The 121,896-nt window shown below is 40.7% G+C and overlaps 3 protein-coding genes across 3 annotated transcripts in view; all 3 read left to right on the forward strand.

Annotated features, from left to right (window-relative positions):
• LOC131285294 (uncharacterized) overlaps window positions 1-296 on the forward strand; it is a 4,033-nt gene extending 3,737 nt beyond the window's left edge. The window contains exon 3 of the mRNA XM_058314148.1: window positions 1-296. This exon is cut by the window's left edge and continues 873 nt beyond it. Within this exon, the coding sequence (XP_058170131.1) occupies window positions 1-205 (205 nt within the window). The 3' untranslated portion in view covers window positions 206-296.
• A 16,761-nt stretch (window positions 297-17,057) lies between these two features.
• LOC131287752 (esterase B1-like) lies at window positions 17,058-23,999 on the forward strand. Its single transcript, XM_058316834.1, has 4 exons — window positions 17,058-17,345; window positions 17,417-17,665; window positions 19,134-20,191; window positions 23,723-23,999. Exons 1-4 carry the CDS (start codon window positions 17,058-17,060, stop codon window positions 23,997-23,999), a joined length of 1,872 nt encoding a protein of 623 aa, XP_058172817.1.
• Window positions 24,000-55,786: 31,787 nt separating this feature from the next.
• Window positions 55,787-115,139, forward strand: LOC131285295 (uncharacterized). Its single transcript, XM_058314149.1, has 8 exons — window positions 55,787-55,838; window positions 105,865-106,061; window positions 106,152-106,323; window positions 106,404-106,509; window positions 107,136-107,317; window positions 113,995-114,120; window positions 115,010-115,080; window positions 115,128-115,139. The coding sequence occupies exons 1-8, from the start codon at window positions 55,787-55,789 to the stop codon at window positions 115,137-115,139; spliced, it is 918 nt and encodes a 305-aa protein (XP_058170132.1).
• Window positions 115,140-121,896: the final 6,757 nt, after the last annotated feature.

The following is a 121,896-nucleotide window of genomic DNA, read 5'->3' on the forward strand; positions in this document are numbered from 1 at the left end:
TCCCAGCACGCCGGTGAATCCGTTCGCCTCGGATGATATCGAGCTCGCACCGGCTGCCTACGATCCTCCCGTCGAAGCGGTTGATGCGAATCTGCATCAGATAGATCAGGCCCTACCGCCCTTTAAACGACATTTTCGAGCATTTTACTATGGCAAGCGTAATCGATTTGGGAAGCCACGAAAACCGTTCCCTGTTTCGAACTGAGGCGAACAATCTCAAACAGTGTATAGAAAAAAAAAACAATAATTGACATTATTATCCTACGTAAACTCTGAAAGCGTAGTTTAAGTGTTTTAAAAGCTATTAATAAACTTTCTCAACTTAGTCGTCGTTTGTTTGATGGAATGGATTTAACAGCGAAAGAAATGGGAGAGATAACTATACTTACTTACATGGGTAAAGTTTATTCAAGCATTTGTTTTTGAATATTTTTTATTGTGTGTACACATTGTTTTCGTACATTTTATATTTTTCGCCGCTATATTTCGAAAACTTGGCTTGCATCATTTTTTCGGCTCAGGTGGAGTGTGTAATCCAGTGATTCTCAACCGGACTGCCGTGCGAACTAACTGCATCGGAAGAATATTTTACCAGCGTCGAATGTAGACTTGATCAAGTTTCGTATTTACAAAATAATTTAGAGTATTTTTGTCAAATTTGCTATTTTTTCCATTTGAATTTATTTACTATAATAATTCCAGTAATTCCAGTATATGTGATTCATACACATTCTTAATTATTTTATCTGAAACCCATTCGTGTGATTATGTGTGTCGCCGAGTGTCGATGAAAACAACCATTTTGAAAAAAGTCTCCGCGGAAGGCTTTACTCAAGAATCTGATCCGGGTTCTAAATCTTAACCGCCGCTACTCTTATCTATTCTTTCTCAAAAAGACAAACAACTGAAACAGGATGAAAATGCTCTTTGCATTCAAAAACATTCGTAGGGATAGGGTTGCATAAAAGCAGGTTGTAAAAACTGTGCGGCATAAAGCGGAAACAATGACCAATAAATGCTGGCCAGTAGTAAAACTTTTGCTAGCCCTCTGATCGAGGCCCATTACACTGCGATGAGGCACCAACCTGGAGTCATGGCATCCTCAAGCATTCCACTACGAACAGTCGTTAAAGGAGCATCCGACTCAGTTCCATAACCATTAAAGTTAACGAAATTGAAGGACATGCTGCTGCCATTGCTTCTAACAATTACGGGAGCTAAATTCAACGGTAAACTGTTAACCTCATCGTTCAAGGATGGTGGATAGCAATATTACCAGAATTAGGAGTTTGAAGGCTCCTAGCAATTTCTAGTCCGGCCGTTTTTCGTTGTATTGAATAAGAAATGTCGTCGTTTTATTATTCTTCTCGCTACGCGTTATCACAGCGCGAACGTTTAAGATGCGTTGGTTGCATACCAAATGATAGAATGCATCAGTTTGGTATTTGGGGTGATAAAATTAACACAGGCATGATAAACATCTCAGCTAGAGTTTGACTTATTGTTTCCTCAATGACTTTTGTTTTTTAACGGTTTTCCTCTTGGTTTGAGCTGGCGATAAACATGATATTGCTATGAAATAATAGCGTTTCAATTTTGACTTAATATTCATGCTCAAACGATTAACAAACATTTTTGTCTACTTTTGTTTCAATTGAAAAACGATAACATCTTCTGTTTCTTCTTTTACATAAAACATTAAAAAAAAATATTTTATACCGTTTTCCAATCATTTCCAATTGTGTCACATACAAAATGTGTATAATTTAATTTGCTCAATTTCGGCTTATTAGAAAAAAGGTCTCATGGGATCTTCAATGAGGGATTAAGTGATTGAATCAAGCCCGAAAAAAAATGACACATTCGACGGCTGACTCAGCCATGACTCATCCGGTAAAGGTAATTTAGCGATCCCGGCAGATCCGGTGATTTCTTCATCATGCGCCAACCCCAAGCTCCGCGGATTATTCCATGGCCGAAGGGAACGTGAACGAACTTCGATCGACTGATGAGTCGTACCTAGATGCATATTGTTTCCACTTAAGTAAGAGATGTATTACGTAAAAGCTTTACGCGTTTTTATAAGATCGACTTTGCTTAATTATTTTAATTTGTATTGCCATAAAAATCACTTCAATAAGTACCGTTTTTGATAGAATATGTCCGCTGCTAGGGAAAAAGCAAACAAACCATTCCAACATTGATCATATCGCTTCGGCGTAATTGAAAAATCAACCCCCTTCGCCCCGTACAATGGCTGGTAGTTCATTGTTTAAATATTTACATAGCTTCCAGTCTCTCTATCCTAAGGCGCCGATTCGTTAAGGGGGTGTGTCAGTTAAACGCTGCACAGTGGCTGCGCGTGGCTGTAGCTCGCGATGCATTTTAATAACAGTGCCATACGGTCAACCCCTTCCACGAGCCGAGCAGCATTACGATCGCCCCGGAGCAGTCAATAGGATGATTCACATGATGCCAGCAAGTATGCACCTCGGACGGTGGGCTCATGTAGCGTTGGGGCTCCATACACGGCTGGAAGGAGATTCTGTGAGTCAAAGTGGAATTATAACGTGGGTGGGTTTTTTGTTTGGGGACAATTTTTCCAACCTGGACAGTGACGTCGATCGGGTCAGTAGCATAGGCTCGAAGGATATTTGTTAAGATAACTCGTCATAAACTGATAACCAGAACTGGTTTTACTTAAAACCTGTTCGGTATCAAGCATTCGCCGATTGTACTTTGCAGCAAATGTTCTGGCATTCTTTCATCCTATTCCAGACAGATTTAAAATAGTAGTTTCACATTTGAATGAAACAAAAATTAATGTCTTTCGCGTATCTTTTAGGATTTAACACAAAATAGCAAAAATTAAAGTAAATTCTTCGAATTTCTAGAAAAAATTAAACTCTCACACATACACCTTGTATTGAGTATGGAAGTTGATGTATGTAAATGAAATGTGTAAAAACTGATAAGAGTGTCGGCAGTGGTTCAATAATCGAAAAGGTATCAAACTCATTGATCACATATTTAATTTGAAATTCATGGGCGTATGTTGCAGTTGATATCTCGATGGAAAGGGCAAAACTGAATCTGCCCTCCGACCAAGCAGATCGCAGTTAGTTTGACTCAGTTCTCTCCAGGATTTTGATTTACGAGCTGGTCGTAATGATCGTGAAAAAGGTGTTTATCAGACGAAATAATGAGGCTAAGCAAAACGACACAACCCCCAGTCAAAATTGCTGTTGTGCGTGCACAAAACCGATTCTCTGTTGGTAAGTTAGTTAGAAGTGTGATTTTTTGTTGTTCTTAAATCATTCGTATTCGGTTTCTTCCAGTTGCTTCAGTAGCATGTGCCATGTGGTAGTTCAACTGACGATGACTGTGGTATCGAGCTTTTTGGTTGTGTATTTGATTGAACAACACGTCTTCAACGTGGTTGAGCAGCAGAAAAATTTTGTTAGAGAAAAACTCAATTCATGGCTTAGTTATGTTGGCTTTAACTAACTAAAGCAAATGGAATACATTGTGGATTCAATCTGAATGAAATTGTTTTGTAACTGCATCGTGCATGGAAACATTGTGAGAATAATAATAAGAAAGCACAAAACGCTTATCATGCAACCATATGGAAAATGGAACCAGTCAGTTGTAAATAAAAGAAACAACAATCTTTTTTTTTTTATCAAAAAGTGTATGATTTCCTACGGTATACTTTTGCCTGTTTGTCTAAAAGTAGAAGTAAAAGAGTTTAATTTTCTATTTGAGTTGAATTTGTAAATTACTCATCGTTGGCACTTGGAATGCAATCGATCTCCTGACCAAGCCGAATATTCCTCACGACACGTTCCAATTAGAAGGTGTTATATGATCGTCTTTGTTTATGTCTTTAGTCACTCACAGGAAATGTCTTTATAGTTGCTAAGCGGCAAACAATTGTTGGCAAAATTGAGGTTTAGATCTTTAAAATCGCTAAATTATCGAGCATGATTGTAAAAATGGAGGAAATGGTAAGTAAATAAATGGGAATAAAACAAAACTATTAATAAAATATGTATAACCTTTCAACACTATCATAATTTAAAAAAAAACTGCGAACTTTTTCATAATGATATGAAATTCTCTAAATAATGTTCTTCGCTAATCCGCTGAGTTATTTTGGGGGGTGTGTCCGATTCCCTGGGCACAGTGACCAAGCAGTTTATCTACATTCACACCCCACCAAGCAGTTTATCTACATTCACCCCCACTGCGAATAGAGTATCTTGATCGTAGTAACTACCATGATTCACAGCGTGTCGTTTTGCTGATAGAGAAACCAAGACGCGTGCGCTCTACTCAAGCATTTTATTATGCTTCTCGAACGGTGTTTCCTGGCCGCGTAAGGCTCCATCGTTGGAGGTCAGTCCGATGATAGAGACTCCGTGAGTCAAAACGCAGTTTGGAGTAAACGGTGGGTTTTTTGATTGGTGGGGACCTTTTCCAACCTGCTGATGGTGACGTTGTCGAGAGGCCGCCGTTCAGTGGATGATAGCATAGATCAGCTGAGCACTGCAAACTGCAGCAGGAACTGATTCTGTGCGAAGTTGAAGGCTGTGCGATCAACGTCGGTTCGTCGCAAACCGAGGAACGGAACTGGTTTTGAGTGGTTGAATTTATACAGGGGTTAATCGAAACTCCACACTGAGGGTTTATTGCACTTTGTTGATTATTGGTGTGTGTGTGTGATTTATCTAGGTAGCAGTATTTGGGTTTTGGTGATGTTTTCGATTAGGTTCTGGTAAAATAACGAAGTCCTAGTTTATCTTAGCCAAAGCATGAGCGGCCAAGCAACATAACATTGTTTCATATGAACAATATCGTAACTTACTTGACGTACAAAAATGATAATAATCCGAAGCACAAGTCCAAAGTTTTTCTAAAATGGCTACCAATTATTGCAGTATTTTTGAGGACCCCCCGTATCTTATGTAAAACTTGTCCATAGGTCATGGTCATGGTTTGGTATTTTATGGGTCGAGGATCAAGTAATGCATCTCGCATCCGTGTTGGCATTAATGTGACCCCCATAGAAGATTCATTAAAAAAAAACAATTAATAACATGCAACTTTCTCAATGTGTCATACAGTCGTTCGAGATTGCGTTAAAGTTTGTTCAAATCATACACTTTTAATAGGTGGTTTCTAAAGTAACCACTAGTATTTGAAAATGTTTGTGTTGATATGGAGAGTGAATGTTTGATCAATATAAATTCGATAACGATTATATAAGTTAATAATGTGATTTTGAAAACAACTGAATAATAGAGAAATGCACACTTTGTCGAAGATTTGAAATTAATGTTTTGTTTCCTAAATGTGCGACAATGTTAAGCAGAAAACAGCAACATTTATTTGCAATCATTGAAATAATACGCCTAATAACGGTTCGAAACAACTCCGCACGGGAAGAGAATAGAGCAAGCCTATATATGGTAAAAATATCAATCTGCCAAACACGGAGATTCCCTTGACATTGGATGAGGTGACAAAAACAAAGGAGCTCGATAACCGGATAATCAAGTAAATATCCGGCCGCGAGTTATCAGTACGCAACCGGTTCCAATGTGGGTCACATCAACCGTGAAGGCTCGAACATGTGGCTGCATTCGTTAGGGTGAGTCACGACTCCTCACGGCATGTTGCATCGAGATTTGAGTCATGTCATCACCCCCCCCCCCCCCCCCCCCCCCTCCCTCACTTCTCTTCCTATCCTAGAGCCTCGTTGGGATGATTTCCCACCCGTTGCAAAGGGATTCCTGCTTCGGTATGGTAATGGTACGGCGTTCGAGAGCTAATGCGTGAATTATTTTGATAATTGATCCCCACCAACACCAGCTCCGGCCGGGTGGCGCGATCGCGTCAGGTAGTTCTTTCTCTTTTGCATTCACACATTCATGCGTCCTGCCAAGGGAAGTGGTGAGGCTGCGCACGTCTCGCGGATGACGGCGGTGACGACTCTATCGGCGCTGACAGGCTATGCGGCTATATACAATATCTGCGCGCGCCAACGACGAGCACAGTACGCGGTTGACTCTAAGACCTAGTAGATCTTCATCCACCCCAGTGGTCCGTTCTCGTGTCGAAGCAGCAAGAAATTTGGCGTAAAAAAATGAAAACCAGACTACGAGAAGAGCAAAGTGAAGCGAAGAGTCGCAGTTGCCTTTGTCAGTGCATGGAACCGATTCTGTGTAGGTTAGTAGCCAGTGGATTACCTTAGTGAAAACTTTTCGCTGACACACGTTGTCTGACTCGTGGTTTAGTGCTTCATAGTGCCGCAAGTCTAACGGTTTTGTTTGTTTCAAATTGTTATTTCCAGCTGCTACAGTTGCATGGTGTGGCTTCTCGCCAAGGTGTTCCTTACGGTGTTTATGTTATTTCTGATTTACTTCGGCTTCCTAACCATACTGCAACGACGAGAACCAGCGGAAGCTTTCAGCATGGCGATCAAAGATCTCGTGAACATGTTCTACCCCAGTGATACCGCTAGACGACCGTATTGAACATCGGGAATCTCTTTATCTTAAATTAGTCTTTTAAGATTGAAATGAAATCTTCCCGTTGGATGGAACACCTGCTGCGATCTTATCAATTTAGCCTAGGTTTAAAAGTGGTCCAGGAGACTGGACAAGTTCTCATATGTTATCTCACAAATGTCATACCGGCACTGGATTAAGGCTGACAGAGTGTTGGTTTAAGCAAACAAACTGTGATGTAACGGACAAATGGTGCTATTCGATTATTTATCACGTTTCTGGTGATAGAAATCACAACAAAAATATTGAGCATGAAAAGGAAAAAAAGAATAACGAAAAGGCAAGGAAACAAAATAGTGAAAACTTGAAACCAACAAATATGTTTACCTCAGACGAATGTAACGCAAAATGTTCGTCCTCAACCAAAGCTATCAATAAATATGTTGTGCAATTCCTCCGAGAGGTGATTAAAAACCAAAGTGTTTTGTTTCATGACTATTTTTAATGAGATACATACTAGTTTTAATGTGTTTGAAAGAAAGAGAACCAATTAAACACGAACGTTAAGTGGAAGATAAAAATGCTTAGTGATAATAGTGTTACGGGATGTTGCATGTGGAATGTAGATACATTCTTCGAAACATGTGCCCGAGCTGTCATTTCCTTCCGACGTCACTTTTACTGTTTTTTTAGGGAATATATTTGTGTATGGTTAATATGGAGCGAATAACCTAGTCGTTATTCATTTCACAGTAACAAACATGTTGTCGTGAAAAAATAAACGAACAAAATAAGTTAACAGTAAATTTAAAAGAATTTCTCTTTAAAAGTGTTTTTAAACTTTGACTCGTGTGTTTGGCTTTTGTAAATGCCAATATTTCTTACTGATTGAGGCAAGTCATAACAGTATACAATTTTTGATATTTTTCTGTCATTTTTTTCTGTTTAAAAATATCCGATGTCAGCTATACACTTTCGTGTAAGGTAAGGTTTAAATATACTAATATTTTATCAAGCATCTTTTGCATCATGAAACCTACGTTAAGTAGTTAATTTTGAAATATTCGGTTCAACAACTTTGTCATCAGGTCAACAACTAGTCAGGTCACTGCTGTGAACAATCTAGAGTGTTGGGGATGCTTAGAAACGGCGATACGAACGCGTACTCATTAGCGATAGCGCATTTAAGGTAGAGTAGAACCTTTGTCCAGTACGGCAGTTATCACTAACAGTTCGGGTGTCGGTTTTGTGATACGAACAATTTTGAACGGTACAAACATATTCCCGCGATCGTTAGAATGAGTCACGAATTTCATTGCGCAGCATTACGATCCTCACAGTCCACCTTGAGTCATTGCAGTTGAACGACAGAAGGTCTCTTGATTCGATAACTGACCACGTTCGAAGTTGGTTTTATGTTAGCGCTTACGAAGTGAAATAGTGTTTCCACATCAGAGAAAGCAAGGGTTATTTTTTAATTTTTCCCATACACTTGTTCGTGTTTTTCTCCTTGTGAAAGTAACATTTTGAAGATTGGCTTATTGTTTGCTTCTCTGAGTTGTTACACAAAATGTTTAATTCGATCACACAGTTCGTCATCGTCCCGTGTACTAAGCGGATAGGATTTTCACCTCTTCCGAATTACTTCCGGCATTAACACTTTGTTGTCGAGTGCTGCCCTTGTTGCTTCCAGAGGATCGGTGCGCCACGCGTCATTACGGACATGTCCGCCATGCCTCCAACAGCGGTAAGACAACCGAGGACGAATATGTCCGCGACCCTTCAACAAAGTGTTCAAATGAGCGCCGTTGTTCCTATACCGGTTCAGACGAGCCCCTCGATAACGAGGCGTGTTTCAAAACCAAAAGTGTCCGATAAAGACGAAGATGGTTGCTGTTGTTCGTGTATGAAGTTTATTGGGGTCTGGTCTGTACGCTCTTCCAACTGTGTTTTCTATTAACAATTGCATAGTGCCAAGTGCTAAAATATCCTGCTTCAATCGGTTTTGTTCCAGGTGCTGCGGTTTATTTGGAAATTTATTGGCTAACTTTGTGATGGGAGTGCTTCTGCTGTTCATGTTTGTTGTCATTACTTGCTGCTTTGTTATGGACATCGAACCGATGGAGGCGGCGGAAAAAGTGTCATTAAAATTCATGAAACTATTTAAAAAAAATGATCGCGCCGAATAAAGAAACATCTGATTGATACCAACTTTTGAATCAATACTTTTTCTACTTGTATTAATTTTACCATGTTACGCGTAAGCTTAGGGATCCATCAACTAACGTGATAGTCATTCGAGAAGAATGGAGATATACACTATTCATATCTGTTAAAAGGTTATTTCGTGTATTGGTGGCAAATGTATGTTTTATTTTGGCTCTTTATTGCCAATATAGAAAATAGTACTATGACTGTATGGAGATTAACGTTGGAAAATGATTGTATATTTATTGATTGGGTAAACACCCAGTTTGGGTTGTGAATAATTTGTATAGTGTTTATACTTACAGAACAAACTTTAACGTAGGCTGTAGCTTTCTTTCTGCCATTTATTACCGTAAATCAACAAACATATTCCCACGATCGTTAGAATGAGTCACGAATTTCATTGCGCAGCATTACAATCCTCACAGTCAACCTTGAGTCATTACAGTCGAACGACAGAAGGTCTCTTGATTCGATAACTGACCACGTTCGAAGTCGGTTTTATTTTAGCGTTTACGAAATGAAATGGTGTTTTCACATCAGAGAAAGCTAGGGTTATTTTTTAATTTTTCCCATACATTTTTTTCAACGGTGATTAAATTTGTTCGTGTTTTTCTCCTTGTGAAAGTAACATTTTGAAGATTGGCTTATTGTTTGCTTCACTGAGTTGTTACACAAAATTTCTAATGCGATCACACAGTTCGTCATCGTCCCGTGTACTAAGCGGATAGGATTTTCACCTCTTCCGAATTACTTCCGGGATTTACACTTTGTTGACGGGTGCGTGCTACCCAAAATTTGTTGCTTCTAGAGGATCGGTGAGCCACGCGTCATTACGGACATGTCCGCCATGCCTCCAACAGCGGTAAGACAACCGAGCACGGATATTTCCACGACCCTTCCACAAGGTGTTCAAATGAGCGCCGTTGTGCCTATACCGGTTCAGACGCGCCCATCGATAAGGAGGCGTGTTTCTAAACCGAAAGTGTCCGATAAAGACGAAGATGATTGCTGTTGCTCGTGTATGAAGTTTATTGGGGCCAGGTCTGAACGCTCTTCCAACTGTGTTTTTTTTTATACATTTGCATAGTGCTAAGTGCTAAAAATATCCTGCTTCAATCGGTTTTGTTCCAGGTGCTGCGGTTTATTTGGAAATTTAGTAGCTAAAATAGTGATGGGAGTGCTTCTGCTGTTCATGTTTGTTGTCATTACTTGCTGCTTTTTTATGGACATCGAACCGATGGAGGCGGCGGAAAAAGTGTCAAAAAAATTTATAAAACTAATTAAAAAAATGTTCGCAACGAATAAAGATACATCTGATTGATACCAACTTTTGAATCAATTCTTTTTCTACTTGTATTAATTTTACCATGTTACGCGTAAGCTTAGGGATCCATAAATAAATACATATTAAATAAATACATAGGGATAAACACAATTCATATGAATCTGATAATAGGTTGTTTTGTGTAAAGGTGGCAAATGTATGTTTGATTTAGGCTCGCTATTGCATTAATATAGAAAATAGCACTATGGCTGTATGGAGATTAACGTTGGAAAATGATTGTATATTTATTGAGCAGCAAAATGAGTATATTTCATTACTTTTATGATAACCAACACAAACTTCGGTCATTTCATTAAACGCCATTGGGTAAACGCCCAGTTTGGGTTGTGAATAATTTGTATAGTATTTACATTTACACTTACAGAACAAACTTTAACGAAGTTTGAGGTTTTCTTTCTGGAATTTACATCTGTAAATCGAGGCAATTATGAATTGCAATAAAACGATTATTGTCACCTGGATGCTTAGGGACAGTGATCCGTTTGATAGAGCTTTGATGGAATCCCAAAACTAGGGCTACGATTTTTTTACGTTTATGTTTGAACAATTTTAGTTCATAGAACCCTTCACGCCGGCATTATTTCATCACTAAAAGTACTGCATGTGAAGGTCAACGCCAACTCAAGCGCTTATCACACCAACACACATTCGTCGATTCCCCAGCATAGGCAAGATTTTTTAACAAATATTTTGATACCCTTTATTTTTTTCTTTTTTTATTTATTTATTTATTTATTTTTCAGAAAGAACGGCCTGGCCGATTTGCTTATAGGTATGTCTTAATTTAAGTTGGTTCTTCTTTTTTTTTATTGCAAACAAAAGTTGCGTATAGCACGAACTGTTATGTTTCATTAGATTTAGCCAAAAGGGGGTTTCTTTTCTTGAAAACAAAATTATGGTTTTTATATTTAAAATGATAGGGAATAGTGATGAAAACCGCAGGATTCCTCCACAAAACAATGTAGTTTCACTATGCTAATCTGACATTTTTGTTTTTAATTTTTATGCTTTGTACGTACATTTTTTCGTTTTCATTTGTTATGATGGATACTTTTTATGGATTGCTTAAATAGGTTCCAGAACTTCAAATGTTTAAAAATTCATTCATTCTGTCTAAAAACGTAAGTTAATTACGATAAAAATGGTTGCAAATTTTTGGATTTATACAGTGCCACTAGAACTTTCCACATTTACATTTGACAGTGAATGATGTCGAAGAAATTGTACACGTTTTGGTAAGGATTCTTTCATTACGTACTGTTGGAAGTATTTCTTATTACTCTCCAATTACCTAGACGCGGGTAGAACGAAAACTCAAATAAACGAATTTGAACGACGACTGCGACGATGGTTGACGTGAGTAATCGTTGAACGATCGTTTTAAAAAGGAGATTGGTAAAATGGGTGGAATCCAACATTCCTGCACACACTGGAGGCCGAACGTAGTCGTCCGGCGTTGAATGGGTCAAATTGTAATTTCACCGGAGCTTTTTCCAAGCAATTAGCGACTGATAGCGCAGAAGACACCTTAGGTTTCACCATCCGCAGTTCCGCTGGGCTGTGTCTGTGAATGCCATTCGCCAGCACACGATCGTTCTCCCATATCCTTGTAAATGAGCAACCGACAGCGAGGATGTCTCTGTGTGCGGCGGTATGTACTCTCGGTGACATTATAAAGTATTTCAGGACAGCATTCTATTCCCTTTTAATTCATCCCGTCAAGCGTTTAATCGCTCGGCTTTGGGAATGCCAGACATGGTTGTCCGGGACCCGCATTTCATGATTATCATTCCAATCCTTCCTACCTTTACATCCGCAAAGCCAACGTTTTTCACTTCATCCATTCCGTGCCGGGCACGATTAATTTAAACGCATTCCGAGCCGTACCCGTGGGCGGCGTTGGACCAAGTTTCTGTTATCTAATTTCATCTGACGCCCGTTTGCTTTGTCATCTTGTGCAACGGGTGAGAGGGAGAGAGAGAGGGAGAGAGAAAGCAAATGGAATTCACCCGGAAATGCTTACGGAGGCTCGTTTTTCTCGCAAGTCTTTGCCAGTCTACCATTAGCAAATTACATGGCATTCGTCTGGGTCCGCGAGCTGGTTGCGTATCCTTTTCAAACCGACACCTTAGTCTTGGGTCGACTATGGTTTTTCTTTTTTCCCCATATATATTTTCCCATGCCATTTCCTCATTCGATCTACAACATGTTCGAGTCCGTGTGCATTTGTGTCTTCATTTAATCCGCTCCGTTCGCGCTGAATAAACTTAATCAGGCCGGGACGGGACGACCTGCCCCACAGGTAAGGGAGAATCGTACCCGGATCCGATGTGCCCACATACCGTACCAGCAACTATGCCATGGTACTAGGCTATGTTTAAAAGTGCAATAAAAAACGAAAGAAAATCCAGAACGGAGCAAAGTAGAGTGCACAAAATGGAGAACATTATCCGTAGATTTTTCCACCCCCGATAGTTCGGTCTTCTGGAAGTATTTTAAAACGGATCGAGGTTCGGTATGCTGGAAGCTTCAATTACATTAAAAAATTCCTGCTCGCAGTGAAACTATACGGCAGAACGAACCCGTTTGGCGTTGGGTATCTGTTCGCATTATCGCCCCAAAGTTTATCGAGGAATGGTTTTCTCGAGACCTTTTCCCTCTGGACTTTTTATTTGTTGGTTGTGTCCTGTCATATTGCAATGCTAAAAGTGTATTTTGTTAAATTAAGCATGTTATCTTTCCTAGAATAAATTAATTTATGAACTTTTTGTATACTTATCGTAGTGTATTTGTTTGTGCATGAAGTTCTTGTTACTAAGGTTCTGCCAAATGCAAAAAATTGTGCATTAAACGATTCTTGCTAAGAAAAACGGCGTTTCTTTTTTGTGTTTAAACGTGCTATGATACTTGGAAGTTTTTTTAAAAGTAAAGTTAAGTTTCCTTAACAAATTGCCAGACTTATTGTGACGATTGACATAGAAAAAATTAGTTACGCCGCATACTTGCTCGACGTTAAGAATCGGTAATTTTCCTTTGCGTTTGTTTTACGTCAATTCCCAACTTTTTTTAAAAGGCGCTCTGTCGCATGCATTGATAAATTTAATGTTGTTGCTGTTTGTTTAAGTGTACTCTTTTTATCTGAGGAGTTTATTTTTAGTTAAGTTTTACAAAGATTGAAACTTACAAGTTTGATAAAAGTTGATTGGAATATTTATTTAAAATCATTGAGACAAACGCAAAAAACAGTTCTTATTCTATAAACAATCTTGACAGATTCCCAATTCAAACAAGTCCATCAGACCGTCATCAAACGTCATTCTGGAGATAGAGTGCAAACACGACCGTTATGAAGAAGACAAATTAATGTTTTAATCACGTTCCTTCTCCCCGCCGTTCATTAACTGCGATCACTGTCAGTTATTTGTCCTATCGGATGTCGCCTCAGACACGCCCGTCCATTCATCCGATCTTTCTCCGGGCAAATATTTGAGAACGTGTCAAGAAAATGTATCTCTTATCCGCGAAAGCCGTCGCTCACGGGGTTTCACCCTCCGTAATCATTATCGACTTTGTTGTTTGCCGAAATTTTCGCTGATTATCCGGTCACCTTTTGAGTGGAAAGCCAGAAAGGATCGGCCCAGCTAAAAAAAATAATTATTTAATTTATTCCAGCCTAGCTTTTGGAGATTGTCGAACGTCACACAAGGTACGATGGTTGGGTTTTTACTAAGTCCTTTCTTCAGTTGGGTTGTCTTTTGTCTTGTTTCCAAATACTTTTTTTTGCGACTGTTGCTGACACCTGATCGGTTCGTGACGGCTCATAAATAAACATAGAAATCATTCAACGCCAGCGAACCTGTCTGCATTCTGTACTGTGTATTATTTTGAAGGACTGCCATCCCCACGCGGCCATCTTCTCTGCTGGCCCGCATCCTGCCAGCTCGCTATCCATTTTCGAGGGATGAAAATGAAACGTTTCTTTTCCGACGACCGACGCCGTTGTTTGCAGATTGGTTGTTACGTGGTGTATTTGACTGTGTGAGTCAACAAATATTTCCATTCGAATAGGTTCCACTTTCTTTGGGTGAAGATTGTTTGCTTTTCTTTTTGAATGTAAGACGCAATGTTTGCTCTGATGATTAACTTTGCCCGGTCGTGCTTCGAACAATAATGGTTCGTAAGGTTAAAAATCATTGTCGTAGCTAATCAGCCGTAACATAATGCGTACCAAAGCTAGGGGAACTAGGGGCGATATGTTTCAGCTTGGGAATATCATGCCTTATTTTAATCCGAATACAACTTACATGAATACTTGAATTTGAATAAAGAAATTTAAACGTATAAATGGATATTGGGTGGATAAGGAAAACACAAGATTTCTTTAAAAAAAAACGCTTTTTAGAAACAAGAATTTACTATTGTAAATTGTCTGACTCCTTATGACCTCGAACTTGAAAGAATATTGAATGTAATTTTAGGCATTATCAGTCTACTCACTGAAAATAACTTTTATCGAGCTAGTATTTTTAGGTCAGAGTGTTTTGTTTTACTTCTTATAGCACCTTGGTTTTTAATTAAAATACATTTTGTATTTCCATTTCAATTTAACCAAACCAACTTGTTAATGTTAATAATGATTTACTTAATTTTATATAATAAATTGTGGATAAAATATTGCACGCTGATATGTTTATTATCGTTTGTTTTCGGATATTCCGTCTGACAACAATACAACCTGCAAACCTGTTGAAATAATAATGCACCCTAGCTGGATAAGTTAAATTATACCTCGCGGCTCGAGGAAGGAAAACAAAGTTCCTGCATCATCTTAGTATACATCATTAAGAGTAAAAAACAATTTAAAATGAGAAAACAAAAGAAACAATTCCACAATTTCTGGAAAACATTGTTTTGCTACCTTAGGGCAAAAGTGATTTCTTCCTTGTCGCTTGGTTGGTATGTGTATAAGGGGAACTTTTTGCCAATAAAGAAATTATATTATGTTTTATCGGTCAATTTTAATTTACCCCAAACGTTTTGTAATGTTGGAGTTGAGAGCTCTCTTTTGGCATGATAGTTTTCTTAGATAGAAATCAGGGGAGATATTTGATTTTTACACTTGTCAGACTCCGGGAAAAATTGGTAATCGCAACCAACGACCTGTTATTTCATAATGAAACATCTAATATTAGAGTTGTCGACAATAATGTGCACCCGCCCGGAAATTGCACCGATGGCAAATACGCCCATGACTAATCGGTATGATGCCAGCCTGGTTGAAAAACGGTTGCGGCAGCTCCAACTCCAAATTTAGCTTTCACACACAGCACGCTCATCACTCGCGATGGTGCGAAAAAGAAATCTTCTGCTCAATGTATGATTCAACGACTCAGCGCGTGCCTCCTGTAGGGCTCGTCGGGTCAGCTGCCGAGGGCCGAACTATTCCGGGAATGCGTTAGAAAAAGATGGGTCTTCATGGCGCAAAGTTTGATAGCAGTGCTCCGTCTAGACGACGCTCAAATAGAAGTTGTTTTGTTTGCCAATAGGTGATAGCACTTTCCGAGTAGCTGAATGATTTTATGCTGGCACAATTGATATCGTTTCTTAAAACTTCGGTTGAAAGACAACCACAAATCCAGCCTCGTTATTTGCTGCGCAGGGCCGAACTCTCGGTGGTAATAAAAGGTTTCAATTTTCGTCAGCCAATAAAACTCCGTCCAAATCGGGCGGAGTCCTGCAAAAGCCGTAGGATTAGCACAATCGCGCTTCCGATGGCTGGACGTGGATCTCCGAAACATAACCCCTTTCGGGCATCTCCGAAACATAACCTCTTTCGTTCACCCCGTGGTAAGTATCTTCGCTTCTCGTATGAATCCCCGTGGGATGCATAAAACATTGCAACCGGAGCGAACCTTATGAGCAGAGGGCATGATTAATAATGGCCACTGCGCCCACGGCTGGATGTAACGGTATAAAAGGTGCACTCGGAGGAGATGTCGGATTTTCTACCGGTCGGTCCGGTGTCTGGGAAAGCTGGTGTCCTCCGTCTGCAGGCCAGCGTCCGAGTGATCTTGGTTTGCCGTGGTTGGTTTGATTTCAGCATCCATTGGTCACATGGGAGCCGTTGTACCGTGCGCTTATCACCCAGCACCAGCCCCGGCAGCTCTTGTTTAGGGGTTGATTATGCCATCCCCGACCGTGCCGTGCCCTCACCCCCCCTCGCGTTTTAATTGTCATCTGTGTGAAGCTGCGTGTTGCCGGGGGATTCCACACTCGAGAGGGTCATGCCGTGCATCGGTCTGCTTGCAAGCAGGTTTCGGTTTTGTGCCGTGAAACGGTCTTCACCCGGTTCGCTCTCCGTGCGGCGCTGCAACTTGACCCGACGCGTGCACAAATGAAATGCACAAAATTAGCAAGCGCAAGTAATTGAATGAGTGTGTGCAACGTGAGTCCCAATGATTCCCCGTACCCGGGAGGGCGAGCTTCTTCGAGCTGCATATTGTGCAGTTGTGCATGTGAGCGTCCGCGTCGATCGGTGCCGATTGGGGCGAAGGTGTTCAAAGTGCATATACAGCCGGCGGTCGGCCTGTAAAGACGATCGGGAAGCAATCGCGGCTCGTTGCTCGTCTACGATAAATTGCACCCCAAGCGGCGCAAGCAGTCGCTCGTTGCCGTGCCATTAGATCGGTTTACCGTCCGCCAGGTGGAGTAGTTTTCTCACGCGTGTGTTTTTGTGTTTGTGCGTGCGTGTTTAGTGAAGATATAACTGATTGCTGCGAGTTACCTGGCGTGTAAATTGGGAAGCTGGGAATTCGTATCAAATTCAAATTCTCGTAAAATCCTTCCGTTCCGATCGATCGATCGAGCAGGAGGTGAGGACCTGTGGTGTACGCTTCCAAACGGTGTCAATTTTCGGGTTTTGGCCACCAAAGGGGGGGATGTAATTTTCGCTCCATGTTCGAGCCTGGTTCTGCCCGCGAGATTGAATGGCAAACGAAGGCTACCGTGGTACCCCCCGGTGCCGCCACTGGACCGTGTCGCTCCTGCTGTTCGTGACGGTAACGGTCGTGCTGCTGGTGACGCTCGTCGTGACGCTGCACTCCGGCAAGGTGGGCGCATCGGAGAGTGGGCTCCCGGCCGACCCGGATTGCATAGTCGGCTTCGATCGGGGGCTTGCCATGGGAGCGCGCCGGCAAACGTTCACCGGAAAGTCATACTGCGCCTACGAGGGCATACCGTACGTGGAGGCACCGGTCGGGCAGCTACGGTTCGAGGTAGGTGTTCGCCTTGCAAACCGGGTGTTGCCTCCGATACGATGCTGCTGCTGGTGTCGTTCTTCTTGCAGGATCCCCAGCCGTACCGCTTCGAGGGGGCTCGGTTCTTTCGGAACGTTTCGAAGGCGTGCCCGCAGGCCTGGCCCATGGTCATCGGGACGATTGAGACGGCCGAGGACTGCCTGTACCTGAACGTGTACACCGGCGTCGGGGGTGACGGCAACCCCAAGAGACCGGTTATGCTGTGGATCCATGGCGGATCGTTCGTGGTGGGTTCGTCGGAGACGGACATTTTCGGACCAGAGTTTTTGGTCGATAAGGTCAGTCATTCTTAGCTCCTAGTGACGATAGCTACTTTGAGAATCTTACTTTATAGAATAAGCGGTATCTGCTTCCATCAACTGTCATAAATATTCCGAGAAATAAGCACAAGTGGTTGAAGGTAGCAAAACGATGAGGTAAACAAGTGTATTAAATCAAAGAACGAACAGTTAAGCTAAGGTCGAGGAGAGTGACTTTACGGGCTTGTGATTGCAAATCGGTGGCCTGCTTTTTAAAGCATCAAACGAGCAATAAACAGGCAATTTCGTACGCACGTTGCAGCAAAAAGAAACAAACACACCTTTTACCATTTTTTTGAGGGTCTGTCGACAGGAATGAGTTCCAAAAAATCAGTAACAATATTTAAGAACACGCTTAATCCCGATAAAAGGTGTAAGCTATCTTTGTATACACAATAATTAAACTTTAAACTATAGTATTGACAATTCTATGTAGCATTTAAATATGGGATTAGACAAGTGGAATCGATACAACTTTTGTTAAATGGGACAAATAAGTTGTACAATCCTTTCCATTTGAAGCAATTGCATAGATGGTTTTATTTAAATGAGTGATGTTCGACAAAGTTTTGAACAGTGTTAAAAAAAATATCGAGAAGTCACTTGTTTCCATTGCGATCTCGACCCGCTTCTAGAACGAACAACAGATTCTCAATAAATTTTCCTTCAAGTACGGGTCAATGTTTGTCTTTCTGCACGCGGATAGAGTTTATAAATGGTCTTGACCTTCGTTTCACGCCAATACTGAGCGGATGGTGGCCATAAAACTTTCGCCCCAAAACGCCAGATGTTTCTGTAACCAATTCCTGTCCAGATTGAGTTATGGTACGGTTTTCTATCTTAATGAAATATTACATTCTACTTCGAGCCGTTTACCGTTTTATCATGCAAGCGAGAACATTCGTACCTAAAATCCCGATGAGCCGAACCTTATCGGCTTCTAAAACTCTCATTACATATTTTTACGCTGGCTGTAATCTGATATACGACATGTCTATTTTACACTTTTTCTGAAAAAGTTTTACCTTGCTTATACGTGATTCATCTATTTTGTTTATTGCTTTGAAACCCAAAGTGTAGAACGAAGATAGTTCGGGGAACAAAATAACAGACAATTCTTGAAATTGTCAACCCACTTTAAATTCCTAGAAAATCACTTCTTGGATGCTTATTACGCTGAATATTGGAAAAGCTGTTATAGATTTCTGCTGAATTTGTACAATAACAATTATAAATTAAATACATTTTATGATGAATTTTGTTCAATGAAAAGTGAAAATTAAAATAAATGTGAGGTAATGTCCTTGACATAAAGTAACAAATAAAAGCACAGCGATGACGTTTTTATAAATACATCGCATGTTAGCCTTCACCACCTTTTCTCCGTAATCAGCCACTTCATCGGAAAGGAATGGATTATGAGTAATCGTTTATCGACTTGCTGCAGGGCATCACCGTTGTAACGTTCAACTATCGGCTGGCTGCGCTCGGCTTCGTCTCCCTTCCGGACCTCGATATCAACGCGAACCTGGGTCTGCTAGATCAGCTGGAAGCCTTCCGATGGACGGCTCGCTACATCACGAACTTCGGGGGCGATCCGACCAGGGTGACCCTGTGCGGCTGGAGTGCCGGCGCAGCCTCCGTCACCTACCACCTCTACTCGCCGGCCGCCAAGGGCCTGTTCCACAATGCGATCATCATGAGCGGCAGCATGACGCAACCGTGGGGTTATGACTACGATCCGGACCGGTGTGGGCGCGAGTACCTTCGCGAGACCGATGCAACCAGCAAGGAGCAGCTCCAGTCGCGCCCGCTGGAGCGGGTGAAGGGTCCGGACACCAGAGGTATTTACGTACACTTCTTCGCCCTCTACTACCTCTGTTTCATGCCGAGCGATGACAGCCAGCGACCGGAAGCGGAGCTACGATTCGTTGGGCGGAATCCGTACGAACGGGTACGCATCGAGCCGCCGGTCAGCGACGTTCCGCTGCTCATTGGGTACACCACGCTGGAGCATGCCAATCTGCAGCACATACGGGACTTCGCTTCGACCACACTGAACTTCCCGAACGCCAACGAAACCGTTTACCGGCTGGTGGAGGAGTTCCTGGACCGGCAGGCGCAGGCTGCAGCAGGCAACGGGTCTTCCGAACGTGAGTTCTACCACGAGCTCGCCTCGGTTGCGGACATTACCTACGGGATACAGTACTTCATCCGGCACGCCTCGACGCACCTCCGGGCCCCGCTCTACCGGTATCTGTTTGCTTACGATGGTGCGTTCGGGTACGCGAGGAACTGCTACTACCGGAACCAGATAGCGCGCCCGTCAATGTCTGGGCCGATGCACGGCGATGAGCTGGGCTATCTCTTCACACCGTACGTGTACCGACCGGGGCGGCCGGATACCGAGGGATGCCCTGTTGGCAGCGGGAAGGAACGCTATCGCTCGGAACGACGGGTGCAGCGTCAGATGTTGCGGCTTTGGTCGAACTTTATCAAACACGGGTGAGTACCGGCCAAATCCTGGGGAAACGGGAAGTTCTACGTGCAATTCATCAATCATTCTGATCACTCGGTATATCCGGGCGGACGGAAGGAGCAAAGCCACCGGATGGGAAGGAATACATATATTGCAAAGTTCGATGACGATCATACGCCATCGCCGTTGAAATATGGAGAGCACAGCCGCCAAACCAGGCAAACTTCTGCAAATTATGGAACTCGCTGGAATCCGATTCTGTACTCTTCCAGCTGGGCTTTAAGCGCCACCAGCGAGAGACTCAGCACCAAGTATCATCATGGCGCTAATCATCAATGCTGATGGGGCTTCTCGGTAGTGTCTAGTCGTGAGATTGATTACCTTAGTTGACGCTGAGGTATATTTGCTTTAATCATTACTGTCATTTATTTGCATATTTGAAATGCAAATATTTGCTCTTATTGCTTTGACCTATCACTTCACCAAGCAGCTCCCGTCCATTGGCCGATCAAACGGAAGAGATTTGAATATCGGATGGTGTCTCGAATGGGACAAGGAGTGGGAGCTGTGCCACCAACCTGATGCAAACACTGGATTATAATCAATCATTCGGGAAGACCTTCCGGCTGTTGGTTTGATCAAAATCAGAAGGAATTACTGCGGGAAGCCGGCCTGTGCCAAGCAGTGGATTTGTGACTTTGATGAGGTTCTGCTCCCTAGAGGCGTACTATAATCTGGATTCTCGAGAGTAGCGGTCTGGTTTAGTGGATCAAAGTGTTGTTCAAGCCAAATGGCAAAATTGCTAGCTCTTTAAAGTACATTACAGTTGCACTTGAATCTGAAGCAAGTATAATTATAACTCAGGAATGTCTTTATTGAGTCAATTTGTTTTTAATACCCAAGAAAACACTTGAAAGTTAATCTAAATTCGATGTGTAAGGTATTTTGGATTCGATTACGTCTACTTAATTATACAAATTTTATTCCATTCTGAAACTTTCTTCGTTACCTTGTATCCTTAATGTAATGCTTATTTTCCTCTGTCGTGGAGAAGTTAAAAATTTAGGACTAAAAAGGATTTAAAAGTTTAATAAAGTGTCTATTTTTGTTGTTTTTTGGGTAAGCAGTAAGCATTGTAAGCAGCAAACACACATAATTAAGTTGGAAAGAAGTTTCAGAATACTGCTGCATTTGTTCATGATAAGAAATGTTAGTGAAGCGATATGTTAATTTGTTAAAACATTTTACTCTCATACTTTGAGAGTTACATATTCAGTCATTGTTTTCCAATTAAATGCGACCTGCAATAGTCGAAGGAGAGTTTTGCTGTTCTGTTTGAAGAAGCAGCACGACTACGGTTTACTTTATGACGATTCATATTTATATTTCCATGCAATCTTAGTAATTTATTCACCGGAATTTATTCAATTAGGAAAAAACTTACCCATTTGCCTTCGGTGAATAAAACCAATGCTTTTAAACGGTTTCCTGAGCCAGTGAGGCGGCATGATGCATTGTACAAAGCCTCAAACCTCTACGCAAAATGGAGATAAGAGCACGAGGAAATCAAATTCAGTGGTTGTTTTCCCTTCAAGGTACATTTCTGTTTTCCCTTGCCAACTTTATTTAATCCAATCACTTCCCCGTTCATTCGGCAAAACGGATTCGGTTGAGCGCACTCTCCTCCATCAATGCTCTGCCCGCACTTAAATGTATCCAGTGGCGAGGAAAATACCTTTCGTACTCTTGCACTTCTGACCCCCTCCTTGGACCCCTGGATCCGTTTGCCATCGGACTGGAGTACTTTTCATCGTACCCAGCGTTTTTCCTCCTCCGCTTTTCGATTCGATTTTTCCTTCCGCCTTCCACGATGCGTCAATTTAAATGACCTTTCGCCGACGGTATGGCGCTGTTTAGATAACTCATTTTGTATTCATTCATTTCATGAAAAATCAACGAATCGACAAAACCAAACAAAAACAGCACTAATGCGATTTGCGAATGCGAATCAATTGCGACGGCGGGTGCCCTCGGTGAAGCGGATGGCAGTTGCTTCCGTTTTGCCACTTGGTACCCGTCTATTTGGCCGCCCGGGGTTCGCCTTTCCCGTTCGAATCCTTTTTTCTTCATTTTGTTCAATAAAAAAGGGTACGGATTGTAGCCGTCTGTCAAGAGAGGGGTAAATACATTGCATTAGATTGCCTGCGGCCGTTTCGTAAATGAACCCATCGAGTGTGCGCCCGCCCGTTCGTTTCAGTTTATGGTTGAATGTCGTTTTCAATTCCTTAAACTGAATTTAGCCAACGGTTCGACTTCGGCAAAGGTTTAATTTACGACGGTTTCATCCAAGGTTAGTGATTGGTTGCTTGAAATGGCTTGGAAAATGGCTGATTATTAGTTAAAAATTATGAAATCATCTTGAAAGCTTGAAGAAATGTTTGTTCTTAATTATTTAAATTCGTTGTCCATTTTGGGTTAAATTTGTAGTGAGATAATTTGTCGCTTAAATTTAAACAATTGAACAAGCACAGAGTTTATTTGGTTAGCATAGAGTAATTTATGATTACTATTCGTTCTGAATAGCAGTACTTGAATAAGATAAGTAAAAGAGTTTAAAAAGAGCATGACTATATTTATCAAAACAAATAACTTAAACAAGGCTCTTTAAAAACGCATTGTCATACGTTTTTTTATTCACTGATGATAGTGAACAGAGCACACAATGTTCGAAACAGATGGCGAAATTTATATTTTTTTTCCCTTAAAAATATCGTCGAAAATTGGCCAATTTATCCCAACCTCCCTTTCCATCCTGCCTCCGTTCTTATCCAATCCTTTTGTCGAAAGACATGCGCCTCTACCGAACGTACCGAAAATGTTTCCACAATAGACAAATTTCATGAATATTCAAATCACTTTCGAAAGAAACACAACCCGTTCGGTTCGGTCCCGATCGTTTCGAAACGGTGTCCTCGACTATCGCCTGCCAACCCCGGATATACATAAGAGCAAAAGTGCTGCTTTCGGATGGAAGGGGCGATGTAAGGCGCTCGCACGCGATAGCTAAGATGACGCAAGCATCGAGCGGGCGGACAGTCAAAGAGTTCTTAGGAAGGAAACTAATACGCGTACTCTTGATTACGAACCATTACACAAATTTGCCATTCTTTTCCTGGGTATGTTCTGATTTTGAGCTTTGCTTGCAACTCTTCTCTACTCGGGTTGATGGCGTTTTTCATCTTCTGATGTAGTAAATTCAGATTTCGATCTGTACGCTCTGGCACAAGGTTGCCGGAGGCAGCAGAAAAGATTTGCGACTTTTTTGCTTGCTGAGGCGGGGGTGGGACTTAAAACGATCCTTGTTACATGCTGCCATCAACATGCGAGGGTTCGATTGACAATTGCTGTAGCAAGAAATCAACAGCGTTTGATTCATATTGCTTGCTGGGGCGTATTGAGTTCTTTCTTTCGCTAAGGAACCGGCAAACGCCGGTTCCACCGATGACTCGCATAGTTAGCGTGAAGTTCTGACAAAATTCTCCTTCCGTGCATTGCAGGAATCCAACGCCAGAAGCGGGCCACGCGGGGGGAAAAGCAAACCGCGGGCAGCAGATTCGTTGGCATCCTTACAACGATCCATCGCCTGATAGGGCCCGCCACTACCTTCGTATCGACCAGCGACTCGAGCTGGTGCCGGAAGCGGATGCTGCCAACCCTTACCATCAGCTGTGGGCGCAGGTGGAAGGATGCCTGTACAGGTTCGAGTGCGATTTCTTGACTGCCAGCGAATCTTCCCTCGACGAACAGCCACCATCGCCAATGGAAGACGATTGAGAAAGAAAAAGGCATCTTTTGGAAAGTGGGAAAATTCCACGTGTGTGTCTGTATGCTGTTTCTTTTTCTACTGTTGGTTCCGATATTGCTGCAGTCGAGGCAACTTCCGCCGATTTCACTCTTTTCATCGTTAGACATACACCGATCGATAGGAAATGGCGGAGGAAAATATTTACCAGCAAGACTCACTGCTTCACTGATCAATCACAATCGGGCACGCGAACGCAAGTTGCCGGGGAATTGGGATAATTCCAGGCTGTGCATTCAGCCTTTCACTTTGAAGTCACCGCGTATCGTTAGAAAACCATCTCTCAACACCAATCAGCGCAATCGTTGATCTGAACGATTGTTGGTACAAAGTGATTGGAGTTGTGAACGATAAAAAGAACCAAACGCTTTAAAACGTTCGTTATACACAAAAAAAAAAAATTAAGTAATGCAGAGAATTTTGAGAATTGGCATTATTATTTGTTTGGCATGTTTGTTATGAAAAAAAAAAACTGTTTACAGGAATATGAAAAGATGAGAAACAGTCGTTTAGCTGTTATAAGATCGTAAGCATGTTAATATGAATTGGAATTGGTGATTACTTTTACAGGATTTTTCTTTTATGTACGTATTTATACTCCATGTATTATATTAAACAATGCGCTTAAGTTTTTATCTCTGAAACCTTGGATATTCCTTTTCTTATTGTTTTATGATTGATCGTAAAATTAATATTCAGTTAATAAAGTAATTAAATTGTCAACCATGTTGTTCAATAAAATATATGACTATCGAAAGAAATGGTACGAAATAAGACATTTAATTGGTATTAAAATAAATATAACAAGGAAGATAATTAAATAAAGTAACACACTGTGCTTATGTATTTGGATATGAAAAGTTTTTCGCATTTGCTCAAAAAGCAAAAAACAACTCTTCTTCTTCGTTTAATGTATCCTAGACAAATAAAAACTTAAAAAAAGATCAGACGCAGTGCATACAGTATGTCCCATAAAAAATGCGAAAATCGGTACCTTAGATTCAAATAATTTTTTTCATACAAAATAATAAAACAAATTGTTATTTCAGTTAGGGAATTGTTTTTTAAGCCTTTAATGAATACATTAATAATTAGGTATACCGTTTTTCTCGATCGCCTCCTCCATACGGGGACAGAATCGAGAGCATTCTTTCTAAATGTAAGAGTCAGTTTTTCAAATCCATGCCTCGGCAATTGAAGCTTTCAGGGATCCAACAGTGGTGCTAGAAGGTCCACAGACCTTAACCTGAGCATGTGCCCATGTTGTTTAATCCAAAGGATTCAAGTCCGAGCTTGTGGGAGGTCAAATGAAATTGCCCAAAATTCCATGTTTTTCTTCAGCCTCGGTTGAGTCCTTTTTGAGGTACGTCACGGGGCTCCATCCTTTTGGAAAATGGCGTGTTTTTGTGCTCCAAAGTTGGCTTTTATCCAGGACAGAACGTGGTCCTTCAAAATGTTCATATTAACCCCGGTATAAAATTTTAATTCAACTTTGATAAATGCTGAAGGCTTTTTTAAGCTATTGGGCGCAACGGTCTCAAAATCTATGACTCCGGCCGAATGTTTGGTTGTAAACTTGATTTTCAGGTTCTCTGGAATATCCTCAATCTTCTGCGGAGATATAAATCTGTCTGTACGTGTGTTAGACACGGGATCGACGATGAATATTTTTTCATCAGAGAATACGATGCCGGTATTCTTTTGTTTTGATGTTGACACCAAACGTGTCGAGAACTCCAGCCGTAGTTGTTTAATTCGGTCTGTTACAAGGTGATGCTTTACTCTGACTCTGTACGAACATTTTAGGACATGTTTGATCAACCCATGCATGGTAGATTTTGAAATATCGGCTTCCTTAGCCAATTTCCGGATCGATCTGCTACGATTTTATCTCACTTAACCTCTCATTGATCTGATGACCTTCGGTGTGTGAGTGGACCGTGGATGGCCACTTCCTGGCTTCATTAGATGTGGTCCATCAAGGAATGAACGTTGGATACGGTAAACAGTGGCCAGGTGGCATCCCGCGATCGATACAATTTGTTTTACGGGCTTTTGGGCGTGCATTAAACTAGACACAATCTCCTTTACGAACATTTTTCTCAACTTTATTACTCGAGAATCACTCTTTTGATTATATCATCTCATAGTATGCTACCAGATGATAACACACACACATGACCACGTTAAAAATAACGTTTGCAGCTAGTCAAAAATAAGCATTGAAAATTTTCGCATTTTTTTATGGGACATACTGTAAAAAGGATGGCATGTAGAAGTGCTTATGTGTTTTATTGTTTCCGTAATAAAAATGAACCCGAACACTACCGGCTTATGGAGGTTACTTTTTTCCGACTTCACTCAACGAATGTAACCCTAGAATTATTTAAAAAAAAGGTGGAAAAATGTTGCTGACCACCACACGCCTGGTGGGATAAATGCAGAAAGTGCTTTTGAGGGGAAAGCTTTTTAATCTGCACCATCATTTGCATCCGTTCCCTAACGTGTTCGTCACAAATGCAGCGATATAAATAATAACTACAGAGTGCATGAACACGGTAGTGATGTGCTGCGCGTCGGCATGCCAGGGCACAACTTTTCCTTTTACAGTTAACTGGCGGTAATGAAAATTGACGTGAGTGGAAAAAAAAACGAAGTGGAAGAGATGTTACATGAATTTCATATTATTTTCTATTTATATGCCCCAATGAACCTACATCAGAACTGCAAAAAAAGGAATTCAAACACGTCGCTGCCATCGCTTTCGGTCGTAATGTTTAACTTTGTTTAGTTCGAGTAACTAAAATACATTAAAACTGTATCATAGATATAATTTCATGAAATTGAAAAGTACATAGCTAGAAATCATGCTTTGGTCTTGATGGCATTATAATGTTGCGAAGGTAACTGAATTTTATTTCATTTATAGTTTTTCAGGAGATTATGGAAATTTGAAAATTGCAAATGCTAAATAAGGCAATTTGTATTTATGAGTGGTTTCTCTGATGCTGGCAGACCAGTGGAGTTGAAAGTGGACCACTGAACAAGGATCATGTACTAGAAATGGGATAAAATGTACGTTAGCGAGACAATGGTCGAGAGAAGCATAAATACACGGAACTTTATAGTTTTTTTTTACGACTTATAGGGGGAGGAAATGAGAAATAGGCAACTAGTTGCTGTAGCTTATAAATAACGTTTCCTACCGTCCGTTTCTGCTCACTTCTCATAACACAACGCTCGCTTGTGGTGCGAAAAGGAGATGTTGCATATAGTTTTATTTTGCCTTTTACACTTCGCTGTGGATCAAATATGCAATGAATACGATGGCAAGTGATTGAAATTGAAAGAGCCCAAACTCGACAGTATCCGGCAGGTCCGGCTATCTGCACCGAGCGTGCATCTGTCCTGCCACCGACACACCCTGTCGCTTGACCGTTGGCTGCAAACCCCGCCGGTACGCTGTGTGGAAAACTAGTTTCAAATTCAATTTATTACAATTTCCTTCCCCAAACTACCGTAGTCCAATTGCACTGCCGACACATCCGTCGCATCGTCGGAGTTTTCCACCCGCTTGAGTAATATTTGTTGAAGGCTTTTCCCCGGTATGTCGATGGGAAATTTGCTGCCGTTAGCTGTACCCCTTACCGGTGAGGTGGTAAACTTCTCCGTTTGGTAAAGTTTATCACGCTCGCCTTACCAAACTGCCCTAGCCGTCCGACGGAACTTTCCATTATAGTTGTGGAACGTTTTCCACCGACCAAAGCTCTGGACCTCCGGGGAAGTTATGAAAATTTGCATTATTTTCCATTTCCGTACCAATGCGGGCTGTGGGATTTCCCACCAAAACCAGGCTGTTTTGGAACACGTTAGCTGTGTTTGGAAGAAGTCTTTGCTTCTTTTGGTAGCTCCCTAGGTCACGTTTTGTTAGAGAATGGGTTTGTTAATTTCTTTGGGGAAATGTTTTCGTTACTTAATATGGTACGTTGAGCGGTCAGAGGACGAACTTCCGAAGTTTGACTGTGTTTTTGTGCCACATTGTTTCACTGGCGGTGTTTTTGTTCGTTTGATTCAATTTTTCTTTTGCTTTAATTTTAATTTTTACTCTTCAGCTTTGCTATACGTTGTTTTATGTTTTATTGTTTTGAATTATAATTATTTCTAAGATAATTTGATTGAAGTCTTCGGATCTGCTGATTAAACTATTTCTCAAGGTTTTCGTTTAAAGGTTGCTCTATTCACTGGGAATTTTAAATTCTTGGGTTGATTGAAAATCTTTCTGAATCTCACACCTTTTGCTTACCAGTCTATTATTCTAGGCTGGTCTTCAAGTGGCCTTATAAAACCCTACAGACCTCCACGAAGAACGTCTAATGGAATGCTTAAAAAATCTCTTCCGGTTTTCTGTCTGGAAAGCAAAAGACGAAAGCCTTCTCTTGGTTCACTTGAGACCAAAATAAATATCATCAAAAGCGACACCATTATTCCATCATCAGGCTGCCGGTTTTCACACCAACTGAACCGACTTACGTGGGTTGGTGGCTGAATAAATGTTGACTTTTCCATGCGGTGCGAATCAAAGGTTGTCAAATTAAATCAATCTTATCTACTTCAAAAATATTTTATCTAGTGTGGAAGGAAGATTTGTCCACCCCTTTGCTATAGTGACGCTCATAGCACGAAAGGATTAGATTTAAGGCACGCAAACAAGAAAAGACTGTATCAAAGGTGAAGTGAACCACATCCAGAGGCAATGTGCCGTGACGAGAGCGCAACATAGTCGCAACGCATGAAAGCTTTTAGCTGTAAACAACGGATTGTCGGACGGCGTGGTCGCCTTGGCTAAGCTGCACATAAATTGCACACTTTTTCCCCCCGGAGGACTTGTAGACTTCCTTGTTTGGTCGAGGGTAATTCGAAAGCAATGCGCTCGTGTGAAAAAAAGGGGTCACTTGAAGTTTGTTGTTTGGAAAGGTAGGGGAAGTTTTCCCACTTGTTTATGTTACACTTTCTTCGCGTGCCAGCTTAGCGTGTTCGTCTGTAAGTAATCCCCCTGTTTTCACATATTTTCCAACACCAACACAATCTCCTGTGTGCAGCGTGCTGTCCGTAGGGTGGTGTTCCTGGGGTGTCGCGTTGTTTTCCGTCGCGCAAAGTATCCCGCCGGATAATGCAAATCGATACGGTTTGAGTGTTCCTTTGTGTGCAAATGGAAAAATACAATCTTTTGTGTCTAAGCTCATTTTAAAGTGAGGCGTGGTACGGTTGGTTAAGATAGTATTAGTTGAAACTGTAAGAATATATTTTATCTACTGTATTCCCTCCGCCATAGATATGATTATTTTGAGAGGAGAGTTTTAATCCGTAAATAACTAAACCATCAATACTTTCGTATTAAATATGCTTGATTTATTTAAATTTTTATTTCCTTATTTTCAAAACACGCAATTTTTATCAATTTGTCATGTCTACCTTGCAATAGTGGAGGTCGAAAAAAATTTCTTAAATTTGTTGATAGTTCCTAGGTGGACTATGATGGAATATAAACGTTAACTCGATATCTTCTATTTTAAAGCCAAGTAAATATTCACGCGAGTAAAGCTAAGAGTTGTTGAGCTCATCATCGCCACGATACGTGTGGATAGTTTTCGGAAAATTAGGTTGAGCATTAATTTGTGTGCTCGCGGTACTGGCGCAACTTTGCAGAAACTGATACGGCATGCATCTTTACTCAGGCTGCCGATAATCGTCGATTAGCGTTTACTCCCGAGCGTAGATAGGTCTCTGTTGCTCGATGGTAAACAGAGTAGCTTTCGTTCGGTGAAAGCTTTTACCCAGAACCAACAGAGTTTGCTGTCAAACTTCAATGTGAATTTAGGGACCCCATGGTGGCAGCTTATGATGTCCAAGCGTTTGTGACTGTGGTCTTTTTAATAGATTTGATTTGTGGATATTTGTTCATGAAAAAAGTTAAGCTTCAAATGCACAGCTTTAAATTTTGTTTTAAAACTTTCTCAGAAAATTAAAAGAAATTGCTCAAAAGTAAATGAACGATTTGAAAAACTGTTTTATTAAAATTGAATAAATAATGTATAAATTAATCTACTTCTTCATCTACATCATCGTTTCTGACTACACCGTTAATGTGTAAAACATTTTATCAAGTCTGAAAATAATCGATTCTTTATCGCGCATTTATATGCCTATACGTTCAATGTGTGTTTGTTGAAGTCCACCAGGCGCCTCCATCGAGCACGTTTCATTTGCATTTGAGGAGTTATATAAAAGCACGAGAATTTATTCGGAGAATATTCGTCATGAAATAAAATCAAATTCATATTTAAAAAATTTAAACTATACTTTGAGATTGGATATGTTCCTTATTGATTCATTTCAACGCAGCCTTTCATATGAAATAGTTCTACTTAAAAACTGTGCAGTATTCGAAAAATTTCTAAAATTCTCAGTGATCATAGTATTATGATATATGATATTATATATGATTTATAAAATATTCTACCTCTCGTCGAAAAAGCTCTTTTCTTGTACTAATGTGTACATTTTCAGTTCAATAACTCGTTTTCCTAACTTTACAAGGGCTTTGCGTTTGGATTTGTGGTTAGCGTCAACTGTTCACCCGCTTTCTTGTTTCCTAAGTATATATTTCAGAAAAACCTGCCAATCCTTGTGAATGCATGGAAAAGTCGACCTGCTACGTTTGCAATTGTGCCTAGTTAACTTTTCCACGGGGAAGCAAGGCGAGGTGCGATTAGATTGTGAAAACTAGCTTCCGATTACGATTGTTCAATCCACGTTGAATCCACTCCTCCCCGTACGGGAACTAGGCTGGAAAATGGTAGGGCACTTTCGGAACGGTCTTGAGTTTGCAATCAAAATTACGTTCTTTCCAGACGTACCCGGCGGAATCCTACCGTCAGATGCTGGTGGAGGGATCCTGGCACTTTACTTTTCAAATTTAGCACACCCTCCCGAGCAACGGCGAAGCACACCATCGTACGAGCCAAGCGTTCCATCTCAAAAGCAGGGTTGAGAATGTACGCAAATATTTGCATAAAGGAAATATTTTAACTTCACGTATTTGACTTTCGCCGTGTGCACGCTCCGTGCGATGCTTTCAGCCATTCTTGCCGGATGGCAAATGGCGCACGTGGTACGAGTCCAAGCGTTGCAAGGATGCAATTCCTCCTCCTGCCAGATTCCTCGTTTTGCCCGAAAAGATTCACAACGGTGCCAAGAAGGGGTGTTTTCCGTTCCCATTCGGTCAGCTGACCGGAATCTGGACGGTTCCGTTGGGTTAGTTAGCGGACCGTTGCGGACCAACTTTCCAGACATATCAATCAATCTCCTATGGTTCCGCATGTGCAACTGTCTGCTCTCGTTAGCAGTTCGAGCTGGAGGTTGAGATCAAACGAAGTGAAGAAAAATATATCTTAGACCGTTGTGCTTTCCCTTCAGTGAAAGTAAACACCAGTTTTGATTGGCGTGTTGATTCGACCGGTGTATGGTAGATTGGTACCCTTGCACGTGGAGAGAGATCCAACTGTAGAGATCAGTCCTAACGGGCAACCGAGAGGGCCCAACAAGTTTCCTACAAAGAGAAATTGTTCAGTTCCAGGAATCAATCATTTTTAAATTTGTATAAATGGCTCCAATAAATTCATTCCCTGAAATAGTATTTATCTGTTTGAAAACTATTTAACAATTTGTCATAGTTTATCAGTCTTCTGTATGTCTGTACATTTTTATAATTCCACTTTAAAACAAATGCTTATTTTTAGTTGATTTTTTCTTTTCAAACCTCTATCGTATGGCATCGTATTTCTCGTGGCGATAGGGGCAGGATAAAATTTCGCACCCAGAACAAACACCGTTCATCATCAATCAGAAAAATAAATACATTAATTTTCGGTGTACATTTCACTGCAGCCTCTCAATAGACAACATCGGTCCGGTTAGTTGAGCCCTTCGGCGGCAAGAAGCATCCAATACGTGACGATGCGGGCAGACGCAAACAGGACGCACCATAATTCACGTGCCTTGAAATGGAGTTTAAAAACGATTAATTAATTTTGTCATTCCAACCATCGCGCGACGGGGTGGTTGTTATCTCCTTTTTTGGTACTCTGTAGCCTTTTTCTTTCATGATTGGTTGTGGAATGTCATATGGTCACGTGATTTCCCGGAGAGGTCGGTGCAATATGAGATGAGCCAAACGGTTTGAAACAGGCAATTAACCTTCTTGCCTCGTTTGAGCCGTGTAATGAAATGTGAACTTGATTCGTTTGGACAAATCATTTGACATGGCACCAATTATGTTGGATAGGTTCTTTGAAGTATTTCAACGAAAAATTTGCAGCAAACATGAACGCAATCAGTCGTTACTGTTCATAATTCATCGAAAATTATTATTTAAAATAGAAAAGTCAACTGCACGAGGAGGGTTGTTCTTTACATTGTTAAATCTATAAAAAATAAATCTCTTTGTTGTTGATACACTAAAGCAGGGATGTCAAACATGCGGCCCGCGGGCCACATGCGGCCCGCAAGAACATTGGGTGCGGCCCGCGACCCCTTTGAAACATTACATCGAAAGTTTGGATCCTTGAGTATTGGCTTATAGCAATTATCAAAATATTTAATGTAAATTTTTCACAAACTGCGAATTGCAAGAGAACTGAACGAATGTCAATTTAAACTATTTCAATAAGAAAGTGATATGCAACTTTGCAGCAAAGGTTTTATAAAAATTTTTCTTGACAAGTGGATAAATAGTGTTTCTAGCAAACAAACGTGATGAACTACAAGACCATTCCAAACAAAATAACAAATGCGGAGCAATAAGTTAGCTATTGTAATTAAATACCTTTATTTTTCTAAAATCATTAACAAAATACACAATAGTGTTGAACTGCAACATATAGTTACGTTACACTCAACCAGTCTAGACAGAAAGCATCACGCTAGACACAACATCCGATAGATGACATTGTTGCAGTCTTCACAACAACGGCACGTAGAAAGCATCACGCTAGACATAACATCCGATAGATGACATTGTTGCAGTCTTCACAACAACGGCAAGTTCTGGCTGACGCAATATCTTCAAGGCGACAGATCATCAACGATAAAGCATGATCATGCATGTTCCCTGGCTACGGAAGTGCAGCAGACATTCAAGGCGACATTCCACGACGGCCTGGAAGCAAAACAAATCATCAGGAACATCACCCCCTATCGGCATTCTCACGAGCGCTACTATAAAAGCAGGGCAGCAAGTAGGGACCAGTTCAGTTCTATTTCTACTTTTGTAAGAGTTAGATCTCAAACTTGTGCGTTGAGCTTGTAATTTATAAAGAATAAATATTTTTTTATGAGTTATTAAGCAGCAACCACATAATTATATATTTCAATAAACTGGATTTGAATTCGAATTTGGAAAACGATTGAGCAACAAACCCTCTCTTTTACTCAAAATTTGTAAATTTTATAAGAAGTAATATAATATGAAAAAAATGTGAAAATGTAAAACATGATTGACTGTTAAGATAAAACCACATTGATAAGAACATATTTTCATCACTCCAATCAATTATATGGTTTGGCCCGCGAGCCTATTTCGGGAGAAAATGCGGCCCGCAAACCTATTTTGGGAGGAAATGCGGCCCGCAAGGTGAAACGAGTTTGACATCACTGCACTAAAGCATTGCCTTTAACTGATGTGTTACACTCATTTCAATTTTCATTGTTATAAACCCTTGCTGTTATTGTACTACCTTTGATTTTGTTCGTAGCACATTGACGTACAGTTCCTGCAGGCACATTGAATCGCCGTCACTGTTGTTTACAGACCCCGATGAATGGCTTTCATAATTTTTCGCAAACTTTGTTGATTGCACTGCAATTGCAATGTTCGTGCGAAACATGCATGCGTTGGAGTAACATGCGCCGTTAATGAAGACAGCTTTCATCCTCCAATCGTATATGAACACGTATGGCTATGCATACGCACAAACAGAAAGGAATAATCAAATATACAGGGTAACAGATATTGTGCTGTGAGCATGCGGCGTGGGAAGCAAGTGTTCGTTTTATTCTGTTGTGCTGATTGCATATTATTTGAATTATTTGCATTTGCACACCGCCTGTTCATGACCCTTCTCGGAACGTAGTCTTTTTTTATGGCGCATTGGTAACAATCCGGCCGACGATTATCACACAAAAGTGAATCGGTTGCTGATTATCATTTTAAAACAACGATTAATGATTCTTGTTTAAATTGAGCATTTTCAACTATTGCCTTTGTTAAACTGAATTGAACCAACACTTATTCCTGATTTTTGATCAAGTTGTACTTTAAAAATATCCATATAACGGTGAATTTCTTATTCGTTGGTTTTTCATTAGTCTATCCATGCATGAACTACTAAAAGGTTAGAAGTAACTATTTCTTTTATTTTTAACTTCTTATTTTTCTTCTTTTATTTTATCAAGTATTTTGTCCGTGAATGGTGTTGCTTACCATTCACACCGGTGAGGAAAAAATAAACAAATAGAATAAAATAAGTGTATGAGTTGTATATATTTTATTAAAGGAGAATAGCTTACAAAACCTTTAATATTCAGACTTGACCGAAATAGGTCTTCATGTTTAAGAAAAAGGAGAAGCTTTAATGATTTAAACAACATTTAATTTCAAAATTTAACTATGTTATAAAAAAGTGCCTTATTAGGAGGATATAATTAAAGTATTTAAAACGATAAATGTTTTGGATCTCACTTCCTTCTTAAATTGAACTAGCTTGAAAAATTCTGATTGAGTACTGACTTTGAAATATTTTTTTAAAGAATTCGTAATACGAACGATATGTCCATCATCATTACATTTCGATAGCAGTAAATGATAAATGAAGGAAGAATAAGAAAAGAAAGCATTTTAGCAAGGGAGTTAAATTTCAATAACAACTGACAAAATGGTGCTCACGGAAAGTGCCGCATCATTCCTCCAGCCGAGCAATCGGGGAGTTCGAAACCAAACCGAGCACGGTCCAGCCGGAAGTTATTTCGAGCGACCTCTTACCGTCTGTGCGTATCGCATTCGTGCGTAGTCCGATTCTGGGCGGAAATAAACCGGAAAATGTCATCAACTCATCGGATTGGCTCCAGGGGAGTCGTCTCGAGGGTAAGCGTTCCGCCTCGCCATGAAGTCGAAAGGCCGACGGAATCGAGATTGTGGAAGGGGATCAAGAAAATTGGAAAACAATTTTAATAAAGTGCTCCGTAAATCATCCCAGGGCCGCCCTGTTTCCCCGCTTTGTAGTGCTACTGTGGTCGCTCGCAGAACGACGGAGAAATAAACCGAACAACGCAGACATCCCGGAGGGGAAAAAAGAAAGAAAGTACGGACGCCAAAGAACCACAATGTTGGAGCGAAACTAGCATCCTGTTTTTGGCTTGGGGGTTTTTATTTTACTTTATTTTTCACCCCGAACTCCTCAAAGAGCACAGGCCAACGGGAGCTATTTGGCGGGGCATTTCGAAGCAGGTCAGGAAAAGAACCCACTATTCAGCTCAACAATTTCTATAATCTGAAATAACTTCCGTCACCGTGGGCGGCGGGTGGGAGAGCGTAAGGCGGGAAAATCGTTCGAAACTTTGCGGCAATCGGACCGCACCATCAGCCGGAAGTGGCCCATGGTGAGTGCTTTCGAAACAGTCGACTGTCAGAGCAATGTCCCAGAGCAGATTTAGGTTGAACATAAAATGATTTAGCTTGAGGAGAGAAGTGATAATTATTTTTATTTATCACTTACCATTCGGCGATTGTTTTCTACAATAACATATACATAGCTCACTATCTTGATTCTGGATTGAAATTGTTTTTGATGTTCGAAAAATGTCATGTCAAAAACTTGAAAATGAGAATGCTTGTAAGTACGAACGAACCATTCATTTCACTCAGATCGAAACGTGATAGAACAAGGACCGCAACTTTAATGGAATGTAAAGGACGAATGAAGTGAAACTAACACCGACGCGAACCATTCCGCCGACAGACGGCTTTTAACTCGCAATTTATTAGTCCTGCCTCCGAGGAATTGGGTCCCTAGTTCGCGTAAGCTCGGGTTCGGCGAAAGTTTCGGTGGTGACTAGATAACTTTTCTCGCGCTGGTAGACGTTTGCGGTTGGTGATTTCAATCTTCGGAAGCACATTCCATGAAATCCAACATTGATGATGTTGCTACCGAGATGGAAATAGTGGCCCAGCTATTTGGCCGCAAATATTTGCGTTCCCCATGATGGCTGGTGTCGAGGAACCGAACAAAGCCAGTCGCCAACAGTAGTCTTCCAAGTCATTACAGAAATGCTCCGGATGGGCTTTTCGAATGAAAACTATAAAGGACTTAACCGTTGACGGAAAGGGAAAATCCCTAAATCTGTCGGAACCTTTTTACGGGCCAATGGCAAGCTGTCCTAATCTAGTTTGGTTTATTTATCAAAAGTTTAAGGCTAAGAAGCTGAAGGACTCAGGACGCTTTACGGACGATTACCATTGAGATACTGGAAGCAAAGGAATGCGAAGGAAAATGTGTGGGATTGCTTCCTGCAATCCATAGTTTAGTAGTGCTGGCTTTTGTTACTTGTGCCAGGGATAGATAGTTTTCATTAAACAATAGTCATTTTGTGGAAAAATATTCCGAAGTAATAAATAATGTTAAGGCTTACTCGCTTTTGAACGAAAATTGTCTTGACAGAATCAAACCAAAACCTTTTCTCATGGTTGGAAGCCACCATCGAACCCGAGATTTCGTCAATGTTACCAACTCTGGTGCTGATGAAGGCCGTGACAAAAAGGCGGTACGTTTGGCCGATGCCGCAACGAACGCCAAGTTCATCGTGTACCAGAACGAACGAACAGTTTGTTGGCATTCCTGGCACGTCCTGGTGTCGGAAATGATTAAAAAATGAAATTAAAATCTGTTTTGCCTCCGATATGGCTGATGATGGCTTCGATAGGAAGAGTCGGTGTGATGGGGGTGTAAAGTATGGGAGGTGTGAAAATATTGCCTTCCAAATGCCCTTGCCCTACGACGCTGGGTAAAGCGCCTCAAGGGGCCAAGCCTACAAAGTCTGTTCGGAAATGTGTTTTCTGCTTACACTCGTCCCGGTACGTGTTTTTGCATAATCTTATGTTTCCTTGCGATCCAGGGATGGTGTGAAGGGTGTGGACTATTCGTCATCAGTAGTGACAGGTGGTATCAAGGTTTGGAATCGAATTTCAGTGTGAGTTTATCAGCCTCAACGTGCGCTCAATCAAATTTATTCATTCATAGTTTTACATCAATTTGAAACTCAGAAATTTCTTATAATGCTTATCCGTTTTACCTAAGAGTTATGTTACATGTTTTAGAAATAATATGAACTGGAATGTTGTTTTATGCATTTTAATGGTTACTGAAATGCATTTAGTTTTTCTTATACAGGTACTAGATGCACCAACACTTTGACACACTATTTTACTTCAACACAAATATAGCACAAACTTTCATAGCGATTAGAAACATCTAGGTTAAGTAAATTTGTATCCAACTGTTTGCCCGAGTATCAGAATTCAAACATGAGGTTATGTTGGATTTTAGGCCAGAATATTGTTGTCATTAGCAAGTTGTAAAATAAACTCTCGGCATCCTGTTAGGAAAAGCTCTTTTTGATAGAAAAATAGTCCAGAATGGAATGTTATTATTAAGTTGAGAAAAATAAATCATTGCTCCATATATTGCATTAGATCAGGCTGCCCTTTCCCCAGAATACATTGTGGAGAGTTTTCATTATGTTTCAGCTAACCACAACATTTGCGCCCGGTATCTATCGTTGCAAATTAAAATGCATACCAAGCAACCAAGTGGTGCTCATCGAACTGAATAAATTGGGCAGATGAAATGAGTTTGAGGGTAGAGGACTATTTTTTGTGCTTTCGCTTTAACATGGTATTTACTGTATTTTCAATTTAAGCTTGCTTCCTCGGTGATGCCACTATTTTGCCAAAACCAATCGTAGCAACCGGAAACCCCCGGTTCTGCTGGGCCCCGCATTCCGGGATGAGCCGGCATCGTCCCGTGGGAGTGGGGTTTCCCGGGACCGAACCGAAACAATGTGGTGGCGGCGGTGCAGGATGATAATTAAAATGTGGTCCGCGAGCATTCCCGGCACAAGCTGTACATTATTTTACAGCATCAGAAACGCAGCGCTCACTTTCGATCACGGTTCAGTGATAAAGCTCTAGCCGCGTTCGCCTGCATCGGTGCCACGCTAGACTGCAAATGATTTGAGTACGCAACTAAAACAAAAAAAGTCCTTTGTAAAACGCTTAGATTGCAGTGGAAAATGGTGCGATGTGAACAATTTGCATTCTGCCGCGGGGAGAGTTATTTGGCGAAAATATTAACGCGTTGCCCCATGGAACCACAATGTGGGTAATTATTCTTCTTTCGAAACTATGCCAATAAAGCGAATTTGAAAAACAAAAATTAACTCAACGTACGTCGGGTTGGTTTCTGTTGGTTGTTTCGGTGGAGTATGCACAAATTCCGGCGATTCTAAAACGCAGCTTATTTGGAGAAACTGAAGCACCGCTTCCAAAACGCATCCCGAAACGGCAAGCACAACTTTTGGAAACGGTTGGAGGTGAAACCTCGAAACCCAACTTTTCGGCGTGCAATAAAATCACGACAATCAAATTTATTTTCCTATTACCAAGTTTGCCGGCCAGCGCAACGGCCCTTCATGAAGCCGAAGCCGTTTTGGAAAAACATCCACCCTGGTCCCTGGTCCCGGAGGGTCATAACTCTTCGTTTCGACGGCGAACCATTGCAGCGAGCTAGTGCAGGAGATAGCAGGAATCACTTCCGACACGGTCAGTTAGAGTTGACAGTTGAGGAATGACCAACCTGCGCCGCGGTGCGGCAAGGCGCTAGGGATTCGGGGCGGGTTTATGTTCGGGGTTCAGCCTCGGTGGACCTCCTCTTTTTTTCCGGTTGGATGTTGTGTTCGGTGTGGCCTTTGAGCTGTGGATGCTTTTAGCTGGAGTGGAAAATCTCTCGAAGGTTCTCCAAGGAAGATCGATGCGATGGTTCGATCCACCCAGACTTTACCCTCAAAAACATCGCCCTTCCTCCATTTGTGAAGGCTCTGTTGTGCTCTAAGGAAATTTATGCTCCACTTTACTGCCCTCCCGACCAGGCTTATGGTTTCCTGGTTGAACGAACGCGCGTTGGTGCATCTCACTATCGGTGTTCATGTTCTTTTTTATTCCCAAGCTTGAGCACTGGACCGAACTACGCCGGGGTTACTGATGCCAAACTAAAGAAGATCGCCAAAAGGCAGTATATTTTCCTCATTTTCCAATCGACGTGCTCGAAATTGAGGCCAGCGGCATAAAGATGAACGACCGGAGCAAGGAGCTACCGGTATCTTCCCGTCGCCTTCGTTGGATTTTTTTGTGGTCATCCTCCGATTTCTTTTATCCACGTAGATATGCTATTTGTTGCGGTGCACGGGGTTTAAGGTAGGAAAGTGTTGTAATTTGTGATGTCCATTGAAAAAGGTAGGTAGTCTGCCATGTTCTGCAGCATGGGAGAAACTGGAAAAGAAACCAATATCCGTTTCAAGCGAACCCGCCGGCATTTTTCGGTGTCCGATAAATGTGCTGCTTTGCTCTATAGTATAAATCTAGGCGCTTTCGCAGTGGACGTCTTGCACGTAATCGAGTTTGAGTGCATTATGGACACAGCATTCATCGACTTTCAAAATGTGTACAATGATGTATTTGGTATTATTCTGTAGACATTTCAATGGTGTAAGTTTTGTGAATGTTTTAAGTGAAGTTGGTTCGTATTTTAAAAGTTCTATAGATTTTTGACAATAAGCATTGGAAGAACATCAGTAGAAAGGACATTTTTGTAAAGAATTATATGCTAAATATTTTATCTTCTTCGAAATCTAACTAAATATTTCTATAAATACCCTTAAAAATAAATAAACCCAAATATTCAAAAAGTTTTTTCGCCAATCTATTCGTCAAAACTAAGTTTTGATGCCATTTATCGTAGCCTAACGTTTCATGACTCACTCTATGGATTATACAAATCTTCAGAGGTATAAATTATTGCTATCCTTATTCAAAAGAGTTACCAGAAAAGTCAATAAAAATGCAACATCAGTTGAAACTCAATATTTAAAAATATTTTATGAATTAAAAATTATGAATCAGTTCCTAACTGTGGAATGAATAACATAGTTTAGCAATTTTGCTCAAGCCAATTGACGCCAACTGCATCTTTTCCCATACGTTTTCGGTTTGAAAAAATGGTGGGAAAATGGTCGTTTCTTCTGCAATAAATGCACATATAAATGCATTGCTTTATTATTCAAATTGTGCTCAATCGCATCGTCGTCGGTCTAAACCTTGCTGACGAGAAGTGTCACTCAAGCTAGGCATACAATGCAGTCGGAGAGTCCTACGGTGGCCAGGGGTTTCATCCTAGCTGGCTAGAAAAATAAAACAGAACCGAATCCCGGCCGGGTCGTGGAAAAATTATGCATAGCTTTTCCACTTTTGCCAGGGCTGCGGATTTTTCGAGCGAGATTTCACCGCGAAGCAGCATGCGGAGTTAATAGTTGTGGCGTATTCATTGGAAATTGCATTGGATGTAAAAAGCACTTTATCTGTCCGGGCCGCTCTTACGTCGGTTATTCCACCAAAAGCACGCGGCATGCATTTCCCATCTCATTTGCATACGCTCCGATCGATAGAGCCTCGGCTTCTATTGCACCGATGCACCGTGGATGCATTTGACAATTCAATTCCGAGCATACGTGGGCCATCAGCAAGGGCGCACGGGGACCGCACGGTGCGGTATGACGAACCCAATGGGTGGGAAATGCAAAATGAATGTCCGTTGCTGCGAAAGGGCACATGGGTTCCCTTTTCGCTATGACAGCGCATTTCCACGGGGTTTTCACGGGGATTGCATGTTCGCAGCGTTGCACTGGCGGGATGTGGGAGTGGTGTTTATAAATGCGTTTGTTATATTCTCCATCAGCTCGATAAATATGCACGTGCCATATGCGCGAGTGTCGGAATATGTATATCACACTTTGTTCAAAATGTTGCACATTTGCTTAGAAGTACGTGTTATTACGAGCAGAATTCTGTAACGGCTGCACGGTTTCATTTTGCATTCACGACGAGAAATTCCTTGAAATAATGGCAGAAGCACTCGGTTGTCCTTGTCCGGATGTACTCGACACGTAAGTAGTAAATCACAAATAGGTAGAAATGATAAAGGAAACCAGCGTTACTAAGTCCGTGTAACAAATTCTCCTCAGCAGGTATTGCGACATAGAACTCGAGGCCCCACAAAAATTTTCTATCTTCCTTCTACTCTGCTTCCCTGCACAATGGCTTCCTATATCCCGCGATAATCCACTCGCTGAAATATCCCACTCGAGTGGAACTTGATCTAAAATGCATTAACTTGATTGACATATTGCGGACGTAACATTATTGTCGACCACTCTGGCCAGGATGATATGTGTTACGTTTTAGAGTGGAGTCCACCATTATCTTTAGCGGGTGGAACGATGTAAATCAAACAATGTTAATTCATTAGACAACATGGAATGTTTTCGTTACGTTTAGTAATTTACTGTAGTTAGACTGGTCGGATAGTGATGTGATTATTGGCGGAATAATCAACGGTTTCCCGTAACGTAATTAGCGTAATTTATCGATAACAGCGTGCACTAATCAGATGATCTATATAAACTGCAAATGCTAATAATTATTTAGATTTATGAGTTTCTATTTGCTTCGCGTTTTGGATTCCACATCATCTTTTATAGGCAGTACGTGTAGAATCATATCTATTTTCGGAAAATGTAGCAAAAGGTTCAAACTGCACATGATTTGTTAATGCTTACTTTTTTATAATTGTTATAATCTAACGCATCTCAGATAATCAAGACTTCAAAGAAACATATAGATGTCTCTTGCATACTTTGTTTTTTTCTTGTTCGATTGAAACAAACTATGCTCCGTTGTTTTATGAGAGTTGCTGAACGGTGAAGTGCAAGTCTTGAAATCCTTCGTAAATACTTAATTCCTGGACACAGTTTCTGTCCATCTAAAATATGGCTGCGTCACCATCCAAACACAAAAGCTGATCTCGTTGTCTTTGCTATGATTATTAGTATACTGTACCCCTTAAGGCGATGATGATGATGATGATAAGATCCACTACTTATCCCTACATAGGAATGAGAAGGACGAAGGTATCTTAAGATATTAAATCAAACGACAAAGGGATTCAAAATTATTCTCCAGAACATTCGCATCAAACTCTGCTCCATTCGTAGTACGGTCGCCTCCATTGCACAAAGAGGTACATCTTGGATTTCCCAACTAGGAGGTTAGCTAAATTCCTTACGAAAGTGGTACTTTACTTTCGTTCTGCATTGTGAAGGTAAAGTCGTTGCAGCTGTGCACTACGCATTGGAATTTTCAACGAAACTAAAGACAAGAGGAAAATCTTCCAGAACGTTCTCGTTGGCGTACTAATCAAATCAACATTTCATAGTGGTGACTTATGTCGAGAAATTGAAAAGAATATACTGAAAAAATATACTGAAAAAAAAAAAAAGAATATCTGAAGAAGAATGTCGTTTTGCTCTCGAAATGGCCACATGCCAAGATATGGTAGCATCTTGACCATTGCAGGACAATACACAACCTTTGATTGGCCAAAATAATTAAAACAAGTGGGAATTGAATTAGTTTTATCTTTTAAGTTTCAGTTTAGTTTTCCATTTTTCATCCCGTTCTTCTTAAAATTATTGTGAAAACGTTAGTTTATTTCCGGTTTTATTTAAACAATGAGTGCAATCAAATACAATATTCTTCTCTTGTGCCGAACAAATGTACCTCACGATTGAACTGTACTACAAGCTCACACTTTTTATCTAGTTTCTTCTATTCAATAAGGATGCTTAACAAACACATCAAAAAGGAAAATACCCTAGGGCTCAACGCAGTTTCGGATAAAGCTGTAAGGATATTATGTAAATTAATTTTAGCAGCATATCCTATTTTCAAGTATTAGTAAATTAAAATCAATTTGTAAAATGAACAAAATTTAACAGTGGAAAAACACCACAGGGCTGACATGTGGATTACTTACTTATGTTAATCGTTAATATTCAAATTAGACAAACTATTTGCATTCATTTTCAACTCCGAGATCTGGAGATTTCGTTGATTCGGTATAATATCTACGCGACTCACTTCATCCGACATCCAAAAGCTGCAAGTCACGTGTTATTATCGATTCTCATTTCACAAACAATGAACGGGTTGATTTTCCACCAACCCACCCACTAGCTCACCCCAGTTTTGGAAACCTCTTTTCCAACCGAGGGTTTTCAAGAGAAAATTCGATTTTAATCTAGAAATGATCGCACTTAATTTACTTTCAATCAACTCTTTCTTATCGATAGCGTTTCTTCGGTTTCAGCCAACGATTGCTGCACTTCATCAAAATACACCGTCGCACAGCTTTGCTGCTTTGCTTTCCTTCTCCATCTCCAGCTGCTCGCCCACGGTATAACTCGATTTCGCGTGTTTGTTCGATACGCTCCTCCAAAGTTTCTGCAGTCGGTGCACAATCTTAGCTGCTACGACCGAGTTTTCACCATCGGCGATCGTCAGACGGTTCAATTTGCTGCCGTGTTGTTTTTTTACTTTTACCTTCGATTAACTTTTCCTTGTTCGTTCGTGGCTGCTTTGCTTTCTGCAGTGTATTTTTTTCTTTTCGCTGTACATTCCCATTTGTTGCCTTGATTCTCGAAATTTCATTTAGGTGACATCAGTCTCGGTAAAGATCGAAGATGTGAGTTGATATTTGGGGAACCAGTTAAGAAACCATGATGGAAAAAGGTGCCAGTAACGAGAAAACGATCGATGACAGAAATGAAAATGGATTTAAGTTTACAGGTATGTTTGTCACCTTTGTTCGTTTGACAGATATTTTACAGTCAATATTTTTGTAAAAAAAAACTTTTTAAATTCGAATCTGCTAAACCCTACACGTAGCTTTTTGATTTAAAAAAGTACACAACAATAAATTACGCATACCGTGGGTTTTTCGAAGCAAAAAGTCGAACATGTTTTCAATTTCTTTATTTTTGACGATGGACATTATTTTTCACTGTTCGCTTCCATTCGTGGCATAAAGTAAAAAGTTTGCCTTTGGAACAATAATCAGCAATCAAGTCGTCGTCAAGCGACGGTGATGGTGGCGTTTTTCATTCAACGTAGAAGAAAAACATATCAAACACAGCATGGCACGGCAAAGTTAAGCCGACGCTACGGTGGTTTTACGCCATGCCCCGAACCGAAATGAAAAACTTTGCTCTAAAGCAATAATCCCAAAATTTTACCCTACATTAACTGCCAGCTTTCCGTTGCCGACTCCGTATTGTTCCGGACACATGGTGTATCGAAGATTTTCCGCTGGCTTCCTAGGAGTTTTTTTTCGTACCCGACTACGGCTCACGTTTGTTTTCCGGCCAAGCGCTGCTTTTCAAACGGAGCACCGACAGACGGTTGCGGTGCCAGCTGCCAGTGGCTGCAAGTGCCAGTGGGAAATTGGTTTTTTATGACTTATGTTTCGTTTCAACATTGCTGATGACGGTAGTTTTCCATTTCGACGTGCTTCCTTGACGCTTGCCAAAAGGGAAGCCTACGTTTGTTTGTCACTTAAAGGACCGGGAAAACTTTTTGCCACCATCGCTGTGTAAAGCCGATTACTCAAACATCGCCGGGGACCGGTTTGATCCGTGTCGTTGGTGGTAGGATGAGGTAGCAGTAGTAACTATGAAGGAGGAGAGAACAGTATGTTGTACAAGGATCAGAATTTGTGGATGCCAAGATTTGACTAAGAAGGCCCAGGCGTCTTCTCCAGCTGGTTGATGGACGACGGTTGATGTAAGACACAATTCGGATTGCATAAATCATTGTGTTGGCAGAATAGAGGTTGGAAAATCTGTGCACGCGAGTGACGTCTGCTGTTGTAAGGACTAGATTGGGAAGAAACATTACTGCAAAATATTGTGCAATCTGCTTATGTTGGTTGATTTTTTGGTTAATATTTTACTGTATTAAGAACTTTATAATTCTTTGAAATTATGAATTCACACTAGGTGAACTCTAAAAACTAAATAGACTTATTGTATATCGTGTTTTTGTTTAAAGGAATTCCATTTGAAGGATCCAATGTTTCGAACAGATTTATGCAATTTCCCTGAAACCTGACTCAATTTTAATCATTACAAGCATAAAGCTTTATAGCTTCAATTATCTCTAACTTATGAGATAGATTTGGCAGTTTCAAAATCCAGTTGCAAGGTCTTTGTGTTGTCTTACAATGATTTTTTAACATAATTGCACTAGGCTGCAAGTATTGTTGTTGATTTTATTGTTGATAAAACCACAAACCTTGACAGCAATGGATCAATATCTGAGATCTTATTTGCATCAAATGCATATTGCGTAGTGGAGAGGATTCTTGTAACTACATTTTCGAACCAAGTGAACCAAATGTCAAGCTAATCCCTACTCAATTTCAATTCCAGGAGTATACTCAATCACATCCTATCTTTGCATACCTTTTTTCTTATACCTCTCGAATGAATTCGACTCTAGTGTATCGGCAGGGAAGATAGCATCAGGAAGAGTGTTACACGTGGCAGTAAAATGATCTTTTCCAACACACCCGACCAAAAGAATGCGAAGGCAGCTTTGGACTAGTGGAGAGACATGAGGTGGATCCATTTAACAGCATTCTCTCCGGGGAAATTTAAATATGCCATCGGCATGAATGTCTGGAGGGCATTAAGGTAATTAAATCGTGTATGATATTTAAATATAAATACAAGGTTTTCGTTTTCTAGATTGTCAAGTACGATAATTTTCAATGCTTTCCATGAAGTTAGATGCGTCTGTAGAATGGCCATGATAATCCGTCGCAATTTTAATTCTTCAAAAAGAAGCTTTTGGAAGTAGAAGTATCGGCGATGTAGTTTTTATCGTTAGGAACTCGTTACGGAACAACTTCCGAGCAAGAAAAGTTTCGCCAGTGAGTCAACTGATGTATTGCTCTTGCTACTTGAGGCTCTTATATGGTTATGCGTTGGAACTTCAGCAAATGGTGAAAGGAGGTCAATTGATGTCTTTGAGTGTTTCAGGGCCATGTGGGAAAACTCGTTCCACATCGATGTATAACTTTACGATCGCTTTTGAGCGCAGCGCATTCACGTTCTGTTTCCATCACCAATGGAGTTTTCCCCGCCCCCCCTCCGAAATGCGTCCAAGAAAATGACAAAACGAAACTGGTACGGGACCCTACAGTACTTTTAGACAGATCGACCAACATGCCCATGTGTACGTACTCTCATGATTTGAATTTGAAGCCATCATCCACTTTTGCTGTCGCAGTAAAACATAGTCGTTTCCCTTTTTTTCCGCACCGCTTGGTTAAACAACTTTCACAGACATTCGTACAACTATAACACGTGTAGAGTGGGGGGAGATAGTCACTCGTCACTGTTTCGCAACTGGATGCGAATTTTTATGGCAATCGAGTTCGGGTTTTTTTTCTCCTCCAGTCATTTTTGTTGTATTTACATTTTCAACGCCGAAACTCCGGTCGGATCAGACGGTGACACACGCCTTTTACAACTACTCCCAGCGTAGCACTTTCGGTAATGCTTGGTAAGCGGAATCATCATCGGCGGTGAATTGACAACGACACATGTTTTACAGCAAGTTCTAAAACTTTATCCCAGTTTTTGCCTCTCCATCGGGGCAATCGATGTAGTGAAAGGGACGATCCTCCGAGAGGCAATAACAGCATAGTATTGGAGAGACAAAGAAGGGGGGTGGGATAGAGCTTTGAGTGAGCTGTCATCGGCTGATGGAGCGTTGAAAAGGATCAATTTATTTTAGTTTTTATTTTTCATTCGTCTGACAAACGAACATTTTTACACAACAAATTTGGCTTAGGAAACGATTGCACTTAGAAGATTTAAGCGAGCTGCACAAGAAAAAGACATTTAAAACAAGCACATGACCAGTACATACGCGGAAGAATGAACTACAGTATTACAACAGAGAAAGAGAACCGGATGTTTCAAATATTCCATTCAGGAGATTAAAACAGTTACGTGTTAGTCTTCCATAAAAACTACAACTATTATATATTTTGATACAAAATAGTTTTCACTAAATTTAATTTGAATCGTTAAGATTTGACTATGTTTTTCTAGAGATGTTTGACGTAATGTGATTATGATTCTCCACAAATTCGAAACAAGTGGTTTCGGAATCAAATTAAAGCAACCAAAACCGAAAACCAATCAGAACAACAACGTTTCACAAACGTGATGAATTTCACGCGCACTAGTTTCCCAATAAACCACCGGTGGGGAAATGTTTTTGTGACATCTAGACACGTAACACTCTTTTCCAGTGCCTTTGCGATTTGGACCGAAGATGCCAAGAACCGAGCGTGTCTGTGTTGTCACCAGGAGAGAGAGAGAGCTGAAAAGGAAAACCCAAACGGACACTAAACTGGTCCCCCGTGGGTAGACCAGAAGAATGGGAGCATGGCAGGAGATAGTATACCCGGAAAAACCACATCCAACAGCGATAAGGGAATCGTTTCAAAACTCTTTCCCAACAAGCCCTCAGGGCTTTCGGAGCACTTTGTGTATGTTCAACTGTTTCTATATTTTTTTTTTTTTTCTCTCTGTTTTCGTTCGCCACCAATTGGCTTCCGTGGAAAACTGTCCTGAAGCAAACGAACGACAAAAAGACATCGGATCAAGATACGAATGGCGAGCGACATGGACGTATGAGACACAAGATGGAAAACGCAACGCAAGAAGAAGTCCTACTGGAAATAAACTTTCACCGATAAGGACCAAACAGAGCAAGGGAACGAAATGAAACAAAAGAGTAGGTTGCCCTGTTTGCGTATGTTTCTTGTGTCTGGCGGGTAAATCGTGCTGCAGTTCGTTCGAAAAGTTGGACCTTTCGATTTCAATCCGGTAACAACCAAAGCAATCGGCGATAGGGATGTTCGATTTTTAACTTCTGTTACAAGACTGAGCCCTTTTTTCTTTCCTCCGGTGGCAAGAGAGACAGAAGGGGAAAAACTATGGATGTCCTGAGCATTACATCGATTAAAAGTTCTTACAGCGGATTTTAGCTTTTAAGTTCCGTTTAAGACAAAGTGTTCATTTCCCGCTGTCAGTGAGAAGAAATGCTGTGAAAAGCGCATAAGCTGTAACACGCGTCAATCAGATTGGAAAAGTGCCGAGAAAAGTGAAGACCGTGTGTACTGCATTTCAATTGTATGTGGAACTTTTGGAAGTTATGTCTTGATCTAGCTACGTAATTCCATGTCGTAAAAAACAAGTTCTTTTGTGTTTAATGTTAAACTTTCTACACTTCGTATGGTCGATTAAAAATATTTGCATAGTTTGAAGAGAAATGCGTTTTAGAACTTTATTATGTGCATAAAACTATGGATTATTTGATTAGTTACAGTATTATAACATGGTTAAATATTCATTAAAATATTCTTTTGTTTGTTTGCTCCAACGCTTGTTTGTTTCTATTTGTAAATTTGTTAGTTAATGCAATACCCTCGATGTGTATTTCATGAACATGTTTTTATTCCATGCACGATGTCAGAGTAGGGAGAATACGACCTAGGAACATGTGGACTAGTCCTACACATTGTAAAAATAGCACGCATCAGAACATGTTGCTGCAAACCATTGTATGAAATGTGCTTTCCGTGTGTCGTTTGCATAAAAAGCCACAGTTTTGTTCTAGTTTGGCCTGGAGGAAATGCGGGGGCTTTTCGGTATGTTAATTGAGCAGAAAAAGCTATAATACTCATGCAGCAGGTAAAGTGCACACGGTACAGAAGAAAGAAACAGGGTAGAACTATCGATTTGTAATAAAGTTTATTTTTAAAACTTTCCTATGGTGATTGTAAAAAGGAACGAATTATGAAACAAATATTTGTGAATCTTTTGTAACTGTAGGTTGAAACTAAATTCTAGCAAAGGAACACGCTCAACCCGCACGCACAGCTTTCGTGTCAAATAATACTCACGTGTTTTCACGCGCCACGCTGTCTGCTAGAAAGTGTGTGAGCCGAAATACGTGCAAAATTGTGTAACCGCTGGCGTGAATTGATTACAAATTCAAATGAACATCTTGGGATATACTATGTTGTGATTGTTGACAACGGTTTGACGTATGTCTCTAAGCCAGAAATGTACTCTTCAAAGTGCGTTAGCATTCGTTTCAGTGTTGTAAATCTTTTTTTCCTTCTTTGGTTTCTACTACAGTGTATTACAAACGATGACATGTTGAGGAAGTACTGTTGCTAGACTTGTAAACATGTTTACCGAATAGCTTTCGATATGAAGTGGCTTCCTCCCAGATGCAGCTGGAAAATTCACACATTCCCATGCACGTGTGACACGGCAGATGCTTACTGTAGCATTTTTTATCCAGTGCTTGGGGTTTCTACAAAAACAATAATATGCAGTAAAAAAACTACCTTTCTTATTATTATATATTCTTTTTATTCTCTTTATATAGCGACCAGTAGGTAACTGGTCGTTTTTTGAAAAATTATAGATTTTATAAACCATTTATATCATCACCATCAACATTGGGTAATCCTCTTAAACTCTCGTTCTTTCAATTCGGAACTTGATAGAAATAAATTATTCTTTAGAAAAGCAATTTTATTGCCTTACGGTACTTTTTGAATTTGCTATAGGAATAAAACACTCCTTCCTATCACTTCGATGTCAGCTGACGGTTGATGGTTCTGGAATGAATAGCCGAAGTATAGCAATTATACGGTACGGTAAAACCCTGCAATACCGTCTCTTTTGATTGAATTTCTTTCTGTTCCCTTAAGATAGTTTGAAACAGCGTTGGCGATCTGTTCTATATTGTCATTGCAACGCAGAGCGTGTTTGCATGGTGCTAAAGAAGAGAATATTATCATCTCATTTTCCCTGTCTAGTTTTTCCCTACTTGTGAAATTCCGACCAAAGTTTTACCATGCACAGCTGTCAGATTTGCAACCAGCACCGTAACTGTGTGCTGCAATGGGAGGGTGTGTTTTTCTTAAAGGTAGGTACACCGGATCTGCTGGTGGCACATGGCGTGGCTGCAAGCTGCGCTTATCATAAATCCCCCAAACAATGCACCGAACGAAGGACCGTGTGGGAGAAACACTAGGAAAATTTTCCCAGGAATAAAATGATAATCATGTCGTACTGCTTCAGGTGAGAAAATTGTCGCAAGTAAGCACGCCAACAATGGCAAAAAGAAAGGAAAGGAACTTTAGAAACTGAGCGCGTTATAAGACACACACAAGAAAGTCTTCTGCTTCTGGAAGCGGTCGGTTTGAGGGGAAAGAAAAGTCCCACCAGACGTGGTACAGTTCGCCACAAGCTGGTTTCCGGTTCGTCCCTTGCCGGGATTTGCTGAGGTTTAGCCTTACCGCTGCGACGGTCGTTTTCCCCAAGTGGTAGGCCCGCTGGTAAATTTATGAAAAGATTATGGAAATTATTGTCGAGCCAGGTAAATTAAGTTTTTAATTCCATTAGATGCATTCTGCTGACTTGCTTCGGGCAACCGGTATGGGAAATGAGATCTTATGGGACGTGACGGGGACACTTGAGGACTTCTTTTTAGCTCTTCACTTAAAAGTAGTAAGTGTGTGAACGGCTTAAGATGACACTAAGGAACACGACACTGGGGGCTGAGCAATTACAGGAAAATTTACTTACACTGGAGGCTTTTTTTGTTGAAGGTGGAATAGGTGGGAATATCTTATGCTTAGCCTTAATGAACGTGACTGATTAGTTATAAGAGAAAAGTAAAAGAGCCTAAGGTTTGTCATGCATGTCATAGATTCTGTAAAATTGCTCTGTCCCCTAAAATTGATTTCAAAATCATCTTACAAACCTTTAATTTTGCACTTCTTCAATAAAACGTACATAAATTAGGATAGCTGTGCAACCTCATCTGTTTATTTACATGACATTGTCATTCATTGGCCTCATCAAATACCCCCCGCTTGTGATTGAGCTTAAACATCCCTGTAATTGCACCCTTTTTCCACGCAGGTATGCCATGGACAATCGTGTGTGTGTATCGCGTGGAGGTTGCTCGTTTGCGAAGCACTTTGTTCTACATGACAGCCCGAAATGGTTCGCTGCTAAATGATTTGTAACGCTGCTCGGATGTGGACACGTACGGTCAGAGAACCGCGTGGTACATCAATCATTTGCAGTACGTAAATATATTCCCGCTCGCAAGGAGCTTCAAAAGTAAGCAAACGCGCAGCATGATGTCGCTTCAACTGCTCTAATGAATTCTAATTTGATTGATGGAAAGTCATCAGCATCAATTTCAGTTTGCCGCTAACCAAACCGTTTCTCCACCTTCCTCCGGTAGAGTAGTGTCCGGGGGATAGTGATACATTGTAATGCCAGTTTGGAGTCGAGTTCGGTAATGGCAACTAGTTATCGATTTCATGGAAACAGGTAAAATGACGCCATGTAGTTTTTAACATTATAATGAAGGAGCACCTTTCCTGCCAATTGTTTTATTAAAGTTTAGACCAGTGAAACCGATACAAATAGTTCGAATACTGATCTATGGTATTCTGACACAATTTTAGTCAATTTTTATGTGGCAGGAACAGGTGCTGTAGTTTAGATGCGATTCAACCACGGCGTTTACAGTGAATGAGCATCACGCATCAATTTCCCAAAACTACTGCTTATGCTGGAGTTGATGTCCATGAAAAACCTTTATATGGTACATCAATGTCAGTTCTAAGCTATGGAATCATATCATGAATTACTATTTTTGTTTGATGTCTGCCATGGTTCCAACTACAAATAGTTTTCCCGGACGCGAATGCTACTTCCAATCGATCTTTGATGGTTTTGATGATGAGAAGAAAGATGGAAGGGTAAGAAATTCGATTCAAACGATGAAGATCAAACGATGCTGCCTGCATAATGTATGCATTTTGGGAAATGTTTAGTTCCTGAAATATCTCAGCTAATGAATTGAGCTTCATGAAAGACGCTGTCCCCAGTGTTGCAATATAGTATTCTTCTAAGCAATACAAAGTATGTTAAGTCACGAAGTTAGAATAATACCTTTGTAGGCAAGCTTTCTCCAAATCATATTTCAACGCGTAGGAAAGTAAACAGTTTAAGTTACGGAGTGCAATTTTCCCGCATCGGACCGTCTCATACAAATCTCCACAGATTTTAAGCAAATATTCATGAGTATGAATTTTCATGAGCATAGATCTAGGAAAACTTCAACTTCGGTGGCATTAGCGAGATTTGAAGGTTAGAACGGGGCCGCTTGAATCGGAGATCTTGGGCTGTTATTTTCCTGGAATCCTGCTCCAGGTAACCTTCTCGCTAACGGCCATTTCCAGGTAAGCTCGCAAAGTACTAGAACATTATTTATTCGTGATTTCAGATTTCGCGCGGTTTGCTTCAGATGAAAAGGTCAACGAAGAGGATGAGATGAATGGGCGGCGCGAATAAGTAGGCCCTGAGTAGCTTTCCACAACCCGCTGTATTAGCATATTTCTGGGGTAGAAGGATTAGTTTGGATTCCTCAGAAATTTATACCTTCAGTTCTAAGAATAAAGGTGAGAGATTTTCAACAGAATGATATACAAAAACACATTTATTGTTACTTTAACTTTTACTTTAAAACATAAAAAGATGTCGCATTGGTCATATAATAATTTCAAGAAGAATTCCATCACAAAGAATGAATTTAGCCATCAAACCAGAAGAATGTGACTTTTACGCTACTTGTAGTTAATAGTAAAATTGTGTTTCTAAACAATTAAATGTACTTTTAATATCCTTTAACACTGTTGTATCGTTACATTTTAGTTGGCTCATTCTAGGCATTATTCTAATGAAATGAGAAATGAAATTCCTGAAATGAGAATTGGAAGTGCTCGATTGAATGGAACAGACACTTTCAACCGCAAGGAGTTTTGACTCACTTTGAGGCGAGATTTGGTTAATTCGCATAAACGAGAGTGTACTGAAACTCATCCTGGGTTAGCTATCGCCATTGCAAAAAATTCTCACTATGTTGCTCATAGCGCCAGTGCGTTCTCACGTTCGTAAATTCCCCATTTGCCTGACCTAGAGAAGAACAATGCGGTTGCCCTGCGCTTTTTACGGGCGCAAACGAGCATAAACATACGAGAGTTTTGCTTCCTGGTTACTCGGGAATCTCGGGCTCACGTGGCCACTTCTCAATCTCGCCTCGTGAGAAATGCCGGTAGTACATGCACTACCCTTACTCTAGTGTTTGTTTGTTAGGAAAAAACAGCCGCCATCCATCCTCGGCGGCCAATGGAGAATGTTGCGCTGGGGTGGCCAAGCAGTGCAACAAACAAAAGCGTAAAACCGTTTTGTAGTAGCACGACGAACGCATGGCATTGCGCAGCATCGTATTCGCAGCATACAGACACACACACACTTGGAACCGGCACCGGCAGGACTTGGCCGCGAAGGGTTTTCAATCGTTGCTGTCAGTTGTTTTCGGAACTTCATCCGCGTCGGCAGAGGCAGGCAGTCGTTGTGTTTTGTGCTCCACTGGGAGCATCGCGTCCTTCCGCGATTGATCACTTCGTGGACCCTTTGCGGAATGTTAGAACCCACGTGAGTGTATGCCGTGATATGCAAGTGTATGGAAAGCCGTTTAAAGTTCTTCATAAAAAGTTTACAAGGGAAAAATATACAAGAACAAATGTGAGATAAAAGTTATTACTTTCAAAAGATGCTCATTTCGTCATCGAATGTTTCCATGGTGAAAGTAGAAATATATCGCAAAGAAGTTAAAAAGGAAATGAATAAAAACATCACCTGCAAACAGATAGTTCCGTGCGTTCGCTAAAAGTTTCCTTTCCCAACGGCGAGAGAAAGTTACTGATTGGGAAAATCTAAGAGCGAAGAGCGTTTTGCTGAGAGAAATCGGTGTAATTCGTTTTTCCCGTCATATGTTCCGTACGCGTACTGCGTGCAAGCCATCATCAACCTTTTCTTGGCAGGTGAAGGTGTGAACCGGATTTGACCCGACCACCAGGCGGTCGGTGAAAGATTTTCAACTTGTTTTTTTTGCATAACTCGGTGCGATTAATAAACATTTGCTGAATAAATATACAGGATAGGAGATGGTAGAAGGGTGGAGGGGTTAAGTTAAAGCGAGTTTGTGCGTGAGATAAATTTAGTAGGAATGTAGGTTTGGTCAACAGTGAAATTTATGATCGTAGTTTTTCAGTTGGCAGATGACTCAGTGCTGATTCAAATGAGTCAAGTTCGGTTGGTCCTGTGGTGAATGCAAATTGAAATAATTTTATTAAAACTCCAAAAATAATCAAATAAAATTATCCAAAATCATTGGCTATAACGAGAAAACTAAAAGTTGGTTAGTGTTGGAGAGAAAAAACGGTGAAACCGAAATAGTACAAACGTGATGAAATAATCCGAGACTCACAGACACACGGATCGTCCGCTTCCATCTCCAAGGGCTCCTGCGCTTCAGCGGGTGGTCGCCAGACTATTTATAGACCTTCGCGTGGTCCCGTTTCCGTGTGCGGCTCCCGTTGTGAATTCCCATCGATTTCGTCAACCGCTCGAACCGGTAGGACCGGCCGCTTCGAAACAATTTGTGACGTTTGATCTCCTCTCTGCGTTCTCGAAGTCAGCCAGACAGCAGTAAATCGTAGAAGGCGCCGGGTGGAAAAACGAAACAAAAACGTCGACTCGGGACGACTGTAACGAGCGCCGGAAAGATCCGCAGAACGCACACGTGTTTTCATGTGATTTTTGATTTTGCGCGCACACCCAGTCACGTCTCGACAATTTTCTGTTTGCCTTTCGGGCGTGCATATCACTCCGGCTTTTTTTCCTGTTTTCTTTCCTGTTTGAAATCACTGAACGGTACAACGAGCAAAACAAATATGCCGTCAAATAATTTAAGGTGGCAGGAAAGTATAAAGTTTCCATGGCAATCGTTGCGAAAGCGTTAGTTCGGGACAAATTAAAGTAAGCAGCGTTTGAGAAAAGTGTATTGTGCGAACATGAAAATAAAGTGTTTCTTTGTATACAGCATTGATGAGAGATAAAAATTAAAGAACGATAGTGTGTTTTCGTCTCTATAGTGTTATCAGTTACCTCTTCAATTTTGCTCTTTCAGTGCTTTCTATGTTTCCCCTTTGTTAAAGGATTGGCTTGTGAAAGCCATCCGGAGTGAAGCTCGTTGTGCCAGTGTTGTGAGTGTTTTCTTAACCTTTTAGAAAAAAAAAGAAAATTGCGACCCAGCCCATCCCTGCGTGAAAGCATCCGCACAGTATTTCCTGGTATGGTGTTTCCCGGAGCCGGTAATGCAGGAAGCTAACATCCCTTACCAACGACACGAGGAAAATTATCAGTAGCAGTGAGAGAGAAAGAGACAAAGAGAGGAAAAAAAACTTCCAACCACCGAGAAACAGCGCGAAAGGCAGGCATACGTGAAATCATAAAAATGGATAAACGAACGAGCATGAAAATTGGATTATTCTGCGTGCTCCTTGGAGGTGAGAATTTTCATATTTTTGTACCGTTTTTTCACCCCCCCTACTTGCTTTGGCCCACTGAACACCCACGGGTGTTATCGCGGGAAGCATCCCTAATTTTTCCGTGAAGCTAAAACCGGCAGCCTGAATTCATGCTGAAGGCGAACGGGCAGAGGTATCTTCAAGTGACGGGGCCATGTGCGCAGTTTGACACATGATTTTGGTTGATTTTTATGAACCCATGATCGAGCGTTCCCTTGACATCCACGAGGGCGTGTGTGGAGCGTGTGTACTACGTGCAGAATTTTCGCGGCAACATACACACGAGTCGTAAGTTTCCATCAAACCAAGCCGAGATACGGGAGTGTGAGGTTTTATGCTGCAAATATTTGTTTTATCTTTGCTCGCAAATTTTTCGGCCCATCTTATCGACTCGGTGCGCCACTCGCACTTGGGAATACATGTCCCGGTTATCTCGAACGTGGTGGAAATGAAATAAATTGTTTCCACGTACTCATCCCCCCCTGCCCGGTCCTTCGCTCGTTCCGACCTTGTCCTTGGGAAGTTGTTTTTCTTGCCTTTTGCGGATCCTTTTAATACGCATCTTCAGCCCAGACACACACACACACATGCGAAAAGAAACAAATGGTGATAAAAATACACGACGTACGTCATGGCAGGAGACTTATCACCGCCAGCGCACATTTTCATCTTCGTCTTGTATCATTTTCCCCCGGACACTCGGCGGTGGTAAACATTATTATGCTTTTGCCGCCCGATTGTGTTCGCATTACACTAATGTAATGGAAATTTACTGCGTTCGACCATTACAAATTCATGGTATTCGGTTTGTGATACTCAGGATGCTGAAGCGGAACGGCCGGGAAACGGCAAATGTCCACACCGGAGCGGCACAATGCTGCCGAAAGCGATTCAACCGCGCGGCCCAGAACACCTCGGTGGTTTGTGGTCCGACCGTAGGCGCTCTCTTCTTTTCGGTAGCCCTTACGACCACTTTGAGGTCAACCGGGGCGAGCATCGGCCCTGTAGGTTCCCGTGAAAATGGAAGCCGTGCCTGCCCGTGTTTGAGTCGGGCTGGAAATTGTTGCTGGCCCTTTGGACGTAAATGAAGATTTATACGATGTGTTTTGTGTGCCTGGTTGTAGTCTGTCGGTTGGGTATTTTTTTTATTGCTCAAGATGTGGTGTTTGCTGATGGTGGTGACAGTCTTGCGTTTTCATGAGCCGGCCCCCAAACGGCTCTGAAGGGCCAGTGGGACCGTGACATTGCAATAAATGGTTTCTTAAAAGCATCCCATCCGTGATGGGATGTGGGTTTGCGTTAGTTTTTATATCAAGCTTCATTCTTTACTTTTATCCGGCTTCTATTTTTTGTGTTTTGTATTAGTGTTTATCTGTGTTTTGTACCAGTTAATTCAATATTTCTTGAATCACTTTGTTCACTGATGATTGATCCAACATTTTTTAGAAATAAACTTTGATTTTAAATGTGTGCTCAGATTTGGCATATGTTTTTTGATAGTTTGGAGTTTTACGTATTTTTAAAATTATTTAAGCAGTGGAACTTTAAGTTGTAAAATACGGCCGTCTTTACTTTTATCCTGCTTCTATTTTCTGTGTTTTGTATCAGTGTTTATCTGTTTTTTTTGTATCGGTTAATTCAATATTTCTTGAATTACTTTGTTCACTGATGATCGATCAAACATTTTTTAGATTAAACTTTGTGTTAATTTTATTTGTTTGCTCAGATTTGACTTGTGATTTTAGATAGTTTTTAGTTTTAAGTATTTTTCAAATGATTTAAGTAGTGGAACTTTGAGTTGTAAAACATAACCGTATGGAAAAAGAGAACCAATAAATCGTGGACAAATTCGGATTTGATAAGCTTGGTCAGGACCAGCATGGTCAAATGTACACAGTTGGTCTGTAGAAACATAGTTACTCAACCTGTAAAGTGTCCTGTCCAATTTTATCGTCTTCATTCTATCTATGTGTTTCAAAGTAGCTTATACGAAAGACTGAAGCAACTCGACATCGTTGCAGACCGTCGAGCTCAATTTATTTTTGTTTCATTTTACTCCAGATAAACCGTAGTGCTAGCACATTGTCGATAAGTCAAACTTCTGCAGGACGGGTTTCAATATCGGGAAACTCGGAAGGCTTCCGGTCGTTTTAACTGTTTTGCATGGTATCGATCGAGAAACCCTGCTTAAATTTTAGTAGCTGCAATCGGCTGAAAGAGTTTGTGGTTGGCTTTCAAAAGCCATGTGCTTGCGCTATTGCGCCCTTTCGAACAGAAGTGTATGTTGAACGTTATCTTAAAATATGGATCTACTCGTCTTCCTGCCCCCTGCCGAATCGATCGACTTTTCCTGCACCGACGTTTGTCTGCACTTGAAATGCGGCGTTTTTCCATCGTAAAGTTTTGTCGGTCAGTACAATCTGTGGACGTTGTTGCTCCAGTCGGTTGAAGGTCTGCCAGGGTTGGCATAGATTTGGCCTGGATTGCGAAAGCACACCGAAAGTATCCTAGTACCACGTCCCTTCGGAGGGAGCGTCCGTATCCTGGTGGTATCGTTTGAATTCTATTGCGAATCGAAAGGTCCCTCGAAATTTGTTCACTTGCGAAAATGAGTATCTCTACCCCGAGCAACCGCTAGAGCGAGAAAAGAACCTGACGATACAAATGTAGACCGGTTTGGGAATAAGTGCAATGAGGTCGCAAACGGACTATTTCTATAGAACGGTACGATAACCTGCCGAAGTTACTTAATCGTAGCTAGATCGTTCCAATGGGCCAACGCTCGGTAGGATACGTTCAATTGTTTCTGCAACTTTTCTGCTCTATTTACAACTGTGGATGCTGCGGATTTTGGGTCGTTATTTGCAACTTGTTCTTGAGTTCAAGCGGACTGTTGGAAAAGTGTGTGTGTTTCACGACGAATTTGGTCCGTTGGCAAACTTGCTAAATTTTCTCCATACCGTATGCCACCAGAATGGGCCTTGGTCAATCGTTCTTCGTTTTTTGATCTGCTCCATTTGAAATACTTCGTCAAACAATTACTCGGTACAAGATGAAACGATGAGCGTTGAGGCACAAAACCTTTTATCTCGCCTCCGCATGAACGAACCGACCACCATGTGTTTTCACGTGTTCACCGAACAACTTCTGCCCCGAAAAGGGTCAAAGGAATCCCTTTCGGTAGATAGTTTGGCTCTTAATCCCATCGGTTCCAACAAATTCTCATTCATACTCCAATGCTCTTTCCAGCTGTTAAAATATGGGACCATACCGAAAACCTGCAAAGCGGATAAATCCCTCCTGATGGATAAAATGCTTGAAGGCAGTGTTTTCTTTACGACATTGATGGGAAAGGTTTTATTTTAATTAAATTTTCTCACACCCAAGCAGACGATATAGGTTAAGTGTGCAGTTTTCTTAGGAATGCCATGGCCATATGAGGGGAAGATAGTTTTCGGGTCCAGCAAAAATTATGTGAGACAGTTGAAACGAAGTAGGGGAAAGTTTGGACGTACAGGAATTCAAGGTAAGCTTCAGGATACCGAGTCGTAAGCTTTTCCCTTGGAATCAAGTTATTCTCAATTGAATTATTATGTTGAAGGAGTGCAACTGAAGCCATTTCTTTGAGTTATACTAATATTTATTACTTAATATGAAAGTGTGAAAAAATACTAATAGAAGGGAAAAATTGCTTCTTAAGAACTTGAAAATGTTTTGGTTGTTATAAACATAACCTGATAACGACTTATTTATCTAATAAAACGAAGTAAATAAGAAGCTTTTTTTAACCACAAAAATAATAAAGTATAAACAAGGTAATGAGCTATAAGTATCCGTTTCACCTTCACCAGAAAACTCATCAAAATTCATCTCTTCATAAAACATATCTCTATCTCTTGGACTTACTTCTGAAGTAACTTTTCATTAGGAAAATCCGATACAACTAGTTCCAAAGACACTCCGAAGGCTAATAAAAAAGTCGTAATCATGGTTTAATGCCAAACATCATGCCGCTTCAGCTCTACTAAAACTTCCCGTGGACACGGGGTCGAATGAAACCCATTTGTTTGCGCTCTTATCGATACAACGATAAGCGGCTTCAAGCGAGTGACAGTCGCTCGGTCCTCAAAATCCGGGAAGCCCACGCTGAAGGACTTATACTTCCGGTTGTGTAATTAAGTTGAGTCTTAAAATATCACCTCAATAGCTCCTAGATGAACGTAACCGTCGCCCGGCGGTAGGAAGTATAATTTTCAGTCTTCTAACCGGCACTTCAACCGGCCTTTTTGACTTCCGTCAGGTAGAAGGAGGTGTGCTCGCCTGAAATAGACCCGTCTAAGCTTTCTATGGCGCTTGCCGGTCTGATCAGGTAGTTAAAGTCACGGCACACAATCACCGACATAAAGATGACGGTGGAGTCCTCGAGGCGTGCAGGCTGCACCGTTGCACGGCGCTATCCGAGGCAAGGGGGCATTTAAGTGTTCTTAAAAATCGTTTTGCATGTCAAGCGGCACTATGTCACCATGCAGGTTCTGGTTGGTCACGTTTCGAGCCGGAACATAAAGCGGACTCTTGGCGTATCTTAGCTCAACTTGGAGGACTGCAGACTAGTGGCATGAAAATCCTCGAATGAAAGGGCAGCCAGTGCCATAAAAAGGTAAGACAGAACCTTAACTTTTTCTCTCGCCGAGATGTTAAATAACAGCCTAAAGATTGGACAGCGTCAGAAGTTGGACATTTTTCCTTTTCATTCCGGCGGTAAGACGGAACAAGCGAGGAGCTTAAGATTTTTGTGAAAGAGTGGAGATGTTTGTTCCGCCGCCTCTAGGTTGGTCACATTTTGGTGTTGAAAGCACGTTCTTCCGCAAATCATGCCAAGATTTCGTTTGCGGCACATCGTCGGTGGCAACGTAGGCATGAAAACGCTTCCTCCAAGCGGTCCCCGGAGGACCCGGCTTTCCACTTGCAGCCGTTTCATTCGAATGTTCATTTTTCCTCGTTATTTACTCATCCGTGACGCGGCGAACGGGAAACGAACCGGATTTCGAAACCGACAGTTTTGGTCATCCTTTTCGGCGGCTTTCCGTGGTTCGCAAAGCAAAAGAAACGGCGGGACAAAACGTTGAAATTATGATGAAAATTGCAAAATTGATTTTGCTACTCCGCACACACCTAAGCTAAACGGCCAAAAGAGGAAGGCTTTTTGGCTTGCTTCATGCAAACTTTAGTGGCACGGATTCCTACCACCTACCATCTCTAGGCGGTGTTTGAGGTTTGCCACACCTTCCACGCGCCTTCCCCGCCGCTTTCCGGCCCGTTTCTCCATCCTTTACCTTAGCGCTTTCGTGCCGAGCTGGAAAACCTTGGCAAATATTGGACTTGTTGGCGTTGCGCCTGCGGATATGTTCTTTTGCTTGCGCTCATAATATTATTTTTATAACAAGATAAGAAAAAATATAATAAGAGAACGTGACTGCAGCGCTGGATGGAAGAAATTGTTGCTTTCACTCCGAACTGGCTCGTTCGTGGTAGGGCGCCCCCCCCGGGCGTCAAAGCTCCGACGAGGGCGAAGAGTTCCGGTCGCAAGTGGCTTAAAGTGGATAATATCTCAAATTTGCTTAGTGTTTTGCTTGGGAAGAAATGTGCTGTTTCTAGCGAAAACTGTCTACCGACTGAAGTCCTGAGAAATTCATGGAAAACTAAAAGGCCAATTTGTAATGTTCCAAATTGGCTTCAATTTTCCATTTTTCAGCTCTTCGCTGTATAAAAGTACAAATAGTTGGAGACGAGTGGATTCGTCATGAAAGAATTGAGCAGCTTTTTCCGAGAAATTTGTTCTATTTTCCTCTTTGATTCAACTTCTTATTGTATCTATATTCTTTGCAGATTTACCTGGCTAAATGGCCATTTTATTCTTTAAAAGGACGCTGATAGAATTTTCCGCTTGGCTAGAAGCGCCCACGGTACATCTGGCATCTCGCCAAACCGCGGTGCAGTTTGGTCAACCACAATGACTTTTGACGGAACCAGTCGCAAGCGGGGCTTTTTCCTGGGAATATCCTGGAGACTAGGTGGAAAATTGACGACCACTAAACCTCAGCCGTCGTCACGTACGCTCTAATAAATGATATAGACGAACGGAAAAAAAGTGCTTTCTGGGCCGCACTTTCCGTAGTCTATTTTAGCCGAAGCGCACACGCTTCACTTGATTGTACGGACGAGACGATGAAACCTCAAACCGTTGGCCACCGTTTGATCCGCTGAAGCGGAAAACCGTATGGTGGCCCGGCCTCGTTAAAGGTTTTAGTTTTACTTCCTTTTTTTCACTCCCAAACAAAGTAACACCGAATCCTTTTTCCTTCGTCACCATGTTTTGCTTGATTCTGATTTTTTTTTGTCCCGCTGATCGATGGACGAACGAGAGAAGGCTCTGTTGCTTGGCGATGCAACAAACAGTTTCTGTTCACTATCATTCTATTCCTGTAGCTAGTACCTCGAAAAGGATTCCGCATTGTTTTGGGTTCGTTTGTTTCCATCGCGCGGGTTTTTTTCCCGACCGTTTTCATCACCCGGCCAGACTATCGTCCGACATTTTCCCAGTGGGTAGTGCCGTTGGCGTTGAAACTCGCTTCGATGACGAGTGTGCGATATAAAAAGGAACTGCGAGATCCGATTATGTTCCACCTTCTCCGATCCGTCCGCGTGCCCATCAATGGTTGCTCATCCGGTTTGGAACTATAGTGGTTTGTTATAAAAATAAGTTTCCCTATTTTCCTGCTTTTTATGCTCTTCCAACGCATGGGCTGTGTTACTGGATATTTTCTCTATTTTCTCTTTTTCTCGCACACTCGAATGAAACGAAGCTCATTTTGGTCCTATGTTGGCGATATTTTATAATTGAAACAACCAAAAGTCTGTCAAAAGTAGGAAACTTGTTAAATTACTTTTCTTGTACAACATATACCAGACGAAATAACTTCAACGTTCACTCTTTAGGAAACAATTATGTTTGATATTGATGTCACCTTTTAAGGTTTGATTGATTCGTTTGCGGTTAGTTTATCTGGTAATGTTTGAAACTATTGAATTACTTTAAAATCATTCTGGAAAAGATGTTGATGGTGCACTAAAATCATAATCTAGTGCTTTTTGAGGAGGTTAAAGATGTGACAACGGCTGTTCTAAAAGTTTTCCATTAAATTCATCATCTTGAACCAGTATCATCGCCTCACAGCGTTTCTTTGAATGCCCTGATGCCATCATTGCATTCACTTTTTTTGTATATTGCTTTTAATTAAGAATCCAATTTATCGCCCGGTGATCATGGTTGGGATACCTTGCGGTGACAGGTCTCATCTCTCATCGGTGTCCGCTGCAGAACACGTCCTGTTTATTTTCTTTTTCGTTATCGTGACCAAATACTTGCCTAGTTCAATTGCATGGTTTTAATTTAATGCAAGTAAACTACGATTGCTATAAAGACGTTGATTGCTTTAGCATGGGTTTCTAAAATATTTGTTATTTAAAAATTGGAAATCAACGTTAGCTACCAAATGTGCCGAAAACCCACAACGTCTACGAGAGAATTTTTTCACCCAAAAAGCCTTTTCCACGATGGATTGAAATTGTGGAAATTTAATCTTACAGCAAATCGTTGGTGAATATACCAATTTCTCATTTTACTCGAAATTTTGATCCACTGATGTGTTAAATTGTCAATTTGAATACCCAAAATAGGGTAATTTGGGGAAGAATTAGGCCCAGCGGTGTTGCGTCTGCTGGTTGATCCGGGCATCACCCAATATTTCGGAATCATTTATTCGCGCTTGATGGATTAGGTGTCAAAATCGATTTACCGAGCAGCATTTTTCTCAGTGTCGTTCACCTCGTCAGTGTCAAGAGTTGCGAAACAACTTTACGTGTCATGAGGAATATTCAAATTTATGTTAATCTCAATTCGTCTTTGGGTGCGTGGAAATTGTGTGTATCCTTTAATGGTTCGTTCGGTTTTTCCTGTGTCTCGCTAGAGAAATTTATAAATTCTTCAAGGAATAAAAGAAATTAAATTACCAGACATCCCTTTCCGATTGGAACATCCAGCTTTGCTGATTATGCCCAACAGATTCAGTTTTTGCTTCGAAATGTTCAGGATTTGGACTTTGATTTGATGATTTTGTGTCTTCAAGTTTTGGACGAAAGTTCCTATAGCTATAAGTTCCGTAGCTGTTGCTAATCCTCCTTTATTATGCATTGGGTCAAATCCTCGAACATCGTATCAACAATAGAGGAGAGAACTAAAAGAAAGCAAACGGAATAGATGACGGGGACTTTTGGGAAGTAGTTGAAATGAGGGCAGAAAGAGACCAATCTATCTCATGCAAAATTCATCCAGTTAAGGCATAAAATGCCCTAACCAAGTCGTAAACTCAGCTGCATCCGTTTCGGTGTCTCAACTGGAGAAAGTCTTGTAGCGCAGTTAAATTTCGTTGTGAAAACAAACAAAAGAAGTGGAAATTTGTCGTTTGCCTTTTAGGTCAGAAGTTGAACTCATAAACGAAGTAAGAAATAGCTTGGTTATGGAGATGAAGACAGAGGGTTAAATTTATTAAAGATGGATGTTTGAATGCCAACACCGAAACTACAAAACTCTTTGAACTCGTAATATTTACGAGTTTTTCTTTCAATAGAGACATGTGACGTTATGTTCAAATAATTCCCTACACTATAAGGTCACGCATGATCGGGATGGCTGAGAAGGTTTAAGGCCATAATAAATTGAATTCTGTTTAGTAATTGTTGTTTTACATACTGCATATTAGTAGTAACATTTACTGCAAATAAACCTTTGCTCCTTTTTTGACATGGAGTCAAAAAGGAAGGCCTCCTCAGAAGAAAGTTCATTTATTATTTATGGCAGGCATGGTAGAAATTTGCAGCCTGGAAAAGCGCCTAGGAAGTTGGTAGAGAGCATTCCGAATTTCATATGTTTTGCGAACGCTCTTACTGCAGCCATGCGAATAAATGAGTTTTTCGCACATACACTGACCTAGATTCGGTTAGAGTTATGAGAAATTACGTCTCGAGTGCTCTTGCTGTGGTATTATATGAGCCATCCTTGCGGTCTCATAAAGTTCCACTCGTTTGTTGCTGACATTAATGATTGAGGCCCGAGCAGACATAACATAAACGTGGTATATATGGAACATAATCGTGCAAATGTCACACTTCGCGGACATCTTTCGAGTAAAGTGTAAGTAAAGGCGGGAAGATGAATATTACAAGTAATAGCAAGTCGAGTAAATTATATGACATGTCTTCAGTCATTAAGTTTATCGATACCACAATAAAAAACATGTTTTCAGTTTGTAAACACGATATTTGTAAATATTTGTAGTTTAAGGTGGAAATCTAAAGATCATTATTTTGATATATTTATAATGTAGTAATACAAACGATCTCTTTTTTTCAATCCTTTGCGGGATTCATGAGCCCGTATATTACTCGTGTATGTGTTCGTGTTTTAAAACTTTGAGACCCGCCTGATACTACGTACGCTCATTACGATAAATGTTACTGAAGATGAGATGAGCTACCAGGCGTCTCCTTTTCCGTTTCCGGCTTTGTTCTGTCACTCAAGAATAACAATTTTTGTTTTCTTTTCCGTTTTGTTTTTTCGCTACCAAAATATAATCTTTAGTCATTCTATAATTTAAGTAGAATTTTAAGTGTGCTGAGCACTTTAATTTTATCATCAACAGTAGTTAAGATTAATTTAGGATTTATTTTTTCTTACAAATCTTATAAAAACAAAATCTTGGACCAGTTACTTACTTTCTTATTTTTCACTTACTAGGGTAAGTGCACCCATAGTGGAGCTAGTACCAATAGTGGTTGTAGTGGAATAAAATCCTAGCTCTACGCCGATATATATACAATGGAGTTATTTGTTTTTCTATGAAATGTTCTTTGATCTTCTGCGGAGTGTTAAAAAGATGAACCATCTCATTCCGTAATATATAAGCTCCAAAATTCATATTTTCTAAACAGGTTGTCCCAACATGCTGCATTCCTTAAGAATCTATAACGAATATCATGATTTATTTAAGGCTATAAATCACTACAAAATCATTAAAACCATATGGTTTCGCTACTTACATACTCCAATATAATTGATTTATACGAACTTAGTGCATTTTAGCATAATTTTATTGTATTTTCATAGTTTTTACTATAGTGCCACTATAGGCACAAAAACCCAAGTTGTTCCTATAGTAGCCATAGATTTTTTTACAAGTATATTTTAGTTTTATTCCGGTTTTGGCCAATATAATCAGGTAAATTTAGTGATTTTATTCGGTTTCTACAAACTAAACAAAGCGGAACTGGAGAAAAGGCTCAGCAGAAGAAGCAGAGGAAAGAAAAATGAAAGCGGACGAAGGATACGCTATAAAGCATATACTATAGTTTTAGCTGCAATATTCATAGCATTTTTTATGAATTAAAATTGGACATATTTCGGTAAAACAATACAGTCTTTTCAATGACAACGCATTGGTCAAGGAGTATTTTACCGTTCTGTTTGAAATATGCTTCAAAAATAAGTTATACCAGTACTACCACCACTATAGGAACACGATACCACAACTATAGGAACCATACCACCATAATAGGAGCAACCGACTAGGAAGAAAAATACGCCTTTTTTCGTATATTTTGTATGGTTTACGGTGAAAATAGATGTTTTTCAGAAGAAAAGCCATGTTTCGATCATAATTGATTCAAATATGTAGAATATTGTGTTCTTAACACTCATAAATTACACCTAATTGGTATTTACAGTACTAAGTGCACCACTATTGGTACAGTTACCCTACTTGAATTAGTTACTAAGGTGGAACGATTAACAAATCCTACTATTACGCGTTCGTTATGTTTCATGTTCATCAAAGATGATCATTGCCATCATCTAGGTTATGCAATTTCTTTTTCAATTGTGTAACATAGGATGAATGTGGCCAATCAGTATGCTGTATTCCCTCTCCTGCTTTGCCGGTTTTATTCAAGCTTGCCTTCGGAACCCTTCTGGAAGAAGGATACTAGCTGGGTGGAAATTGCTTCCTTCCATTATTATGCCTAGTTTATCTATCGCACACCCTCGGGGAAAGTATTCTCTCCAAACGAATGAATCTTGTTAGCGAAAGGAACCACATTTGAAATCCCCCAACAGCACACAATGGCGGCAAAAAAGGGGGTGTGGGAGCGCTGCTAAACTATGCGCAATATCGGGGTCACGGCGAGCAGTGGCATCAACAATAAGAGACCGGAAAATGCGTGTGTGTTGATTTGCAAGAGCCGAACGACGTCGTCGACGAGCCGAAGGGCCCCATTCACCGGCAAACGTGTCGCATTCGTCCAGAAAATCTCATAAACATTGCAAACTGATGGCTGCTGGCAAGGGTGAAATGTTTTGGCTCCTTTATTAGCCCCGAGCCTAGCTTCCGCCCCGGCCGGAAATGGGAAACCAATGTGGAAAGGGATAATGATTATCAAATTAGTAGGTGACAGGTGGGACCATTTCTCTCCGGGCTGCCTTTCCTTCTCGGAACGGCGGCGGTCGTAAAGTATGGTAAGATTATGGCGCCATTGCTTATAACAATGGATGCGCTTTAGGGAAGGGTATACACAGCTGTGTGTTTGAGCTCTTGGTTGGTTTCAATCCAATTACTGACGCAATTTTGTACATCCAGCATTCCATGAGATTCATTTTGTTGCGACCATAATTCGTCGATTTGGATTGCAATGGATTTATTTGAGCTTAGTTAAAGGTATTTTATCTAGCGAAGTTTATTATTATTTTAAAAAGCGATGTTTTTAAAGTATTATAAATATTATTCGTGATCTCCAATCAATCGGTTTACTCTTAAATCTTTAAATTTAAAATTCTGTGCTATTTGAGTGCAGTTGAGTATTTGTCATTTCCAACGTATATACCTATTTTGGCACACGGTATTTGCATTGACTCTCGCCGATAGCTTTTTGCTTCACTTTTTCCAATAACGAGCAAAGGTTCCACTCCAGCCGGGCAGACATTTCCTAGCCCTCATCACGTAGCGCACGTAGCTTGCCAAAGCCGCCGACGTGAATTTGAGCCGTGGCATAAATTGAGCCTGACTTACCGGATTCAAGCCTGACCAGAAACGGGGCAATTTTCCGCCCAGAATAATAAATTCGAACCAGTTCCCTCTCCGGCCGGTTGCTCGGAAAACCGACTCGAGCGTGGCCGTCGCGTCAAGGTCAGGGAAGTCGGCCGGGCTATTAAATTGGTCGCAGACAACACTTTCCGCTGCGGTTTTTTCGCCTGGGACAGACAATTTTCACGAGCAGTTCCTTTTCCCGGATCATAAATCATCGGCCGCTTGCCGGCTCCGAACCGAAGCCGTTGATGTCGTGGGGAAAAAAGTAAGGACATTTGCTGGCAGGAAACAGAAGCAAAGAAAAGGGGTCCTGGACATAAAACGCGAATAATGCCATTCGCTTTCTGCCTAGTTTTTGTACAATCGAAATCCCGTTTCACGCTGCGGCACTCGTGTTAGTCCATCTTAAATAAAACATGTTTGATTTTGGCTTGAAAAAAAAAAAAATGCGCTACGTTAGGATTTCCTCGACAATTTCTCTTTTTCCTGTTGAAAACCAAAATACCCGACGGTTGTTGTGCCGTCTTCAAATTCGTTTTGATAGCTCACTAAAACACTTCAGCGAAGGCGGTCTCGGTATCCGGGCGCTCTCCGGGGGATGGGAGTGATTTTTACCGCTCGGTAAAGGAAAAGGGTAACAAAATCCTTTGCCGGTTCCTGCCTGCATTAAATGGTGCATTTCAATTTGATGGAAAAGGATCCTTAAAAGCTCGAACGTATCCGCGCTACACCGGGGCCGTTAGCAGGTCTCGAAGCCGGCGTTGGCGATGGCGATTTTGTGGCAAATGATGGCCACCGAAATCGTCCCGGCGACCGAAAAGTATTACTTACGCTGGAAGAATTTAGGGACGAGATTGAAGACCCCGACAGCGGGCTGCGGTTATTTTACTACGCCAGGCGCAATCCTTCCGGGAAGCGTAAAGAGCCTTGGCAACGCCATTACAGCACTTTCCGCCCTGCCAGGGCGGGTTTATTTAATAGTGTGCAGTAATGTGGAAATGGGTCAATTTGGCTACGCTTTCTGCTGAGTCCTAGAGCTACCACTTCCGTAATCCCGAATGTGCGCTTGTGATCGGCGGTGAAAGTAGGTGATTGATGTAAAATATTTCGCAGATAAAAGCGACCGTAAATGGCTATGGAAAGTAAATTGGAGAGCCTCGTAAATTTTACACTTTTACCTCAATGTGCCATTTATTGCAGAGTGTTATCGGATATTGAATGCTTCCATTGTTGCCTTTGTTTGCAAAAGAGTTGTAAAGTACTGATATTATTGGGAAGCCCACAACATTTGGATGGGTTGTTTCGCAGGATATTTAAAATAGTACAGCTTTCGAATTATATGTTTTATTTGTCCATTAAAGTTTTGTGGTAATCCAGAGTAAAGTTATTCTGAAATAAGTTTTCACAGATTAAATGCAGTAGCAAGAAGAACATAAAATGGACTAAATGGAGTTATCAAGATCGAGATCTCTGTTGAGGAAAAGAAACACTAACATGCAATGAAAAAGTAAAACATCTCTACTGAGGGAGGTCACAAGGAAGTAAGAAGTTCGTCACAAACCGTCAACCACAGGACTACAAAACCGGGAAAGACCATAAAGATACAATGGCTGTTGTGCACCATCCCTCCAGCGGCGAGGGAAGAAGTTTACCAACTGCCTACAGTTACTTCAAGTTCCACTGTACCGGGGGCAAGAACATTCATTATCATGTTAGAGCCAAGTTGTTCATCGTACCGGTTTCTTTGTGCTAAGGGGTTGGAGGAGCTTTGCCTTGCGGCAAACGGGTTTATTTAGCTTCTAAATTTTCAAAGAAACAACCTCTTTCTAACAACCACTTTCTACTTCTTTCGGGCAAGGATACGGTTTCACACGAAAGCTTAAAGTTTTCGAACAGCCCACGGCCGCAAACGTGTTACCAGTGTTGTGCGAAAATGTGGCAAAAGTGAGGCGTTTTATGTCAGGCGCAAGAAATTATTGCTTCGGGTCGGTTCAGGTCGAATTAAAGCTGAAGAAAGCGGGACTTTATAAGTCTCGTGATACACCGAACCACGCATTCAACTTGAATGTGTAACTGTTTAACCCTTAAGACCGAGAAAATATGGAACTGTGGAAAAGAAAACGAAATTTCTTTTCAATTTGGTTAAAAAAAATAATATACGTAATACGTAAAGCTTAGAAAAAGTATGATTCCATTTGAAACTATGCAAGAAAAAGCAAGTAGCAAATTTAAACCCACCATAAATTTGTAGCTCAAAAGAAACTAAAAATATACAAAAACGCAAACGACAAGAGGAAACTATTGCCGGAAAAGGAAACTAAATTTGTTCTCCAATGAAACAAGTTTTATGACGATGGTCCGATGTGCTTGGAAAAGGTTTATGTTTGGAACAAAGGTAGACGTAAAGCGTCTGGTACGGAAAACGGCGAATGTCTAGTCAAACAAATCAACTTAGAGTTGTACTTCCGGTGGGTTTTGTCCGAGAGTTGAAGCAAGTCGCAAACATGTTTTCCTGTATGCCTTTCTTATGCATGGTACGATTCGATAGTTTCATGTTGAAGCTCCAGAATGACTGAAAATCGGTGTTTTAAATTGGTCTTTCCATTTATTTGTCCTCCGTTTGTCTGAAAGCCACATTAACATCTACAAATTGAGCAAGAAGGCATCGTTTGCAATCGAAAACCATCGGCTACACCTCTCGTCGGGGCTTGTGTTGGAGGTCTAAATTTCAACCAGCTTCCGCTCGATCGATAGACTTTTCCGACTGTATTTGGTTCATTAAGCATTGCGATAGAAAATTTGCCTCCCTTTACTTGTGCGCCAAACGAAATGGAAAGTGGCAAAAAGTTCCACGCAAACGGCAGTTCCCAGAAGCAATTCAACCCGTTTCGTGACGAACCGCCAACAGTTGTGTCGACATCTTCCCCGGTTCTTCAGGCCCGGGAAAAGCAGAAGTTTCATTCCGTGCTGGCCAATTAATTTCTTGTTATTAGTGGAATCGAATTTGCAAACGGGCAGTTAATTAAGGAAAATTTAATTATCTCCAATTGCAAGGTTGGTAGGGTTTCCGTTTCGGGAGCTGTTGTGCGGGCGTGTCTGTGTGCGATTATCGGGGAAGGAAATTGGTTCTCATCAATGGATCGTATTTGTCGTTTTCTCCCCCTCGGCTCCAGTAGCGAGGGTGGGTTTTTGAGGTGACTTGTTGGCTGCTTTGTCACCCAAGCAGTGGGATTTTCTTGCGAAAGGCTTGTGCCAATGTCTGCCGTGGTTGTGGTTTGACTTGGCCAATCCCCGTTTCCAGGTTTCCGAGTTTGCACGCCGTTCATTACGGCAAAACGTTTCATGTACAACAAGCGGGTTGATGGAGTTTTTAGACGATGATTTCGATTCACCACAGAGCAATGTTCGCTGCCGTTAAAGACGGTGAAGAAATCAAACATCTGTGTTAGTTGAAATTGGAATTGAATTTCATTTTATCCACTGTCGAGCGTCGTAGAGGCAGAATGAACAACTTTCCACACCATAGCACGTTCTTTAAAGCAGAGAAAGTAGTTAGTAGTTATTAATGTTAGAAAAATATGTATAATCTTGTCTGCGGGATTTGTATCGTATTTGATTTGCAGTTTGCCTTCTTACGCATTATTTTTAACATGTATTAAGCTTGTATTTTCATTTGACAATTAGTAAATCATCAAAATAATCATAAAAAACCATGAGAAATTGTTTTACACTATTACAAAACTTAAAATGTGATAGTGCATTGGTCTTGATTAGTCATGATTAGAAAATTGAGTCAAACTCAATAAAATTACGAAAATGGTCAAGTTTTAATGTTTTTGTTTGGTTTACAGAGAACAGAGTTTAAATCAAAATGAAATCTGGATTTAAATAATTTTGATTGATTGTGAGAACATGACTAAACACTAGAACTTCAAACTAAATAAAACGACTATTAATCTTGGTTTTTAAGAATACGGTTAATGAGCGGAATTTTTGGAATATTGAGTCAGTATCAATAAATAATCAAGCTCAAAGTAAAAGTAGTAAAAAATCGCACTTTACCACCTGACTAAGATATAATTTGTCAACTGTAAGCTTCTATTCGGTGCACGTTTATAAATGTCTCGAAGCTGAAGTTCTCCCTGCAAGAAAAAAGCAACATTTGAAAAGAGGATTGTTCACTCACACGCGCCTTTTTGCGCCTCGCTGGTTGAAGTGGTATTTCTGTTCGTCGGTTTTTCATCTTTCGTCCTCTATGCAAATTGCACTCTTTTTTCCGCAGGTGTAGCGTTCCGTTACTAAACCGTCAGAAACCCGCCATACTTGCCATCGGTAACTCGTTGGTTGGATCCCATGTTACCGCTTGTGGTGTCACACGGTTTAGTGGTTGTAGAGGCACTAGTTTCTTGTCTTTTCCTTTTACCTCGGTCGGTTATGTGTGTCTCCCACATTGCTACAGATCGGGTACTGTTAAATTCTTTTTTCGCCTGCACAGATACTTTTTCAGCGGGGGGATTGTAAGGACCATCTTCCAACCGTCGGTAGACATCCGGAGTAGACACGGGACTTCCAAAGCTACACACGCAGCTCGTGGGAATGAGCACCAATTGAGGTCTTTGTGTCGTTTCTCCTGCGGTTCGGTTTTTTTTCTTCCTTCCAACAAGAATCCGTGACCGTGTGGCAGGAAAGGCGAGCCTCCTGCGAAGGTGTAGGAAAAATAGCAACAGTGGCATTCCGTGCCTGCACAGCTGCCACGCACCTTGACGTGTACCGGATCGTTTCCGGACAGCCAAGGATAAAGCCTCTTCAGCAGTCCCCGCAGGGGATGGGCGTTACCCGTGGGGAAGCAACAGGGCAGGCAAGTGCAAGAGCGGCGCCGGTTGACAATTTCGATGTTCATGAAGAAGATATGAGCACGGGTTTCAGGTGCGGCAATTCACACGTGTGAAACTTTTCCACTGGGGCATACTTTTCTTCCGCTTGTCAAGGCACGGAACTTTTGTTGCTTCACTCCGCTGGAACGGGGTTTTAAGACAAAGGTAGGAAACATTTCTCTAACTTTTCCCCCCAACAGCTCCATTGGGACAGTGAAATGGCACCATCAGGCAATTGTGAAAATTGTCACTTCATTGAATCTGCTTTCTTTTCTCGACCCTCTCTTTATCTAATGGGGAGCAAGTTGACCCAGAATGTTGAACCATCTTGAAATGGTTCAATTTAAGTTGGGCTCTGCGTTGTATCGTTTACTGAAATGTTTAAAGTATGTGTTGTTCTTCTTCTTGCGAAACACCATATCTCCTTTAATGTACCGGCACACAGAAAGGCTTCTCAGTTGCTGAAATTTGTCATATACTTTTGATGTTATTTTTTCACTCCTCGCTGTTCTTTGCAGTCAATTTTATTCACAAGAAGATCTCGCCCGACTCGCTTTAGGTCAAACGAACGTCCTCCGAGAGGCATGGTTTACCTTTTTATAGAATAATTTATTACTCATCGTTACCCAAGGGGATTCGTAAAACCGATACTGGAGCGGGGAAAAGAAACGGTAGCTGCTTCAGCGTACGGTGAAGTTCACGCAGAATATCTTACCATTAACATAGCTTGCGATTGATGATGGTGTTATTGGTGAGGGAGGACTTGGCTCTGCAATGGATCGAATTATTCCGACGGCAGGGTGTAGCTCTTTGGGTAGTTAGAAAAGCCTGCCGCCGTGACGGGGGCTGAATATAAATTGACACATGCTCGAAACCTTCCTTCGTTTGATCGGTAGTGATGGACGAACATGGTTTCGTTATTCTGGAGGGAATTGCACCGAAAGAGTTTCAGTTGAGTTTTTGTTCGCCTACTTTTTGTGGCTGACATCCATTTCCCTTGAGTGTTTCTTCATATGTAAAACAAGTTATCTTTACTATTATTCATTTTCTTTTCTAGAAGAGTTTCTTTTTTGCGATTAAAACACTTTTTGACTTGGTTCTTTCAACCGACTCAGAAGTTCAATTTTCTACCATAGCCAGAAATATTCTGCTCTTCAGGAGTTCAGATTTCAAATTATTTTTCAAGATCATGCCTGACATAATTTTTGGCAACAGAACAATCCACAGTCAGTACCGTACACAGTGAAATAAATATTTACATAGAGTAAATGCTGAGTCTTACTTCAGTACGATTCACACACATGGTGCCTCAGAGAACCCAAGTTATCTTTTCGATCTCACAAATTGTGTGTCTTCTGCAGTGTTCATCAATGTCTAGTTCCGCGTTTCTGTATGTTCGGTGAGCGATTCACAGATAAACATTCGGACAAAAAAAAAAACGATATTGAAATGCACACATACTTTTGAAAAGATAATCAAAATAGAACCAAGTAAACATAAACCTGCTTTATTGCGGAGCGCAGGATAAATACCCAAACAAAAATATGAATGTTTCTTGGATTTTTCAGCAACCCAGCCGAAGCAACATACAGCGTTTGCAATCAGATACTTGAAAACAAACATGGTACGATGTGTGCGAGTCAAAATTGCATAACTTACGTAACCAAACCATTTTATAACTGTTGTCATCGTCTGTAACGATCAGAAGTATCAGCAAATTATTTCAAGATGATGTTCTGAGGGGAAAAAAGTGAAATGAGATAACGATCATATTATTCCAAGTTCTGGGTTTCTTCCATATAAAAAAGTGCACTTTGTGTAACCGTGAAGTATTTATTTTTTCTGTTATTTGTTGAAAAATTCTGCGTGCCTTTTTGATATTTATTCCATAATATTGGTGATAATGATCAATATGATGTTGCTTCTTGGTATATTTTTATTCCGCTTGAATGTCTTAGGATAAAGAAATCTTGCTCTACTGATATCAGTGATGATGAAAATTATTGTGCTCGTTTTCGTAACAAAAGCAAGAAAGATTCCCTCCGGGACAAAGCCGAAGAACTTTATTCCCCATCTCGGTTGAGATGAGAAAAATAAGTTAGGCTAACATTCCCATGCTTGAGTAAAATGCTAGCGCGTGTGTGGGATCCACTCGCTGAATGACACGTTGTGGCAAATGGAGATGACGGTTGACAGCAGTGGTGCGAATTCCCTCATCAGTGCGAGCATATGTATGAAATAGGCTAGAAAGCGCCATTTTCATCCAATCGAGAACGAGCCAAACGTACTCATCGTACCGGGTGATCCTTTCTTAGCCCGCCGTTGGCTTTCCTGGACCTTGACTCTTTTGATTAGGTGAGCGCCAAGCCATCAGCTGCATGCCTGGGGCCAATTTCCATACGAAATGATGCTCAATCTGAGCAGCTGGGGTTATGAGTTTCGCTCATAAACGAAATACAAAAGCATACTGTTTCGCTCGTGCTGTCGGTGTGCTGTTTGTTGAGTTGTTTCGTTCTTATCGTTGTTCACTGTCACTTCCGAACCATTTGTCCTTTTTTTACTATTTGTTTAATATTGGAACATCGAGATTGAGAATGGCTTGAGAACTTATCGCAAATGACACGAGGGGTTTGTTTCTTTCTTCTAGCAAAACAATGGGGATGTCGTAATGATTGTACATCGAAAAGGTCTGTGAGTGTATGAGGCTCTATAGAGTAATTATGGTTCTTTTAAGATATTTGAGAGAGAAAAGAAACTGTTTCCGTGTTTTATATGGTGTTGTTGGAAATTTGGGTTTATCTAAAATCAAATCCTTTTTATTAGTTTATTTATCGAAGTGTTATGCATCAAATAAATTTGGTATTCGATATTATCTGTCACTTGTATAAATACTTTTTTAAGAATAGTCTTACAAGAATTAGATGGCGAAGCATTCACCTAAAAAGATATTTTCAATATGTTTGTCAGTATTAATATGAGATCAAAATCAACATCTCTTTTAACATTTCCAAATCCTCCATGGGTGAAAATTCAGTTGTAAAGTAGTGGATGTTGGTGCAATGGATTAATGTTTGAGCGGAATGAACAAATACCACTGAAACAAGATTTATAACGGTATGAATAACATTTTTCAATCTGATTTATGGTGTACCCAAACAATGAAAACAATCGACAGAATGATGGCCAGGGTTGAGGAAGGCGTAAAGTGGAAATAGTTACGGAATCAGACGCTTCGAGTCCAAATTCAATGCATTCCAATTCATGCTTCTGTCATGTTATTCTTCTTTCACCAGAAAACGCTGGCATCGTTGAGAAGAAAACGAAAAGTACATTAAATATGCGGACAAGCGTTCTCGGCAATTACAACCTTCCAATGGGGGATGGAGGCGCCTGGTCACACGTACAATCGAACAGTGTAGTTTCGATAGGTCGATTTGCTAAAGCCGGCCTTCCGTTTCCATTCCTGATTTCAGCTGGTTGGTCAAAATATTTCAGGACGAGCGAAAGTGTTGATTGTTCGACGAATCGCTTATGCTTACGAGACTTGGATAAATTATTCCCATGATAGAGTGTCTGATGCGGTCGGATCTACCATCTACATTCCCCCCCCGGTGGCAATTGATTTGGAGCTGCATGTTCCGCTTCTTTCAGTGTGAGCTGAACGAATCGAAAGTGTTACATCTTGGTAAGGGTTATGCTGCCGTTTGTGTTTTTCCTTCGATTCGGAATAACCTCCCGACGAGGTACGTAGGAACCGAATGCCTTGTCATGCTGATGGAGATGCTACGGTCAATCAATCAAACGATTAGATGAAGCTTTGGGTTCCGCGAGGTCGGAAGAAATTAGTCTTCAGGTTACGTGGACTAGTTGTGCCACTAACTGGAACAGGGAGTTACGTTTCGGGACTCAACGAAATTCACCATTCGCCACACTAATTTGTAACGGCCCTCACATACTCCGACAAAACCTCTTCGGTATTCATTCGATCTTTTCGACCCGCTCCTCTGCAGCGCAATCAGCCGTGGCATCGCTTTTCATTTCACACCTTGCGTGGGAAAGTTCTCGCGTGTCCCAAACGCCACCCATTTCCGGTAAATTTATGGTGCTTGCGTGAAGTGAGCAATGAATCGCCGCTTTTCACCATTTGACGCGCATTAATTGACGATTGATGGATATGTTTGGTCGAGTGAAATTCGCATAAAACGCAATCGCTAATCAAGCATGATTTAGCACATGTGGTTCAACTTCAATGGGCAGGCAGCTTTCGATAAAGGATTTATGGATCGTGTTTTTAGCATTCTTTAACTAATGACCAATGCAGTGCTTAGTCATATAGTGAAGCTCTTGCATTTGCTCGTTTGTTAATAAGAAGTTCTACTATTTTTTTTAAATTTTTTTCACTTGGTCGTCACGTCAGTATTTTTATTTGATTTCCTCATTGCATAACCCACATAAAAATAGGACGAAACTGTTCCACACCCTCACCGATTCCGAATCCGCTGACGTTTACGGATCTGGGGTTAATCGCATCGAAAAAGAAAATAAACGCTAACCAGAAACGCGATGATCTCATCCGTGCAAATATGTTCACAGCGTGTTAAATAATGAATCGAACGAGGAGGAAAATGGACAAGGAAGAAAGTATCGAAAAAAGAAACAAAAAACCACCCTGGTTGGAATAGCTCCACTGTTTTTCGGAGGTTTTTCCTGGCATTAAACATCTGGCATTATTCGTACCCACTGACCTACGCATGTTTCTTCACATTGTCCGGTCATTTGAGCCGATCTGACAGACGATTCTGCTGAAAGACCAAGCGGAGTGGAAAAAAACAAATTCGAACTGCTGCCGAAGATAAGAACTAACCTCGAGATTGAATACGGTTTGTTAGTTTGTGGTTTCCACTTTTTCCGTGGCGCTACGGCTTTCGTAGCAAGCGAGGTGGCAATGTTCGGTTGAACGTTGGTAAGATTTATTTATTTATTTATGTTGCTCTTTGCGGGCGGAAAAATAAACCGCCACCATCATCCCGGTGGTCATGGTATTAGAACTGAACGCGAAATGCTCTCTTGCCGTTCGGTTTTTGCCTTCCATTCGATGTCCATTAGACGTCGACGCGCAGGGGTATTCCGTCTACCGGCTCGACGGTAGGCGGAGGACAACAAAAAAAAGACGGGATCGATTGCTCGCTGTATTAAGATCCGCTGCGGAGTGATTGAAACATTAACGAACTGAACGGTGAGCGGTATATTTATGGCCTGTGTTTTTTTTCTACTTCTCGCCCAAAACCGACCACCTGAAACGGTTTCGTTGTTGAGCGCAATTTAATGCTCGTTATTTATGCAAGTGCTAAGTGCGAACCGTCCTTTTTTCGATACGTATGCGACTGATTTGTTGGGAAAGGTTCGTCAATTGGTTTGGAGAGGTTTAATTTAACTCGAGTTAGAACCTTCGCTCATGACCAAATCTGGGCTCGCAAAGGTCGTGAAAATCGAGCCGAGCTAGAGTTTGATGACGGGGCTGTTAAATCGGAAACGAAAATAAACATCCATCATCGGAACCGGCAACGAAATCATCCACACAGCTTCTAAATCAAATTTATTATTCCTTAGGAATTGTATAAAACTGTCGTAATTTCAATTTTTAATGCTGATATTGGATTTTAAGGATGCATTTTTAAATTTACTGTTGGGAAAATGTATTTACCTGATGTTATGACAGCGTCTGTTTAACCTCTTCTTTGATTGGTTTAGAAAGTCAGAGGTCTTCCAAAGCTACATTTTTCTCAAAACAATACTGAAAGGGTTGATTCTACTTATTTGATTATGATCCTCCAATCGGTTTTAATTAGAGTTGTGTAAATCTGATTCAGATTCATGAATCTGAATGAATCTCTGCCTTATAAGGGATTCATGAATCTTTCGTCGAGAGCCTATGAAAGAAACGGGGAGATTCATGAAAGATCCATGAAAGATTCATGAAGATTCATAAAGGTTCCGAAAGATTAATAAAGGTTTGAAGATTCAAATCCATGAATCCATCTGTATGAATCTTAGGTGAAAGATTCATATGAATGAAACTCACCAAAAGATTAATTAGGCACAATATTAGTTTTAATCCGTTTGATAAGAATATTCTAAAATTCGTAACAGTTATTTTTAAGTGTTTCCTTAATATAGTTTAAGGAAAACTTTTTATGCAAGCTTACATTTTTTAATCTCTTCAATTCAAGTCATGGCTAAACCAAAGTATTGTTCATACTGGCACTTATTGGCATTATCTTGCTCTAGCGTTTAGGATATGCTAAAGGGAGCATGAATGGAATTTTTCGTTATTGACCTCATGAAGAGTGAAACGAAAAGTGCAAAAAAATTGCATTAACCAAAAACAATAGCGACGAGCATACTTTTGCAAGTCTAATGCACACAAGCCACGTTCCAGTCGCTAGCCAAAGCACGTCGTATATTTCTTCGCCCGGCGAATGCTTTCGCATGCAAATCCCGGCTTTCCGCGGGAAAAATTTCGTTGCTTTGGTTTGGAAATGACCGCGTGCTTGCTCTGCCTAACACACCGACAACCCTAAAGGGTAGAACAACCGGGCACAAGTGCGCCTCGAATGACGTCAACAGCAGACACAGCAAATTCAGATCCAAAGCCAACGAGAACCGCCAATGGCTGGTTGCCAAAGCTGCATTGTTCAAGAAGCCAATCCCTGGCCGTGAAGTGGGGTTTATTTTTTCCTTCCCATCTCTCCCCTCCCCCCCTCACCCTCCCGTTTAGGGTAACAGGCAAACCATGTTTCGTGTCGGGGAAAAAACATGGCCAACGTAAATTTACGACCAACGCATGATATGAAACCAAAAAGTGCGTGTTTCTTCCCTGCGTGCTCACGGTGTTTATGGCCGTCGCTTTCGTCGGCAGCGAACGGCGAACTTTAACCTCAAGCCGCGCACAGCGAGGCACCCCTTTTGGGCGAACTCGTGGCCAAATGCCACAAACATTTTCTCCCGTTGATCGTCATCAGCTAATGACAATCGTTAAACCTGCAACGTTGGTGTTCGTTAGCAGCGATGGCCCTGTACCCATCGTCGTCGTCGTCGTCATTTTCCCAGCTGCCGAAGCCGCGAAAAACTTCTAGCCCTAAGCGCAAACGAACCGGGTGAAAAGCGAGTCCCCCGGGACTCGGACGCCGCGGATACGCAATCCGGAAAGGATATTTTGCAGGGCATCCGAGGGTTCGCTGATGTGCGCTCCTGGTTCCAATTGGTGCAGGCGGCTTTTTACCGGAATCGGAATCTGCACGGTGATTCCATTCGATAAAGCGGGAAAGCATCGCATAATTTCGAGTTTGAATTTAATAAATTGAAACGATCCCGGTGCGATTCGCGGACACGACCGTCTGGCACGAGCGTTTGCCCTCTCGGGCCGCACCGCCCTAGGCGTCGACGTCCGATATTCTTGCTCGATATATTTTAATTATGTGCAGCCCCCTGTTCGAGATGAGGTGAGAAAAACAGCGTACGCCATCGCGTTCATCGGTCCGTGTGCGGCGCTTGTTATGGGTCATTTGGATTCGCTCCCCGAGGCGTCCGTCGATGTTGCTCCGTGATGACACGGACCGTTGGGGAGGAACACGTTGAAGCAAGGACAACGGCGAACATGGCAGCTAGCGAAGCCATTTTCACGTCCGTTTTTATGGATGTAATTAACCGTCCACCGGTTACAGCGCGGGTTCGTGAAGCCGAACCCTACCGAGAGAAGGTAGGGTTTTTCCCGGTAGCCATTTCTCCGCTACAACACATGGTTTCTGTTTTTCCGCCAAAGCCGCTTCGGGGCGGCGCGCTTTCTAGGAAGAGGCTGCTATTTTGTGACTTTTTTAAGCCGCTTTTAATGACGTTCATTTGAAGTTTGGTTCGTGCAAAAAAGTTCCTTTTTTGGTTGTTTACGTAAATTACTCATCAACGTCGTGCGTTCATGCATTGCAAAGTGCGCGCGGAGGCATCGTTAATGATTTTTAATTAATTTTTATTCACTCTGAAAGTAACGTCACTATTGGACCGGGATCGCGTGGGATGCAAAGGACAGCCATCGCAAGCTGATAATTTGTACACTGAGGGGATATTTTTTTTTATTAATTTCGTTGTTGCCTTTTAGTGTCTTCATAAAATAATTAATTTTTCAATAAATAAACAATCAGAGACAATGCTGTTTGGAGAAAAGTGTATTATGCTTCTTTTTGCATATCTCCAGCATTTTTAATATGATGTCGTACGGTAACGGTACCAAAAGTGGCGCAGTGAGTTATGTAACTAACAAGATAGTGTAATTTATAAGTGTTAAGAACACAATATTTATACCAATTGAGATCGAATCACGACTATTCTTCCTAAAAACATCTATTTTTACCGTAAACCGTAAAAAATTCACGAAAAAGCGTATTTTTCTTCCTAATTGTTTATTCCTATCATCGAAATGGTTCCTATAGTTGTGGTATGGTGTTTCTATAGTGGTGGTAGTACTTGGAAATGTCTGAATATATTTTGACTGTGACTTATTTTTGAAGCATATTTCAAACAGAACAGCAAAATTACTCATAGACCAATGCATTGGCCTCAAAGGTCTCTCACAAACCAATGAATTTTGAAGTTATTTATAGTGTTGAGGAAATCATGGCATACCTGATAAATTCTTAAGAAATCCAGCACAACCTTTTTGGAAAACATTAATTTTGGAGCCGTAACGTAATGAGAAAGTTTATCTTTTAAACACTCTGCAGAAGATCAAAGAACATTTCATAGAAGAACAAATATCTCCATTGTATTTATTTCGTCGTAGAGTTCCACCGCAACTACTATTGGTACTAGCACCACTATAGGAGCACTTACCTTTCCAGTTGTTCAGTTGCCAATGATATGTTCACATGTTTTTGAAGGAATGATTAAGGATAAAATTTAAATAGAATTTTAATTCTTTGATTGCTATTTTTGCATATTTTATATCCTTCTTTGACGTTTTGAGTAACCACTATTGGTACTAGAACCACTTTAGGAGCACTTACTCTGCCAGTTGTTCAGTTTCCAATGATATGTTCACATGTTTTTGAAGAAATGATTAAGGATAAGATTTAGACAGAATTTTAATTCTTTGTTTGGTATTTCTGTATGTTTTATATCCTTCTTCGACATTTTGTGTTACTTCAAATATCTTCAAATTGAGTCCTGCACTCTTCTGATTTAGAAGTAAATTTTTCGTACGCAATCCTTTGATGTTTCAGTTTAGTTCTAGTATTTTGATAAGAATGATATTGATACAAACAAAAGAAAACCTAGGTACACATTTAGATCAAATAAATTGCGCCATTCGGTTTCCCAATGCGTTTGTAATCCGCAAATGATGAATCATTTCCTTCGCCTTGGATCTAATAATCCGCTATAGAGAGGTTTGTTTATGACAGCTTCTTTCGCTTACGTTTCAATAATGTGAATCTCAACGGCGATCATTCCGTGCCGGTAGCGGGCAAACGTATAAACCTTCATACATCATCCCTTGAGCCGGTCGTTGGGGAACGTAAACGCCCGTAGTTTCGTCCGGTCTTTCCGCACGGTAGACTTCGGCCAGAAGAATGAGTAATTTGTCAAAGATGTTCGCAAACAAACTGCGCTACCGTTGGCGCTCGAAGTGATTGCTTTTCGCGCATCGAACCAGCAGTCGTGAAGAGGAAGGACACGATGGAGACGTACCGACCCGATGACGCATCGTTTCGTAGCGTAGAGCCTCTCTTTAGTGGAGCCCATCTCGAAACCCTGGTACAATGTTTGCCGATTACAGTTTTCGGTGCGGCGTCCTACATCGGCAGGAGGGAGTCAAGTTATCCCAACGCCGATACATGTGGCGTTGTGTTTGGTAGTTTGTGGTTCTGTTTACCACCACCCATCGTCGGGTCTTTCGCCTTCACGGCGAAGTGGTGGAATCACTCGCAACTGGTCATGGCGCTCATTACTCATATCATCGTGTAGGAGTAATTTTTCGCTCGTTTTCCGCCGTCGGAGCCCCAGGGGCTGGGCATGCACTGAGCATATGCGGAGCCAGATAATCGTCTTACCGATGGATACATCCCTCCCCGGGATGAAACACAGGAGCAGCACTAAGCCCACCGGGTTGGGGAGGATCTCGCATTTCGTTCCGTCCATAATATATTGGATTTAGTAGCGGATCACCCACCCGGGCGCAAGCGGGAATCCCGAAGACGAATTGAGGCTTTCTCCGGGCGGCGGCGGCCCTTTTCGCAGTACGTGTAATCCAATTTTGTGGCCCGCACCCGTACCCGTTCGGAGCATCCCTCATACTTATGCCCAGCCCCAATGGGGGGCATTAGTGAATCATGGATAGCTGGTACGGTGGTTCGCTTTCGGCTTACAATAACTCCAACTCCGGCTCAAAGAAAGGATGCGGATGTCCGTTCGCGTTACGCACGCAGAAAACTCGGGAAAACCCCTTGCATGATTACGGGCCCGAACGCTGAAGGATGGCGTTATTTTTTAACTTCCGAGAATGTGTCTGTCCTATTCGTCAACGATAAGCCTTTTCGGCTCGTTTTCGGTACCGAAACCGTCGGGTGTTCCCTCTCATCAGTTTGCTAAAGCGACGATAAACAAGAGTATTACGGTTTATCAAATTAAGTCCCGGATGTAACATCCCTCTGCTCCAGCCGACACCAACCCTTTTGCCGACTGTCTGAAGAGGAGAAGTTGCAGCCTTCTCAGACTTGGTAAATATTCACCGACCGCCCGGCGTGCAGTTGAGCTGATTGGTTTGGTTCGTGCTGCGTGCGGAAGACATTCATTCGTTTGCATAAAGTGAACAAAAAAAACCTACGAGCTGGATCCTTCCGTTTGCTGAATTCACGTTGCATTTCACCTCGAGTGGTCCTCGGAGCTCGGAGGTCTTCAGCTCGGAGCTTAATTCATGCTGCGTACAGACGACGAGCTCGCTGAGCTTGATGACAAATCGAGGACGGCCCGAGGGGGAGAGGGCAGCGTGTAACGAATGCAAGTTTCCCAACCGCATTATGGAATGATGATATCATCCTTTGCCGTTTCGAGGTACGCAATCGGAAACGGAAGGGCAGTGAAACCTGCCATCTGCAGCTAGTCCCGGGAATGTACTACTAGTATCCCGGATAGTTTCTTTCGGCTGCGAAGAAGCACTTGTCCGAGGTTGAAATGTGTATTTTTCGGTTGGCGAGACTCTCTGCTCCAGCGCTGAGTCATTCCGCCGTAACGATCCTACGAGAGGATGTACTTTCCTTTCCCGAGTACGCGCTCGGAATGGAAAATCAGTTCACTTCCTTCGGCACAAATGGTTGTCATATCGCGTAAGGTAGCTGGAAGATGGGGTTTTGTCCTAAGCCACTCAGCACCAGTCAGAGTGTTCCCGCGGTTGATTCTAGGCTTAGGGGAAGAGTTGGAGAACGCTGAACGGGAAAGGGAGAAAAAAATCTCTGCTGAACACCGGAAACGGGGCCAAACAGTGCAGTGATCACATAACGTACCAAATCGGCAATCCACCGCCCTCGGGATGAGGCTACTGGAGAGTGAACATCATGTTTTTGGCACGCCAGCCCGTCCGGCTCGGGATGGTTTGGCGGTGAAATGGCAATGTTATACAGTTAGCCTGCAGCGTCGCACAGTTTTTGTTCCGCTACTCTCTCGTGGACGGATATAAAATACACCAAAAACCGTCACCAGGACCGTCCAGAAGGCGGAGGAAATGGAAAGCATACCGGAGGCATATTAGAATGCAAACGCAAACACGTGTTCAACATTCATATTTTGCGAAGATTCCACCGGTTACTGAGACCCGAGAGGAGATCAAGGAAGGTGCGGGGTTAACTTACTTGGGGCCGGACAAATTTCTCGGAACGAGCACACTTGCTAACAACCGTTTTGGTATGCGATTTCCCTTACTTGCCATCAGTTTACTGTTTAGTCTTTTTTTTATAGAGCGAAAGGTCGGACCTTGGACAGTATTCTTCTGTTTCTTCGGGTGACAGGGATTAAACGACGCTTGTTGATCCCTTTGCATCGGACTGTTTTTAATAAATGTGGTTTTTATTGTGCGCCTTGCAGTATATCAATAACAAACAAACTTTTTTGTGTTATGTTTACTTCGCTTTATGATCTTCTTTCTGCATTCGGAAGAGAACCAAAAGATGTTTCTAGTGGCATTTTTGATGAATTTTATGCATTCACAAACATTATGTGGACCAGATAATTATTCACACATGGTCCACGACTATTCAATATTTTATGACAACGGGGTTTTTGTTTGAGCATATTTCATTCAGAAACGTTTTTGCCAAATTACTATTTCCCAACGCTAGTAAACTGCGCGTATCAACCGTTGCGGTAAACTTTACCGGTGTGTTTGATCTTCTGCTGGAAACACATACCAGCCAGATGATGGTTTTCTGTACGCTATGTAATACAATACTCCCATTTTATAGCCTCATGTCACTCGAGTTTATGTTCCGTGTTGCAACAAAAGTAAAAAACGTGGCAAGCTTTCAATCTAGCGTATCTTTTCCATTTTTGTTTCGACATTCTTTTTTGTTTTTGCTTTTGTCGTTGCTGTTTGCTGATTTTACGGCTGGGAAAACCTTTGAGCACTTGACACTTTTCAGGGCATGTCACGCTTGCCGTGTCATGTCAGTCACGCCAAGTGTCAAAGCGCAAGCTAGCGCAAGTCGAACCGGGTGAACCGATATGGTGCTTCGAAGCGACGTTAAATCGCAGAGGAATAGGTAAAAAGTATTTCTAGTAGAAATAAGATAGAAAGAATTTTTGCAGTACATTTTATTTTATATTTAAAATATAAACTACTTTGATGTTGTTTTTTCACTCTATGGATATTATTCTTACTCCAAGTAATGGAAATTGCTAGCTTTTTTTGTTACAAAACTCATATGGATAGCAAAAGGGTTTTTTCCATAAAGGGGTTTTAAATTGCCCATTTTGATCCTAACCTTTCAACCGTTCTTGCATGTTATGCGTTTTTTCAACACAATTTTTCATCTGTTTGTAATTTGCTTAAGACAATTAATTAGGTTTTTGTTCGTTACTTTGTTGATTCCACACTGAACGCCATCGGCTAAAGTTTGTTTGCTAAAGGCTGTTTGAGGCACTTTAAGCATTTCAGATCGGATTGCTAGACACCATTTTATGCTACCTCAACAATGGCTTTATAATTTTGTTTACTCATTCTTGCCTCCCCCCCCCCCCCCCCCCCCCCCCCATCCCTTTGGTGGTTTTCATTTGGTTCGGAATGTTTGAGGCAACGAAGTGACCGTTTGTGTGGCGTCGTCTGCACGAACCGCAGCAAGCAGCAACAACCCAACCCACCCCCTTGGTTCGACTGGATGTGGATGTGTGATGATAGAGGATAGAAAAATAGATGCAAATAAAACAAGCCAGTATGAGCGAGTGCGAGGACCACCGATTCGCTTTGTATTTGGGTTAAGGCGAAGCGTGGTTCCGATGGTGGCGCAAACTTTATTTCTATGCAAATCTATGTCATCGCCATCAGGGTGTTGTTGCACGTACGGGTGTGGTTCACCGACGGTTTGGCAGCACGATGCCTGACGCTAGACACTTTTTCCCTCCCCTGCCCCTCTCTTTGTCCTGCGCGCTTTACAATTCCCCCGGCAGCGCTATTTGCAATTTGAAAGAAATTGAGAGTGACAGAGGGGATGGTCGGTGGAAGTTGGGCGAGCGGAGCTATTATGAATCTCATCATCGCAGCATGATGATTCGGAATCCAAATGGCCCCCGGTCAGGCAATGGCAAAGTGCACGTATGGGATGGAGTTCTACTCTGTTCTTTTTTGCATGTCTCGAGTCATCGCACTCACCACATGTAGCCACGACAGCGACGTTAGGAGACGATGTCCAGCATTGACCGGCAAGATGATGGTGCTCTGATTTTCAGATTATGTTAATATACCCGGCCAAACCCGGTTCCAGCAGCCATCCTTCCAACAGCCGGGTGTGGTGTTCTTGAGCTTCTGCCAACTCCAGATGACATTCTTCGCATGATCTTGAGCCGCTCGTGCGAAGTGAGGAGTTTCAGTTTCGCCGCCATCGTCCTTCCTTCTTTTCATGCTTCATATTAAAACTGACCGCCACATCCCCGCCGACGGCGTTCCAATTTCGAATGCTTATCGGAAAATCTAACAAACTTCACGTGCGGAAGGGTAATTCAGGTAAATGATTTTCCCTTGTCATGGTGCGATTAAATCGAAGCCCTCCCTAGAAGCGGGTTGTTTAAGCGTTGTTCAAGCAAAGGACTAAGTAAACACCGGGCGTTATGGGGGAAAAGCAACAACCCGTGGTTCGTTTATTCCAGCTTCGTTATGGATATTACAAAAGGCACCCCTCAAAACCCGTTATCGGCACATATGCATCGAAGATGAGTTGTGTCGAGCATGGCCATTAAATTAATTAAAATTGACATTTACACTAAATGTCCCCCGAGGGCGGAATCGGGCCGGCGTGAATCGAGGCAGCTGGGTTCGGGGTTGTGACATGAGCGAGACAGTTTGTTTGACACGAACCCTGGGCATAACCCATTATGGGTCACCCGAGTGTCCCTTCACCCAGACACCGTCCACCTTATGGAAGGTGTCAGCTACCATAAGTTTTACCTTTCATCGCGTTTCCTTCCTACAACCATGTCGTGTGTTGGATGGGTTTGATTGATTACGATATGGTTTGGTAAATGTACCGCCGGTCGATTGTTAGCCAGGAAGCACACGGGCAGTGTGTGGAAAAATGCGGTAATTGAAGCAACGTTCCGGAGCCAAGGGGTGGAGATCGATTTGTGGGCGGCATAAACGGGGCATAAATACCTGAACAACGTCCACCATCGCGAGAAGGTCCGCCTTGCGTGACATAGAAAACCGTTCGAAGCCTCAACGAACGAACGAACGTGCAAAGGCGCATCCGGGCGTACACCAAAAAACAATGGAGGTCTCCCGTCAAACCGTATAATGTCGGTAATAATTTATGAAACAATATCATCGAGCGGATCCTTCACGCGGTTTGGCGTTCATTTCTGGAGCAGTTTGTGAAGTGAAGTGGATGACCGACGAACGGGGCACGATATAGATAATAGTTTTGATTGAAAATACACTAAACGGAATACGAGTATGTATACTAGTATAAGAGAAAAAAATCATTAAATATTAAAGAATTGACCTATTATAGGGCCCATTGTGAATAAGAAACTTAAAACAAAACTCTGAACTTCTTCCAAAGGTGAAGTAACTGTAGTGAAAAGGAGGAACAAAAAGTCAGTTGAAGTTTTCCAGCATGTTGTAAAGCCAATACATCTAATCAATAATTAAAGAACCGTGTTTTGAACGTCTTACGAACTCTTTTTAACACGTTGACCGCCATTTTGCGGGTGACACACTAATTTATATGTTGCACTCATAGAGCAGAGGTCGCCCGGACCGCCAACTGATTTTATCCGGCCCGTAACAAAATGTTAATGCTTTGTACAAAAAACCCATCTCAATTTTCATCGGCTTTGTTCACGATGTCTGGTATATGAAGATGAAGATTAAAATTGCCAAACAAAGTGTTCAATATCGGGCTTCCTCGTAAACGTTTTGTTAGCCTATCGTATTTGTATTATTAATCGCTCTAAAATTTCCAAGCGCCTTGAGTATCGTCTAAAATCCGGTGGCAATCACTCGTTAGTACTTTGTATCTAAACTAGCTACATTCAAGGCATACAGCTTTTAAACCCATTACGATAAAAAATAAGGCTCGCATTATTGAAAATTTCTCGTCAGTAATTTTCAGTACTGAGAGAACGCCAGTTAAGCCATAATATTTTAAAATAATTTGAGTAGGAAATAAATTTCAAGTACAATTAAAGAAATTAATCAACAGTACAACGAACCAAAACGCATTTGTTAAAAAAGTTAAAAATTCAACGAAAAGAACTATGAAACTGTTGAAAAATAGTTTAATAATTTAATTTCTTGTATTTAATTTTACACCACCGTTTTTAAGTAACTTTACTGTTTAAACATTTAATACTCTATTTAAAAGGGTTAAGCATTACTTTGAAAACATAAAATCATTATTTAAGGTATCCTGCCCGCGCTTTTGGTTTCTTTTTAATCATATGGCCCTTTTAAAAAAAGTAGGCCGATCCCTGTCATAGAGAACAGGCTGTTACTGACTTCAGAAATGTGTCCTTTGGAAGGTATTGTTGTTGCTTGGTTTGTCAAAAAACATTGCTCAAATACATTTTATAACAGAACCGTCATTACTTTCAAGCCTTGAATGTGATTCTTGTAGCTTGTTGTGGTATTTTTCTATAAGAATTGCCAAATTTCATTCAAACCTTTTTGATTTTTCATAGATTTTGTTCACGAAATTCGCCTCACTGCTATTAAAGGGAATGTTAAAAGCTAGTCCACGCCCTTAAAGTAAGGTACGATCGGCGACATGAAATGTCGGCACGCAGCTTCCGGCAACTCTGCCTCCTAATGGCTTCATTTAGAACCTTGACCACAGCAACGTAAACAACCGAGAGAGGTCGATAACAACAATACCATTACGCAACGGACACGGCCAATTGGGTTGATTGAATTTAACTCATGAAGTGCGGTCGGTCAACCTCCCTCCAACCGGGGAGGAGGGAGTGTGTTGACGGTGGAATAGCGTCGACTCCCGGGGTGCCCAAGACGTTTGTCGAATAGCATCACGCCGGGGCAGGAAGGTCTGATTCGGAAAGCGCAAGCGCTCCCTTCCCCGCCCTTCTCGGGGCCTTTTAATGTGTTAAGCTGATTACCGCCAGGGTGGCCGGGACATCTCGATACTTCCAAGTGGCTGAACCGTGTGGTGCTTGTGTAAAATGGATCACTGAACGTGCGGATCAAATTGACTGGAGTGGAATTGTTGAAAAGCTGGATGCTGGCGTCGCCAAGGGGGGGGGGGGGGGGGGAAGAAGGTGTCTTGAGGTTCGTCCCCGAAGAGAAATGACATAATCCGGTACAAGGTTTTCCGCTTCATCGTTAGCAAATCACGGTATTCCGAGTGACCGCTTTCGAGCTGCGTTCGTGTCCGAGTTTAAAACGTACACACCTAACATGTTTCGAGAGCGCCAGTTCCGTCCGTGCGATCCTTCGGAGCGAGTTTGCCTGAGCGGTGAATCTGCGTTAATTCCCTGCGGAGAAATCAATTAGCAGGATTATGCGTCCGGCATAGTGAGCTGCTGATGTCCGTCTACGTCTGTGCTGGCCAGACGTGTTCGTGGGCTCGAGTGGAACACGTACGCTTGAAGAGCAGTCTGAGAGGAGATCCGTTGTTCGCAGATTCGGTTTGAATTAATAATGAACTAAATGCTTTGACGGTAGCGTGCCGCGTCTGGAAATGTAATGTTTTCTAAATGAATAAGGCGCTTGGATAAATCAAGTCACTTTTCGAAAAACCGATGCTCAATCAAGGGCCATACTGTCCATGTCTGATCCGTTGGGGTTGTTGGTGAAGAAAAGGAACTAACCAAATTACAATCGATTCGTCTGCTGTCGAATAAAGTGCCCACGTTAGAAAAATGATTTTCTGTTTCAAATTTGAAGAGTTTCCCTTTTTACTTTGTTGGTAAAATATTTAAATAACCATTGAGGTGCTTAGTTTTTAACTATAAATTCATTTTGTACTGGACCTCTACAACTCTTTTACCCACTCTTGGGATTCGAATCACTACTTGGGAATCGAATCTCTGGATAAGGATTCAAATCAAAATGAGTAACTGAAACTATCCGCTAGGATTTAAATCAATGATTCAATATTAAGATTAAACTCACTCACTCATTCTTACTCAGAACGCACATCACTACAACAAAGCGACCCCGTTGAGAAAATAATTATCATCTTCAAATTTGAAGATGGTCCCGTTTTTGGAGCCTTCCTCTCAGGACTTTGCTGTTAAAATATTTAACTTTAACTAGTGTGCTCAATTTTTAACTTCAAATTCATTTTGTACTGGATCACTACATCTGTTCTTCTCTTAACACCCATTTCACTGAAGGTTGGAAAGCACATTATCCTTTAATTGTGCTACAATATTCTGGACCCAAGGCTTTGGTCGTGTTGTCTTGTCTCCAAAAAAAACCTTTGCCCCCAAACGTAGCAACACATCTCCATACCGGTGTCAGCTGTCCGGAAGCGATGTTTCGGCCAATTAAAAGGTACATGGAAGGCAGCCGGCTGCCATGCATGTTGTTTAAGTCCGTAAAAACATTAATTTAAATTGAAACATGACATCGTTCATTTGCTTTCCTTTGCCGGCAGAATTTGCAATTCCCTTTCTCCGGTGGAATGGGGGAGCTTACTTTGCCGTTCCTATATGACTTCAGCGGATGGTGTGTTGATGATGGGTTTCGGGCTACTTTTGCCCGGTTGCCTTTTTGTGCTGTTGACTTGCTCATTTGGATACGGTGTGTTTCGATGCGGTGGTGATGCACGTATGGCCATCTTCCGGAAGGGAAGCAGCGTACCGAGCAGACATGATTGTGTCCAACGAAATACTTAAATACTACTCTTGCACTTGGAGGAAGCGGGTTCCAGCACGGTGGAAGTGTTTGTTATATGTGTTGCTATGCATTTTGCTTACCCAAGCATATCCGGTAGTTGAGAGAACTATAGCAACAAGCCATCGGGTAGGAAGAAGATTGCAAAACGATCTCCTGAAATAAAAGCACTAATGCTTCATTGACTGCTGTTACGGACCAACGTTCATGTTAGTCAGTTTGATGGTGAATTCGCTTCGGTGGTGTGCATCTCGATGTACCGTGCATTTCGATGCTTCACCGGGCTTGCAGTCCTGCAGCTGAATTGTGTATGTGTGAGCGCTTGCAATTACACCAAATCATGTCCATGAACGATTTTAATTCGATTTGGTCTGCATGTCCGAACGTATCCCTCTTCTATTTCCATTCTGATAGGAATATTGTTCTCTTTTTTCGAGTTACAGTGTAAGCTCTCTGTAAGCGTTACAGCATCACTCCAGTATTCACATGTGGCACAAACCCGTTCCACCAGGGATTGTACGTTATTCCGGTTGATACTCAATGTAAATGTAAAAATAGAAATAAACTTTTTCATTTCAAATTTCAAATCTTTTTTCCTCCAGCCATCAAGTAATACATAAATATTAGAACGTTACAGATACAACACTCAAAATTGTCTTTATTTTAGGTAACGTTTGAAAAACATAACTTCAATTACAAAAGTGTACCGAAAGCATTAATATTTTATTATCCCTAATGGTTACTAAATTTTGTCAGGACATCCATTAAAGTCAAAAATTAATGATGGTTTATATTAACAGAACAGTAAAGCTGGGTCCAACGGAAGATAATTTCATTAAAACTTTCTTTTGTAATCCTTTAAAATTGCTTTTCCACTCAATCTACCACACTTAAACCCCTTTCTTTTTTACCCGCCGTCGTCGTCCCTCCAAGGTGCCTTCTCGTTTTCCCAATTTTCTTGCTGTAGCGTTGTTGACACGACGTGACAGTTGCTAATAATCGAACTTCCCAGACAGCACAAGAAATGTAAACAACGAGCGACGACGAAAATTTGCATAGCTTTTTGCTCTCTTCCCCATCACTCCCCGTTTGGAATCCCCCCTCCTCCCTTCTCCGTTTTTTTTGCTCCAGACAGACATAACGGGTGCGCCTGAGTGATGTTGCTAGGACGCTGGGACTTTTAGATCCTTGCCGAGTGGCGTCTGTCTAGTCAGTTAAGCGCAGTTTTGTGCAGTCTGTCCTCCGGATCGATTTTAAACATTGTGCAGCACAGGACATGGTGATGTGGATTTCTCATTTCCATCCGTACTGTTGAGTGGTTTTTTTCCTTCTGTTCTCTTCCCCTGTTTGTTCGTCGTGTTTGAATTCTTCCACTAGTGTGCACCATGGATTTTGCTATTGGATTATTGATTTTGTGTCCAATCTGGTTAGGCTTCGGTAAAGTTATTAGCGGCTGTAATGTACTAGACTTGCCGTTGTTAGACGTGATCCTATTTTTAGTAGCTTGTTTTGCGTCGCTATTCAACAGTTTGTGATATCCCTTTCCTAGCTGTTTGTGGTTTTATATCGCGGAAAAACACAATTTCGAAACGCTATCGCAATACGTGTACTTTTAAATCATAGGCATAGCATATTTTCCATAGATTGAGGATAAATTATTTGTTAAATAAGACTTCTTTTTTCATTATTTTTTCCGTGATTTAATTGAATGATACTGCTTACTCCTTTCACTAAAACAAATGAAAGTTTCAAGGAAAGTTTTTCGACGTGCTAATTCTAGCAAAAACTGTTGAACGCCCCCATTTTGTGTTTGTATTATTGATTGTGTTTTGCATTAAACAGAATGGACGTGATTGTAACGCTTCGTTGAAGTGGAAAATTGTTCAAAACCGATTGAGTCCGTAGCTGTACAGCAGCGATGGGTGACGAGAGGGAAGGGTTTGAATTTGAATGACTTTTGTAATGACTTGACTATTGTAAAATGTGCCGACAGTTTAGGTCACCATTGTAAAAGTTCGCCAAAGCAATTCATTGTGGGTTTCCAGCTTTAAGTCTTTTCAGCAGTTACAATTAAGGCGTAGAAGTGACAACAATTTGAATGTCGTTCGGAAATTGGTCAACGTGACTCGATGAAAGAATGGCTAAAATTGAAATCTTTATTACGATAATTGGGTCAACCTAATTGTAGATGCGCTAACGCAAAAGAAGCACCCATTGAACATCGGCAATAGAAAGTCCCTAAACAAATGTCCAACGCAATTTATCGTCTCATTAATTATTCGGTGCGTTGCGATACTTTCATTTTATTTCGCTTTCAAACCATTTTGTATCAGAAATTTACCCTACGTTTCGGGAAGGTAATGGCTACGGGAGGTCAAAAGCTATCAGTGACGGAAAACGACAGGCATGGAGGGCCATTTTCAAATCGGCTTACCATTGGAAGCATTTTCATACGTCCGAATTATGTTTAAAGTGGGTGTATTTTGGAGTAGTTCCTGGCAAATTTTGAATGCTACGAGCTATGGGTGCGTTATGAAAATCATTAATACCACCCAAAATGTGTCACTCTTGAGGAAAGGAAGAAACAGTGAAAAAAGGAAGGGAACAATGAAGGAGAATCATGAAACAATTTTCTGATTATGTAATGCCGTTCGCTAATTGAACAGTGAAATTATTTTTAATTAGCTTCACTCAATTCAATTAAGCTCTTAAGCTAACCTCGTGCAATCACGAGCAGCACGAGCTTACCTTTAGCAGCGTTCAATTCCGGTTGATCGTTACTTGTCCATTTTGTTTTGAACGGATCCTGTGAAAAATAATCTCATTGCTGCAGGAAAGGTTTAATGCGTGTGAGTGGTTGTAACTCGTTGGAACGAATGTATGAAACAGTTTTGGTCACGTCAAAGAGGTAGACTGAGTAGTTGAAAAAAGTAAAATAAATTTAAACAGTCTGCAATTTCCATCGCTGAAAGGCTAAGTTTAAATCCTAAGCTTAAAAATGACGAACAATTGGATTACTATGTGCTGCTTCTGATTAAAATGGGCTTGAGAAAATAACTTAAGGCAAAATCACTAGCTCAGTTATTTTACTAGACCCAATGACTGAAAGCAATTAATATCACAGCTTCAACATAAGTCGAGTGTTGAATAGAACTTGAGAGCTCTTGATAAGGATATATCTTATTTTCTAAACCATCTTTGCATAATACCCTTCGTTGAACAACAGCAAAAGAAACTTTTAGATCCTGAATACATTCTCCAACCTCCTAACGGTCCCTAGGCGTTGACGTGTATTAAGATTTTCTCTAAAACAAAACCCACGGGACGCTTGACATAATCGTCATTACGGGTTGTCTGGTGCATGCGATGTAGATCGTTACCATACATTGTCCTTGACTGCTTGCCTTGGGGTAGGTTACGGTTACGCAGCACAATAGAAGCATCCATCCCAGGACGCACCGATTCATTTGCTCCCTTCAGCGTCCGCATCACACACAGACACGCTTGCGTAGGCGGCCCCGCAGGCAGGCAAAATCGTTAGTTTTTATTGCACTGAATATTCATGACATTACCAGTCACGTCGGTGTTAGCCGGGGTGGTGGTGGTGGTGATAAATGCGATCCCACTAAACGGGGGTGACCACGTTCTGTATTTCACATTTTATCTGAACGCTTAGCGGAATTGCGCCATCGACAGTTAACAGGTTTTGCTCATTTCGCTTCCGTGCTTTTCTTCTCGCTTCCAGGTAGGTATAAACTGTGCAGCCCGGAGGGAAGCTTTCCATCGACGTCGGTACACGTAGAACCGTGAGGGTGGTGGATTAACGAACCTTTCAACGTTAACCGGGATGAAAATCATCGGCCTGAAGAGGCATTCAGTGAACGCCTTTTCTTCCGGTTTCGCCTGCACTTTCATACCAACCGTTGCTGTTTCTATTTCCACTTTAAAGTTTCAATACGATATTCCTAGAGGAAAAATCAAGAACAATCGTTCTAACAGGAGCGAGGATGAGAAACGTGTTCCGGCTTCGTTCACGTTTCACCGTGAATCAACTATGCGTGCCTAATGCGTTCATCGATCCCCAAAGGCACTTCTATAAAGGTGTTCTGATTGGATCTTGTTGCTAGTCTTTTCCCTTTTGTAGGATTATATTTACTAGATGGTTTAGTTCACCTTGGCAGAGGTTATTTTTTTCATTTAGTAAAATAATGTGCTTAAAGTTTAATTTTGAAACACACAGGCATTTGCACAACATTATTATTAAAAAGAAAAACTGAAAATTTAAGTTTCTGTTTTTTGTGATAAACAATAAAGTTTTGAAATCAACAATCTTTATTTCTCTAGAAATTTCAAATAGGTTTCAAATTGCTTAAAAAAATCCACAATCCATAACTCGTATTTGTTTGTAATCAAATAAAAAGATCGACATTCATTTTTCAATCTAATCGTCGGTGAATTCCACTGAGTGTAACGATGGGTTAAAGGAAAATTGATGTCAGTGTCAAAAGGGTTTGTTTCAAAACGAGCTGTACCGATACCTGGGCCCTTTCCAATTGGAAAAAGATGATAAAATGTCACGTGCACGTTCGTTTCAACAGTGTAATACATTTTTATTGCTCATATCGATATGGATGTTTGATGACGATCGATGGAAAATCAATCAAGAAAGTTGATATGGATCAAAAAGGTTGTAGGTTTTTTTTTGTTGGTGAATTGTACGTCGGTTTCGTTTAAGGCTACAATATATTTAATGCAATTATTATTTTTACAGGTGGATTTTCGTAAAATTTATTGCTTATTTTATTGCCTGTTTTGCGAACGCAACCACTACTTTCATGCTAAGAGCCCCAAGAAAACGGTGCTTACGTTTTTCGTAAACACTTTTCTTCATTGTTCTGTTTGTGGTTAAGCCGAGTCAAAAATAAGATGTGTTGGCCGTCCCTAATGTTATCTCCTTTTTACTTTTGCGTCATGCGACGTCATTGGGCCTTGACTCTTGACCGAGTTTCGAGTATCGACCGTTGCCTTGATCCAACCAGCAACCAACATCAATGCTTATCTCATGTGCTACGTCTGAGCAACTGTACGGATGCAAATATACCAAAGGAATGCAGGAAAAACAAAAGATATTTATACATATTGCAACAATGTATGATTCAACTTCGCATCATGTTTGATAAATGAACAAAACAAGTTGTTTACACTTAAGCAAGGAATCAAAAGCAGCAGGAAATTATTATTAGTTATTCTTAGCTCGCCTATCGCTGCAATGGATGCAAAAGGCGCTCGGGCTGAAACAACTGGTCATATCACTGAACGGGCATAACAGCTGGCCTCAAATGCCGTCCCAAAGGGGAAAAAAGCCAGAATGTAGCATAAATGAAATTAATATCGAATGCTTTGCAAGCCGTTATCGTCACCCAGGCAACCTCGACCTAGAAAGTCACGAGAACGGGAAAGTCATAAAACTCCTCCACCACAGAGGAAATGGAACCAACAAGTCATCTGTACTGTCGCCTTTTGTTGAACGCCTCCCCCGTGGGGTATTTCAAGCCGTGACCGCATGCAGCTTTCTGATGACACACATTCGTGCAAAAGTCGCACATGGCTAGGTCGTAAAAGATTTTGGGAACGGACTGTTGCTTTTCGCCGGCTGACCTCACAAGAAGTGACACTAAAAATAGACCCAGGGGACGATGACTCGGAAGGGGCCGAGCTTTGGTAGGGAGGGAGAGACGTAGTAAAAAAAGCAAATCGTAAACAGGCTCGTTACTAGTGCGAAAGTTCTAAAAGGGTTCGGCTAAATTGTCCAGGGTAACCGGTCCGACCTTACGTCCCAGGCGTCCGCCATTATTGACTTAGATTGAGGTATTATGGAAGAAAGAAAAAATACCCAAATGTATGTTTGAGGCCGCTTAAAGATAAATTCTATGTAAAATTTAGTTCATTTTTACTTATGGATTAGTTGCTCAATGATTCTCGAGAATTTTACAGTTTTGAAGAAGGCCTAAAATTATATTTCTGCTGTCTGTCATCCGATCATTTGAATCGGAACATATAATTTTTTCACTTTCTAGCACGGCAATATGTTTTATCTGGTTATCTTCTCTCGTGTTTTATACGTCAGTTGTTATTGAATGTGGAATCTTTTGTTCCTTCCACATGAAAATTCAATCGATTGCTTGAAAAAAAAAACAAATTCTGGGCGTAAGTCTTTGATGAGAATCATGAGACACGAGCGATGGCGAACAAGTTTCACGCTGAGAGATAGGAAAATCCTAATGATCGTCATTATTCTTCGCCCGGTATTCCTTCGTTCCGAAGACATCCAACCATTCGCCTTCGCCGTGTCGAATTTCATTTTCTCAACCTGCCCTGGCACAATGCCGTTGTTTGGTTTTGCTGTGCGGTAGCAATTTATCAAACGGCGGTGCACTCTAAGCCGGAAGGAAAAAGGATGGGCTCCGGAAATGGGTAAGTAAATCGATAAACCGAAACTACTCACGCACGAGCCGGGCCTCCCACGGTGAGCTTACGGGATTTTGGGAAGAAAGAGGGGGGAAAGGGCCTAAAGTAAGGCGATGATAGAAAACTTTAACGGCAAGACCGGAAAGGTCGAGTTACGCCGACCCATTGGGTGAATCCTTTTTCTTGCTGGTACCGCCCCCCTTTGCAGCCCCGTTTAACAAACGCACAAGTTTCCCCCAAATCCTGCTGACGAACGGCTGCCGGGAAAAGTTTTCGGCACACTTTACCATTTTCTTTTCGTCCTCTCTTCCGTTAAGTTTCGGATGCCTTGAGAAAGGTCGTCCGGTGATTTAATGAAGCCACGTAAAAGCGGTAAACGGAAACGACTTTACTTATTGCTCTTACCGCTTGGCTGATATGTTTTTTGTGAGTATAATAATGTATTTAACGAGAAAGCAACCCCATGGATGTAAATAATAAATTTTAATTTTAACCATAATTGTAACGTCCTACAGTTTCACGTAAATTTACCTTTCTTATTGTTTTGATTCATTTTAGTATTAATTTTATAGCCAATTGTGTCCCAAGACCAAACTAAATTGGAAGCCTGTGTTTTGTTTGCTTTAGCCAGAAGACAATAGTAGTGGTTAATAATTTTGACTCTTTCAAAAAAACATTTAAAGAATTATCCAAAAAAATAAGTTGACCTTACATTCCACTTTGTCAACCTGATTTTTCCAGATTTATACGCGTTTCAAAGTACCTTTTTTTCGTTTGTTCATATCATTTTCCGACAATCCTGCGGATTGTACATGTTTTCACAATTTAATTGAATTCTTTCATATGCAATTTCATGCGCACATTGTTCGTTAATTAGTAAACCACTTTATTTCTTTGGCTTGTATTTCGTTGCGCGGAGAGCACTACGAGGACATTTTTTTTATCTTCTCTAACTATGCTACCGTTTTTATTGGCTGGGTCGTAGCAAAATCCATAACCTGTATATAGTTGTCAAATTTGCGATATTTCAATCATGTCAGCATTTTCGTGCGCCCTTGCGAGGGAGCCTCGAAAGATATAAAATTGGAATTCCTTTCATAGTGCTCGCGCACGTGCATTGCATCAATGATTGAGATGGTGATATGTTTTATTTGAACATATTTTTCAATATCGCTGTATTGCTTTTTTGTGGGTTTTTCCTTTCATTACCTAGTAGTTGTGAGTGGTTGAAAAAATGAAAAATAAAAGTTTAATTTAATATGTTATTCCAAGCAACGACAGAATTGGCTTAACATTTTTTTCCATAATTTCATGATGAACAGATTCTTTTTTTTAATGTTTTAAGTTCACATGAATTGTTTGTATTTTCCCGGCTTATGCATTTTTATTGATTTCATCCAAAACTTTGTTGAAAGGTGAACTGCAAGAAAAAAACCTCAAGTTAACGCGAGGTTTGCAACAAAGGAACCTTTTAGAAAGTCGTCGTTACATCACTGCATTTAAGAAACGCCAAAAGTGCAAACATTCCCACTGGAATCTTCCATACCTTTCTTACTTTGGAGACCATTTTTAGTGAGTCAGCTACACCTACAGCGACAAGCTAACGACCGCACCAGAAGTCTCCGTGATTTATGAAAGCTGGACAGATTTATGGGATTATTTGCAGTGAAAAAGAATCCGGGTCGTACATTCAAAGGATCGAGTACGGTTTGGCTCTAGAGGAAGTGAATTCACGTTTATTTTTATTTTCCATCGGATTATCCTTGCAAAAGCTGGCTGCAGCTCGAGTAAATCGTGTCGCCAGGTTCGGCTTCCGCTTCGCTTTGGACAGTATATAACACTTTCGCAAAACTGTGACTTCCCCTTTTGGAAACGCTTTCTTCCCGGATGAATGTGACCTACATAAATCGGTTTATATTTTTTGAAAGGTATATTTCTGTCATTGTTGTGGAAAAATAAAACGGTTTCATGAGCTGTAAATATTCATTGGTACCAACATTGAGATTTATCCCACCACAAAGTGTACCGAGAAGAAGCGGGAAATTTATAGCCTGCGGGCGGTTTAGGACCGCGAAAAAGGAAAGTGGTTGACTTAGTGAAAGCTGTTACCAACGCACCGAGGATGCAGATGATCCTTAATGGTTCTGGGAGTAAGTGGGTACACCCAACAAAAAGCCCACTTCAAATGTTTACAGTGCTTTGTATTTTGGATTGTTTTGCATCCGTCCTTCAACTTAGAAAGGGTTGGCTTTTTCGCGAAATGCAAAAAACCAAAAATTAATTAGTGCCTCGTCTTGCGCAGGGTGCCAATCCCGGAAGGAAGAGTTTTAAGGAGAAGCATCCTTTCCGGCTGAAACCGCGTAAAAAGAAACTGCCTTCGCCTCGGGTTTTTCACGCCCTCGAGGCCAACATCGCTCGAAAAGGTGGAACTAATTAAAACCGATTCGTTTGCAGCCATTAATGCTCGCTGGAACCATTTTTCTTCCGAATGAAACACGGATAAAGTTCATGCTCCCGTTTTTTCCTCCTTTCGTACAGACTCGCAAGCTTTGGCGGAAAAGATTATTTTTCTTGAAACTGGCAAATGTACAATTGGTTGGCGTCCTCTTTTTGTCTAATTTGTTTTCGGCAGAACGGTGCAAAAAGATCGAGGTTTGTGTTTGGAGTGGTTTAAGGCTGTTTGTGATCCCAATTGGGCGTAATTTGATTGGGTTGTTTTGTGTTTATGTGGTTGATATATATAACGTGTTAGTATTTTTTTTATTTATCTCACAACAAATAAAAGAATGCCGTAGCAACGTGGTGGCCGCTTTTTGTTTCGTCCATTTTGAAAGAAAAATGGTTCAGTTGTCTTTGATCATTTATTTGCTGCCCTTCGGCATTCTCGGTTGGAAACCCTGCTCGAGTATCCCAACTTGATACTGACCAGAATGGTATGTTTGAAAATGGTTTTTACGTCCGTCATTTGGTACAGCGTGCAGAAGAAGGACTCGAAATAACCATTTCCAGAGATAACCAGTTTGGTGATAAAGTTCCCATCGGTAGTTTGCTCGACCAAAGCAAACATGAGCTTTGGATCAAAAACTGTAGTAAAGCAAGAATAAAATAAACTCAAAAAACTAACATTTGTTAAAAAACTAGAAACAACGAATTTATTATTGTATGGTATTAGTTTCCAGCGTAAGCAAATACAATATTTTACAAGAAAATTGCATTGTTCTTTACAAGAAAGGCAAAACTAATGGAAAAATTTAACTAAGATTTGGTTTAAAATCTAAACAGTTTCTGTTGTAAGAGGGTGGGTGAAACCAATTTTTCTTTTTTAAGGATAGCATTTTCGTGGCCTAGAAAATGTGAAGTACTAAATTATTTTTAAAAAAGCAAACGATATTACGAAAGCCCTTTTCAAACTGGAGTACGGCTTCTGGCTAAGGTTCTTCGCATCCGAGCAAAACCCCTGCGTTGAATCATACCAACTCTCCAACCCGGTACGTCCGGATTGTTTGGATTAATTTTTATTTACGACTCTGTCTCACCTTTGTGTCCCCAACGCCCTGAGCCAATTACGAGTGCTCGAGAATGGTTTTCTGGGTAAAGTGTGCGCCCGGTTTCACTCCGAGCCGGAAGTAAAAGGTGTGAAAGACTGTTTGGGGGGGAGGGGTAGGGTAGGCGAACTGTCCAAATGCTTTGCAAAACTCGAACCCCAGCAAAAAGGCCGCCTGCGTGTTGACCCAGCAACGCCAGGGGCAGGCAGCAGGAAGTGGTCATTTATCATTCCCCGACTCTTTCGTCGTTTGTGCAGTGACAAGCGAAAAACGGTCCACCTCCCACTGTGCGCCGGGCGCACAACACGGACTCCGGATTAAGTTCTTTTTCTTGTTATTGCTCCCGGCAGCGAGACCGAAAAACCACAACATGAGGTCCGGACGGTTTTTCCCGGGATCCTGGTTTTGGTCCGAACGGACGAACCGTTCGCTTCTAGCATCCCACAAAACCTAATCACTTTGGAATGATTTAATAAGCTGCGTTCCAGTTTGGGTTTCACTCCAGAGAGCCACACAGGCACCTTTCTTTAATGATGATGTGTGTCTTGTTTTAATCATCCAAATACCACTCAAATAAACAAATCAGAGAAACAATAATTTACTTTGTACTGAATCACCCCTCTTAAAATGACTGATTTGTGCTGTTGCTTGCAAAGTTCGTTATATTTCATAGAAAATTAATCCATGCAATAATGATAGAACCGGTTTTGTTTGTTTTTTCGTATACCTATCATTTTCGTTGACATCACCCACCAACGAGCGAGGGATATTAAATAATTCTCCTATTTTTATGCTTTGAATTTAATGAACATGGGTAGTACCTAAAGCAAATATAAATTTCAAGTTCATGTCACGTAAAAATGTATCAATATTCTGGAACTCATCCTCAAAACTCAATTATTTCTACTCTCTGCCATTTCTTTTCCCAATAAATATCCTCATTGTTTTCCTGTTATAGTAGAGATTCTGTAAAAAGATCGAGATCTGACAACGCCCTGCTGTCAACGCCAAACTGCATTTCCTCATGTCCTACGATGTAACACAGAGATTGGTATTTTTCTAGACGCAAAAAGTTTCCTATTCCAACTCAAGCGCAATGCTTGGCAGTTGACTTGGGAATTGATCGGACGGCAAAATGGCATGGTGTGAGGCAAAAAACAACCAAACTGGTAAATTCTCGTATTTTTGTTCGGAAAGAAATAAAAAGCGCACTGTGGAATGTTTGTGACACATACTGACAGTTGGAATTTAATCTTTGTGACTCTTCCCGACGTTACGTTGAAACATATGGTTTTAAAACGTATAAATGGTTCAAATACATTCACACGCGGTCGAAAGAAGTATTTGTTTAGTACGATTTAAATTGGGTAAATGAATTGCTCAGCATCAAGCACCAGAGGAAATTCCATATTCGAAAACAACTGAAGCCAATGGAGGCGCCTGGTACGTTTCAGGAAGACCTCAGGATGTTTTTGCTTTAGCTGGAGAAACAATTATTGGGAAAATATACACATTTAAGAACGCCATGTAAAGAATGGAATCGTGTACATTGTTTGTGGCCATTCCCTTCAATGTGCTTCATTCTAAAGTTAGACAAAGTTTCTTGGTTGAGTAATTCCGAAATTGCTCTGGCTGTTTCATTCATATTTTAAAAGTTTTTAAAACGATCATCCAACGACAGCAAGAAAAGAGTAAAGGGACGAGTTGTTTTGAATATCGTCGAACTTTTTAGCATTAGCTGTGTAAACGCGGGGAAATGTTAAGGCAATCAGCAAATGTGAACCCCGCTCAGTTGACTTTCTGATATTCACCTTTGCCGTTGGAATTGTATCCAGATTTCCCGTCAACACGAACCCATTTGCAGTGGCAAAAGTTCAATAGCCAAAAGTAACGACCGTGACAGAGGAAGTTTGAAAATTTAAATCTTGAACTGTTTGAACGCCCATGGCAGGAAGGTAACGACATTCTTGAAGTACTTTTGCAGCGCTCAATTGCCAAATGAGACAATAATATGTTCAGTTGGAGGCAACTTGAGTCACAGGCTTGAACCTTACATGTTGAAAAGATGTTAAAGTGGCAGCAAATCCCTTTCTTTATGGTTTTTATTTCAGGGTTTGAAAACAGAAACCTGTGGTAAGAATGGATGGCTGGGATTACAAGTATTGTATTTCGCGAGAAAATTTCGTTTCTGTTCATTGCAAGAATTAACTAAGATGGAAAGAAGAACACAATGTGAAACAGTGAAGTACATCGTACAATTGAATTAAAAAGTGAATCAAACAGGAAACGAATCATGTGGAATTTTCTCTTTTTTCTGGAACTAACAATGGAACTGTAATGGTAACCATATACGTAACTTAACACAGGATACGGAAAAAGTACAAATAAAAAAGATGTATAAATTCATGTCGGACGTCAGGGCGAGGCCAAACAACGTAAGCACATTAGGCTTTGGGAGAGAACCCTCCGGATATGTTTAAATTCGTACACGGTTTTGTTCATTTCTGCTTTCAAAAATTTCCACACAGCTTTTTCTCCATTTTTTCTACATGGTTTTGATTTTTGTAAGTAACTTCCCTTAGGGGAAGGCTTCCTCGGCTTTTTAAAACTAAAAAGAATCGTTGACTGCTTTACGATTCGGTTAGGTTTCGATTTCGCTATAAAATAAAGCCGATAGTCGATTCCGCAAAAAGTGGTATTTATAAAATATTTACCTTAAATGCTAAGAAAGTAGACAATATTAGACCGATGTTACTGAAAACACAAGCAAATTTGGTCTATTAAACAAACATCAAGTATTTGGGGACGTAAACGTCACAAAGCAACTTTTTCACATATAATTTAGAATGTTACTCGAAGTTGTAGGTGCTTCATTTCCATCTCAAAGCAAAGAGAATAAAAACGAGACAGAGTGATGTTTGGTGGTGAATCACTTTAACTAGTGAAATGTATGCATTTTATTTTTTCGCCCCTTTTTGATTTGGTTTTGCGTTGCATTTGCTAGCATATTCGGTATAAAAAAAAGGATCAAAGCACTAATACACAATGAAGGGTAAGGACCCAAACGGCGTGTGTGAGGATTTTTTGTTGTTGAATAATCCGATGAATAAAACATTCGGTGTGCGACAACACAATGATGACGGGAATCCGTTAACCAACGCTGCTGATTCGGTGGCGTAGCGATGGTTATAAACGGAGTATTCAATTATGTAATGGCGTGATGAATGAGAAAGTTATTCGTATGAATAATTAACGGTATCTTTATTTTTATAAATCTCAGTTTCAAAGTCCCGTGAAGAGATGAGGCAATAAACCCTACATTTTAACAGTGCACGTGAAGCATGCTTTTTACAATCTGACTCTAAGTGGGGGACTCGAACACGGGTTTACCAAGAGCGAAGCCGTAGTCTTGCCGAGGAACCATAGCACAAGTTAGAAATAGTGAGGAAATATCGCTACTTGAATGGCAAACGTAGATTTTGAAGAAAAATTTTGTTTCGTACCCATAAAAGATTTTCCCAATCAGGATTCGAACACCAAACCTCTGATGCAAGGCTCGAGCACCACTACCAGTACACCAGTTGTACGAGTGGATAGCATAGGGAAAATACAGGTATACATGGCTATGTGAATAAATTGAACTACCAAGCTTTTAATTTAATAATGGTTATGATAACTTGAAATCTATGTATCAAAATATGATAGGATTTGAAAAAGTACATTAATTATCTAAAAAAAATCATGAAAAAAAATTTTTACAGCCGGCAACAAAAAAGTTTTTCCTAGCCTCGATTTGCACTCCGATCCTCCGGAACAACACCCATGCACTATTATCGGATTTGAAAAATTACATTAAATATCTAAAAAAAATCATGAAAAAATATTTCACAACCGTCAACAAAAAAGTTTTTCTCAGCCTAGATTCGAACTCCGATCCTCCGGAACAACACCCATGCACATAGCCCCCTAGACTATTGATGAAAGAAAATTTACGCGTGATATCACAGCTACTAATATATATGTAGCCAAACTGAATGTAGCATAGAAAATGAACCAAGAATAAAAACTTCAGTCACATTTTTCCTCCCCGAGCTTCGCCGGGGCTTCGAGCTAGTCGTTGCATAAATATGAAATTCATACGAGTCTCAAGTAATCTTTTATGGGATTTTCAAATATGAATTTGTAAGCGGACTTTTTATCGATTTAGCGCGGAAGATAATTACTCCAAACATCGTCCCCAATTAAGCGAAAATGTGTGCAAATCGTAAACATTAAAATCATTTTGATGTCCTTTTTCTTTCACACTTTCCTTCCTGGCAGTTTGTTCGGCAGTGAAAATCATCAACCTGAAGGTGCCACCCACGTACCTGCTGGATCTGACCTCCAAAACGCCCGACCCGCTGATACTCGATTGCGAGTACGAGGTGGACGAGAACGAGAAAGGGTTCGTGCTTAAATGGCTGCTCGATGGGCAACCCGTCTATCAGTGGATCCCTTCAAAGAATCCCTTCCCATTCGTAAGTATTCCACGGTCAGGCGATGGAGTATAAGAAGCTCCAATATATTGAGACGACATTTTTTAACTCTCTTTGTCCATTATTACACAGCAATCGTTCAAGAACCGAGTTGACACGAGCTACGTGGTGTCGCAGGAGGATATGCACAAACACCGGGCAATGGCGATCATCAAACCGTTGGCCAACTTCACCGGGGAGTACAGCTGCATCGTGCAGACATACGCTTCGATCGACCGGAAGGCGGCAAAGCTGAAAATAATTGGTATGTAAGAGAATAAAGAAATGGAAGAAAATTAAACATGTAAAGATAATATCTTTTTACACCTTTTTTTCGTATTGCAGTTCGAGAAAGCAAATTCGACCTAAGTTACTATTCTAATGGAGAGGGAGAAGTGACTGTGGAGTGCCAAGCACGAGATATTTCTCCACAACCAGAGCTCCAAATTCGGTAAGTATGGCATTTATCTCAGAGGTTTTTTTACTATACCTTCAATTTAGTCCCGGAAGGTTCAGTGCGATAAGAACATCTGTATTGCTTTTAAGCATTGAATGGATTATCAAATCACAATGTTTGGTGCGTGCCAGGGCGAACATTGCCTTTTTATGTTTGTTGTTTAAGAACACGTTTTAAAACGATAAAACGAATCCAACCAATTCGTAATAAAAAATAAGTTCATTACAACCGTCCCATAGACCCAACACTTAAGGAAGGTTTGGAATTCCAATTGCAAATTGGCAAACAAACGTTTATTATTACCCGTTCCCTTTGCAATGCTGGGTCCGATTTCATTTCTGAACATAACTTATAAGTAAAACATTAGCATAATTCAAGGTTCCCTCATCACCAGAATCGTGCCCGAAGTTTAATCCGTTTTTAACCCTCGACAATGACATTCGAGGAATGGATTTATAAAAGTGTTTCATAGAATTCGTTACTACCTTTTTCCGCTTTTATGATAATCGTTTTGTCTCCCGCGGATCATCGTTGGAAAAAGTTGGGGCTTTCATTAGCGCTCTCTTGGTGTGAGTGGATTTTCAAAATAAAATTAAAATTGTTCATTCTTTGCAAATCAGCATCAACCAGGAGCCTTTCGAAGCGGAAAATCTAAACTCCATCCAGGGTGACAACGGCCTGTATAATGCCTCGATAAGCGGAACACTGCGAAAGGATAAGCTCGAGTCACCGGCACAAATCGAGTGTCTGCTAACGATACCGGACACAAACTACTGCAAACGCCGGTCGACGACATACTACGGTAAGTTATAAGCTTTCTTTCGTCATACGTTTTCTTGTCCATATGCTTCCGCTTACGCAATCTGTTTTGCTGCTTAACTTTCTCTCAATATCTTTCATTCACCCTTTTGCATGAGTATTTTTCATTGTGAAAGTTTGATTTGTTTTTAAATGCTAAAATTTGCTGAATTTTGAACAACTATTATTATAACTGTATTATCTAAATATAGTCTAATATAGAGTTATCCTATAGGATCTTTCCCTCAATTTCCATGTTATGTTTTAATTTTAACATTTCATCAAACAGCCATAAGTTACAACAATGAAAGTAACCGTCAACTCCGTTATCAATTTCATGCCCGACAGATAAGCTTCCGTTGCTTGTTTTTTGCGTTCCACTATGCCACTTTTTGTGACGGATGCTTTCCACTGCAACTCGCCTTGTAGCGATGTACGAATGTACTATTGGTTCCATCTGATTTTGTCCTGTGCCGTTCGGGGTCGAAAAAGAAGAAAGTAATTTTCTTTATTCGAGCTATCAATATGTGAACAATGTCGCATACACCAGTCAAACGACGCACAGGAGGTTGAATGTCGGCAGATGTTGAAACATGTTCGGGGATGGAACTCGACGATTCGGTCTGATTTGTGCTTCCGGTAACTGCACCGTCATTGTTCTGCAGTGTTTTTGTTCGATGTTCTTTTTTCTCATTTCAAACGTACATATTTCACTGATTTGATTGACATAAAATATAAGCAGACAAAACAGATTGTCTGTTAGATGTGGGAGAATATAGATTACTAGGGGTTCTGTTGAATTTACTATTGTGGGCAGCTTTTCTAATGTTTTTCCTACTTTTTCAAGCGGTTTTTATTTCAATCATTTGCTCCGTCTTCCAACCGTAAAATAAATGAATTTAAATAACAAAACACGTCACTGGAAACAAGACGAAGATCAGATGGCCACGAGAAAAGTTTCCTTGTAACAGATTGTTTTAATTAGCTTTTTTTCTTACCGCGTACCAATGGTTCCACCTTTCAACGGTATCTTGAAAGATGATGGCGGTGTCGTTAGTGTAAGCCCCTCGGGCCTTGAAGGAAAAAGTGATTTTCATTTCAACGCTTCTGTATGCTGGATGGGCTTTATCCTTCTCTTTGGGCGTCCTTTTGATACTGACCGTCTCACAACCGCTTCTTAGAAACCATAGCACTGCTCGTGAAAGTACAAACCATTTCGAAGTGCTTTTTTTCATTTTCTTCCAACCACACTCCATAAATGAATAATATTTATGTTTGTTAGAAAAAGAAGAAAGTGGCCCTGCAGGTTGGTCTTGGGTGTTTTGCGTGTTTTCAGGAGCGAAAAATTCGTTCAAGTATAATATTTGCTAATGAGCAAGATGAGATATCTTAGATGGCTTGATATAAGTATGATTAGAGAAATTGATTGACAGAGAAAAATGAATTGACTGGAGGATGCAAAACAACATTCGAGATTTGGGTTCAATAAATATTTCTGTTGATGCCTTTCACCTCTTGAATGTCCATAGCCTATTGCTTTTTTTATAGTGTATTTGATAGAATTAATAAGTAAAAGATTTTATGACTTATTTATCCATTACTTTTCGTGGCGTAACATCTGTCTCATTCTTTTTGTGTGTGAATCTATTCAGACTGATATTACTCAAGGCCTTTCAGCTTCTTCCCCATGGAAATACGAATGCTGGCTCAAGCCGAAGCATGTCTGGACATTATTTTGCCTCCTTGCTTCGTAAGTGGTGGAAAAATTAATTAATAGGGCTGCGCAATTTGGTTCAATTTCGCTGTTCGGGGAAAATAAATGCTTAAGAGACAGGGCGGCATTGTGAGAAAATTTCCCTCGCTCAAAAACCAACGAGCACGAACGGTCTGAAGACCGAAGACTGCTGGGCTTATTTAAATGCGCGAAAGCATGGGAGGTTGGACCAAACAAATGAAAACCAAAACAACGTCCACAACCGGATGGCAAACGTGAGACAAGAAACTACTGCCAAGGACTCAACAATACTGCTTAATTAAAACATTCATCACTACTTGCTCTAATTAGGGGGGCTCGTTAGCCATCTTTCTTTTTGTTTTTTCAACAACACTTAGCGTTCCCGGAAGGAGAGCGAGACGTATTCTTTCACATTCGGTGGGCTGCCTATTCAAATGTTTGTGACCTAATTTTAATTCGTTGAAATGATGGAAATTGAAAACATGTTGTTTTGGTTGCTTGAAATTAGAGACATTTGATAGCAAAATAAGCTTAAACAAACTTGATAATGGAACCTTTTTTAGGTGTTTTTGCTGCGATGTTTTGTGTCTGTTTTTATTTTTAAACGAATCAAATGAAATTTGCAATACAGATTGGGTCAGATAATCGTTCTGATCAATTAATTTCCCGCTGACAGTGCATGAGAAAAAAGGTCCAAGTTGGGACTGGTTCTAGGATCGTTTTCCGTAATTTATTGCCATTAGTGACGATGATTTTACTATTCACCAATGGGACCTCGGTTTCGTGGCTCCCGGCAAAGATAGTGTGAAACACAAATGCTAACAAACAAAACAATCCAAAGTGGAAGACAGTACGAGGAAAAACAGCAAAACCCCCGCCGGTGGGGTTGCTTTCCGTAGGCTCATTTTATATTTCATCCAACCCTCATTTTCCTTAATTATGCAATGCGGTCGTTGGTCGATGTTGGTCGCCATTCTCCCACTTCGATGTTGGAGTGTTGGTTGTTCGCTTTTGCCCCCGAATGGTCAGGTTGGGTTTCTGGTGTTTTTTTAAAGTGATGTTATCTTTACGCAGTGCTACAGTCGTTTTTGAAGATTATGCCTCGCAACTGGTCCTCGGGATGGATTAAATAAATCCGATGAACTACGTAGCAGCTTTTCGCGTGACTTTCGTTTGCCATTTCGGATGGTTCACGGCTAAATGTGCAGCTAAATGGGCTGTTTTGGTTCGCAGCCTGTTTGGAACATTCGGTGGACACTGCCAGAAACTAGTCGGGCGCAGTGCGGTCCTGTAAGTGGAACTCTGTTCTCCATTAAGCTGATTTTAGATCGTTGCTTAATTACTTACTTCAGACAAGCAAATGAAAAAAGAACAGTTTAAAGTAGAAGATAAAAGTTTAAATTAAAAAAGTGTCACCAGAAACTTTGCTTGTTTGACTCGCATTCTTTATTATGATTTTAAGTATACTATGAAAAAACTAGATTAAGTAAACTAAGGAATAATCTGTATCATTCTTAATCACAGTCAATATGAAGATAATGAAAGATGATTAAAAGAAGTGAATAAACTGCTAATGATTATAACATACTACTACTAAAGTGGAATGTTTGAATAATGTTCATCGAAAACAAAAACTGCAACGGCTATAAAAGCTTCTTGTTTTTTTTATAAAACCAACAGTGTATCGATAGAAGCCTCTAAGTGGAGCCTGCAACATGATATAGCATCTGTCACTCACAGCGTTGGCCGGAGCAGTGCGAAAAGCGGAAGGACAGACTACCCTGACGTCAATTGCAGCTAATTGACTGATATGGTGCCCCATCAGCGTAACTTGACAGGCTGTCATTAAGGTCTTTCTATCGTGCCTCATGTTCGTGGCAGCAAAATACCAATGGTTGAGCCAATTTTATGCTAAGTTAAATGTGCAACCATTAGAAAAAATATTTCAGAAACATATTTTGCATTCCATGCTTAGCAGAAAACATTTATGGTTAACTATTTTGTACGTTAGTGCATAACGTGTAGAAGTAATTGAAATACACATTTCGAGAAAATCTCTGATACTAGGAGAAATGTAGAAAATGATTTTTTGAAAGATTGAAAGAGTGAAATATCGCTGGTAAATGTCCTTATAATTATTAAATGCTATCTTTGCTGAAGAACTCGATGAAGTTCGAGGAACTTTTAACTTCCTGCCAACAGTACCTAGTCCGGGATTGGCATAAAGCATAACATCAGACAAGGAAATGCTGCCAGACAACGTCGACGAATGCGATGTCACCGTTGACGATGCCATACGCACACGTCACTTATCGGATTTCAATTTATCCGACCGAGCGACCTCGCGACTAACGAACGTAGACACCTGATACATGGAAGCATGGAAGGCCTGGGCCTGATTGAGCATCCCTGCTCCTTCCTTGACACGTGCTCGACAACCACGGTGGGGGTATGTTTTTCTTTGCTCTCTGGCGGAGGTGAAGACGTGCGGTGTCCACTTTCGGCCGTAGCCCGGAACACCGGACAGTCTGTCAAATTAGCTCATCGGTCAAAGGGATCGCGTCCGTATCGACGTATGGGTTGGCCTCTTGTTCTCCATCACAAACAACATCAGCCCTTCCCGTTCTTCGTCGCATGTCCAAGTGGGGAAAATTTGAACCCCTAACGCCTTGCTGCACAGACCTGAACCGAACATGACTTGACTTCTCCCGAAGGAACGCGGTCCTGATGTGATGCGTGTATTTCAGCGTCCCGGAAAAAGCCATTTATCAACGCTAATGCCGTTCGCGTCGAACCTTGTGTTCCGCATCACACGCAGGTGATGGACAGGGTTCCCTTGGCAACCGTGGTTGGGCGGATGAATTTAACCGAGGCACCGTTCGGGACACCTTTTCGAAACACTCTTGACATTTCACTGACGTGTGGTATAGAGTGGATTCGCGTGTGGCAGCAAGAACAGACGTCCTGGCCGTGTGCTTCAGGATGCATCGATTTCTTTTCGGTAGATCAAGATGTAGGACATTGCGAAGCAGGCGAGCATGATTAATTGAGATGTCGCAGTTGATAATTCCGGTGTGCGGTGTCGCAAGTATTCCCTTTGTTGGAGACCTACGGTAGAGAATGTTTATCCACGAATGAATCTGTTTTGATCGCTGATGAAACCTCTTCAGCAGCACACAAGACGATGGTAGCCCTGAGAAACATCCCGGTTTGTCCTGTTTTGGCTCAATCAGCTGTATATGTAGACTATCATGTCAAACGTTTAGGAGTCTAGCTTAACATGACGAGACTTAATGATTTCCTACGATGCATCTGCAGAGGAGACTTGATTGTCTGTTTTCGGTATGATTAGGAAACTCGGTCGCGCACATGACGTACGTACGTGTTAAATCATTCAACATTAATTGATTGATCCGTAAGTGTGCTGTTGAAGGTTTAGAGATAGAGATGCTTAAAACCTCTTCAATCAATGAGCTATTTTAGTTTTCTTGAATATAATTAGTACATTCTTTGTAAAAAAAACCCCATCGAAATACTGTTGTTGATTTTACATTGTAACATTTTTTACATTGAAACAGTTTTTTTTATTTCATCAGGAAAGCTTCCATGTCCTTTTTCAATAAATTTATGTAAAAAAATAGTATTATATTTGTATGCATGATGCAGAATGCAATTATGTTAAAGTCTTCCAATGTAGTATGCATAAATAGCCTTCTTTTCTTGCTTTCATACTTTCAACACATTTCTTATCATCGAGCTCTGTTACTTCCATACTCATGTTTAATGAGGTTAAAGGTTTCTCAGCGAACTCAGCTATAATGGTTTAGTCATGGTAGATTATTCTATGCTGGGGGAAGACGAGATAATTTCCATGAAAACCGACCACCTGTTGCGTCGCGAATGCTCCAGTAATTGAATGATTGTTGTTTGCGATATGAAATTACCGTATAAGTGTTCCACAAGCGCTTCGTTAAGCTTTCTGTTGTTCAAAGACAACTGTTTCGGACGATTATCGTTGGATTTCTGCGCAGTGGAAAATAAAGAAAACGACCACTTGGCGAGCGAACGGAAAGAAACAATCAAACAATGCACTTCAAATGCTGCTGCAGCAGGTTTGTGCGAAAGGAATGCGCTGGTGATTGAGCGCAAAAGATGATAACGAGAAAATGGGACTAATTAAGATAATGAGATCTTCGGTCAAGAGCAGCAACGTTCTGGGAAAAACTTTCGTCTCAATCATCCATCGGCTAGAGCTGTTTCCAAGCCATTCGTCGGCTGTGTCTAGCTTCATTAAATCGGGAAGATGAGTTTATATTTATATTTTGCTCTCCAGAGTTCCGTTTGCACGATGATAAACAAATAGAGCCATTATAAAAGGAGCCTTTGCTGTAAGGGCTTTCGGGCGGATAATGAGTGTAATAATCAGATAGCTATGGAATGGGGAAACAATCTTTCCACCCGCTCATCGTTTCTTTGTTCTAAACTAAATAGCAAATAATATTCCAAAAACATAAGAAATAATTATCGTTTGTTATGATCATTCCCATCCATCCCTTTGGTGTTTATAAGGATTGGTTCTTAATAGTAGTACTATGAATCTTTTTTATGCACTTTGAAGCTTTACGTAATCTGTACATTTGTCTAAGCAATTGGAAATTGTGTAAATTTATTTGTTATATTTTAAAAAGCGGTTAATTAGTCATTTAAAAATACCTGGCAGTAAAAATACATATCATTTGAACACTCTCTAAGTTCGTATGCCTTTAGGAATCTGTTTATTAAACACTTTATCTTTAACATCACATTCCTTCGTTTCTTCTCACACGCCATAAAAAAAAAAACAATTTCTCATTGTAAATACAAAGCATGTACTATCGTTTAACATATTCCTCTATATTTCTTCTCTCTACTTCACTCTGATCTAACTATTTCATTTTCCTTTAAAGCGCCTGATATTAAAACTAAATATAAACCGCTTCCAGAATCGCACCTCAAAACCACAACCACCACGGTAGCAACTACTACTACGGTGCAAATGTTGCAAGCGGCACCGGAAAACTTACAAAAGAAGGGTAAGCACAAATGGAAGCTAAATCATTGTTGAGGAAATTATGGTTTCTTTCCATCTTGTGTTAAAATAAGTTGGTGCTGCGTTAGTTTCACTTCGTTTGTAACGTTTCTTTTCTCAGAATGATCGATTGATTTACTGTTTTTGTCGTGAAATGAACTTTGTCGATCAAATATTTCATTTTGCTAGACAACGCACTAATGACTTCTCACTTCTGCATTATACAACTTTTGTACCTCAAGTCGTTTACATAAATGTAACAAAAAATGTAACAACATATCAACTATCGCAAAAATAATAATGCTCGTATGATAAGCTTTCATGAGTGTTGCTTAGTGCACAAAAGAGCTCAAATACTAATTAAATTATTTGGAAAAATCTTTTGAAAATTTCCCATATTGATTCTAGATCCCGACAGTCCGACTGTAGTTCCTGCCACCAGCAGAGAGACAACGGGTATCGGTTACATAATTGATGTATTTAAAAATATTATCACTAAGTTTTTCATATTATCACTTATCTTCGGGCTGGCTGTAGCCTAGCAATAATCACCGAACCTGTCAAACAAGAGCCTTAAGTTAGTTGTATCAGCTGATAGTAGTTTGTGAACATTAAAGAGTGTTTCCATACTATAAAAAAACTCTGAAGAGCTTTAAAATAAAGTCAATTATAAGTTTAATACAGAAAAGATCAAATTAATTCTGTCCTTTTTACTTTTAATAGTTATGCTATGTACCAACAGTTAATGATTTAAGTTTTCGAAGATTTTTGTTTATTTCAAAATATTTGGTTTTATGATATTAGTTTCCTTCAAGTCTTTAGGTAACGTTCAAAATCAGCTTGAAAATATAAACCCATGCTCATATTATTTCTTCATTTTATTCCTCATGCAGAACTGTATGCCTCCGATTCAAACAGCGCCAGTAGCCTTCCGAGTCCAATCCTACCAACGTTGAGTGTGTTGGTAATCTGGAGGATCTTAGCGTCATTTTTATCGTGGTGTTTTTCTAGGTGAACGTTTAGTTGGGCATGCCAAACCATCGATCGCACATCATCTTTACACACAGCCAAGCTGACATACCACGTTGAAACGCCGGTGTAAATAGTTTAAAAGGCAGATGGTGAAAATCCCGTTTAGATGGTAACGAGGGCGATGGTTGTCAGTCTTATCTCAGCTCCGATTAAGCAACGTTAGTCAAACGATTCGAAGCGCGTGCAATTAGCGAACGTGGAGGTTCAAATGCGATAGATGAAACGTAACTAAACGAAATAATTAAAATGGAAAAGAGAAGTACGAAGTGATAGGATCAGGAAGAGAAATTATTATTCGAGCATGTAATGCAATCCATTTTTTGAGTAACATTCTTAAATTATGTTTTACAGTTCAGTACATTTGTCAAGATAAAAACGGCAAATTGTCAATGAAACAATCAGATTGCGGAACCATGTCAAAATTACCTTAATATAAGCGTCAGTGGTTATGGAAACCTATCGAACATGGTGAGAAATTTACAGCCAATTTAAAAGAAGAAATACGCTAGGAAAAACATAGAAGCAACGTGCATATTCCACGCTTTCGTTGTCATACCCATACCAAATCAATAATTTTAGGGTGAGAAATGCTTTCTAAAATGGTGAATGGTAGGAAAAATACATATTTTGTGTTATGACTTGTAGCCTGACGTCGAATCCAATGACATTGAAATGTTTTACACATTTCACTACAAAAATCGCTTTACTTAAGTTCGATGCATATGTAGCATTGAAAATAGGGGAGGTGTAATAAAACTGTCCTAGAGCAAATTTGTCCATTTTTAAAACGGTGTCAGCTCGGTGTAAGTAGGAAAGATCAAGACAGTCTCAATTTATGGTAGAACGAATGAGAGAAACTTACCGGAGGCAAAAGGCAAAGCTTAAACTAAATCACAAACAACTAGAAGAAAAGAAAAAGAAAATCCTAAACCCATCAAACCGCTATTTTATACAATACAATACATGTGCATACAATTACGTTCGATTGTGTTTCGAAACACAATCAACCAGCGTGAAGTGTGCGAACGATTGAGTAAAGAATAGGAGACGAAAGTAGAGCATGGGAATTTTGATGCCTTATGAACTCTAAAAATGGAAATGATACTCTGCCACCATTGAATAATATGAATATATGTACAAGGAAGTGAGCATTGGCTTACCGGTGCCCAAGTTTAAGTCTTGCTGAACGATAACATTTTCTCTTGATTTATTTTTATATATACGATTAATTAAAGTGATACAACAAAAAAAAAAGATGGAGCAAATCAATCGTGACCAATAAAAATAGTGGAAAAAATCGTTTATTACTTTACTTGTCTACTTTTGCAGGGATGATTAAGCCCTATGTTGAAATCCATTTAACAGGTTTGTATTACATTTCACACATCAGGCCCCGGTAGGATAAATTCCATCCATGGCTTTTCGCCTTCTCCAGTCAATATTACATCGTCTTTTGGGATATGGATCGTTTATTTTTGGAACCCCAAGTGTGATACCGAAAGGTGACTGCTGAGAGCGTAAAGGCCAACAGATTATTCTTGAACAACAAAGCCTGTATAAACAACAAGAATTACTATTTTTTCGGCAACATGTAATGCCACAATCGCTTTAAGGCCTAAAATATCATGCCCAATGTTTTGACTTTCAAATTTGTGTTTGTTCAAAACCCCACCATACCACAGCATCCATGGTTTAGATTACCGAAAGGAAGTTTATGCTAATTACCATGTACTCTGTGTTTAACGATCACGATTGTTAATCTTGCAGATTTTGGTGACGTAATCCGAAAGCCGATTTGAATAATCAATCAGCATATATGTAAAACCCAGCGGTATTGAGAATAAGAAGAGCATAAATTTGACATGATTTCATTGATTAAGGAATCATTTATTATCTTATAATTGTTTCTGGTTGAATACGATTCCGTCTGAAGGTCAGTGTTGGGGGCTTATTTAAAGCTCGTGATGTTTACTTTACGTGCCCAACGCCACGGTTAGATAGCACGTATTCGATTTAGCAATACGTTTATGTGATTTGTTCTTCGATATCGTTGGTTTTCACTTTCGTTTTCTAAGTTTAGATTGATTTAAACTTATGATTTCGAACGTGGCTTATTAATAATAACGTCAACTAGTAGGTAATGTAGATACACTTTTCTACTAAAGAAAATGAATAATAAAAAAATGAATCACTACAATTTCTTCTATAAATAGGCCATTAAGCCAGGTTCGAGATGAAAATTATATTAACTTCGACGATCCTCCATCGTTGGAACGTTCAACAAAGCAACCCACAACTGAAAGCGAAAATTCGACAGCTTCTGTTTGAAGGATAATGCGATAAACTTTTAATCTCCGTTCGCATGGAACAACCCCCGTCGGCCGCGTCCACACGCCTAGGTGCGTGTGTTATCGATGGAAGTGTGTTATATCGACCATGTCAAAAGTGATATCCACTCTGAAACCTTTCAGCTCGCCCTTAGGTGAGGGTGTAGGAAATAAAAACTTCCTGCTTTCATGGCCTGCCATTAACCAGCTTAAACGAAACATGTATGCGAAGCGACAGACATGTGAGACTCATACGGTTATAGGCAAAGTTTCATCACTCGGCGATAGCACAGCGGAAGCACGGGGATGAAGTATTCGGGCAGGATACATAATGCTCAGCTGGTGGTGGCCTATGGTGTTTATCTTATGGCTCAAAACTTTTGTTTTACAGCATCATCATCACCGTCGGCAAAGAGCACTTTTAAGTTTTTTGTGTCCGTAAAAATCACTCCCGTGCTCGAGGCTAGTGGACTCGTCCATCGTGAAGTAGATTGTATATGGCTTCACGTTACGGATACCGTCCGGGGTTCCATGGGCTAACCAATATTTGAAAATGGACTTCTCTCTGGCCGTTTGGTGATAATCAGAACTCTCTGGTGTGATGTTCTAGGTCTACTATTTCATCGAACACAACCTCAATACTAGTTCTTATCTTCACAGTTTTGGTGTTTCATGGAAACACCATACATTTTTGGCAAGAGGAACTTGAAATAAAGTTGCTTCTTATTCTCGAGCATACATAATGTCTGTCTCTCAGTTCAATAAGTTTAATTATCAAATAAGGCTTATTTTTTTTGTACTTAGTTATTTTAAGACAGCTCGAAAGTTGTTAAATGATTGCACTTGATGTTATGAAAAAAGCTAATAACATGACATGTGAAATCACACTACTTTTAGTTTAATTCTCGATTAGTTTTGGTTTCCGGTGGTAAGCTAATGTTGTTTTATCAAAGAAAAAATTCAAAAATTGTGCTTTGATGTTCTCTCGGTGGATAATTGCAGCCATTGCAGCATGTACCGTCAGCTTCGTGAGCTTATGCAGAAGCTGTAATTTATTTTTTTTTTTATCGATTGATATTTTCTGTACACTGGATCAGTTTTCCATTTGCAATTTTTTTATAAGTGTGATTGGAAATTTATAAACTTTTTTGCTTTGGAAAAATTTTTTAAACCAGATGAAAATCCAATTCAGACGAAACCGATCTGTATTGGATGACGCTGGACTGATGGCATGTTTTCCGGCAAGCGCGCTCGGCACCTCACCATGATCACATTAATTACCGTTGACCGTTGTGCAAATTCCAATTTGCGCGTCCCAATTGCAATTGCATTAGTTTCAGCTGCCCTAGCTTAATTTCAAGCACATCGTTTTCCATATCATTAACTTTCCCATCCGGTTTTGCTGCAACGTTACCAACTGCAGCTGGCCGGGCACACCGGGAAGCTCACAGTCACATAAACATCGCATTGGCTATGTTCGATGGCCAGAGCTCGCTGGCATATTTGCTATTTTCCACCATGGCATGTGGCAAACGTCATTTCCCACATGCAACAGACGGCTTCAGTGTGATGATGGGACGGTGTCCCTGGGTAGCCACCACTTGCAGTTATTAACGAGTGAGCACATATGAGATTAATTGATTTATAAATCTGACCTAAGCCGGAATGGAAATAGTGTCATAACCATCCGGCTCAATGGAATGAATCAAATTGCACGCAAGCAGATTGCTATCGATTGGTGTTTTTGTTACAAATGAGTTTTGCTGCACTGAACATCGTCCTCTTCCTACAAGTTTTTCTTCTTTTTTTAACGTTTTTATTACTGCCATAGAAATATTTTTTTTTAATATAATAAAATAAAAGTGAATAATAAAAAAAATTAAGTAAAACATGACAATTTCGTTGCTGACTTATCATTATAACTTTATTGAAAGTGAGTATTTCAACGTGAAGCGTGATTTTTATCAACTTTGTTTCAAGAACAAAGTCAATTTAAGTATGATTTTAGATTCTTTTCATCTGCACAATTGCATTTCCACTTAAGCACGTTCGGTCGCAAGAGCACTTTCCAACATTGAAGCAGTGAGAGGACGAGAAAAATACGTCCACTGATTCCCTGTTTGTCAATTACCACGAAACCCGTTTTACTGGGATTGGATCTGAAATCCATTTCGAGTAGTGGAAGCAACAAGCAACAAGGAAAAAAAGGGATGATTCCAGTGCAGATGATAAAATAGTGCAAGACGTCGTGAGTGTGCATTTTCCATGCTTTTTTTGCGGCATATCGGAATAGCAGAGAAGTAACTTTTACCCTCTAAAGTATTCTACAGAAGTCAGGATAAAATTATCCGTTCAACTGTTCTAGGACGTTGATATTATAGTTGACAGTAATCAAGTTTATAAAATGCTGTTGACATAGCGCTTTCAAGGCAATGTATAACTAAAGAGACTTTTTTAGATATCCATTAAACCACAAGCTATGTTATTTATTTTTTTGAGTTTGTGAATGATTTTACGTGTTTGATTGCTGAAAGCTTTTGTACCATTTAGTGAAGTGAAATATACGAAACTTCAATAAGCTAAACTCTCATTTCACTCTCATAAATTCAGATCTTATGGCTTCCGGAAAATTTCAAAAGACTTAAAGCGGTTCACAACAGTTGCAACAAAAATGCATACTGTCGAATAAATAAAACTAAAAACAAAATCACAATTTGCTGTAATATTACGACATCAATCGATCTTATAAACGAATGGGGTTTTTCACTTGAAGTAACAATCCCCAGCCGTGGGTTCCAGGTTAAACTAGGGTTTCATGATTATCGTGCACTTCCTAGAACCAATTTAGCCTCCGCTTCGAGCCGCATCCGCTGGTAAGCTTGGCCATTTTGTTCCGGTTTGAATCGAGGTCAACTCCAGCGCAGCGGTACAATATCGCAAGCTCGGCAAAAGGCTAGACAATGACTCGGCCGCTTCCACGGACGTGCCTCGTACGGTTGGATGAGCTTTCATCATTTTCCGGCATTGTTTCCTGCTTCCATTTGTGTTCAATTTCCGCTTCCGTCATTCCACACGGAAGCGAAGGAGCAATGGTGTTTGCTTTGAATCTGAAATAGCCCAACGGGTTTGGGCTTGCGGTTTGGGGAACACGCCGCTTTTAGGAATGCTACTTAATTCCAAGGATTGCATTGCACAAGGATTTTGTAAACCATTGGACTTTTCCCTCCTATTGTGGAACTTGTGGTTTTCTTTTTTCTGCTGATCCGATACCTTTTCGGGCTCTGTTGGGGTTACGGAAAGCTGATTGGTTTGCTAGTATCAGTCTAGGAAACAAGAAGTGACAATGAAGGAACCAACAGTTTGATCAGTAATTATTTTTTGGTTGTTGTTTGAAGATAATTTCAGCTTTTCTTTCCCAGTTTTTACATTCAGCTGGAACTAATTTTACCACACATAAGGACAAAGAACTCCCAAACAGTACAGAACTACGCACATTTTCAATAACTATTTTGTCAAACACATTCCCGGAATTATTGGCAATTCTCTCTCCCTCTATGTTTTTGTGCTTTACTTGTGCGTGTTTGGTTCATCGTCTGAACGTCGGAGTAATCATGATATCAATCACTTTTGTTGCCTTATAATTGGATCCTAATTGCACAATTTGTAACCGTAGCGAAGGCCCTTTTTTCGCCATGCGGAGTTAATAACATTTTCCTTTGGGATTATGTTGAGCTTCAACGAGGCGGATCGGATGCCACCAGCGAGCTGATCCGTCAATCAATTAACGAAAGAAATGTAATCCATGCCATGATTCTTCCCAAGCGTCGTGTTGGCTGAATGCAGCGAAAGCTTTTCTGTTCACTGGACAAAGACTAATCTTTGCAATGAATCGTGTTGTTTGGATGAATTGACCGGTTTATTCAGCGTCTCATTATACTTATCCATGCGCTGCAAAGTTTCTTGAAATTTGATTGAATTAAATGATCCTTCAGAAGACGTTTTCAATTTTTTACTAACATTTAAAAATAAGCTTTTGCTGTATTTACAATAAATAGTAAAACTTTTGTTTGATTTAAGAAAAAAAAAGAAAAGTTGATGCTAATGTCATTCAGTTATACAAGATTGTTTTTTTAATTAAACATCGAACAATTTAAAAAATGTAATTCCTACTACTTTCTACTACTTCAGAGTATTGAATCGGTTTATTACCCTTTATCATCTCGATTGAAGTCGTGGGAATGTTATGTGTTATGTGTCTCTCGTTTTCTTTGAGAAGCAGCTCCATTTTTTCGATTTGGTTATTTCATCGATTATATACATCTTTTACACATCATCTGTGGATCTTTTGGAATATTTATGCAAACTTATAATTTATTTTCAAACGCTTTATTTAAAGTGCAACGTGCCTTCAAATTGCTTGA

Source organism: Anopheles ziemanni, chromosome 3, assembly GCF_943734765.1.
Source record: "Anopheles ziemanni chromosome 3, idAnoZiCoDA_A2_x.2, whole genome shotgun sequence".
In the NCBI taxonomy this organism is placed as follows: domain Eukaryota; kingdom Metazoa; phylum Arthropoda; class Insecta; order Diptera; family Culicidae; genus Anopheles; species Anopheles ziemanni.

What these genes read in the sequence shown, in the direction of transcription:
- LOC131287752 (XM_058316834.1), top strand. Translation starts at nt 17,058, where the DNA reads ATGGCAAACGAAGGCTACCGTGGTACCCCCCGGTGCCGCCACTGGACC. An exon ending in TCGGGCAGCTACGGTTCGAG is followed by an intron (nt 17,346 to 17,416) that starts GTAGGTGTTCGC and finishes TTCTTCTTGCAG; the next exon opens with GATCCCCAGCCGTACCGCTT. An exon ending in TCGAACTTTATCAAACACGG is followed by an intron (nt 20,192 to 23,722) that starts GTGAGTACCGGC and finishes CGTGCATTGCAG; the next exon opens with GAATCCAACGCCAGAAGCGG.
- LOC131285295 (XM_058314149.1), top strand. Translation starts at nt 55,787, where the DNA reads ATGGATAAACGAACGAGCATGAAAATTGGATTATTCTGCGTGCTCCTT. An exon ending in ATTCTGCGTGCTCCTTGGAG is followed by an intron (nt 55,839 to 105,864) that starts GTGAGAATTTTC and finishes CCTTCCTGGCAG; the next exon opens with TTTGTTCGGCAGTGAAAATC. An exon ending in CAACCAGAGCTCCAAATTCG is followed by an intron (nt 106,510 to 107,135) that starts GTAAGTATGGCA and finishes TTTGCAAATCAG; the next exon opens with CATCAACCAGGAGCCTTTCG.